We start from the raw sequence: 144,179 nt of genomic DNA on the forward strand, positions 1-144,179 counted from the left end.
ATTTGAAGAGATTAATGGGTTTTTGGCTTTAGTCTTCACCAACTGTGATTAGATGGCTAACACAATTAGCATCAATGTCAAAGGAGTATGAAGTCCACTGGCATTAGAAAAGAGCATCTTGGAGGCTATCTAAATAAGTTACCTGCTTTCAAATAATTTTACACACTCTTTGAATTCTCCTCAGAGAAATTAGGGCACTATCTAGGGCAATGCCAGAAAATGTAGTCATGGAGGATAACTGGGCTCCAGAAGACAGAAGAGAAAAAACAGAATGTAATGTTTATAAAAAGGAGAGAAGGAGTCCTCAGTCATTTACAGACCAGTGGAGCTTCATTTCCACTCTACAATGACCCTGGAATAAATAAATATAAAGAAAATGGCTATAAGTATTTGACATATAGATTAGTAAAGAAGAAACACTGTTGAATCCATTGAAAGACCTTTGATGGCAGAATAAAAGGGTATGTGGATAAGAAAGAAGAAATAACCAAGTATGACATAGTTGTGTTTCTTTAAGGTTTGACTGTCTTCTATCCCAATTCTATAAGCAGGTTAGGAATATATGGTTAAAATATTAAATGCAACATCAAGATGGGAAGATGCGTGAAGATGGGCTCTACAAGGTTCTGGGGATGGTCTGGTAGTCTCTAGACGAACATTTAAATCATTTAAACATTAAGTAATTTGGACAGGTTAACAGAAATACGTTTTTGAAATCTGAGGCTGTACAATCCTGTAATGGTAAATGTAGTAGACAACAAGATTAGAACTCAAAATTACTTTGATAAATTTAATATATTCTTGATGTCAAGAATGACATTGTGATTGAGCAAATGACATGTAATAAATGGGACAGAATTCAACAAGGCTGTGTGCAAAACATGGCACTGTGAGAGATAAACAAAAGTGAAGTACAAATACATCACTAAATCAACTGGCTACAAGTAAGGCACTTGAGGCTACAGAATAACTCAGCATATAAACTGATGATTCAAATAAACTGTGACTTCAGCCAGATCTCCATTCTAAATGTATTTCTGAAAAAAAGGACGCTTTTGGAGAGGGTCCAGAGGTCACTGACAACTCTGATCAAAAATCTGAAACCTAGAAGACCTAGCAGGGAGACTTGAACTCATTGTGTTGGGATTTTTGTTAGGGTTTTTTTAAGTGCAAAGAGAAGTGAAGGAGAGACTCAAAAGTGGTTTTCAACTACATCAAAGTTTATTGAAAAGGGGGAAGAAAGTTTTGGCATTAGTTGTTTCGAATTTTATTTTCACGCACACTGGAGACATAACAAGTACTACTAATTTGCAACAGTAGAAACTTTCACAAAGTTTTCTCACTGTAAGGAGAAGGAAATTCCAGATTGTTTTGTCAAAGATGATTACAGTATCCTCAAAGTCTGTTGACCAAGTTAAGCAAACAGGTATTATACACAGTAACAAGGGAGGGAGAGAAGGAGGAATTTTGCATTAGGTTCAGGCATTTTGAGTTACTTCTTTTAAGCTTTTTCCTACATACTTTCTTTGAACCTATAATCTTAGAAAATAAAAATTATTCAGAGCAATATTAACCTCTTTTTGGTGCTTCAATCCTGCCAGTTGCTGGAAATTATATCTATCTTGAGAAAGATAAATGTGGAGAAGAGAATACAATAGTCATGACACTGACATTACAAACTGTTCTGGAAGGGTGAAAGATCTGTGATGGACATCACTGCTACTCCTGAGACTTCATCTCACCTGCAGATGAGACTCACTGTACAGCATAAAGCTGTCCCAAAGGAACTGAGCCACCCATGGCCCAGGATTTAGGGAGTTATTTTTAGATAGCCTGGGTTTAGAGTACAAAGAATCTCAAATGCTTGGAAGACAAGTTGTCAGACAGATTCATATTTTGGAGTATGGCACAAAATTAGTTCATTTGAGGGGTGAAAAAGACACAAACCTTTCTTTATCACTCAGGCAGAGCATTATTGTTCATCTTCAGGTTATGTGCTAGAGACAAGAAGAATTTGTGTTGCTTTCTTGATTTAATAAAGTCTGATACCTTGTTCTATGTAAGGAATAAATAAACACAGGTGGTCTCCTTTATGATAAAAAAAACCCCAAAACAGCAACTTGAATTTCTATTCTAATTATCATGAAACTGTCTTATATCTCTATGGTCTTTCATGCATACCTTAATCCTACAGTTTCAACCTTACTTTCAAGCCTATTTTAATTTTTCTTGTGCATGTATGGGAAGAATTAGTATTTTGTGGATATGTGCTCCAAGAAAAAAGAAATCTAAAAAAAGGTAACAGAAAAAACACCAAGGAGACTCTTTATTTTTATAGACAATCTATCATTTTATAAAATTCTTTCCAACACCTAGCTGACCTCATCCATTTGTATTTATTCACTAGCTGAGAAGGAAAAATCAAATAAAAATAAGCCTTCACCACCTCAGTTAGGTAGAGGGTAATTTATTTCTGATTTCACATAAAATATGGGAGTTATAAGCCTTACAGTCCTACTTTGTGAATGCTTAATATCAATTCTACCTAAAGCAAATTTATGTTCAGTAACTAGTGAAAAAGAAAATCCGATCAATTGAAGTCAGAGGATTTTTTAACATATATTTCATTATATATTGAAAGTTTAAAGAAACTGATTTTAGAAAACTTTTCAGGGGACAAAGATTCTCATGTATTTGTCCTATGAAAACACATAAGGCTTAGTCTAGGGTGAGTTGGGAAATAATTGTGTTCATAACAAAAATACTCCACACCATTGTTGGTCATTGCGGCTGAGAATGTCTTGCTTTCTGAGAGTGGTACGTGAGGAACTCTGGTTCACTTAAATGTTGTTACTTCCTCTAGAGGGCTGAAAAAAACCAAAAAACAAAAAACAAAAAACACCTCAGGTACTCTTCTCCCTGATAAAGATTTTGAGCTAGCTAAGCTGAAAATTGATTTTGAACTTTTCTTACTCACAGGACCAGCATAATGGTAAAGACCACGGATTAGTGTGACTGGGTAAACTTTGTGCAATTTGCTACACAAAGGGACTAAAGATGAAAGGAAAACATGAGGATGATAGAATCTTTATAATATATCTATTGGATAAAGTACACTGCACCAAGGGAAAAAAAAAGTATTACTTGGGCACTTAAGAAAGTGTGTGGAATAATAGGAAAGTCAATCCATTCATTGGTGTCTCTCAGGCATTCAATGACCAATGTCAGTGTTTCTAGAAGTTTGTTGAATGCATTAAGGGTAGGTTTCTTCCAGGTTTCTTGTGTATCTGATCCAAAACTAAGGTAAAATTCTGAGCAAATAAGAAATTCTGGGCACCTCCATCCACAGAATCACATTCCCACAAAATCACAAAATTGTTGAAATTTAAAGGCACCTCTGGAGCTCACCTAGTACTAGTACACATCTAGTGCTCAAACCAGGGTCAGCTAAGAGCAGGTTTCCCAGAACTGTGTCCTCTCAGATGTTAGATGTCACCAAGGCTGGAGATGCCACAACCTCTCAGGGCACTCTATTATGTTGTTAAACCAGCCTCACATTAAAAAAAAAAAAAAAAGTTTTTTCCTGATGTTTAATACAATAATCAGTATTTCAACTTGTGACATTGCCTCTTGTATTCTCACCAGATACTCCTGAGAAGAGTCTGACTGTATCTTCTGATCCGGTATTTATATACATTGACAAGATTCCCCCTAAGCATTCTCTTCTCTGGGGTGAATCAACCTTTACTCATATTACAGATGCTCCACTTCCTTCATCTTCTTTGTGGTCCTTCCTTGCATTTGTTCCAGTATGAACATGTTTGTCTTGGTCCAGAGTGTACTTGTAGTCTAGAACTGAACAAAGCACTCCACATACTCAGAGCTCAACAGAGAGGAAGGGGGACGTCCCCTGACCTGCTGGTACCTGCTGGTAATTTTTGCTGCGAGGGCATATTGGTGGCTCATGGTCAACTTGGTGTGCAAGGATACCTCCAGGGCTGCCTCTGCAGAGCTGCTTTCCTGCTGGCTGGCCCCCAGTGTGTCCTGATGCACTGGGTCACTTCCCCCCAGCTGCAGGTCTTGGCATTTCCCTTTGTTGAACTTTATAAGATTCTTGCTGGACCATTTCTCAGCTAGCTGAGGTCTCTCACTGCAGGACAAGCACCTGGTTGTGTCAGTATGCTAACCTTAACCCTAACCCCACTCCTCACAGTTTTGTAATGATGTGGATACAAGCTGACACCATGAATTTATGCACAGCACTGATGTTTCTTCTTTACACAGAGACATACACACACACAAACATGAATATCATGCACTGGATTATATAAACAAGTATGTAGGCATTGGACTAGATGAACATTCTAGCTTCCTTACAACTGAAGTATTCTATTACTCTATTTTATAGATATAAATGTGTTATGTAAGGGTACAGGTATTTTTATATACATATATATATATATATATATATATATATATATACACACACACACACACTGATAGTACATGAGGTGTACTAGAAAAATTCATGGGGCATGAGTAGCTTTTAGGTAGATGACTGTCATTTAGAGCACATTTTGGAATATGTCAGTCCCATCCATAAGTCACAGACAATGGAGAATTGTGATGGTGAACAGCAAGCCCCCCCCCCCCCAAATCTGATCACCAGAATATGCCAAGTACAGCACAGGGGTGGCACATACTAACACTCTCCTGGATCTGTCAGTTCTTCAGAAGGGTGGAGATTGTTGTACCTCCATAATATCAGGGCTCATTGAAGCACACACATACTGTCTGTCATCCAGCTGAACAAAAGATGCCCACCTTGGCAGCATATCATGGAGAAAATGGCATTAAAATGCCTCTTTGCCTCCACCCACTGCAAAACTCCTTTTAAAAATTCTCTATGCTGCTAGAACTGTGCTGTTATATTCAAAATTCAGAAGTTAGTTGCATTTTGATGAGCATTTTAAACTTTATTAAATGTTGCCTAAAGGAGAGCTGACATTTTTAAATGTCCTTTAATAGGACATTCCAACCAATGCCAAATGTAAAAAACAAGCCGTATTTATTGTCTTCAACAAAAGGCTTTGGGTGTCATAGCCACAGCAGGAAGTAAAACCTGGATTTAGAGAGAAGCAAGCTGATGTTTAGATTGAAATAGATTTAGATATGAGATTTAGGCAGAGTGGACAGAAAAAGATGTAGATTGGTAGACACAGTGCAGAGATGGAGAGATGAAGAGATAGATACAGCAGATAGATTCTCGTGAAATAGTCTTTCCGTGTTTGGTGTGCAGCTGCATAGCACCTGCCTGACATTTACAGCAGATAGCTTTTATTCATTTCATGGGATATTCATCAAAATGTGGTTGAGAGATGGAGAAAATTCCAAGTATGTGTCATCACTTTACTGGTTTGTGCAGCTGTTTCCTAAAGCACACAATGATGTTGTGTTGTTAAGGAAATACACTGTCACCCTGCTGAACAAATAAAGCATTTAGTTTATTGAGTAACATTACAATAATGATGGGAGATAATAGACTAAAAATACTGTTTATTCAGTAAGAATGGACAAAAACTTTACTGTCCATGAAAGAATCACTTCATGTACAGAAAATAAAAATTGTGTTATTTATTTAAGCTACCTTTTTAACAGTACTGGTGCAAAATACTTCCTGACATAAGCTTTGATCAAGGATAAGAACCAGCAAACATCCTTAGTGGCAGAACTCATCAGACCAGAGTTCAAACTGGAATAAGACAGGGGACTGTATCTACCACAAGTAACAACACATAATTATGCTGGCAAATACATAAAGCTAAGATAGATGAGGGGTGGGGAGTGGGGTGGGTGCTGTGTTGTTTTTGGGACATTGAATAAATACATTTCTGATCATAACAAAGGCTCATGTTACCCTTTCCTGGGAATAACCCTGTCTTGATTTTACAACTCTTTTTATAGGGTGCTAAATATTTCTCAAAACCTGATGCTTTCAGAAATATTTATTTAACGTATTTCTGATGAGGATGGTATGTCAGCCAAATCACCTGAGACAGTTACACAGGACTAGTTTGTTAAGGCAAATCTAGCCCAAAGCATTTTCTTCTGTCCTATTTTGTTTCTTTCGATTTTGCAACTGTTGCAGGAGAAAAAGGAAAAAAGACAAAAAAAGAAGAAAGAAGAAGGAAGAAAGAAAAAATAAGAAAGAAAAAGAGGAAGAAAGAGGGAAAGAAAAAAAGAAGAAAAAATAAGAAAAAAGAAGAATGAGAAAAAGAGAAAAAGAAAAAGAAAAAGAAAAAGAAAAAGAAAAAGAAAAAGAAAAAGAAAAAGAAAAAGAAAAAGAAAAAGAAAAAGAAAAAGAAAAAGAAAAAGAAAAAGAAAAAGAAAAAGAAAAAGAAGAAAAAGAGAAAAAGAGAAAAAGAAAAAATTGGCCATAATATTTCCTTTAGAGAGGCAGGTGGGGCCAATTCTATTGTCACTGTTTCATCTGTAATAGATTTTTCATGTGTTTCTTACCTTTGAGCTTATGTTTTGGGACTCTTACTTGATTTAAGCAAACATTCACAAAAAAGTTCAGGGACAAGATGCAAGTATTTTGTATTTTGCATGCAAGACTGTCTGTTGGTCTAGAGTGGATCAAAATCAGACTTAATTTCAAGCAAGGCCCCTTTCATATGCTTCGCCTGCTTCATCCTGAAGCTGTCACCACCTTCCCACACATTTTTCCCTCTGGGATACTCCCCAGAGAACAGCTTACCCCTCAATGCCCTTCACCAGCTCAGCAGGGCTCCTGCAGAGAGCAGTGACAAACCCCACCCCTGGGCTGGGGAAAGCGCTCCTGTAAGGACAGTCCTGGGGTACACACAACCCACCCCATGGCTGTGGGACAAATGCAAAGGCAACATTTTATGGGCCCAGGATTACCCTGCAAACCAGTATGAGCTCCCCTCACATGGCCAGAGGAGATGCGCAAAGACAGGAAGGACGCTCCACTGCGCTCTGCTGGACCTGTCTGCTGGAGCAAGGGACTGGAATGGTGCTGGGAGCCAGGAGACATAAAAGAGGAAAGCTTCTACAAATGAGAGAGATTGCGGGAAATATTGTCTGATAGATTTGTGGATCTTTTTACTAATTTATTGGATATCTAAAAAGAAAAATTCTTCTGTGAACGAGTTGCTGCAGATGGCTGGATGCTGAACTACTGATGTAAGCCCTCAGGACAGTCCCTGCAACCAGCTATGGTGACACACAGTTACTGGGCCCGCCCAGGCCATCTGTGATGACAGCTGAAGCAGGGAGTTAGGATGCATGGCTGTAATTTATGGAGCAATCTTCAGAGCTCCCTGAGACCCCTCCCTGTTCTAGTGACACCCCCAACCACTGCAACCACAAGCTTTTCTGACTTGAGCACTCAGTAGCATCCTCTCAACTAAGAGGAAAGTCAATTCAGTTCATAATACAAACTGTCTCCTGAAGCACCCTGGAGTTAAGTAAGGAACTCACAAGTGCTGGAACATTTTAGACTTCGTCCTTTAGAACAAAGTTGTTAAACTATGACCTCATGGTGCTCTGTCTTGGCCTAGATCCAAGGGCAATTGAAGTCAACTCCTATTGACTTCAGTGGGCTTTGGAACAAGCTCTCTTCCACTTCAGCACAAGGCTATTTTAAATTAAACAAGACAGCCTCACTGGAATCGGTTTTGGCCTTTAAAAATGGAGTGTACTGTTGCCCTGGAACTGAAGGTCTCATCATGATGCTTGGCTGTGATATCAGGATGGAAGCAGAGATAAAAGCCCTTTTCTTGCATCAAGCTGCTCCTGCTGGAGCTGCTCTTTTCTTGTTTCTTGTTACTAAAATAGCAGTGCTATTGTTTGCTTTATTGGTCTCATCTTTGGGGATTTGGAAATCCCTTCTAGGGCAGGCAACCTGCACACACACATGCCCCCAGACACCCCTACCCACACAGGCACACACCAGTCATGTGTGCTCATTGCTGCCTGTATTTCTGCAGAGGTATTTTAACTTCATTGTCTACAATTCACTGGTTACCTATTCAAAGTTATTTATTTTTACTTATGTATAATCCAGAACAGATTTCCCAGAAGAATCCATTATCATATTGCTGTACACAAGCACTTTTTCCATTTCTTAAACATGTAGCAAAACAAGTACGCACTATTTTTTGTGCTCAAGGGAATTTTTTCTACTTTATTTCCATTAGTTTTCATAGTGTGTTGTCCTCCCTTAAATAATCAAACAATTATCTACTAACATAAACAGGAGATATTGATTAAAAAAAGGAAAAGAAGAGGCAAAACTTGAGAGATTTCACTTTTTGCTATGCTACTAGAAAGCAGTCTCCTCTACAATCTAAAAAAGAAAACCAAATCAGACTGGGTTTTTCAGCCATATTTCTATTACATTATAATGTGTTACAGGCAGTGATAATTTGTATTACAGACTGTAATTAATGATAGATTTTGACTGTCATATGTATAAAAGAAGACAATCTAATTTAATAAGTAAAACATAAAACTGAAGAACGATCTCTGACATGATATTTCAAAATGTGAATAACTTCTTAGGTTATTATATTTTATAATATTTGTGTCATAAGAAATCAAAGAATTATTGAATATGCTGAGTTGGAAGGTACCCACAAGGATCATCAAGTCCAACTCCTGGCCTGCATAGCACCATCCCTGAGTCACACCATGTGCCTGAGATCACTGTCCAAATGCTTCTTGAGCTCTGTCAGGCTGGTGCTGTGACCACTTTCCTGAGGAACCTCTTCCAGTGCCCAAACATCCCCTGGAGGAAGACCCTTTCCCTCATATCCAACCTAAACCTCCCCTGATGCAGCTTCACAACATTGGATTTTGTAAATGTAAATCAGAATGAGAACAATCTTCAACATGCTACAATTTCTACCAAAATTAATTACAATTTTAAGTTGCCTCTGAACTGTGAGAAGGTCAGAAGACCTGTGTTTCAAGACAAAAGGTTTTTATCTTACTTGATATTAATAGGACTCATAAAAGGAAACATTACGAGCTTTCACTGAGCTTTGTGGATGTAAGTCACCACAGAAATGGAAAGTATTGTTATTAAAAAGAAAAACAGTGATTTCAGGTCCTGAGCCAAAATGAGCCAGGATATGGAAAGAGCCACATCCAAAGCCCTCTGGAGTTAATCAAAGTCTTTCCATTGCTTGCTGTGGAACTTTATTCAAATTGTGAATTTCTCATGGTGACATCTGTGCGTCCTTCAGTGAGGGATGTGGTGAAACAGTGCTGGAGACGATCACAGATAGATGCCATTGCTGCAAAATGACAATTTCCTGGCTTTGTGTAGCATTTCTTCAGTTTTTCATGCCATTCTTTGGATGTCATCATTCATCTGTTTCCCATGACTCTTTTCTGTTTCCTACTTTGATTTAATTCTCTCCCTTTTTTTTTTCCTTTCACAAGGTAAAGAAATAACATATACAATTGGATGTAAAACATCATTCTGGAACATGACAACTCACAATCTATACTTTCTGTTTTACTCTATAGCATTTGTTTTCTGCTATTTTTTCTTCCATAAATAAAATACAATACAGGTAAGGGTGGAAATGAAGTAGAATATTGCATTTGTGACTATCTGAGGAATAACACCATCACTCCTTTCCCATGTGAGATGAAATTACAACACGTTTTCATGCCCACTTCTCCATGTGTAAGCTCTGATGTCATCTTACATTAGAAATATGCAGGAAAAATGAATGTGCAGTTATTTCCTTGCTTTCCATTTCATAGGAAAACACATTGATATGATTTTGTTGTTGCTTTGGGACTAGGGGAGAGTTTAGGTCCAGTTTAGGTCTCCTAAACACGTGCAAAGTTACATGAGTTCAACTTGTGCAAGCCTTGCATGAGTACTACTGAGCTGGACTACTGCTCCTCAGTGCATGCATTGTCCTGCAATACAATTGTGCAGCTCACAGCCAGCCCAAAGGGACTAAGAAAGTATACAATACACACCTAGAAAACAGTACATTATCAATATGTGGAGATGTTATCTCCACTTTGATCTACACAAACTGGGAGCAGGAGCAACTTGGGTTTGTGCATTGAGGATGTGTAGGTCTAGAAAGGCTCTCTAGATTCCAGAAACACTGTGACATGGCAGGATTTTAAAGATTATTCCACTTCAGTAAAACAGTAAGAAAACAAATAGATTTAGCCTATTGACTTCCCAAATAAGTCTGATGAGGTGAACATCACTGCCTGTTATTTCTTTCCCCTCATAAAAAGTTTTGTTAAGCACCGCAGCTGATACCTGCAAAAAACAGCAAGTCTTGTCTCCAACCAAAGTAGTATTTCCTTCTATTTTAAATCTAGTCAATCTGGCAGATCTGGTGTGCCAAACTGTCCCATTGTGTGGTTATCAAAAAGAAAATAAGGTTATTGAATGTATCTGCATCATACACATCTTGCCTTCTGAACAGGCAAACTTGGTTTGACACAAGCCTTTGAAACAAGGCTTTCCTTTACCATTGTTCTTTCCTAAATACACTTTTCTCGGTCTCGTTTCTCGAGCTCTCTTCACTCCCAGACATATGTTGAAACTATTTCAAAGTCAGATATTTTTCCATCTTACTGTCTTTTCTCAAAGCCCCTATAAAACTTGGAAATCTGAAAATCTTTAGCCTGTTCTTGGGTTTCACTGGTTCTGCAATTGGTAAACTTTTGTTTCACTTCATTGTCCTTTTTTTGCAGGCTAAAATCACTGTTTACCCATCCACTACAGATAGAACATGCTTTAACCATTCAACATCTTGCTTTGAGAAAAGCAAAGCAGCTCAGGTATTGCAGGATAGCCTGACACAGTAGGAAAAGGTGATAGGAAAAGATAATAAACCACTGCCAGAAGAATTTCAATATAATCTTTGATTTAGCCATGTAAAGTACCTATTTTAAAATTACTCCATAACTATTGGCTCATAACTTGGAAAAGTTATGGTTGACTTCCTGTACATGAAGAGAGCCTACGAGAGAGCTGGAGAGGCACTTTTCACAAGGGCATGTAGGGCCAGGACAGGGGGTAGTGGCTTCAAAATGACAGTACATTTAGATTAGGTGCTACAAAGAAATTATTTACTGTAAGAGTGGTGAGAACTGGAACAGTTTGCCCAGAGAAGCTGTGGATGCCCCATCCCTAAAAGTGTTCCAGGCCAGGGTGGATGGGGTTCTGAGAAGCCTGGTCTAGTGGACTACGTGCCTGCCCATGGCAGGGGGGTTGGAACAGGATGATCTTGAATGTCCTTTCCAACTCAAACCACTCTATGACTCTGTGATTCTCTAAGATAACTGTTTAGGTTTTCAGGGGCTGCATACGTGCAGATGAAAAGAATTGGCTGAGGGGTGACCAGTCTTCGGGTGGAAATTAAACATCTATCTGGATTTGAAATGAAATGCCCAAACAGAAGAGAGCTGATGAAATCCCTTCTACTTTTCATACAGGCACATATCTTCCCTGTGCAGCTGGGGGCTGGTGTGTATTCTCCAGACGTCTCATTTGCTCAACTCAGGTTATGGTGAGGGAGGTTGCAGAACCTTTCTCAAATGCCACATGTAGTTCAATGGCCTTGTAGGCCACGAATTGTAGAATCCCCAGACCGAGTGACTAAAATATAAACTATTTTCTTTTTCATTCTGATACCTAGAACCTTGTCACTTTGGGTTAGGAAGGGACTTAGAACACAAAATATAAGGTTAAAAAAAAATAAAATAGGTGTTTCATCCTAGGTCTTGCTACTCCAGAAATAATATCATTGGTCATGGCCTTCAGATTTAGGAGATTATGCTTTCAAACAAAATGAATATAAGATATAAGCAAGACTTAATTTCAGCCAAAATACTGTAAGAAGTAAGACTTGCCAAAAATAGGATTATGGCAACAGTAAGGGAATTTAGTTTGACCTGCATTTTTTGAACTTTGTTTTCATTATAAAATATTATTTTGGAATATCAAACTGCCCAAACTGCTTAACTTGTTTTAAACGAGTCTTACAGAGTCACACCATATAAAGAGTTATCATTTAGGATTTTTCAATAAGAAAACATCAAAGCATTCATCCTTCATTGGGATTTTTGAAAGTAACACACCCATCTATTTTTAAACTGATGAATTGCTCTGAAAACAAAGATCAGTAAGAAACAATAAACCAGAGGGCACTATAGACTACATAGAAATATTCAAAGCAAAGACATATGGCTTTGGCCCCAGTGTTCTGCAGTTTTGTTGGAAGAGAGAAGAGAATGGAAAGAAAGAATATTACCCAAAATTATATTGATTTAAAATGTGAATGTCCTGATATGGATCTTCTAATATGCGGGCTACACCTGGATTTATGTAGTGGAAAGGTACATGTGGAAAAGATACAACTGCAAACCTGGTAGATATGAACAACTATAAACCGAAGAGTTACCAAGATGGTCCCGTGTGTTTTAGGTGAGTTTAAGCAAGTGTCCCCCACAGATAACTCAGATGACTGTTTCTAATCACAATTCAGAACAGGCACAAAAGCTTAACTATTTGCATTTTCACTCTTAATCAAATTCACTTTGAGTTTTCCATGTATGTCTGTATCAAGTTCACTGTTTTAATTTCTCCAGTATCAGGTACTTCCCTCAGGAATTCAATTGCTGAAATACAGAGCATGTGCAACACGCTGTTTGCATTTTCCCAAGAGATTTCTAGACTTTTTTCCCCCCATGGAAATAACACTTGAAAACAGCAAGTCTATTCTGTCAGATCAGAAATAAAAAACAACCTCTGTAGCAGGCAGTCAGGAACACAACCCTCTAACCAGTTCCACAAAAACAAACATACAGAACTTCTCAGAAACAAATTTATCTCAGGAAGTTTAGGCAGCTAAAACTTATTCATCTCAGACTGCAGTTTTACAGTGCCTACAGTGATACTTCTAAGGGGCTGCCAAATGCACATGGGGAAAAGTATCCCACAAGCTCCATTGCTGGTTCTTGGGAAGAGAAAAACCTTCTGTTAGGCTTGTCTGGGCTGTGGGAAACCACCCCTATGGTTTTTCAACATCGACTAAGAGAGGGAGCCTTTAAACTCAACTCACTTTTCTTAGACACCAACCTAGACACAAGTCTAAAACTCACATAACTTGTGAGATAAGCCTCCTCTGGAGTGAACTGTTTCTTTCTGTTGGATGTAATGGGAGGCTTTGCTATGTAGCTCTAATTCATAGACATCCAGTTTGGGTGAGATAAAAAAAATGAGAATCAGTGTGAGAAACTCAGTTTTGGGCTCCTCATTACAGCTTTGTGAAAGGAATGAATGAATAATTTTGCAGAATTTAGTAATTAAGCCCACCAAATATAAATGCTAGAAATTTGCGTGTATGCATGTAAAAGGAAGAGAGTAAAAGATTTTGAAGAAATAAGGCTGTCTTGTAAATCTCTATTTCTTTTGGACACATTTTCAGTGTCGCTATTTATAAACCCCAAACTAAAGTGGTTTGGAAACTTGCTGTGTTACTGAAAGGTTTTGTTGCATGTTTTGCCACCACTGCTAGAGCCTTCACTGCTGTTTGATGTAGATTCCTTTACTGTTTTTAAAAATCAAAAGTTTTTCCAAGATACTTAATGATTTGGTTGTTTCATAGAAAAAAAAGCAAAAGGAAGAGAAGATGCTGAATAATATAAACCAACTGATTTCTGTGTTAACCTTTTGGGTCACTTTCTCAACTGGTCGCTGTATTTGCTTGTAACACTGAATACAACAAAAAGTTCTTTGAAAGAAAGGATGGGAAAATCACGGTCAGAAACTTTGCAAAGGTGGAATACAAATGTATTTCTTTGGAAAGATGTAAGGTGCTATCAGCAAGGCCAGCAAAGACTCCTAAATGTCTAGTCTACAAAAGGCAGCAGTTTCCAGCCCTGTCTCCTGAGGGGTTTGACCCTTTCATCAGTAGCACATTGTTTGGTTGAGAATGGTGTCTCTGGCTCCCACCAACTTCCTACTAGGATTGCTTAACCTCTAAGTTGGGCAGGAAAAATACTGACTGGAAAAATACCCTTGAAAGTGTGCCAGTCTCTGATTTCAGTCCACCTTCTGCCAAGGTCAAATTCCTCTCAATTTCCAAACTCTTTTCATTTAGTATTATTCCCTGTGTTTGAGAAGAATTTCCCATGGACGCCTTTGGAACTACTTCATCATTCTTTATACCGATCTAACTCTCATTAAATGTCAAGCTATAAGAAGCTAAAATTACAGTATTGCAAGGTTTGGCCCTTGAACTTGCCCGGTAGGACCATGAAAAGTGAATCGCTGTAATTACCCTGGTTGGAGTGCAGAAGGAAGGCAAGTCAGAGTGTGCTCAACCAGGTGGGAATGCTGCTGCCGTCAAGGGAAGTGTCCTGCCAGCAGTCCTACCTTGAGCAGATATGCATAGCAGAAGTAAACGAACCCTGATATGCACATTTCTACACAGGCCGTTTATTAAACACAGTAGAAATAGTTTTTTACACAGGTATTCTATGAAATAAGGTATGTATGTCTTATCACATAAATGTCTTACACTGACTTGATTTGGTGTTTTTTTCTCCTTTCACTTGTATCTGCAAGATGGGCTTGTGCTGTGGTTTGGTTTTGTTTTTAATTACACTACTGCGTGTTTCCTTTTTTTATTAAGTACAGCATCCTCTTGTACTCTGCTGGACAATTCTCCCCTTATACTTTAAGCTTTTGTCCTTGCCCCCACACGAATCTGCTTTGCCAAGTTCTCAGCTGACATAACATTGTTCATATCCAGGAAGTTACTGAGCTCCTACTGCTTTCCCACTTCTGTTTAGCTATGGATTAAACAGACAGCCTCTCTTCAGCTGCCTGCAAAGTCTCACTCTTTTGCTAGCTGGGACCACATTTTTCAGAAGTGACAGTTTTGGGATCATTTTGGGAGAAAGGGTTCACTGGTACACATCAGCACTCTTGATTGCTGCCTGCTTGCCATTCGGTATGGAACAAAACCTGGGTCTCATTATCACCATGCATAAAAGAAACAATATCCAAATAAATGGCAATAGTAATTTGTGGAATTATCTGAAAACATGCTAGAGCAATTCAGATGTTAGAGATCCTCCAGTATAACCTGTAACCAGTGCTGGCTGCAGGCAGTACAGATCCAAAACACAGAAAGAGAGCTACATTAAGAGAGCCACAAGGAAAGAACTGCTCCTCAGAGTAACTGTGGGCTAGTAAATCTGACTATTTCCTTGTCTCTTACCCACTCTCCTTTAGCCGAACAAATTTCTCCAGAAACTTGAAACACAAGTGGTATCACATACCAGAATATTTTCATCCTGCATTTTGGGGAAGTGTCTACACCCCCAAATATTTCTGTTGAACTGAGTAACTTTCCGTTTTCAAAAAATATGAGTTCACCTCTTTGATGCTCCATATGTGGACCCAAAGAATCAGGAAACGTGCCTGACTTGTCTCTCCCATCTGGTAAGTGGATCAATTCCTCAACACTGCATGGAGGACATGTCAAGGTGTTGTTCAGTGCTTGTTGCTACTTTTCCCCACATGTTCTTTCTCAGTTGTTGGAAAGAGTTAGCTGTTGTTCTGACAGAAATTAGTCACAATATCCAGAGGTTATTTATGCAATACCACTGATCCCTGATGCCAGTCTGGGAGGGCATTAGCTTCTAGAATTTCCAGACATCAACACATATTGTGCAATGTCTCTAGAAATTGTGTTGAGACTCCAGAGGTAAATAAGTGTGGAGCAACTTAGGATCAAACTGCCCTCCAAGTAGTTCTCACAGCATGCAAAGGCTTGAACAACAGTGATGTTCACAAGCTGCAGGACTGCTGAGAGCCTAACTTCTGTGGGTAATCAGCCCACTTAAAGATCTCTTTTACTCTTCACTAAGTCAAGAACTAAATGCACTGTGACATATGAATATAAGTTGTTGGGGGTTTTTCTGCCCCCCCCTCCCCCAGATAGCTATAGTTTTTCATGCCAATAAAAAAAAAATTATCTTTCTCATTAAAAAAAAAAAAAAAATATTCTGTTTAGTCAATGGTAGGTTGTTTCTGGGTACCTTATACCTGGAACATGTCAGTCAGACTGATTTGGCATAAAGGAACTAAGCTGCATGCAAAATATTTTGTACAAAACAGAGAATAAAATTCAACATCTTGTTATCGCTATTATTTATTCCAAAATCCTACTTTTGGAGATTGCACTGTATCTCAGATTTGATTTTTTGGGGGGCTTTTTATAAAACATTGGTTCTGATGATCAAAGTGAATGAAAACTTGCATACATGGATGTTTATCATTCAAAAGACAAAAAAAGATGGACATAGATAATCAAGAACTTCTTTTTTTATTTATGATTAATGCCTTTACACCTCCCATGATTTTCCAGAAGTCACCTCATAAATGAGTCGCTCACACATCACATGGGAACTATTTCTGCATTGTGCAGAACAGAAGCTGAAGGAATCTGCTGCAGGGTCTCTCAGGCTGCATTTGGTCCTTCACAGGATGCACAGTATGCCTGCAGATGGAAGTGCAAAACAGACTTGCTGGTACAGATTTGCAGATTTGCCAGAGCTGGCAAACCAGAAATGGCTTTCCAGGTGTAAGAATTCTATATAATGGTTAAAATTGAATTTGTTCCTCTCTATGTAAAAACTATACAATACATGACTCTTTAGCAATGCAGAGCAGAAGAGAAAAATGAATTTAGTACTTTGACTTTGAATGAGGAAGTAAAACACTTGTTAGGCTGGAAAGTCTAACTGAATTTTTATTGAGTTCCCTTTGTGTACCATCAAGGTATCTTTCAGGTTAAGGCATCACCATATCAAAGCAGGTACTGAGCATTTCTCCCATGAAACACATTCTCATATCTGATTAATAAGTCATAAATCAAATCTTTTTAGGGAAGTTGTTAACAGTAATAGTTGTAGAGCTGTTCCTGTTGAAAAAAGCATGCTTTGTTTTACTCTTAGAATTTACTAAAGTTTAACAAGATCTGTTTCACTTAATCACTTACTGCCTCTTCCTGCTTTTCCCTTTGAATATTTTTTTGTCTCATCTCTCTGTAATAATTCAATTTTCACTGGCAGCCAGCTACATATTCAAATTATTGACTACAAGATCTTTACCAGACAAAGAAAAATCCATAGTAGCAAAGAGCACCTCTGATATTAGTTTGTCAAAAATAAATCAGGAGGCCAGGCTAAATCAAACATAATATAAGTAGAGCCCATCTTGCCTGGATTATAATTAATTTTGAATTCCTCCTGTTGCCATGACACCATGCATGAAAAGAAATAAGCCAGGCATTGTGCAGTACTCAAGAGCTTGTTGAAATTTTGGGGTTTGCTTCTTATGTTTAAAATAGGAAGAAAATAATGAAACAAAAGCCAGCAGTAACACAAGAGATGTTTTCCTCTCTGTGAGGTGGGAGAGGGGTACATGCCAGATATCTTTTGAAATTTTGCTGGTTGAAGGAAATAATAATGAATTTGAGGTATTTGCTTAAATTTTCTGATTCTACTCCTGACAAATCAAGTGATTATCACATTTTCTAATCTTTGTGGACTACCTTCATTTAATATTCCTCTGTGGCCACCCCCTCCCAGCTGCTTCAGGGGCAGCAATTAGCCTGAGCACCACACACAACCCACACACTCTTCACACAAACCTTATGCTGAGCCTTCAGTAGCTCTTCAGAGAAGCCCAGAGAGAACGAGTTCTTCAGGTGGAAAAACCTATTGTACACAAAGGACATACAGGATACTCTAGAGAGGAACGAAATTTTTTCTGAACCTCATGTTGTCACTGCTTTTATGGCTTTTAAAGAGATTATGATACTTTCTTGTTAAAGAAAAAAGATTCTCTTCTCCCTACTGACATGTTGAGCGCTCCTTGTATCCAGGAGCTTTGTTTGTAGTGCTTTACATGTGGTTATTGAACACTCAGATACATAAAGCTCTACAAAACCCTTCCACTGGAGCACTGTTAGTTGTTTTATTGGCAAATCCCACCTGACAGAGCCTCCTGAGCAAGACCAGTGACTGCTGCTTGAAGAAACACCACCATCATTTCCGTAGGGTTGCTGCCCATGCCTGTTTGGAGATGGCCATCTCTGAGCAGAGACAATCATGACCATTGAGGGAGTGCTCCATGGTGCTATGAGCTGCATGAAAAGGGCAGCAGTTAGCTGTCAGCTGCTTTGCTGGCACTGTATAGCAGCTGGAGCTCCTCTGCAAGCTTCATATTTGAGGTGGAGGAAGGGAAGTCAGAGCCTATCCAGTCGAGAGCAGTGTTATAAACTTACTGAGCTGTGCTGACAGGCTGCACATCTGAGGTTGCTGTCAAAAACTTGAAACACTTTAAGTACTGAGTGTCCTGAAGGGTCATTAAGGTATCCTGTGACTCAAAACAAACGTTGCTGCAACTTCAAGCATTTCTCAATTTCCTTTCCCTCACAGCCACAGCTTTTCCCTGCAGCTTCTGCCAGACGCTGTGGCTCAGAAGGTGTTTTCTCAGGCTTAATGTTAAAAGCTATGAAAGAGAGATGGTTGCACCCAACAGAACTCTTTAGGTTTGAGGAGCCCTGGGATGTCTCTAGAAAGAAAAAGGACGTTGCTTGTAGGTGCTGCAGCTTTTCACATTCAGTTTATTTCCACAGCACAATGGCAGAGAAAATATCTGAGTTAATTCTCTCAGTCTCCGGGCACAGGACAAGCTGAGTCGGAGGGTCAGCTCTCACATAAGGCACTCGCGTTTTAACCCAGTCACAGCCTTCCTCTGCCTCCCTTACCAAGTCTAAATTGTAAGGAAATGCTAGTACTTGACTGCAGAACCTGCAATGCAGCACATCCCGAGATCACAAGTAAGGAAACAATAAAAATTGCTGGTAAGGATGATTGCACTGAGCACTAATGTACATTTTAGTCATAGCATAGGTAGAGGTGACAGAGAGAAAGGTGTAATTTCTCACAGCCTCTCCCCTTCTGCTGTTCTGGAGGTCTCTGCTTTCTGATTCCAGTTACAGGAAACAGCAAGATAGCACACACCCCCTCCCCCCTATTTGCATCTTTCAAGGGCTATTCTTCAATAGTCTGCACCTAGAAAGACTACTCTGCTTCTGGGAAGCCAGGAAAAGCTGCAAGGAACACTGAAAGACTGGAGGCATCCTGCACTCTGAAGATTCTCAGTCTGTAGCCCCCTGATTGATGTTGAAGGCTGGGAAAATTTGCTGAATTTTAAAATGCATGGATATGGTGAGAGGAAAGTGTTAGTGGTCTGGTAAGAGATACTGTGTTACCCCAATACTCTAATTGCTCTGCTTCACCTGAGAAAATTTCAAGGGTCTGAAAAGGAAAAACATATTTAGCTCAAAAACATGCTCCAAACACATCCCTAACAGGCTGTAATTGGCATGAATTCCAGGAGTCCCTGGAATTCTGTCAGGGAGATGGTGGCAACCAGGACTGCGTATTATATCTTTTTTTTTAAAAAAAGTTAAAGTTTCTGTTAGTATTGGCAGGATCCTGAAACAAACCTCTAGTCCACAAAAAATATGAGAAACCAACTTTTCACTTTGATCTACTCAGATGTGCTTGGTGGCTGGGCAGGGGTAGGAAGACACACGAACTTTGGAATGTATATAAATAGAGAGGTAAAGGCAGAAGGACTCACAACATCCCCATTGCATCTAGCCTCCCCTGCCAAACACGCTGACTGCTGAATAGATGGCTGGAGTTATTGTTTGGACAGTTGCATTGTTTCTGCTGAACACCTGTATTAAAGAACACAGATACAACAGCAGGCGTGGGTAGGAAGAGAGAAAATAATTTGGCTGAGCTACAATATCCGTCCATTATAAAATATAGAGAAGATGCAGTGTTATTAGCCAAATCTTGCTCTGCTTGTAACCAACTGATTTTAGTGTTCCCCCCTCTTCTCCCAGTGAAATCAGTAGTTTTTGAACTTGGCATTTGAAAGAGACTTCTGGTTTACACCTCTCATTTTACATTTGTAGACTGGAACCTCTCTATATCTGCTTTAGAAAGTTCAACGCTTGGTCTTTTTCCCTGTCAGAAAAGGTTTATACACCCACAGAAAACAGAAGCCATAATGTATGGTAATATCAGAGACTAGAACAGCCCCAGCAGTGTGAGCAGGCCCATCATAACATGGTTATTTTTAGCCCTATCTTTACAATTAGCTCTGCGGAGGATTTGAAACACAGACTTTACAAGCTCGAGGTAGAAATCTGGCTCCCAGGGATTTCTCGCGCACGGCAGCCCACGCTGAGCTGCGCTGATCGGCGGCTGCTCCCTGCTGGCTGGCGGCAGCACCGCTCACTGCCCGCAACACCCTTCCCGGGACTTGGCTAAGGCAGCGGCGAGTTCACCCCTATTCCAACTCAGGAGTCCCTCAGTCGACCTGTACCCCTTGTACCAGCTACATGGAACTTCAACAAAATGAGTCGATTAAGCCATGAAAACACACGCTGCACTCTGCTCATCTGCCCGGGCAATTTTAAATGCAATTTTGCACAAGCTCATGCATTTCTCCTGCGGCTAACTCCTAAAATGACAGTGACATTCTCAAAATACAGTAAGACCTCAGGATTTTGTGGCAGCCCAAGTATTTCTGCCACCCACCAAAACATCATTTTGAGGGAGCAAAGACGAAAAATAAAATTGCATTTTATTGTTTGTAATTGTTCTAAAGAATAATACACAGCAGTGAGATCTCAGGAATGGCTGAGCCAACATCTTTAATTTAGACTGGTATGAGGAGGTTAGGCCTACTGAACCTGCTAAATTATTGCATTTCCTACAAAATTATGCAATAGAATTTCTTCTTCCGGTAGCCATATATGAGTAGAAGACACATTTGACACTAAAGGAGATGCTTGTATAAAAATAAAGTACACATCAGCTGGACACACATATATAGATCCAGATTTTAGACTACTGCACTGAATTAGGACACCTACAATTTACTCCCAGGGGCTCTCTTTATTTGGCATACAGTGTTTATTCATTTTTGTCTTTAAAACCCAAACAAAAAAAAAAAAAAAAAACAAAGGACATGGGAATAAATACACAGATAGCACATGCAACTTGACATTGTTCTTTCTGTCAAACACCACAAAAGAACAGGACTCTAAACTTTTAAATGCATTTCCATTGCTTGCATGTTGGGTTGTATGATTTCTAGCTTGCATGTTGGTATGATTTATAGCATCTAAACATTTTGTATGTGGCACATGTGTTATGGTCATCACACACAGAGCCATCTGGAAATACAAAGTAAACCTGGTTCTGATTTGCACCATCAAGTTCAGCTCTGGTGTCTGAAAGCAGTCCTTGTGATAAGGCACTCTATGACTGCTGTCCTCAGTTTTAGCCATGTAAAAGTTATACGCCTGGACAAGGACAGTTTAGACTTCTGTCATCAAAGTGTATGGGGAAAAAAAAACCCCATACCTGAGAAGCAGCTTGAGAGGCTAAAAAAGCTAATTTGTCTAGACAACCACCTTAGTAAAAGCAGTATAGGATGGGAAGGGAGATGACCCAAAAACTCAGGAGATGTGTCTTGGCATCAACTACCACCAGTTGAGGCCAGACACACAGATGTCAAGACACCTCATAGTTAAGTGATATCAGATACTACAGGCTGAATCTTGGCTCCCAGAGCACAGAATCTGGGTGGCAAAGGCTTCCTTGTACCACACAGCCTTACCTGTCTTTCTCAAAATGAATGAAAGTTTCATTGGTTTCAATATATCCCGCATAAAATAACTCTTGATATAGATGCAGTGCTGACAGGCCAAGTACCCACGGCACAAAATCTCTTATGAGGAACTTCCCAGATGATCTTCAATTAAAAGAAAAAAAAAAAGAAGAAGAAAGGCGCTTTGTGGCTTTGTGGATGCACTGTTCTCACAAGCTGGTAGTGGCAATTTCTAGCACTATCCCCCGTGCACATGTGCATACACATTACCAATTCCACTAGTACCACTGTAACTGGCAGAATGCTAGAACTAGCACAAGGGTTTTGTACTGTGCAATTCTCTTGTCTCAATCTTTCAGTTCTTACAGGACAGTTTATGACATGATTTTGAGCAGAACTCTTCCATCCAATGCCCAGATACACTTCAGGAGTTATTCTGGGGCTGTGGTCCCTCCTAACAAAACTTACTAGTATGGATGTGGTTCAGCTCTGGCAACTGAATGATCCTGGACACTTTACTAGAACATGCATGTACTGTAAGTTTGCCACTTGAGAATTCAACTCAAATTTTCTAATTTTAGACAGATGACTGTTACTCCACCTAATTTCGGCAGTGCTTGATTCTCTGATGACAGACTGGCTGTGCAAAAACCTAGTCACACAGCTGAAAGGCACAGGTTAGAAAATCCTTCTATAGCAAGGGAGGCTGAACCTGGTAGAGAAATAGTAGGACTGCCCAGAAGCTAAAGGTCACTAAACTACATTGGTATTGCACATGATTGAGAAATAATCCTACTCTCCAAGAGAAAACTGCTACACCAAACATCGGTTCATTGGAAGCAACACAATGTGGGAGCAGCAGAAGCAAACAGAAAGATCATTATTAACAACACCTGCTCCTAAAAGAGGTCAAAACACCTTATGGCTTTTAGACACTATTTTCTGCCCAAATAATTGAACAAAATATCTAACTAGCTGTTACCTTTATGGAGAAAAATCATTATGCTCCATGAAAATTAAGGAAGAAATAAGTCCATAGCAGCTATTACATGGCCTTTTCTAAAGTTGTCAGATAGAAAGCACATATATGCATATTCTTTATGCACACCATTTTCTTGAAGAAATTGTGCCTGTGCTTTTTTTACAGGTATAGACAAATTGTATCCTAACAAATGAGAAATAAACTGTGGGAACTAAAGGAAAGTCTACATTCTCAATTACAGTTTATGCAAAATGCAAAATACTTGTTGATGGAGTCAAGAACATGAGAACTCATTACCACTGTCAGAGAGTTAAATATGCTCAGTTATTCAGGAGATTGGGCTTTACTTTTTTCTCCTCCACATCAACAAGGGGGAGTACAAGCTGCTTGCAGTCACCTGCACCAGACCTAAAGCCATGGTGCAAGAACATACACACACCTCACAGTGATCCTTGGGGCAGCACGTTCACCTGCCGAGAGCACCCATGGACTACAACGGGAGCTGGATCAAGGATCCAGCTGTGTATCAAATTAGTTCTGGAGATATCCAGATTCCCTCTTCTAGCTAAGCTGGGAGATAGTGAATCAGAAACCACAATTATGTCCAGAATTGTGGCAGGAGGTCTCCAGGCTGCAGGCTGTGCTTTCTCCAAAAGCCTGAGAGGCAGAGAAGCACATGGCAAAGTCACTATGAAGAATCACAGGAAACACATTCATTTAAAATATCTATTGAAATTACAAATTTAACTCTCCAATATGATTCAAAGTACAAAACACCACATTAAAAGGCATTCAACAGCTCCTTTATACATCACAGTGTTAGTGGCACAAAATGCACTTACATTTCAAATACATCAACAGAACTATTTTTACACTGGTCAAATACATTATTTATACATATGCATGACTCCTTCATGCTTATCCCTATACAAGTTTAAAATACATCATAATAAAATGATCAAGAAAGGTTCAGTTATGTACCATGTACCTGTACCTAATGTTCCTGGAATTTTGTAAGATATACACAAATCAAAGCAATAATGAAGACCACAGGGCTCTAAACACAAACAGCATGCCTTACTTAGTACAAGTGCATTAGCAATTAAGGGCTGATGCAGGCTGTTCTGATGTCCTTAGTATCACTGTCATCAACAACTGTAATTTACTTGTTTTCCTCAGGCTTTTAGATTACGTATATGAAATGTACAAACTTTCATTTTAAAAAAGCAAACCTGCACAAAGGTTTATGCATGCTGCACCTCACTGGAATGATAATGGCCTGCATTAAAAATATTTATTCCTATACAGTAAAAGGCCTACAGATGAAATGCACTTAGAACTTCATTCTAATCTTCCTGCCCATAACAATATTTTTTTAAAAGCATTTAGTGTTTTTCTCACCTATGGATATTTTATCCTGTCAGCTCCATAAATGAGAGCTATTCACTAATTTTGATTGTTTTCTGCATGTCAGGAGCTCAGCTGTAAACTGAGAGTTGATTCAGTCTGCTGTTATTTGGGATTTTGCCTAATTTATGCACCAGAGTATCTCAGGATCATGCTTCTTAGTATGTGGGGGAAAGTATCCTAAATTCTTGACATGCTAAAGTCAGTAGTAGGAGGCTTCACGATGAATGCCAACATGAATAAAACTGAAATATTATCATGAAACTACAGTAATCTTTTATATATAATTGCTCATCATTCACAAATTTTTGAAGAGCCTCAAAACCAATGAATTTGTCTTCACAGCTCTCCTGAGGTAAACACTGGTCCATTCACTTAAAAGATGGTCAAACTGAGATAAAAGGCGGTGAGTGACTTGGCCAATGTCACAGGGGAAAACCCAACACTACCACCATTGAAGATGAAGTGGGCTGTGCTCCTGATCTCTCTCAGGACTGGCTTCAGCCCAACTACCAGCAAGGCTAGGGAGATGCACAGCCTCTGGAGTGGGACCCTACACTGCCTAGACGTGACACCACATGACACCCCAGAAGAACATGCAGATGATGTACCCCTAGAAACTCCATTAAACACCATTTACGAACAGACCATTCACTCAAGAGCTGGACTTATCCTTGTGGGTCCTTTTAAATCAGAATATTCTATGATTCTCTGTGAATATAAGCCCCCTAAATAATAGCATAACCATAAAAATGCAGCAGAAATCATGCCATGATGCTTATTTTTCTGGTGCAAATCCAAAAAGCCATAGCTGTTGTAACAGATTTTCATTTCAAAAAACAGAGAAAGGAACATTCCTTTTCCTGTGGCAAGGGGTTTATATGTCAGAGTTTAAAATTATGTATTTACAACTGAGTTTTGGGGTATTAAATGTCACAGTATCAACATAAGCTGTAACATAAAAGCACCCTGAAACTTAATACATCACCACCAAAAGTTGCTACTTTGGAACCAAATCAGAATTAAAAATAATAATAGTAATAATAATAATAATAATATTAACAGGAATAAAAACAAGCAAAAAATCCCCGAGAATACAGATGGAATGACATTTAGCAAACCTGAAAAGACTGGGTTGGTATTTGGTAAATATATGTAGGCATATAGTCTATTCCAACAGCTGGGATGTGAAACAAGAGCTGTGTCATAAAAATCACCAATAGCAATTCAAGTATGTTGAGATCAGAGATACACTGACACAGTTTTCTGATTGCACATAATGTTACCTGTAAGCATAAATTATAAATTATCATTTTAAAATTTCTGTATTTGCAAATAAATTATTTATCTTTCTTTTTTCTTTTAAATCTGGAAATGCATTAATTCTGACATAGATTATTAACTGGCTGCACAGCACTTAGGAAAAGTCAAGTTTTGCTGTATTTTGACATAAATTCTCTAAGAAAGGCACAGAGAAAATAAACCTCCTCATGCCAGGACACTCAATACTGTTCACAGGCCAGTGAATCTCTCCTGTTTACTATGATCCCAGTAGGAGAATTGGTCATCAGCCACAATACAGCAAAACCCCTCAGTCCCCCAGCTAGAAAATTAATAACCCATTAAGTCTTTAATCCTATTGCCCACGGTTTTTTCCTCCAGTCAAACAGGAGTACAGAGCCAGGAAGGAAAGTACATAGTTCAAGCTAACCTTCAGGAAGCTGTCTTTTGCAGAAGAGTTTCCATTAAATCTGGACAGTGAAGCTATGACTCAGGACAACACAGGTACGTGGCTTGGGATCCCTCTGGGAAATGGACTGAGCTGATGCCAGAGGGAGAGAAGCACCTCCCAGGCTGCTGAACTCAGCAGTGCTTCACACACCCCTGGAAGCTGGCAAACAGGGATCAAATGCACTACCAGACTTCCCTACAGGTATTTTTGAACAATTCAGCATTTTTTAACAACCAAGATACCCAAAATACTATACTAAAGATACTCAGATAACATAAGATCTTAACTGTGCATTGCCAAAAACAATCTGAAGATATATCATGAGTTCAGATTTGCTGAAACAAGCTATCCTTTTTATTCACATTACAGAGGCTAAACTCATTAAAATCAAACCAAGTAAGTGAATTGCAGACAATCTCCAGCTCCTAGAGTTGAAATCTCTGGTTAGATACAGTTTGAATTTGGATAGCACTAAACTTGGAAGATAAGGGAGAATAGCTTTATAAAAAGAAATTGGCCTTTTCAAAACCATGCCCTACAATATTTTTATTTAACAGATACACAGTGTAAACCAAAAGCCAATAAAGAGTAAGTTTTTGATGGTTGAGCTATGAAAACATATTACCAGCCTGTGACAGCTGCCAAAAGCAGATGCATTTAAGGATCTTAAGATATTTTCAGTGTAAAGTTATCCTGGCTTCAAGATATTCATCCATGTCAGTACATTGCTAATGGCAGAAATAAATGATGAACAAAAAATGCAGTAAAACTTCAGTCCACAAGCCATTCAAAAGAATGTTTCCCTTTGTATTACAATATACACATTGTTTCAGGTGCTTCACATTTTATGGCAAGAAGTTATTAGTCAAATTCTTGTTGGCTTTAAAATAGAGCAAAATGGTTTTTGAAAAAATATTTCTAAAGAGGAACTGCAATGATGTAGTATGTTGAATAGCACACTTTACTACCCTGAAAACAGAGCACTGAATTCTGAAAAACTATCAAGTGATTAGTTTCAAATAAAAACTTACTTTGTCACAGTATTGTTATTAGCACAATACACCACATATCATACAATACTACCTCTGAAAATAGGCTAAGTAGTTTAAATGCAAAGCACAACTTCCACAAATATCCCAGGCATTTTCATATTAACTACAGGGATAACCATGATGTATTTTTGTATTTAAAAGGAAAGACTCATTGATAACCCAAAAGTCTGCTAAACAGTAAAGTTAGTCCTGTATTTTTATTAATTGTCTTAAAGACAGAAGCAAGCTATTCTGAATTTCCAAAATAATTCAATAGCACAGCTATTTACACATTTGGTTTAAATAGGATTTTATATATATATATTTATCTATGTATCTATAAAAAGATAAAGATACCTGGATTAGAAGTTACATAGCCCTATAAGTGTAGCAGAACCCTAAACAATAGCAAAAAACAACAATTCAGAAAAACACTAGTGGTCCAGGGGTAAGCAATACCATCAATGTATTTTTAAAAGAAACTTGATTAAATAGCAGGTTTGTGTCACCACTCAACCCTATAGCTTCATCAATTGATTTTAAAATGTAGCTTTTAATCAAACAAATTTCTTATAAAATTTGTGGAAAGCAGCAGGACCAACTTTGTTGCTCCGATCCTCCCCAAATTTCAAGAAAGGCATAGGATGGCCTATATGCACCATACTAATTTTGTTATACTTGGAAAAAATAGGTACTAAAAAGGATATTGTGAGGGCTTTAACAAAATCAGATGTGTAATAAAGTCACATGAAGCTGACTGTCTGATTTAAATGATAGTCAACTCAAACATATGCAGGAATAAGACACCAAATTTGGAAGCAAACAGATACGCAGAAGTTTGTAGGCTTTTTCAGCTTGGTTTGCTGATGTCATTCAGTACAGTCCCCAGTTCACCAGCAGGGCAGCACCAACCTTTTGCATTATTTTTTAGCAGTATCACCTCTTAATTTCAGATAGCTACCCAGGTCTGTGGTCTCCCTTTAGCACCAAACTTGCCTTCTATTACCCTCCTTGTCTGTTATCAAGTGATCTGTACAACAGTAGTAACAACAGTTCCTGGAATCAAGACTGTGTCAAAGAAAAGCAGAATGGGGCAAGTAAGGCTACAGCAACCTAAGTGCAAGAGGGAAACATAACAGCAACAGTAAAATCAAAACATGTGATGAGTCCAATCTTCTCTCAGTCTAGGTAGGTAGAGGGTCATCATCTCCTTTATTACATTTGCACTTGCAGCACAGAACAAATGGTGTAGCAAGTAGAAGGAAAGGGGAGGCCACCAAAAGTAGAAGACCAAATCCTGCAAAAATGCCGACCACCTGTAAGAGAAAGGAATAGCATTGTGTCAGGGATAGCATTGCCTAGATTCTGTGTCTGCTACACCATTGCATCATCTGTGTCCATCAGAAAGACCTCAGCAAATGCCACTGACCTTATCACAGCCAGAACTCCCCATGTGTATACTATAGTCAGCTCCTGTGACCAGAAAATGTGAGTGAAAGTAGTGTGAGTGTCTTATGGCTCCTGTTAGAACTGTGCCACAGAACTCTGTTTTATCACACAAGGTGAAACAGATGGCTATTTGCCTTTATGAGTTTTCTTATATCTCAAACAACTAAGTAAGTAAATTACTACTTTTTTTCTTAATCAAACCTAAATACTAAATATTGAAATCAAGGCTACAAAAAAGACTTCCACTTTCAGGAGGTCCCTTTTTTTTTCTGGAGAAAGCTTCAAGAAGAATTAGTCAGGGTGCTGGTGGTGTTCAGAGAATCTGGGAAGAATCCCACAGTGTCCCACCAGCATGCACTCAAGCTTGGGAATTTCAATCACAGATTACTAACATCATGGACTATAGGAGGACTTTGCATATACAATGGCTTTCTGCAGTCAAACCTGAGCTCATGCTGCTGCTTCAGGGCACATGATCTAACTCTAAGTGCATGTTTTTCATTGACATTTATTGACCACCTCCTTCCCAGCATAAGCAGAGGACCACAGACTTACCTAACTGGTCAGTGTGACAAAGCAGTAATTTCTACAGAGCTTAAATTTGGAAAATTATTTAAAAAACATTCAAGTTGAGGTTCATCGCCTGAGAAAGTTTCCCATTTGCCATAGGCAACTCTAAGAGTGATGCTGCAACGATATGCCCACAAATTATTTAAGAGAATAATTTAGATTTATTCACATGAGAGTGTCTGTGAATAATTTTGAATATTGATGGCAAGAGTGGAATGCTAATGCAATAGCAAAACCTCACAGCAGAAGGCAAAATGAAATTAGAGCGCAGCACTCATTAAGAATTCTTCTATTCAGGGCTAGATATGCCACTTCAATTAGCTGGCAAATATTAAATTAGCCATAGTATAGATGGGACGATGCAGTAGCACTTTTGCTGGCCACGGATAATTGGGTGTCGAAGATCTTGCCCATGGTTGTGGGGCTGTGCAGCCGCGGGAGATGGCGCTGTGGGACAGCGCTCCGGCCGCACAGCCACGCACCCGCCCCCGGGACCGGCACCCCGGCTCCTGCCGCCCAGCCACGGGGAGCCCCTGCTGCCTCGCCCTAGACATTTTATTTCTTCCCAGCAGCAATTCCTTTATCAGCTTCAGAGGTGGGCACGTTTCATAACACACTCTCTTTTTTTTGGTGGTGCTGACAATCTGATGCAACTTCTACTAATCTTTGCATTTATTTCCCAGGAACTAAAGTTAAATTCTCGTCTTTAAAAAACATGAGCTGCACTACTGCCATGCTGCTCTTTGCAACCCAGGCTGAGTGCACTGGTCAGACAGAGCCAAGCTAGAAGCTGGTGATTCAATGGACCAGACTGACTACTGGTAATTAATATAAAACATCTATTTACACCTTCCTTTCAACCTCAATATGCCATCAAAGAAATCATCAAGTTTCAGTTTTTTGTTCTGCTGTTTTTGTTTTTTGGTGTGGTTTTGCATATATGTGTGTGTGGTGGGGGGTGTTGTTTATTTTTAAGTAAAACTGCCTGCTGAGTATTACTTACTTTTTCCTTGGTTCTTTTTCTTCTGAAGAAATTGCTGCCCTACTAGGCATCAAGCCATTTTCTCTGGCCAAACCAAATATTTTTTTAAACCCACAAACAACAAACCAAAGACTTACCTCAATTTGCTTTGGATAAATCTAAGAAGAACCTTAACAACTTACTCAAAGTTAACAGAAGGAAACAATAGTAATGTTGATTTGGCTTCAGTGGGTTTAGCAGAATTACATCCTGACTAGTAGTGAATTATCACCTTCTTTCTCAACAATAACCAGATCATCAGACATTCCATATATCAAACATATTTGCACAAACTGCAGTGGCTTAGAACAGATTCAAAATATCAGATTAAATCACCTCATACTACAGGTTTATCCAGTAAACTTCATGTACCCACACACCTCCTGAGATACCATTGGCTAATCCAAGCAAAAACCAGTCCACAGCTCAGACACCCAGTGGTGCGAGTGAAAGGACGGGGGTGAGATCCTTCTCCTTTTATTTCAGTTTAGCTGTTTATCCAGACTTGATGATTACTCTAGAGACTTGGGGTTTATGCTCACATGGAAAGAAATCTGTACTTCAAGAAAAGTACCTCATCTCAAAGGTAGCTTTTTCCAGGCACCCAGTTAATTTAGGAAGAGATGGCTCAGATACGCAGATGTCCCCCTATCTCTGAAGTGACTGTAGAGGCAGCAGATTGGACCAAGTCACACATTAGCATTTATATTGCATGCATCAAAGGGCTGCAGAAAGCTCTTTTATTACTAGCATTCTTGCTGAGTCTAGCAATGCTGAATCTAGACTACAAGAGTTATTCCCACACTCTCTGCAATTGTCAGTTTGAATCTGTCTTTGAAACTACTGATAAACCTTCAGGGTTATTTCTAGCTAACCAACAGGAAAGAGTCAGGTAGAGACCACAGCAAGATAATGTCTGTATTCAGGTTAATTCCTTTCCAGTTCTGGATCCAGAGCTAAAAATGCCTTGCAGAAACAGCTTCCTTGTAAATAATACTGTCAGTGGCAACCTAGTTCATCCTCCAAGTTCAGTGAGAACAATCTGGACTGGCACTGAACTGGCTCTGCAAACATACCTTTTCTGGTTCTCAGTGGCATTTCGCCGAGGAGGGCCTTCTCTAGGAGAACTAATTGTTCCACTCCAAGCTACTGCCCTCTTTTTATCTGCTACAAAAATCAGTTACTATTTGTCACAGAAGTTAAAATGAAGCACTATGACAGTAGTAGACCTGTTGAGAGCTTTCAAAGATCTGAGCTTTACCTGTGTCCTGTGCCAGATAACAGATGCCCTGGAATGCCCCAGCTTGTTTCGACAAGGTCCTTTGTCATAATGTATAAGGAGAAAATCATCCTACAAATATTAAATGAGAAGGTAGGCAATAAACAGAAGTTCTTCAAGTTACAAAACACTATATCCTGACAACTTAAATCCAGGAATCACAAAGGAAGATAAAAGCAAGTGGATATGGACATGTCCAACCTTTCCAAAGTGCTTTGTTTATAGTTAGGTGGCTTCACAAGCAGGTTTGTTTGGCATGTGTTATAGATACAAAACAAATTCTTCGCCCAAACGGTCTCAAGCTGCGTATTTAAATGCTAGCATGAAGTTTAGCAAGAGAATCCAAGAAGACAAGCTGACCACTTCATGTAATTTACACACATATAGCAAGAGCAAAGGAAAATCAGTACTTGTGCTGCAGACTTCCCAAAGCTGGTTCCTTTATCTAGCTGAAGAACAGAATGACATAACAGATTTTTGAGATATTATATTCCTATCAATTCTGTCAGCCTCTCACAAACCCGACAAGATAGCAGGCCTAGTTCTAAGGCAACACTGCTTTTTTATCTGTGAGGGCATGTGAGAAGCCTGTGACTTCAGGATTGTTAGTAAAGTATTCAAACGGAACAACCACCAGATTTGAATAGTTGGAGTAGCTCTCAGGAACCTAATTTCCTTTGCTATTGTTAACAAAGTTATAAAGTAAAACTGATGACATGGAAACAGATGTTGTGTATTGTATATACTCTGATCTGTGGACATGATAACAGGCTGATTTTTTAAAAATATAAACATATGACAGTAGCACCTTATAGACCAATAAATTCCTGCTGTTGGGAGAACATTGTATTCTTTCTCCTATGTCAGATCTATTTCTTGTCCCACAGAATACAATGAATGGTAAACAAATTAGACTGCTAGTGACATACCACATCTAGTTTGTTAAACATCCTCAGAATAAGAGCATTGCTATTCTCATACTGTAATGCCTTCAAGAAAGGCAACATTGAAAAGTCAGCACTGGAAAAAAAAAGCAACATCCTTCCCCATGTTAGATGCCATGTAAAGATTCTAAACAAATTACTGTCAAAAGATTTTACTTTTCAATAATTATTTACTGACTCAGACCAAATGCTAAATTCACACAGGTCATACAAGTAAAACAGAGGATACAAATCCTATCAAATTCCCAGCACCAGCTCTGGTGAGTTGTGGCCAGAAGCTGGTGAGCTATTTATTTAATTGATGAAAGAGACAGCTGGATGGCAAAGTAATGAACTTCTAAGCTTCGGAGAGCCAAGAGTGCATGGCATGTACTCACATCAAGAGATTCCAAACAGTACCAGCAAAAGGCATGTTTGCAATTCTTACACATCATTTGGGCACAGCCTTCATCTCGTTCAATGTAAACTTTACACTTTGGACAGCGTTTGATCGGAGCATCATCATCTTCCATTTTGAAAACTGAACTGTGGGAGAGAGTGAGAAATTAGTAAAACACATGACCATGTCAGTTTAGAAAATAATTGTCTAAGAACTGTGCTATGAAGGCAAGACTGCTTTTTTTGCTAAAAAAAAAAAAGAGAAATTACTAGAGATTCAGGAATTCAAGTGATTTTATTATTCAGATATTACACCTATACATTACTTTTCAAATATACCTCTAGAAATAGATGTTTAATGACTACAGTGTCTACATAAAAGTTAGGATATTTCCTTTACAATGTAAAAAACAGATTTTTTTGTTATGTAGGGATACTAATAGATATTAAACAGTTTTCTCCTGTAATCTACCAGATGAGCAGCAGGTAGCTCACACCTAAATATTTTGTACATCTAGATAATTTTTTCTCTCCTTTCTTTCTCAGATGAAGAAACAATCCCTTGATTGCACAATAACCCCAGACCACATTCCTTTCAACTGGGGCACCAGGGACAGAGAACTTGTCTGTGCCCTCCTTGAGGATCTTGCCTTGGAGTTTCCCTCCAAATCAATAACAATAAGGTTTTGGTGCATGTTGCTCTTTCAGTTAAACTTTGTCTCTGTTGACAGACTCCTATCAAGTCACTGTTCATGAGTTAGGGTCAACAATGACTGTTCTTGCACAAGTGTGCAAAACCACAGATACCCCCTGATATACTGGGCACAACACAGAGGAATGTTGAAACAGTGGAACAATTTTTATTTCCCTTGTGTAGCTTTCTACTGTATGCAGGTTTTATGCTCACTAACTACCAAAATGTACCTTAAATGACAAATCCTGCGGCTACTGCCGATGTGAGATACAAGAATGACTGATGGAGAATCAACAATTTGCTGCAAAACAGGACTGATGATTGATTGATTTGTTTTTCCCAATAGCAGGATAAAAGGACATACACTAATTATTAACACTAGGGGTAACTGTACTAGAAAAAAATGCTTTGTATACATAAAATGTATATGAAACTCCTAATGCTGCTAACAGGCACATTATGCTCCAGAATAATGAAAAAACAATTTTTACTTTTACTCAGTGGAGTAAAAAAATTAAAATAATAAATACTAAATAAAAAAAACCAAAAAGCAACCAAAACACTAAGCAAAAGTAGATAAAGTTTGTTACCTTGCCATGAAATTTAGCAACCTTTAGTTCTTGTCATGCACACACAAAAGCATGTGCCAAAGTTAGTGTATTTGATCAGGAACTCATCATGACAGCATCCTAGCTAGTCATCTGTTACAGCAAAGCTTGAAAGAAGACAAGTTATGAGTAACTACGTACAAGGCTGGACAGGGCTTTAATGATGCCTTGGAGTGCAACACAATCCTTGAAAAAGCCCAGACATTAAGCGGAACACATGCACAATGGTCTTTCTTTTCAGTGGCTGCAGTTTGCCACCAGAGACCACTTAAAACAGAACTTAAGATCATACAGCAAATGTGCAGCAGAGGGGATGATTGACAGGGTATCATCCCTAAAAATCACTGTCTGGCATGATGTTAGCCACTCACACTGTCCAGGAAAGCAGCAGTAACAAGATCATCTCTCAAGTGAAGCCAATGAGCTGCCTGGACGTCATATTTTTCCCACTGGGGCAAAAGGCCAAAGGCTCAAGCAGCTCTTTTGTGCTTTGCTGGGAATGCTGGCAAAGAGTGAGGCTGCCAAGAGCTGTTCAGTTTTAGAATACAGCATTAAAAAACAGGAACAACTAAGTGAAGGAAACAGCTTTAGAACAAAACATCAGGAAAATGCCTCTTTGAGTTTTTAGCTTCTGAATACTTAATCTTTTGCAATATCTTACCTTGTTTCTCCTGGAAGAAAAGAGATTGGCATGCTCTCTTGACAGCCTTGACCTGGATGCCAATTAGATTTGCAAGCAGAGCAGAACTCAATGTCACACACTTTGCACTGGACCAGCTGAGGGTCCTGTGGGCTTGATTCCTGGAGCTGGCAAACTGCCTGGCACGTAGAGGATGGACACCAAGTCCGGCATGGATCCAAAAGCACTTCTGAAAAGGGACATAAAAGAACCAAATTCAAAGGCAGATACAAGATCAGCCTTCCATAACAATGTATTTCAGCTGAGGTTGACTGGCAGGGCATTTGAAGACACAAATTTTCAAAAGGAGCTTTTTTATTTATATGACCCACGTTGACATAAATCTGGCCTGCTTTGCAAATAGGCACCAAACCAAAGTGAGTTTCATGGGTCTCAATTAATTGCCCACTTTCATTCACTAAACTAAACTTGTTCTGAGAATGAGAGGTATTTTTTTCAGTTGTACTTGAAGTTGAATACAGTGTATACTATGCAGTTAAACCCACCAGAAAGTGTTTTAATAATGCCTTGCCCAGTAGGAATCTATTTCAAGTTGACCTCTATCCTAATGTAACCACATGATTAACAACAGCGTAAGATACAGTTTCATCTCTTTCTTGGATGCTCCTTACAGATAGCTCATTTAATGTTTCAAAGCCCAGTGAAGGCAATAAAAACCTACCAATGATTGCAGTGGTTTCTAGGCTGGGTCCTGTCCCTAGCAAAACATTCTGTAAGTTCTCTACGGCCACACCATTCCACATCTCCATAGGCACACAGTCAGCTTATGTTCTTAATGTGTTTGTATCATTATACACATGGTCATTAATTCTGTACCAAATGCTAACCCAGGAGATAGTCTCAGCTCTGTGAAACAGGTCAGTATTCTCTCCAGTCCCTACAATACTAGTAGTCAACTTAAACAGCAAAGCTCAAAATAGAAGTCACTCCCTCCCTTAGTTATTTAGGAATATAATACATAGCAATTTTCTTTCCTTAGTTTATTCCCAGAGTGCTGCAGTTCTGGGAATCATGCAAGCAAGAACAGAAGCAATTACTTCTTAGGTTTTGGGGTTTTTCTTTCTGATGACCAAGCAATTAATGCACAATGCTACTGCAAGAACACATGCAGCGACTCTGATTTATAGGATTGCTCTGGAACAAACTCATTCTCACAGCCTTCAATGGGTAGTGTTACACATGTTACCTCTTTCAAACTGTAGCTTCTTATACCTTTGCATGATTTCTGATGCAACCATGCACTCAATCTGTTGAAAAAAAAAGGAAAGGAAGAAAAAAATCCAGTTAGGAACAGTAATAATCTAGTAATTTTAAACAAGATTATTTGACTTTTGAAGAATTAATAAAAACACATGTTGTCAACAATGAAGCTGTAACACAAAAAGCAAGACAGATTTAAACATCCTGTAAGGAAAAGAAAACGCCCTCTTTGCAGGAAGAGTGTACCTCATTTTCTTGCAGATGACCTCGCTTTGGGCAGGCAGCATCAGGGCAGCTGATTGCTGTTTCTAGACCTTCTTTGATCAGAAGTTCCACATACTGTTTTAGGCACTGTAAGAGAGCCAAACACTGAGTTAACTATTCTGCCAAGGTTAAATCACTCAGTATTTTAACAGCTTTAGTCTGAAAATCTGAAGAACTCAAACTTTGAACAAACAGGTACTACTGTGTCCGTTTTACAGCCATGAGCCACATTCATAGCTTTTGCCACAGTTATACCTTTAAGTAGAAAAGAGAAAGTTCATTTCCTCATCAAAATTACAGAATCATTTAGGTTGAAAAAAACTTCTAAGAACACTTAAACCAAAATTAACCAAATAGCTCTTCATCAATTTAAAATATGCAGCAAATTACAAAATAACCATGGGGGAAAGAACAAATCAAAGAGGATGCAGAGGTGGACAAAACAATAAAACACCTCCATGATACAATTAGATTAACCACACTCTAAAGAAATTTGTGTGACTGGAAGCCACAACATATCTTAGTAAGCAGTAATTCCCCACACAAAGGGAGTTGAACATCTTGACATCTATTCTTGGAAAGTAACTATCTGAACTTCATGGTTAAAGAAGTAACTTTTCCACAGAAAGGAAAAATGTGAGAATTAGGACTCCCTGAAGAACTATAGTTTCCATGGGGACCAAATAATAAATATTGGTAATAGTAATACTTTCCTCCCCTAGCAACCACAGCATTTTACCCAACTCGTAACTGCAAACGTAGCCTCCAGCACAGCAGTGTACAGCACGGCTGTCAACAAAGCAGAGAAGAAAAGTGTATCTTTTTGACCAAGGGCAAATTAAGATTAAAGCTTGTTATTATTGATGAGCAACAACTCCCCTCCACCTCCATCCTTCCTACATCAAGCTGAGAGCTAAAGCATAGGTGGCTACTGGGAAGACAGGGGAGTGATGAAGAGATGCTCTCTGCTGCTACCATGCAGTTTTCTGCCAGCCCAGCACTACAGAGAAAGAGCAGACGAGGATCTGCTTCCCAGTGGATGGGGCACCCTGTGATGTTCTCACCCTGCCTGTGTGCTCAGCTGGCATAAGCAAACTGGAGACAATTACAGAACAAGGTCCCTACCTATCTGTTTGCAGATGTGTGAATGAAGAGTGAGGCTAGACCAACAGCAGAGTGAAATGAAGAAGATATAACACCAGCTCAGCATACAGCTAGCTGTGTGGGAGGCAAGAAGGATTACACATTCTGCAGCGAACTGGCAAAACAAGGATTTCAGTTACCATTTCCAGACATTTGCTAAAGGTATGCAGTTGCTGACTAACCACCAGCCTGGGAAGGTGAAGGGCTGCATTGACGGTGCCAAGGCTGGTGTGCCTAACTTTAGGTCAGAGCACAAAACTGCTTCTCCCAAGCTACTTCTTCCTTCACTCTGCAATCAAATGGCCCATCAACAAGCACCTTCCAGCCTAACCCTCAGGCATGTGGCTTGTAGCTGGTAAAGTTCAGACTTCAAACCTCTTCTCTTTCTCTTCTGCCTCTCCATTTGTCTATTCAGCTCCTTTCAGACACCTCTATTAACAAATTATTCTAGATTTTACTTCTTGCAGCTTGATTGCAGCAAAGACTGTACTTCCTGCCCACACAATCTCAGCTGCTCTGGTCCACAGTGTTTCTGGTGGCAAGTTGCCACCACCTTGATAGCACAACAAATGATTTCTGTTAGAGCTCCCTTTCTCTGTGTCTCCCACGCATTAGAGAAAGCGGGTCAATTTTTTGGAAAAGAAAAACAGAGATCAGATAATTGATATTTATAAAATTTTTAATTGTGCAAAGTAATCCATGTGTGACAGACTATACATAGTCTTTGTCTTCCTTAGTAGGGGTTTAATGAGGACAACTGTTCATTTAGTAGATGTTGACTTGCAGAAGGTTTCCAAGCCTTCACTTGGAGCTCTGCAGGGCGGGTGATGGAACACTTCAGGAGAACCTATGATCACTAAGCACAACAGGCTGAGCTCTGCAAGACCCAGACCCTAGGCTGTGTGCCTTGGCAAGCTGTGATTTCAGCTGTAGTGAGGTATTAGTGCTGCTATAATGACACTGCTGGCTCTTCCCCTTCCTCTCCATCTGCAGATGCCAAGTATGGATTAAAACAAAAATGCATACATTTTTAATGCCAGCACTTAGCACTTATAGAAAGTACTTTTCAAGCTGAATGAGCTTTTCTATCATTAATCATTAATGTGGCTAATTCTCCTCCTCAACCTGTTTAGGACTACTGCCAAAGCCTACTTGATTTGCTTCCCTTTCCTCTCATTTTCCAAGAAGCTACACAGTTCATTCCTGTCATGAGCAGTGTCCGTGGCCTTTCCCTTCCCCTTGATGGGACATTGGCTGCTGCCTTCTCAAAATCAGCACAGCCAAGAGCACTTCTCATGCTTCTCCTTCTGAGAAATGCCTCAAGGCTACAAAATATTGCTGGACAATAGGTAGAGGATAAAACACACTATCCACTCAAGGCTCCCCTGAGACTTCTTGGGTAGAGAGAGAGGAATCCAAAGCAGTTGTACGAGAACAGAATTTGATGCACAGAGTACCTATGGCTTCTCTTGAGAGCAGACACAAGACATGCAACTTGTATAAGATTGGCTATGGTACCAGAAATGCAGCAGCATGCAAGCAACACAACAAAGCAGGATTAGGTATTCAATCATATACTATGAAAAGTTCATTGTAAAACAATTACAAAAAGATGACAAATTTTTGCAAATTTTCTATGCAACTTGATTCAATGCTGAAAGAAATTATTTTCACAGTCCTTCCATTAAGGCAACAAAGTACTCTATAGCATGAACAAAAAACGTGGGAGTGTAGGTCACCCCAAACAACATTCAAAATGAAGTCTATTATATAACTTTTCTCAGAGAAAACAGGAGCTAAAATTAGATACCTAAGGCATGAGATTGGAGTAAGGTTACAAGAGTACTCTGACTTGTATAAAACCAATATGCTGAGGAACATCTTCATTATTCCTCTAATGGATGTGTGTCAGAAGAGACCAGTTAGCTCCCCTGAGCACTACTCCTGTATTGTTCCCTGTGCATGCATACTCCTTGTGCATCCCTGCTGATGCGTGCATAACTTTTTTTGTCACCTGGTAACCCATGAATCCTACAGGCATTTGCCGCCCCCATGACAAAGGGCAGAAGCACATCTATTTTTAGGAGTTTTAGCCCAGATCCATTCCCTCATAAAGATCAACTGAGACCCCAATTCAGCAGCAGTTTTACTATAAGCTGCCTATATAAATTGGGAACACTTTTTTTTCCGTTGCCTCAGAGACAGATGACTAATAAAGGAATGACTTTCTGAAGCTGCCAAGCACAGTGCAGTATTTAAAGCTTGGCAAGATGTGCTGTACTTCTAACCTCTATACATCAAGGATTGTGCCACACAGGAAGGTATGTACTGTGACCACTGATCTGCCATGGCTTTAGAGCTTCATATATTTTTGTTTAATATTATAAAGATCAACATATCCTATATAGGAATCAAAATGCTTACTTTTTGCCTAGTTTCAAAACCACAACACAATCTTGCTCTCCTGCATTTAGCTCTAACAAATCTGCACAGACCACAGCAAAATTTTTGGATTTTCTTTTTCTTTTAGAAGAATTCCAGGAATAATCATGCTTACTTCTGATGTTGGTGCTTTGATTTATTTCTCCTGACATCAAACCCCAAACAAACCCCATCATGATTCCAAAAAAGGAATCTTGACTTACACTGTTTACATGGTGGGGGCAACACTTATCTACCATCTACTCTGAGAGAAAAAATGTGTTCACTTGGTGCCTGAGGTCATTTTTCAATACAAAATGCATGTAATTAAAAAGACTTGGAGATGGTTTGGGAAAGTTATAAATAATTTATTTTTGAAGAACATGTTATTGCTACTATTGCAGCAAAGAAGTAGTTTTTCAAGACGACACATTTTCTTTGAGTTAGGCAGACAAAAAGATTATCCTGCATGATTTTCTTAACAGCTGATAGGTGGAATTTGTTAAAATGTAGATTTCTGACTACACTAATGACTACACTAATGAATACACTAAATCCAAGTGCCAAATCATATGGGAAATTTTTTTATTAGTTCATGGATTTGGAAAGGCGAAAAACAAATGACAAGAGTGAAATATATCATCACTACATCATTTGATTTATTTCTTAAACCTTCAAATGTATTTTAGTGCTGGCACTAGGCCATAGCTGCCACCATATGAGGTGTGCACTACATGCAGAATCATCACATGCTGGTATTGGAAAACAACTTTTAAAAAACCAAAACACATGCACTGATAAAACTGAAAGGGGAAAAATAAAAAGAAGAAATCTAGCATTTACCAAGTTCTAAAAAAGAAAGGGAATTAGTTTTTTTTTTCAATGTATTTAGTAGCAATAAATACTAAAGTTAGGCAAGGGCAGTTGCTATTGTGCACAAACATTAACCTTGGAGATAACCCTGCACTTTGGGCAGACAGTCACTAGGAGTTTACACTGCACTTCAGAAACACAAGGAAGGGCTGACATGCTTTTTCAACAAGGGAGAGTTTTTGAGGCTCAAGCTGAAAATCTTTTCAAATAGGATAATTATTAACATGTTGACTAAATTGCTGGTCTCAAATTCTATATTATCTGCAAACCAGGATTAGATGAAGATCTAAAAATATACATACATAAATATGCACACATATAATTACATAAACTAGCATTCAACCACATGAAGACTCAGGAAAAGCTGGTTGGTATTTTGTGATCCATGTTAAAAGCGACATCAGGATAGGTACATGCAAAGATCCCTTTGGGCATTATATTCTAGGGTAAGAAGATTCTTCTGTATGAAGAACATGAAAGGATATTGAGTAAAAAGCACTTATTTTGTGTCTTGTAGCTAAAAATCTACAGTTTGGTCTATGGGTCATTTTTATGCTGACAGGATACTAAGCCAAAGCTCAAAATTCATGTGATAGGGCTACACAGACGACCAAAACTACTACAGCATCAACTACATTTGGTAGTATTTTTATGTTCTACATACTGGGAATTTTTCTTTACAGTGCTTTAAAATGAATTCTAACAAGGTGTTATCTTTTCTTTCCGTAAGACAGGGCAATACCAACATTATTCTGCTGCTCTGTGCAAATTCCCCTGAGCTAATTCTGCAGTTAGTCTGTTGAATAGGTAGAATTTATACTCATAGACAAACTGCCTGTAAATCTTTTGGGTAACATGATGTAATGTCCTATTTTATGTTCAGATTAGAACAGGGCAGTGATGTAGTGTACAATACTCACTGGGGCAGGGGGAGACAGCACGTGTGAGAGTGAGTGAATTTCTTTCACTACAAAAAAATCTGAGTGTCTATGTCTCGGGTGAATACTAATACTCTTGGAAAAATAGCTCCCTTCCTTTTGTCCAAATAGCAAATTCACTCTGAATGTAATTTTCTAGAAATATTTTCCATTTAAACAAACCTGAACAATTTCAAGAAGAAAAACTCCCCTAAAACAAGCAGCCTGCATCTGGGGTGTTCTCTGAAGAAGGAAGAATGATACAAAAAGGCTAGAGCCTTCTCTGTTCCTGAAAGAGATTCTTGTAGCCACATATAACTATCATATGGTACCTTTTAAAATATTTCAGTGCATACTTCTTGAAGTAACAGGAATGCTTAGCTGGTATTAGGACAAATCACAGAATCATAGCATGGCTTAGGTCAGGACATACTTTACAGATCATACAGTTCCAACCCTTTTTCCATGGGCAGGGACACTTTCTACTAGACCAGGTTGCTCAGAGCTCTATCTAAACTGGCCATGAACACTTCCAGGGATGGGGTATTGACAACTTCTCTGGGTAACCTGTCCAGTGCCTCACAACCATCACAGTAAAGAATGCCATCCTAGTATCTAAACCAACTCTTTTTCAGTTTGAAGCCATTCCCATTTGTCCAATCACTACATGCCCTTATAAATTAAGCCCCTCCAATTTTCTTGTACGGCCTCCTAGTTGTACTTCCTATAGCAAACCCCACCATAAAGTTACCTGTCCCTGCCCTCCCTTTAATCCTGACCCATAAGCTTTTGATCATCTCCTTAGTCCCCAAGTGTAGCTCCACACCCTCCAGCTGGTTACTGACATTGAAAGTGACACCTCCACTTCATTTCTTCTGCCTGTCCTTCCTAAAGAGCCTGCATCCTTCCATTTCAACACTCCAGTCATAAGAGCAATATTATTTAATCTTAGTGTTTCACAGAAAAAGAAAACAACGTTCTGAGAAATTTCCATGTTATACTTACTGCACACAAGAAAACGTGCAAGAAAAGAAAAAGAATGGTAGGTTCCTCAGAGAGGTTTTAAGCTTCTTTCAAATTTACTACATGGCCTTTTTATGTAAAGTAGCTATAATCCTGCCTCAAATCTATTGTTGTTTAATAACAGGCTCAACTTGAAACCACTCTTGCACTGCTGCTCCAGTGTGCTTAATTCTCTACAGCAGACCTACAGCCTAGCTTTTTAATATCACCCTAATCCTACTTAGTTGACGAGCGACTTACTGGAAAATATCTATGCATACTTAATCACAGATCTGTTTGAGGCATATGCCTGACTGTGGGAGTGATTTTTCTTCTTTACTAGACAAACTGTCAGCTATACTGACCAAATCTGCAAGCACAAGCTACATTCAACTTCCCAAACGACGAAGATCTGAGACAGATGCACATTAGAAATGTTTAATGTTTGTGGTAATACTTTGAACTTGAGTCATTTCCACTTCTACAGACATCTTTTCAGAAACAATTATCTACTTGTAAAGAAATCTTCACTATTAGAACTCAAAATTTTATTAACCCAAATTTATCATCTTAAGAATAAATCACAGGAAGAACAAATTCACTTATCTTGACATGCAGTACTTCAAATATGAAAGCAGTAACAGAACTGTCTTATATGTTTATCCTTTATATCCTTTGTTTTGTTACAGAGACAAAAATTCTGCTACACAAGCATACCAACCCTTGACTCCAAGACAAGCACTTGCAAGGCACTCCAGAGCTCCACAACAGGGAAAGACCTAGAGCCTTATGCTGTGAACAAGAAGGTACACACTGAGAGAGACTTTGGACAGGACCAGGGAGATACAGCATCACAGCTGATACATGTTTTTCCCAAAGAGGCAAGCAATTTGGAAGACCCCTGTTTGACAGGTTTCCTGCCTCTATCCTCCTGATACTTGGCCTATTTTAAAGATACTTTTTGTTTGAAATTGCCAAGGGTAAATGCCTCTTTTTCCCACCATGCTGTCAATGTTTAAAGACTCCCTCAGCTGTTCTGTAGCCCTGTTACAGACTATATTGTCAGTCTAAACACAATCACATCATCTTCCCTGTGGATCATGGCTGGGAAAGATAAACCATCTGAGCATTCTTTCCTGAGCTGTAAAAATTACTGTTGTCCAAGAATCCTTGTGCTCCCAGCAGCTGGTGCAATCTTAGTATGGGGACTGGCCGCATCCTGGCAGGAGCAGGCACTCACCCATTGCAAATTCTGCTGTAGCTGGAGCAGTGATGGCTGTTGTTTCCTCCTGTGGACAGCAGAGTAGACTTTGCTGCATTGGTTCTACCTCTGTCCAAATGCCTTCTGACAGTATACCCAAATATCACAGCAGTCCCTGGTACCTGCTTCTTAATGAATGCAAACAACAACTCACAGACAAGATGTTTGTATCAGGGATGAGGTGAATGACCCCTCTGAGTCCAGCCTCCAAATCCTCCATATGAGACTGTGCCAGCTTGAGTACAGGGAACAGCACCATCAGGCCATCAGTCAACAAATGATAAAGTAAGGCAAGAAGAAATGTATTATCAAGACAACAGAAAGAGGAGCCCTGATGACTACTTCAGCTTGAGAAATGTCAGGACATGGCAAATAGCCTTTGAGACATAGCAATCAATAGCTGCAGAAATCACAAGCAAGACGAAGCAACCAGAACTAAAAGCACTGGAAAAACAAGCGCCTTTCTCCGGCTGAGTATCTTGAAAGAGAAAGCAACACAGACTTACAGCTGCCCAGCCTTTGAATTGGTGGGCTTGTTTTTTTGTACACACATTTATGGCTGGGTACTGTAAAATTTATAGAAGTTTAACAGTTTTTCTTCAGAGGAATCAATCACAGCAGTAGACAGCAAAAATGGCCAAATGACACAAGGATAATACCTTGTGATATCTCTTCATCTTTGAATAGGTATTTCAAGTGGATGCACATGTAAACTTTTTTCCTTATGAATTTTTATTCCCCCATAACCTTGCACAAACTTTTTGTTCTCATCTATTTAGGGCTGCAATTGTTAAAAAAACACACAATAAACTTTACAAAAATTAATTTATATTCAAATGCCAACATATGTGGGATGAAAATCAAATATTCAGCAGGAAAAAACACCACAAAAAATTCAGTCTTATATGCTTGAGAAAAGTTTATTATACTTCAGAATAGAAATAGCAATTCTGAGTGGGAGGAAAATACATACACCTGCAGCAAACAAAGGCCCTTCCCTTTTCACATGCAAAACCCTATGCAAACCAAAATGAGCTCATTTTCCCAACAGCCTGATGAAGACAGATAACATTAATCTCATTTAGTGACATCACACAGGAGAGGAGAGCTGAAGGCTCTGGATCAAGTCTAGTTTTCACCCAGGGTTCTGCGATACCTGCTTATTAAAGCAGGGAGTTCTGCCATCCCACCACCTACAAGACAAGTGAGAATGCAGCCAGCCACGTGAACTGCTATGCAAATACACAGTGACCTCTAACCATGAAGCCTCTATGACACATCACGTGTCAAAATTATTATCAGTTCTCTGCTGAGGCTGGGGTATATGAGCACAAGCAGCAAGCTCTAAGCTTTGGTGGTGGGAAACAGAAACATTATAGCTGCTAAGAAGGACCTTGAACTCTATAAAATCTCACAAGCCATTAGGTTTCCCCCTCCCTCCTGTCTCTAAGCAAGTGAGGCATTTCCTTTGGTAAAGGTGAGGAACAGCCTGGTGTCAGCACAGTACTGCCCTGCTAAGGTAGGCTTCTTTTGGCAAGCAGAGACAAACTACACAGGAACAGGGAGGCAGCCAAGCCCACCTGTTTGCATCTGCATTGCCCTTGGTGTCTGCCTCGTCCTGGGGGAAGGAGAGGCTGATGCTGCCTCTGCCTCATTTGGAGTGAGGGATAACACTAAGTAAATCACTTTTTTCTGTCCTTCTACTCAGAGAAACTCCATGTGCTTCTGGTCAAGCATGACAACAAGAAAAAAAAAAGGGGTGCCTGATACCAGTTATAGGCAGGATAATTGCCTTTCTGATCATCAGCCTATAAGGAAGCTCAAATAGCAGAATGATTACAATTCAGAAGATCTGTATAACCAGTCATGATTAGGAAAATTCAGTAATCCTGTTTAAAAAGGACTAGTGATAATGGAAGTCTGTCACTATCCTACTTTTGAGGTACTTGGGATAGAATACAACAAATTTAAGAGGGACACCTAAAGGTCCAGGTACGATTAACCAGCTGGCTCAAGTGCTTAAGGTAGAGCTTAGGGCAAGAATCAGAGTGTGAGTATCTACGAAACAGTGTTAGTTTCAAACACCAAAGCTGATCCACACAGCTGATGAACACTCTGACCAAAAAGAAAGCACAAACATGAAGCAGAAGGCAGTGTTTTGTTATTTTCTACCTGTTGGTGGCCCTCTCCTTCATGTACCTGACTACAGTTCCTTCTTCTATCAGAAACAAAGCAGACTACAGAGAGGTAATCAATTTTTTTCATCAAAGACAAGTTTTCTGTCATGCTTCATATTTCTTCTAGACATTTGCTTACTTGGACTGCCTGCTTGACAGACTTTGGTTTTAAATTTGAGTAAAGTAAGCAATCCACTGGTTTCCAATCCACTGGTACCAGAATTATCAGTAGTGCATAACATCTTGAAGGGAACTGAATGATCTAATGTGAGGTCAAAAGGAGCTTAGCCTGTCTTTAGTAATAGTGGCATCACTGCACTTGGAACACATTGACACATCTATGTGTGTATTTTATATATACATAAATTATATAGTATTTATGTACACAGATGAACATGTAAATCCTGAACCAGAAAATATTCAAGCAACTAACTGCTTGGCTTCCATGCAAGAGTATCAATTGCAAAAAAACATATTGTAACTTCAGCACATATCCAATTGGTAACACATCAAAGAAGCATCCTGCCCATTAAGATGCATGTTAATTTCATCACAGATTACAAAATAATCCGAATTTCAGACAGGAATTGGATAAAATTGCTTCCTGTTTATCTCCCATAATCCCCTTGAAAAAGCAAAGACTAAGTGAAGTAAGTGAAAAAATTTAGTGCAGCAAATAATACCAAAGAAAATTAAAGAAAAGAAAAAGTGGGGTTCTCTGCTTTACTCTCTTTTTTCTTCTCTAAGTGTAAAGTTTTCTGAAGAAAACATGCAAAACCAATTACTTCTGAGGCAAGCAACTGGTAAGTGACTATCTAAGTATGTAAGATTATTAGCTATGTACTGTGTGCTATTTAAGTGGGGAAATTTTTTTAATAAAAGGATATTTAGAGAATTTAAAATTACAAAAGCACATTTAAGATTGGTCCTATTGTTAACACGACTCTATACTGGTTTGCCCCTTGATAATACTCAGAAAAACAAAAAGCTAACAGCAGGTTAGCTTGTTTTTCTCTCTATTCTTTAGACTTATGTTTCTCTGGTACCTCAAGCAATCCAACAATGAATTTGCTTGATGTAGCAGAGAAAATACATTCTCATAACATTCCTAATGGATGAGATTTACAAAACTTGAGAGCTCACAGCATTGTCTGGGCATTAATGATCACAATGATAAAAACAATAATGGAGTTTTGTACTAACTGGCAAAATAATACTATGGGAAATTGTAATGCCTGTGCCTTATCAGCAGAGGAGTAGCAGTCTGCTCTATTTAATCCATGAACAGCTCTGCCAGAAAGCAAATGAAAACAGTGTCCCCATTCTATCTTTCTGAACAGAAATGCTGTGCTACTGTACAAGTGTCAGGAAGAGACAATCCTTCATAGTATCTTTACTACAGCACTTCTATGATTATAAAGACTCGGGACTTGCAGACAGAAATATAGGATTGAGAAACCTGTACACTGAACCAAATGCTGCCAACATAGCAGTAGTACTGCACTTGAAAGATCTCCTTGAAAATACATACTCATGTTGTTTCAGCTTGCTGTGATTTAGACAGAAGAGCTACAGCTAATGGTAAAAGCTGCAGTAAAAGTAGTCCTCACATTTGTATGGACATTCCTTTTTCCTTTTTGCTCATATTCCTGGAAAGATCACTGTTAATGTACAAAAAAAGCCGGAACAAAACTACATATTGGTCAAACAAGAACAAAGCAGAGATGAACTGGATCTACTGTACATAGACTCCATGCAAAATCCTGAGTCAAAAGACAACTCTTTTTGATTGTTTGGCCATTTACAAAGCACAGTTCATACACAGTGTCCCTGGTGTTTCTGGAAATCATTGCTGGAGAAACACCAGTGGAGGATTCTGCATACATCTGTCATACTCTTCCTTAATGACTGTCAATAGATCAAACAATCTTGCTAGACTCATGGGAGTACTTTTTTAGCAGCTTATCAACCTTCAGGCTGGCCCTAAGGTAGAGATGAAGGCCTTGGGTTTCAGGTGAAGGCCTGGGGTGTAACAGGTTTATAGCTATTGCCTCTTGCATTTATTGGGATTGATTCTTAATACTTCCCTCACCATCATCAAGGAAAGCAAGGGTAATACTATCTGTTAATTCATGGGAAAGCTTTAGGATAAAAAATTTTTTCAGGGCACTCAAATGTCACTGTATAAAGCTTATTAGTAGTAAACAAGGGGCAGACAAACTACAAAAATTTCTTCAAACAGGACAAAGATGAACGAACTATTCAAGACAATCAAATACAAGTAGTAAAAACTGGCTTATGATTCCACCTGAACAGAGTTCAAAATGCAAACTCCATGTCATCAGTAAGATTACTATATGAGCTGCTAAGAACAGGTTACCTGTAAAGGTTACATATCTGATGTCTGGAACTGGTTATTTCTTTCAAAACAGCTGTAAGAGTCAGCAACTACATTCTAACCAAAAAATCAGAAGATTGGGAATGGCAGTAAACATTGAAAGAACAAGGTGAAGATGAAAAAATGCATTTGCTAACCCAATCCTTTTGCTGCCATGGAAATGTTACTGGAAACTGACATTTAAATATTATCTGCATTCAAGCACCAGGGAGAAAAACAACACTCTGCTGTAAGCACTAGAAAAGAAGAGTTTTCATGAAGCCTATTATTTTATATGCTTTTGTATGCTTGAGCAACATTTCCTTCACAGTAGATCTACCTGTTCCATTGGCTGCCTCCTATATCTTCAATAACCACCAGGAAAGATGAACTCTACTATTAAAAATTGTAGTATTTCCATGTAGAAAAATAAAATAAACTAAAATCCTCAATCTTAAATATTAAAAACACAAACCAAAAAAACATTTCTGGGAAGGACTTTTTAAATTTAAAAAAAAATTCACTCATGTATGAGTCTATAATAACATATCATAAACTCATGGGAAATTAAAGTCTGAGCATCATGTATCCCACAAGTTATATTCTTACTGATAATACTCAAATTTTTCCTCTGCTGAACCATCATTACAAGGTTTTTGGTGTAACTGCACCTATTGCAATATTTAATGAACTAAAATTTTAATTTAAATTCACTATAGGGACGCAAACTGACTAGTAGTTTCCTCTGTTCCTAAACTAGCAATATTCATTAACTGTGATGATGATGTTCTTTGTCAAATACTACACGTTCCCCAGTGTTTTGTATTTAACTGACAAGATTCTTATTATTCCAGGTAGGCATTAGCACAATATGGTAATGGAAGCCTGTTTTGTGACTGTAATTATGATACAGTGAAATTAGAATCTGTAATACATTAAACACTTCTCTAGTTAGAAATGTGTGCATGACTATGCTGGGTACTATTGAAAGGCATTTAAACAACAATGCAATCATCTAGCACCGTCAACATAGGATCAAAAAGAGAAAGACTGTTTAACTAATTTGATAACCTTCTATGACAAGGTCACCTGCCTGGAATTAAGAACTAGGCAGTGGATGGAGTTTGTCTGGATTTTAGTAAAGCTTTCAATACTGTCCCTCTCAGCACATTTCTGCACAAGCTGTCCAGCTGTGAGATGAGATGAGCATAAAATTAGGCTCCAAGGGCTGTAGTGAATGGAGCTACATTTACGTGGCAACCAGCCACCAGCACTGTTCCTCAGAGCTCAGCTCTAGTGTCAGTTGTGTTCAATGTGTATATCAACTGTCTGGACCCAAGAATCAAATGTACCATTAGCAAGTTTGATGATGATACAAAACTGGAAACTGCTGCTGATTATGTTGAGGGGCAAGATGTCTTGCAGAGGGATCTAGATAAATAGGAGCAGGCAAATTATTAATGGCATGAAATGTAACAAGTTGAATTGTTAGTTTCTGCACCTGGTATGGAGTAATGCCAGGCACAAGTATGAATTAGGAGAGGATGGCTGGAGATCAGCCCTGCAGAAAGGCATCTGGGGTGTTGGGTGACAGCAGGCTCCATGTGAGTCAGCAGTGGCCAGCAGCCAGGAGGGCAAAGCCCATCCTGGGATCACCAAATCCAGCGCTGCCAGCTGGTCAAAAGAGGTGATTGTCCCACTGTGTTCAGAGCTGGTGTAGTCTCACCTTCAGCACTGGGTGGAGTTCAGGGCCCCACCACTTAAAGATGCGTGGGTCCTTGGAGGCATCTCCAGAGGACAACAAAGCTGGTGAAAGGGCTGGAAGGAGTGTCCTGTGAGGAGCAGCTGAGAATCTCAGGTTTGTCTAGTTTGGAGAGAATGAGACTGAGGAGTGATCTCACTGCTCTCCACAGCTTCTTGAGGAAGAAAAGTAGAAAAGGAGGTGCTGAGCTCTTCTCCCTAGTATCCATTGGCAGGACAGATGGGAATGGTTCAAAGCTGCATCAGGCAAGGTTCAGACTGGACATAAGGAAGCATTTCTTTACAGAGAGGGTGACAAAACATTGGAACAGGCTTCCTAGAGCAGTGTTTATGAGGTATTTGGACAATGCCTTTTAACACCATGCTTTAGCTTTTGATGAGCCATGAAGTGGCCAGGCAGTTGGACCACAGATCATGGTTGAAGTGATCTCTTTAAAAGAGAATAGAGTCTTTCAGTTGAAAGTTAAAAAAAAAATTTAAAAAAAACACCTAAGCACCCAACAGAAACCCAATCAATCATAAAACCATCCTCAGTAGTATGTGATATTCAATTTATTGTGGGCATGACTCCACCAAGGTCCCTGACATTTATGAAAGAAAGTGAAGATTTCATCAGCCCTCCCATTCAGTCCAACTCATTAGAAGATGTCTTTTATAAGGTACATACAGAGTACCAAAACCCCCAGCTCCATTCCCCTGACAGATAAAAGGAAAAGTGTGAATAACCTTGGTAAGCAGGTAACTATACAGTATACTGAAGTGCTGAATAATTTATTTATTTTTTTAATTGCAGGTAAACAAAGGTTTACTTCCTAGTTTTTGTGTCAAGCACACAGCAATAGTATTTATTTCCACCGCAAGATCAATACTTCAGGGTGAGTCCCTCCCAGCAGAAACACCCTATTTCTGCAGTTAAACCTGTGCCTTGTTTTTTCATGTCTAATAAAGAATACAAACTCACCAGGGTACAGAAGATGCATTGGCATTGTGCTATTGTTGTCATCTGCTCCACAGGGTATTCACCAAGGCAGAGCTTACAGGACACTAATGGGTCAAGTACCAAGTCCCAGGTAGGCCTGTATCTTGCTGTAGTCATTGCAGAGCAGTCTGAAGAACAGCACAAAAAGTAAAGATACTCCATTATTTCCTTATATTGATAGTCAGTACATCTCTGCCATTGAAAATCACATTGTCAGCTATTGCCTGTTGAGTTTGTTTTTTCCAATGACCTAACTAACCAGCAATAGTTAACTTGACAGTGCCAGCACCTGCACTCTCTTGCATAACCCCTGCCTGACAGAACTTGCATTCAGAAAGCCAAAGGAAAAATAACCCCCCCACACAATACACTAAACATATGAAGGCAAGCAGGAATACCCTTAGGTCACAGGCTTTTGTCACACATTACAAAAGCAAAAAATCCCATTTCCAAATCCTACTATTTTCATCACTGGTGAGAGAAAGCTTGAAACTAATGTCAAAATTTTCTCATGACAATGAGAAAATGAGGTTCCTTAACCTCAGCTACCCAGGCAAGATTCAAAAGGTCTTTCATAAGCCAGGCATTTATTATGCCCTTTTCCAGCACGATGGTATTTCAACTCACAGAGCCAGATATTTTTGTTCCCAGGAGCATGACAGATCAATCAGTTTGCTGTTAATTTTAGCAAGAACAATAAATATTTTGAGTACACTGCAAGTTTTAGCCTATAATCTCCTCCAACCCTTTCAATATGCTGAGAGCACAACTTTGTTGTAGCAACAACCATCTGGGGCAAATAAGAGCACAAAGTGAGCTATAAGAAGAGGCAAAAATAACCTATATATCACCCTCAAGACAGTGATAGGATAGGATCATGCAGAGCATCTTTATCCTAGGCTTCAGGGCCCAGATGGTGTGTTGTCAACTGACTAAGCAGAAAGAAAATTTCACACATAAAAAATGTATTCCCAAAGAGAAAAGCTAATTTATGAATTTTACATTAAGAAAAACAAAACAAAAACCCACACATGCCCCCAAAACATCTAGGGTAGCTTATGGAGTACATCGAATTTTAACAACATATTTACTAGTAATGTTTTATCACTGCGACATTGACCTCCCAAGCACAGAAAATTCACATCCCAAGCTGCTGAAAAGTTCACATTATCATGCATTTCTGCTTCTCAAAATTTGGTGGTTCCTTACCATCGTTATACCAGCAGTTACATTATTCAAATCACAGTTACAGTTTTTTTCCGGGTTTGTTTTCTTTTTTTTCCTCCTTTTTTCCCCTCTGCCTCCATTACTCCTTGCAGGAACTGCTAATTTTTAAGTCATATCTGTGAACTTTGCAAATGTCCAGAATTGCAACAAACTAATGCTTACTAGACTAGATTTAGGTAAATGTTCAAGAAAAGCATGCTTTTTGTCCCCCAAGAAATCCCATGCAGACTTCACAAACATTTCTTTGAAGTCCAAGTCTTTGATATTCAATTAATTGTGGGCATGACTCCACCAAGGTCCCTAACATTTCTGAAAGAAAGTGAAGATTTTGTCAGCCCTCCCAATCAGTCCAATTCATTAGAAGATGCTTTTCAGGATGTACATAAGTACCACCAAAAGATTTCTTTCCTAGTGCAGTCAACAGGGAGAAGGGGCAAGAGAATAAAGGTTAAGCAACCCCTTTCCAGGGCTGCTCTAGAGCATTTCCTCTGAAAGCCACACACAAACTCAACCCTGTTTCAAAGCAAACAGATGGAACAGCCCCAAAGAAAAGCACATGAATAATGGCTCCACCTCACAAAATACAACTTTTGCTGTGCAGTCTTTTCTGAGACCTCAACATGAAAGTCCAACATGGTGATATGAATGAAACCCCATGATTTCTAAGGCTACTAGACTGCTTCTATACTTCACCACTACTTTTTCATTTCACACACAAATTACTAGCAAAACCAATTTTCTTCTTCCAAACTTTGGTTTATCTGACATATAGAGACAGATTTATGAGGTATTTGAGAAGTAATGACCAAACACATCTGAACAGTCTGCTATTAGTTATTTGCTTGCCCTGCCTAGTTTATTGCATATCTGATGCTTGTGGTTGCAAGTAGATGAAACCAGGAAATGAACAACAAAGGATAGATTATGTTAATGATGCACTTGCATACATCAGGCAGACCAAAATCATAGCAAATTTTATGGCTAAGATGTAGCATCTGACACAATTCAGACTAAAGCTCACTAAATGTATGGCACAGCCTCAATTCAGATAAAAAAATAATTATACATATATTCAGTGTGGGTCAATAAGTGACAACAAAGGGAAAATATCAAGCTTTCAGCCCCAAGGCTTAGCCTCATTTTCTAGGATATTCAATGGAGGCTTATTGGTATCACTCTGCAATTCCACTTTTGAAGAGCAACTATACTGCAATAACACCTCACTGGCAAATATTTCTCCTTTTTGTCTTTTGCAAAGCAAAAATTAATCAAATTATAATGTCAAGTTGGCTTTCAATAGACCAGCAGAAATCAGCTGCCCCATACAGCTGGCATGTATTCCATCAATTCAGTCATGGTGATAACAGAGCAAAATCTGAATTCAGCCTCAAATGGTAGCAGACCCATTCCTGCTCTCGCCTCCTTGCCAAATACCTTCTTTTAATAAAGAAATTTTACATTCATTATGGGGCAAGGAGATGACACAATGTCACTGATGCCATTAAAGCAAGGACCAAGAAATTTGCCACCTAGCCTAAATTGTACAAAACGCTTCCACACCCACTGGATCATTTCTCCTGGGTACCCCTGTAAAGGAACAGAGAATGAAGCTTTTCAATGCATGCACTACATCTTGTTTCATGGTCATCCAGCACACTGCTGCAACTAAATAATAAGCTTCTCTGTTTACATCACAACACTTAAAGCTTAAAAAATAAAGTATAAAATCAAGCAACAAACTTGTAAGAGAAAAGTAGCAAAAGAAACACCTTCTTTCAAAACCAGATTAAAACTCCTGCTGGTCCACAACTGTGGCCTCTTATGGCTTCAGATTGTATTCTCATGCTTTCTAGTGATGTGCAATATCACAGGGAGAATGCTAAGTAATTGCAAGAAAGACAAAGTTACTAAAACGATTTCTAGAGAAACAAGATACTTAAAAACATCTTGGTGTGCCATTGTGTTGAATGACAGCACTAGTTACACCAACAGCCAGTAGAAAATTTTGTCCCATGGTTTGGCTATTTATTAGGAGGTCCCAAGAAATAACGGTAGCGAAGGTGCAGTTCAACAGACCCCAGCACACTAAATACGTAGTTCACTGGAGGTTGTGTTGCTTGCCAAACTCAGTCCAAACATCAATACTGAGAGCAGATACACCAAATCAGACTTAAATACACAGAAAATCAGAAGAGAAGTTGGTCATCAGTTCAGACTCCCAATTCTACTGCAGTCAAGGTCAATCCCATTTACGTATTTTTGCTGACTGCGGTCCACATCTGGTAATACTGAATTTGTAAGATACATGGTAAGATAGCACGAGTTTTTCTGGGACAGCATCCCAAACCAAACTGAAGTCAGAAGCACAGGAAATAGCTTTAGTAAGAGTTTGTTCAGAGCAGTCTTGTCATAAATAATTAACAACCTGACTAATGACTGTTTAATTCTTCAATCATGTGCATGTCCACACTGAAAGGGAACCTCTGCATAGAGAGAAGGGACTGAAGTCTTCTTACTGTAATAACACAATATATAGGAATGTGACTTTTAGGCACTCCTGGAGATGTGCATGTAATGAAAAGGAAACTTTCATAATTTCTGAAGAAGAATTAATGAATTTAGTGAACATGAACTGTATTTCTGAACAGTAATCCCTCAGGTTTTGATCCACCTACACAGACTACATTTTCTAGTCAGAACAAGTGGCTGATAACATCTGAACAGAACTATTCTTTTCAGGCCTCAAAGAGTTGCAGAAAACAGTGAAGCAGACATACTTGAAAACTTCTATGAAAGCAGAAAATAATGTAACTTTCTTCATAAAGTCATTCAAGAAATCATAAAACAATATGATTTTTCTTACTGTACGCTAGTCAAATATTTCACAGCACTGTAGATTTTAACTGTAATTGAATCATCAACACTCAGGATACATGACTGCCTATGTGAGAAGAGTGACTAGAAAATAGGGATGAATAGAAGCCATATGCAGCACACTAGCTGGTGGGTCTTTTCCACCAAGTAAGACTCAAAATAGAGATTTCAGCAGAATCTCAATTTCAGCTTTAGGTCATGGATGAGCCTAATTTCTAAATTAAGAGCTTCAGTACCCACTCCTACCAGACAGATAGTTAATCAGGTACACTTAAGTCATCTGCCTTAAGGAGTTAACCTAATCTGAATTTATTGACATGATGAAAAGCAGCTCTTTTAGAAATCAAAGGAAAGAACTTAAATGGATTTAAAATTTGGTCTCAATCTTCTTGTCCTTCTTTATCAAAATAACTCCAATTAAAGTAATACAGGCTACTAGATGAAATCAGACATCTGCTATAGTACACTTTTAGTATTGTGTATAAGTATTTATAGATTTAAAAAGTATACAATACAGACTACATTTCCTCCTATATAAAGTCAAACACATCTGTTAGTACAATTGTATGTTTTTTTTCAATATATGAAGTATGTTTCTATACTATACATTTACACCACTAATATTTAAAAAATATAAACCTGTACAAAAACCTACTACACTGCACTCTGGAACTGACACTGCCTACCACTTCTTTTAAGCTCAAATTTTTGTCTTTGAGCCTTCCTCTGGAGCCACAGCTGTGGCTCATCACACATGATCCCATAGCTACGGGCAGTACCCTCAGGGCAGCAGGGACTACCCCCATGATCCAGGTTGGTGGCTAAGGGCATTCAGCATCATTATTTGCTACCCCTCTGTCAGAGCTAGAACTTGATGCCATTTCTCATTGCTCCTAGGCTTTTACAAAGATCTTCAGAAGGATCATATGAAAGAAGCCTACATGACATAATTGACCATTTGCAAATGTTTGGTGTTGGTGGCACCAGTTTTTGTTATGCAACTTTACCACAGATAAGGTCATTTTAAAGTCACTTGATATAGCAAATTAATTATTACATCCACCCACCAGCTAGATCTTACAATAAACTGGCAGGCAGACTTCATATCTCTCACTCATCAGTCACAGTTAGTGGCATCTATCACTGCAGTAGCTGTGTCTCCAAGTCTTCGTCTCCACAGAACTGCCTGGTAAAGCAGAATCACTCTCTCTGCTAGGTGTCAGTCACACTAACACAAGACTGATTTACATGGATGTTTAGGGATTACTAACTTCAGAGTTGTGATGCCTGCCTTCCTTACATTCTTAAATCCCGTCAACCTGTCAAATGCCTACCTAAGTCTCCAGACTCATTCACAGATCTGATCCACAATCAACTGCACAAGTCCAGCAGATAGGTATCGTCCTTTGAATTCCAGACAATCCCACTAAAGCCACGTTCTTTATTCCAGCAGTGTAACACGCTGCTGTTTATAGGCATGACTCTTATCTACATGTACGAAACTTCAACTTAGAGTAGTGCAGAAAGCCATGTCAGCACATCGTCTATTGTGAGCTCTTCAGACCTAGCCTTTAAGTCCCTACACAGACTAACCACCAACTTCAACCTCTCCAGGTTCTTCAAGCTATTCCAAGGCCCAAGATCAGAAGAGATAAAAGACCATGTATAAAAGCTTAAGAACACTATCAGCAGCTTCAGTCTCCGGGACAATAAAGCACATGGGAAACAAGCTCTTACTTTGAGTTGAAACAATTATTCCAGGGACTTTAGTCCACTCATGAGTAGCCACTATGTTTCTTTCCTTTACCTCCCTGACTGATAAAATCCTGTATATTAAATATTAATAGATGTATCATATATACACACACACATATGTATACAGATATCTGTGCACAGATATAGGTGTATAAATATATACATGTGTAAAGATTACATTGAAACATTCCAATGCCAAGAAGAAAAAAAAGAATGTGTCTTTTCACTGATAAAAGGTATCTGAACACTAACATTGAGTGTAAAACAGAATAAATCTAGCGCATTGCTTCAGGGACAAATCACTGTTAGGGCATGTAAAAAAAACCCCACCAATTTCTTTGCTAAATAACTGGGTAAATTTTTTTCTTCTTTTTTTTTTCCCTAGAGAAATTAGAATATTATATATGGCAACCACCCCTGCCAAAACCTTAGACAATGGGGTTTGAATATTGCACAGATCATGAAAGATTTTAAAGATTAGAAAAGCAATAGACATTTTCTAGATCTATGGATATGAGAATACTGCCTATCAAATACATGGGTGAGTAGAGAGGAAAAGATATTATTGCAACAAACACAGAAAACAAGAGATTGCTAATATTCCTCCTTCCAAAGAGTTCTACAGATAGACATGCCATAAGCTGTCCATGCAGAAGTGCCCCAGAGAGCTAGATCCTTGCACATATTCCAAAAAATACAGTCAGTGAATGTGACAGAGCCAAAGACTTTCCTGACCTTGCATTTTCCTATGTTTGTCACCAGCACTGGTGCCACTGTGGCTTCTTGTAGCACTGCCAAACAGCAGCAACCTGAAATAAACTGGGTGAGGCTGTTATTCAGATCCTGTAGGCAAGGGTGAAAACATTTCAAAGAAAAAAAGAATATCACCTAATTTCATCTGAAAAAAACTGTAGATCAGAAAGGCAAACAGGCAGAAGGGAAAGAACTGGAAGAGTCAAAGGTAAAAAAGAAATGTAATAAAAAGAAAAATGGTGTAATGAGTAAGACAATTGAAAACATAGGAAAGACGGGAAAAATCTTGAGAAAAGAGCTCAAATAAATCAACTTCCAGCTCATCTCAGAAGTAGTGTACTTCTATACAGAGTAAAATAACAACTGAAATGGAATCCCACTGCAATATGACCCAAACATTCAATATTCCCAAAAGATGACACGAACAAAAAGACAGGTGTGTAACTAAAAAAGAATATTGCTCAGAATTCATGTGTCTAATTAATGTTTGATATCTAAGAGATTATAAAGGCATTGGAGCAGCAGATGACCTCAGGCAAAAGGTGGGAAGCCCTTGCACTATGCCATTTCCCAGTACTGCAGTCCTAGATCCTTTGCACACCTCAGAGCCCCCTCAGCAGCCAAAGGCACAAGGTTCAAAATAATTTGAAACAGCGAGGTCAAGATGGCATGCATTTTAAAAACCTCTTCATCTCTGCTGGATGGGAAAACTCCATCATACATAATATGGGAGAAAAGCCTGGACACTGTAGAACTGGTTCTGCAACCAGATCTAAAACTAGCACGAGTGCAACAAATTTTGGTCTGGAGAGAACAAGCCTGCCTGTCTCATTTTCTTGCTTGAAGAGTCATGTACCTATCAGACCCTTAGAGACTTCCATAATCTTTACTGCAGTGAACCACTGCCTTTGAATACTGGGGCCAATACCAAGGCACCATCTGTGAACTACTGTGTATAGATATAGGTGTATAAAATATAATATACAAAATATACACAAAATTGAGGGAGGTCACAGGTTGAATCACTGACAGTCAAAAGGTTTAAGCTCTGAGTATTTTAGAGAAGGGAACATTAGCTGCACACAGAACAGGTCTTAAATTAAGGCAAGATGAAGCCAACCTAAAGCAGACTGATCACAAAGTCAGTTGTAACCTAAGCACAACTGCAAAAACCCCCTCAACATAATCTGGCAGTCAGAAGTGACCTGAGACTAAACAGTGTCCTAGCTTGTAAAGACCACAGTAATAAGAAGGGCACAGACAATTCCACTGCTTTCTAGGAAGCACCTTATTTTCCAGAAATTCCTAGACCACCCACTCAAAAACAACTGCTTTGCTATGCATGTCTTTTCTACCATCCCTTATATTTCCCCATATTTTTATTTTCTCTTCCCCAACTCCTTTCCGCTCCACCCCCATTCTTGTTTCCTCCGATTCTTTCCCTCCCCTCTGCTTACAAGAACTGATGAATTAATGCACTCTGGGCTGTCTCCACACAAGCAATAAATCAGTAAGGAGCAGTTTGAAGCTTTGACATACCACAAGCTTTTTCCTTCTCTATAGCTGACTCTCCCAGAAAAGTAAGAGCTATGTTTACACAAAGTCCAAATAACACCGAGTTTGAGCTCTGTAAGAGCTTTCTTCCTGGGGGGAAAGAGAAAAGCCTCCAAAGCGTCAAGCTAGAAACCACATTTAAAGCTATGCAAAGTTATTGTGAAACTGAAAATATGAGCAAGGGGAATAGAGCCCTAGTTCTGACTGAGACATTTGGACCACCTCTCAGAAGGAAATCAAAACTGTTCTTGCAACTATGACAAAATGCATGCTTAAGGAATGCTGTATTTCCACTGTGCTTCACAGGCCTCAGATGAGGAACAGAGTACCTGGGATTGAAAAGCCCATTGATACCTCTCAAGGTGTCACTTGCATACTAACAGTGGAGCTCAGGTTTGAACAACAGCTCCTGCACTAGTTGTAACACAGCACATATCTAAGCACCATCCCTTCCTATGCTAGATCTGAAATGCAAAGTAGATATGCTGCTGGCTGAAAGCAGCATTCAGGGTGGGTTGAAGTCTGGTTAACTTCCCTGTAGCTCTTTCTTCTTTTGACTCAGTAACTCACCAAATTCCAGGTAGGTAGGTATGGGTAAGAGACAGCATCTCTCACAGCTCTCAGTATGGACAAGCTCCTGGTCTTATGTCCCACATCTACCCCTCAGAGATTAGAGCAAAGGTTTCCCTTGCTCTGAAGGGTTATCTTCCACAAACAGTATTGAGAGGGAGAAGAACCAAGAGAGCACTTTTAATCAATAGAAGTACAAACTGTATTGCCAAAACACAGGAAAAGAGAAAGATTCTTCATAGAGTAAATCTTTATAAATGTGTTTTGTGCACTCATTACAATCATACAGAAAGTTACTTTTACTTTTTCCAGAACTATTCCTAAAACCAGCGATTCTAGTGAGAAGTCAGACAGCTTCTATCCCAAACAACCATCTTGTGTCATACCCTTTCACCCTGTGAATTAGATGACATGGTATACACACTCATTCACTATGCTGCTGTGACACACAAGACTAAGCATAAGGAAAAACTTAGGATAGGATTTAGACTGCCCAAGATAGTTATGCTGCTGGTGGTGCCTAAAGAAGCAGATTTTCAGATAACTGCCTACACTACTTATTCAGAGAGAGGAAGGTAAGTGATTGTGAAGACCTCCAGAGGAAGACAATGTTTCTAACACCAGGCACCTCAGTCAAGGGGAAAAAATCCACCCAAATAGGAAAAAAACACACATGTTTCTGTAAGAATTCTGTCCCCTAATAATAAACCAGATGGCTTGAGCTATGCAGTGGTCTGAATTATATATCAATACATATATCAGCCCCCCCCAACACTGAAGAAACTGATACAGCCTGCTCAGTACATCCTGTAGACAGGATCTAGTCTGATCAACACTACCTGCTACTCACTGTTTTTCTTACTAGTCCTAAATTCAAAAATAGATAAGAGAAAAAATATTTTTATCATTATTCATATCATCTGATGCTTTACATGACAAAAATTACAACTATCAGCTAGGACATTTTACAACAAATCTCTGGCCTGACACACTTGACTCTGGATTCAAATCTCTTTTTGCACAGTTCAATTCCAATTAATCATTCCCCAGCATTCCCATAGAAGTTTTGTCTTTTTATCTCCAGTTCTAATTTCCTCCTGCTCAAAGGAGCCTGACCGCTTCCCAGCATATCATCTCTGGCATAATCCAGTTCTTAACTCTCACTGTCCCAGGCAACTGGCTGCTCCTTTCCTCTCTGGCAAAAGGGGCATTTTGGCTCTAAGCACAGTACTACAAAATTTAATTATATTTTGGTCTATGTTAATATCTCAGCCATGGTAGCTTGATGAATAAAGTGGTGTTTGTTTCCAAGTTTCATCTTGCACATCCAGAATTCCAACTTCCAACTATGCATCTCCATGTCTTTGTATGACAGCCAGCACATGCTTGTGCACAGATATGTCACTCACATGGGCCAGGGAACTTAAAGACAGACGTTTAATATACAACAGTGCTTGGATTAGGGACAGATGCTTTGTTTCTCTCTCTTCTAAGTGATGGTCTGGTCAAGTCATTTAGCACAGGCCTTGCAAGACCTTCAACAAACACATTCGAGGGAAATGTCAGTGTGAACCACTAAGTTTGGATGCACAAAAGAAAAAAAAAAAAGAATCTGATGATTAGAATATAAGGAACAACTGATAACCTCTTCTGTCCCAAACTTACTGCCTAACTGAACAGCTCATGCAGCTTAGTCACACAGACACACACTTCAGATGGTACCTACCACACCACATGGGCTGAGCAGAGGATGGGGAAATGAGTAGTGCATTAGCTGCCTGAGTATGTTTTCCTGCACTTCTCCCTCTGCAGAGAATCAGCATGTAACAGTACTCTCAAGGGTATAATATATTAGCCTCAACATCAGCCCCAGCTCTAATTCTTCACAGTAATATTACTGTTGCACAGTAACGCTTCCAACTTTGCTGCTGTTTTTTCCTCCCTCCCTATCTTAAAACAACATTTGCAGTACAACACACATATATAACCCTTGTTTACTGCAGAAAGCAGCAGCACAGTGCCTAATGCCTCTGCAACCACACAGGCAGAGATACCAAAACCAAAGGCTGAACAACTGAGGGCATATAGCGATAACGGAAAGCTTAACAGGGAAGAACAAAAGAGCACAGAATCACCACAGTGATGGAAATGCTCCCTTCAGGGCTCCCCTTGTCTAGGTAACAAATACAGTAAGTTACAGACCTCTTGATTTTGGGAACACATGCAGAGAAATTCTATTGTGATTTCCTCTGTACCACTTTCTACATTTGAGGACAGCTAAAAAGTCAATAGTCTGGTTTATTACTTCTAGTTTACATTTAGTTTTCTCCTTTTACTCATGACTAATTGTAGCAAATCAAGATCAAAAATTAAATTTTGGCACTTGAACTATGTTTCCTTCCTCATTTACAATAAAATGTTAAGAACAAGCTTCTGAAAGTTCTACAGTGACAAATCTCTTTCGCTACCAAATAATTCATTTATTCAAAATAAGAGGCAGTAGGCAGAAACCGATGCACAGAAGGTTCCACCTGAATATGAGGAAGAACAACTTTACTGTAGAGGCAATTGCCCAGGGACAGGTTTCCCAGAGAAACGTGGAGAAATTCAATAACTGTCAGAACACAAACCTGTGCCATGTGCTGCAGGATGACCCTGCTTGAGCAGGGAGGTTGGACTGGATGATCTACTGCAGTCCCTTCCAGCCTTCCACCCACTCTTATTTCAGCCTCTGGGATTTTAAACCTTTACTGTTATGGAAGAGACTTGGCTTTTGAGTTACACAAATAGAATAGATGTCAAAAGTTATTCATGGAACATACCAATAGAAAAGCTATCAAAAAAAATAATTTAAATAAAGCTTTTCTAACATGGAGTTAGCAAAATCAATTTGAATTGCAATAAAAATAAAAATGGATGCTATCTTACTGTAGCATAACACACATAGCACTGTATTGCTATGAAGAGAAAGTTGAAGATACTTAAGTCAATCCCTTACATCTTCTACATACTCCCATAATTCATCCTGTTAAAGAGGGAACACCTCAGGTACCAATGATGCAGGCATTAACACCTAGTGCACCACAGTACTTAACTCCGCTGTAGATTTGGTATGCAGTCAATGTGACAGCCTACTCAAGAGAGGAATTGCCTGCTATCATTTTGCATCATCTCCAAGCACTCCTAGACCATATTAAGCCCTTCCCCAAATTAACACAGATGTTGCAACTCATCGTCAGTCCTGGTGTTCAGGATACATCCCATGCTGAACATCTACTGGAGCACTTTTGGGTTTTGTATCTGTACAAACCACCCGCATCCTGCTCCATCTGTAACTTTTATGTGAACATGGGCAGGAAGGATGCTGAAACACAGCCCTCACTGCACATCTTGAGGGTCATAGTGCTGACCTGCTTACTAGCAGAAAGCACCCTGGGCACACAGATGGAAAACACCTACTTACTCTTCAGTTTCCCAGCAGAGATCTGCTTTGCTGCATGAAGTGACTGAAATCTGCATAGACTTATTCTGGCAAGGAGAAAAGCATTTTTAGGGCAGCTTAAGCTTATGGCTATTATTCTACGGGTTTATAAAGAATAGCTTTAAAAAAAAAAGTCAAAAAGCATTTTCAGTGAGTCCTGATAGTTTTCAGAAGAAGTGAAAATTATCAGAATTAAGTAATTTTATTTCCTAAAGAAGAAAATAAGATAAAGCAATGATACTTATATTTAAAGCATTTACATCACACTATTTTCCCTAAGCCACTTGATAAAATGAGCTCCTTCTACAGGTAAAAATGATCAGTCTATGTCTATTACCAAAAGGGTAACTAAAAAGGTAACTAAAGCTTGTCCCACAAAAACAATATCCAGGAAAAGGCCAAGAGTTCTTTGAAAACATGCTTCTCCTTCTGTAAAATAACTATGTCAAACCTTTTACCTTGGACATGGGTTATGTCTGCAAAAAACTTTTTTTTCAGGACCTTAACAGATATTCATATGGGTACTCAGAACAGTCCCAAACAATTTATTAACAGAAATCAACTGCAAATTCCTCTGTGGGGAAAAGATTCTCTCATGTTTGCATGGTGCACACTGCAGTGAGCCAGAGGTTACTGAAGTTTACATCAATACAAACAAGCTATAAGACAATGCAACTAATATCAATGGCCTTGGTACTAAATTCTCTGCCTCAGAAAACATGAGTAGCTGAATTTAGTGAGCAACCATTTTCTGCAGAGCCGTTTGGGCGTCAGGAAGTATTCTGATACAGTATTTGTCTGAGCAGTTCTGATTCCTGTAGCTTCCATCTCTTTTGTATGCAGCCCAAAAAAAGCAGACCATTCAAGTCAAGTTAACATTGAAATAAATAATAAAGAAAAAAAAAAAAAGCTTTTTTTCTTAAAAAGTTATGACTAAAAGACTGAATTTAAAAATGGTAGGCAAAGATACTCGACACTTCCCAGAGGTCAAGTGTACATTTCAGATAGTAGGAAACTTTCCAAGTTCAACTCACGCTTTCCCAAACCAAACAAGACACAAACCACAGAAGCCTGCCCTCTTTCCAGATGCTGGGAAGATCACAGATGAGGTTGTTCATTATGGTCCCAACCAAGTAACATGGCACATACACCACCACCCACCTCTTCAAACATACCTCTCTATTTAAAGGGAATCCACTGTACTAAAAAAATATATATTTTTTAAGTTCTTTAGTTGCTACTTTTTTCTATTTACTTTAATGGTCAAAGTGTTTTATGTTCGGGACATTGCAAAAACACAGCCAGAGGTCTGACATACTGGTTTAAAATAGACATTCAGAAAAGAATTACTGAAGGGGTTCTAAACCAAACAGCATGGATTACAACCCACTGTTTAAAATTAGGTTTTGTGGTTGGTTTTTAGATATTCCTAGTAACAAACTCAATCTGATTGCTCTTTCTTGGCTGAAGTTATTGCACCTAGCAATCTAGGAGGCAAATAAAAGAAATTTCATTTTAAATATGGCTATTAATGTTCCTAAATATAGTCTACCACATGACTGACCTGTGTAACAAGCCTTAAGTCATTCTCTAGGTTATGTTGGGGTTTGTTTTTTTTTTTGACCAAAGACAGTAAATGCTTGATTAGAACTTAAAATTGGGACTAAATAGTTTGTCAATATTAAAACTAAACATTAAAAAAAAAAGCTTTCAGGAAAGAACTAAACTTGGAACATATTTCATGTTTAATGACAAGAGCCTACCACCAAAGAACAACTGTTCTTTGAACAAAACAACTATTAAACCATCAAAGGTATGCCACGTTTCTTTTCTGAAATCCTTGGTAAATCCTACATTGTCTACTTACAGAGTATTTTGTACTAGTTAATTGGCAAAAGCAGCCCTTGAGTTTCTTTCCAGCAGGAAACCAATTAAACAGATGCAAGAGCAAAGCACTGCTACTTTAAAAAAACAAGAGGGAAGAGTGCAGGAGCTGGCTGCTGCTTCTCCAAAAGAGTTGGAACAAGACATTCCTTTAAAAAGAGGAGACACAAAGCAGTGCATCTCCTTTATAGTGTGAGCACAGATGGGAGCAAGAGCATTGCAACTTGAACCAAGGCACTTGGTGGCCTTCAGAACTCACTACGCTGGAAAAGGCTAGAGCAGTGTAGGAAGACCCTATAATGCAACAGAATAAATTCAGGGTTTTTTTCAGTCACACCAAACTCTGTTCTAGATGGAGAAGAGGGAGGATTAGCATCAGACACAGGGGATCAGCTGTAAGCCAAGGCAGCGCTACATAAACTCTAAACCCATGAAGTCTAATAGCTGAAGTCATGCAGTTGAGTTAATGGGGAGTTTGGGAATATGACTGACAAAACAACTAGGTCAGTAACTACCAGCACATTCATAATCTATCTGTACTTGAAAAGAACAAAAAACCCCAAACTCCACTAAAGAAGGCCCATGGGAGATGGTGAAAATGAGAAGGATATGGACCAGGAGTGAACCAAGTATTAGATTTAAAACATAAAAAGCAAAAGCTGAACACATGGGGCTTCTAACCATGTGGCTGTTAGAAATTAATAAAAGCAACCAACCATTTGTAAAAATAGATAATAAAGATTTAAGAAGTATAAAAAAAAATCAAAGCACTATAAAAGGAACAAATTATGGACACAGATAAATGGCACTAGAGTAAGAATTCAGAGTGCTGGGCAGAGACCCCTTCACCCAGGTATTGAACAGCAATACAGGCTCTCATACTTGGGCACAACACTTTAATACTGGGCAACAAACTGAGCTTAACTTCTAACCACAGATCTGAATCACCTCAGCTGGCTTGAAGAGGATGCTACACTATCTGCTAGTGACCTGAAATAACCAGGAGGTCTAGGTTCTTGCAAAGACAGCAGTGGTCAGAGAGTTAGCAGATGGAAAAAGCAGGCAAAGTGGTATGTAGTGCATAAGACAATATAATTATCCTGTGACACAGACAGTTTATGCTCCCTCCTGCCTTCCCTACTAACACTCAAAATGAAATGTTTTCTTCTGTGGAGACTGGTTTTGCTGTTTGGTTAAAGAAAGTGGTGTTGGAAAGTAGCTATTGGGCTTGGAACAGCAAGCGCTGAGGTTTGAGACGGCTCCCAAGTGCTTGGAGAAGTTCTTTCCATACCCCCTGAGACAACCAGCTTGCTTGTGCAGCTCAGATTATGCCTGACAGACCAGCCACCAATCTGCTTCCTCCCCAGCCCTGAGCTCAAGGCCTGACAGAAATGGCATCCAGTAGCTCAATTTATAACAGAAACATTAAAAGGACTGTTGAATAACATGGCAAACTGTAAATCAGCCTTTTACCATGACAGAAAAGGAAAGGGATGAAGTGGGCAGTTTCCCTCTCTGAGAACAGATCTCTCTAGCAGTTTCATTCCCATTGGCAGCTCTTATTCTGCAGTGTTACTTCAAGCCAACCAACAAATTTTGTAGGAAAGTGCAACTGGATTGAAACATACAAAATGCAAGCCAGAAGAAAGCAGGAAGAGCTGAATCTGTTACTGGTAGGGATGGGAGGAAGATTTAGTAATACTAACATGACACAGAACACAGAAAGAGCTATCAATTCTTGTTAGGATCAATACCTTACCATGAGAATGGAAAACTAATCAGAGAAAATTAGAGGCTCCACTGTAATGTCTGAATCTAGGGACAAGAAAATTTCTCAAGTACTGCTGTAATGGAGTTCCATACATTGCATTCAAAACAAAAACACAAAAAGTGGAACAAAGCTTGTGAAAGCTTAGGAACTGACTGTTACGCAGCTATGAGATTCTTTTGCACAAGACAAAAAATTGCTCCAAGGGGTGCAGTGGTTACTTAACTTTATAAAGGTCAAAATACACAACAGCAGACAAGTGTCTTGACTTGTGCCTCTTTCCCTGCTTCATACATTGCCAGTACGTTCCAGCACATTTAATACTCTGTACATCTGCAGTAGCCAATGTCCTCTATTTCCTTTCTCACACACTGAGCTGGAGGAAATTAACCATCCCCAACACACTAACTCTTGCAATCCCCTCTTAACAGAAAGGTGATCAATTTTACAGAACCTGGAACAAACTACAAAAAGCCAATGTCACATATACATAACATCCGTGTAAAAAGTAAACATTCACAGTTAGACTTAGTTCTACAAACTCCAAAAGAGGTGAGAAATAACTCCTAATCAGGTTTTGGTATATGGTACAACCCCAAAACGTTCCTATGTTAGAAGCTAATACTGGTTTAAAAAAAAACCCCTGCCTGCAAGAACAAAATGAAAAAATATAGGGAAAAAACCCTCCAACATTTGAAACAAAGCCTCAGAAATGCAATCTACAGCTATTAATTTCAATAGGATGCCAAGTTCTTCTGCAGCACTAGGGGGGCATTCAAAACTAAGAATTAAAAGCAATGAAGGCTGAGAAGGCCATGCCTGGTCAGAACCACTTCCATGTCAATCAGAGCTAGCCACAGACCCAAACATATAAACAACCAGGTAAACAAAGAAATGTAGATGGCTTAAGAATGAGCAGAGATAATTTACTTTTAAAGATTTTGCATACTGATAAATATTTCCCACCCTCAAACCCTTCTTTATTAGTGGGGAAGTTTTTTTGTGACTAAGGTCAATAAATGTATTTAGTTTTTCATCTTGTTTCATTAACTATAATTTAAAATAAATTTTATTTTGTGGCTGACATCACAGAATGAGTTTGTCACCTCCACTATGTAATTCTTTCTTTATGTCACAGGCTGAAAAAACACCTTGACTTTTGTAGACAGATATTTACATCTTTATCAAATTTTATTTTAGTTACCAGTTTCCCGTGTTGGACTGAGCCAAGTTGTCTCTTTGGCTACTGCTATAAGACATAAAATAATAATGATGATTATGATAAGAATTCAAATTATTACTGTATCACTAGATCTTGATCACAGACTTGTCACTAAATTATGGTACAATGATAAAGTTCATATAGGTCTCAACTGGCATTAAGGTTACAGACAGCTACTTAAAAAACATCTTTATCTGAAGCAAAGCCAAAATATTTTGATTGTTTCCTTCCACAGTGAAATGAAACACTAGAACTATTTTAAGGTTATAAACAATGGAACAGAAATTATCAACTCTAATAGAAAATCTGACAATTTCAAGCCAACACTAGATCATTAGAGAAGAATTTTGCATTTTACTGGCAAACACTAACTTTCCCCATCTGCTCCCTTCTCTCCCTGTTAGTGAGCAGGAGCAAGCTATGAAAGCATGTCTAAAGAAGACGACGAGAGCACAAGCCTCTTTAGATGTCTAGGAAAGATCAACGAGCTGTCCCCCTATGTTCACTATCACACAAACAGGAGTGGCAGGATCTTGCCTGCCAGATGAGGAAAATCAGAGGGCAACGCTTCTCTGCTTTGTATTAATCATCTGAGCTATGTATGGTATGTTCTTGTTCTTTACACAAATACCTCATGATCATCTGTATGCCACAAATATTTTCCAATACAGAGCTCTGCCAGGACATGCTCCATTTCAGTAATCCCTTAGAGCCATTTCAGTGAAATAGGGTTGGAAGGCAGCAGAAAGATTCAAGAACTCAAGGCACATTTAAACTGTGTATATTCAAAAGATGTCAGAGCTGCCCTCACACTGATCAAAGGCCAAGAAAGATCATACAAGTTCACAGTTGTTTGACTTTTGCCAGAACATAACATATTCAACTTAGGTTTCCACTTGTTTGAGAAAATGAAAAAAAGACTGACCAGTTATACATGCTTTTCCAAGACAATGGACACAGCTCCTGAGAGTACCTTAAACATTTTTTCCCTCATGTTTCAGAAAATGGGATATGGTGCCTGGAGAATTTTGAGGATCTTTAGAGGCACCTCAGCAGAAAACTAAACAAACAGCAAGGTGAGAACAGAACAAGCTGCACTGCTGAAAGAACACAGTGGTGAATGGGTGCAGAGGCAGATGACTATGATGGGATTCTTCATGAGAGGGATGGAGAGCTGAAGGAAGGGAGAGAGAGAGGCTGAGGGACCTTGGCTCATTTAGCTTCCCACAAGGAGATCAAGACGAGCTGTGGTCACTCCTTGAATACCCATGATGCAGGGTAAAGTACATCACTAAATGGGAGAGGAACTATTTCAAGAAATCACTGACCCCAAGGACAGACATGTATAAACTTGCCATTTCTCACTTATAAGGATTTTCTTCAAGTTTCTAAGTACCAGGAATGAATGATAAGTTTCTAGTAGAGTTTTCTAAAAGTAGGAAAATGCTGATTACTTGTAAGCTGAAAGTTTATAAAAGGAATTAACTATAGCACTGTGAGGGACAAAAAAAAATATTTCTGCTTTGTATTTAGATTTTAAATCAACTAGTTAAATTAAAGAAGAAAACAATAAAACTGTAGATTTACTTTTTTTAACCTCAACTTTTTTTTTCAAGCAAGGGATATGAAAGACAGTATCAGACATTTTGGTTTCAAAATAAATGTTATTTCTCTTCTTCCCCCCTCCCATTTAGAATTTCTGCTTGTATAAAAAGACATGAAAATATAGACCTGTCCACTTAGTACTAAAAAAATGGAGTAGAGAAAAAACAGATGAAAAATATTTAAACTAGCCATATAATTAATAAATACTTCTTTATATTAAGATAAATTACCCAAGCAGAGCATACAGACTGTTACATTAAATCTTCAATACGTAAATATAAGCCAATGAGGGTATGATTATGTTTTCACAAGATGTTTTCCTGTAGTCAAAAGGAGTCAAGTAAGAACACCATTACACTTCGATAACTAAGCCAAGAACATGAGTTTCAAAGAAAGGGAGGGAAAAATATTGTACAATCTGCTAATCTATGAGTATGACTTTTTAGTACTATTTCCAGAAAATCAATGTGTGCAAAAGCAGCATTGCTTGCAAAATGAAAAGCTACTAACAGCAAGTCACGAGCTCAAGCAAATAAAAAAATCTAAAAATGCCATTACTTCTGCATATAGCCATATATTAGAGCAAGCAAATGCAGAACCTGCAGCTGTAGTGATATAAGCAGGATGACCTTTTCCAAACCACAGAGAAACAGACAGGTTTTCATTATTTAAACCCAAGTTCTGCTGCCTTCTAAAAGATCTGAAACTAAATATATGCTATGTCTTTTTTTTTGACTGGAGATACATTTATCAATTATATCAATAATTTGCTATTGAGTACATACAGAACTGTAGCTATCTCAAAAAAGAAATCACTTTATTATCTCTCCCTTATTTGGAGTATGAAGTATGTGGGACATATGGAGTACACAGGAAATGGAACTATTAAATCAAAAACCATATATGAAAGCACAACAGGCTCTGTTATAGAGATGAATATAGATATATTTTTATACATGTGTATATATATATATATATATATATATATATATATATATATATACACGCACATATATATGTGCTATGTAGAGATTTAAAAACGAAAGCCTAGTGAGCCCATTCTAGGTGGTACCATTAAACTGTGCTTTGAGGATTGCTATCAAACAAGTCTCTGTGACTTGGATTTAGCTAGGAACCTAATTAGAATGCAGATTTGGTTGTTTTCCTACATTTCTTTGGTAAATGAACCAACCCTTTTCATGGTAGAGTTCTATAATTAAAAGCAAACTTTGACAAATTCCCTCCTCTTATACTACCCCAGGCTATGTGGCTTCCACTTTTATGGGGAACCACAAGAGCAATTCCGAAGACTGTAAAACCCATCTCTCAGGCATATTTTTCCCCTCCCACAGCTTCTGTTGGCATAAAAAGTGTGGCTACATTGAAAATTGCATCTGTCCATGCCCCGGCCAAGTGTTATCAAGACAGTCAAGGCAAACACCTACCACAACAATCTCTCCTTTGTCAGTCACAGGGATCCCATGAGAAAGAACCAACCAATCTATGATTTTGGTAGCGTTAGACAAGCCTGGAAGACAAAAGAGAAGGGTCACACTTTATTTCAACTGACCATATAAAACCAGAACTGAGAGTTCCATTTTGCCAAGCAGCTTTTAAAATTGTGTGACAACACAGTCTTAGCAGACAAAATTTTGGGGTGGGCTTGGCAGTGCTGGTTTAACAGTTAGACTTGATGATCTTAGAGATCTTTTTCAACTAAACAACTGTATGATTCTATGAATTCAGAAACAGCAACTGGCAGGAGTCCTACTTTCACTGCAAGCTATTTCACATTTTTCAGATTTATCCAATAGTGTTTTTTCTCAGAAATAAACTATCAGCTAAGTTCCTTTCCAACAAATAGTCATAAAACTTATTTACTCAAACTGAGTATGTAGATTTTTAAACATAAAACTTATCTTTTGTTATCAAATATATTTAAAAAGTGCAGCTTGGAATAAGTTTATAGCCAAACACACAAAATTCTCATCTTCCTTATTCATCTTAAGTTTTAAACAACATGCTATTTAAAAATATTTGTAATTATTGAAGTATGCCTTAACATTTAAAACTCCTAAAAATAAGTATTTTTACATTCTCATTCTGCAACATTCTCATCCTCCACTGATTTCCATTCAGAGGGAGATGTGATATGGGAAAAATATCTACCATACTTCTAGAAAAAACAAACAGTAATTACTGTTACTCAGGCAACAAATGCTCGAAAAAAGCTCAGATACATATACTCCAAAATTCTAGGCTGCTGATCAGGTATTCAGCCAACTGCTCTGTCACCAAAACAAGATTCCCCCCTCACTTCTTCCACATCCTCTGCACTTCAACTTTCCCCTCCTACTTCTTTAAAACAAATCTTGCTTGAAAATTAGGAAAACTGACAAAAATTGTTATTGCCCTTTTCCTAAATTATCTTGACATATCAGGAGGAAAATATAAATTTGTTTTCATTATGGTTTATCTACTTGTAAAATAAGAAAACTGTTTCCTGTACCTTGGGGGCAGAAGGTCCATGGGATGTATTAGATTGTTGACCTGAATACCACAAATAATTACACATTTTCCAAGTACCCTGACAGCAAAATAAGTAGCTTTTACATGGATAACAAATACTGCCTAGGCATACAACCTGCCTTGGGCTGGAAACCTCGAGAAATTCACCACTTTCTCTAATGGCAGGAAGGGCAATTTACTGGTTTGAAGAGCTACAGCTGTTCACCTTTCCATGTAGCTCTTCAGACAGTGTTTCTAGTTATGTTTATCACTCTCTAAATGGGAGGAGGAAAATTAATTTAAAAAGGAAAGAACTGAGTACAACACACTTTCTTGTCAAGGCAGTTAAGGTGTTCAGTGTCTTGTACAGTCAAGGTATGGTTAGTGCTTAAGTTGCTTTCAAACTCATTTCCTAAAGCTCTCCGACAGATGTTTTTCATCTCTTCTGCCAGCTCTCTTTCTTTTTAGCACACAACTTGTCCCGGGCCAACACTCTCAGTCATTGCATCAGTTTCATCTGACTCACGCACCTCCTAATCTCTTTCTTCCTCTGAAAACCTTGCCCTTGCCAGCACCTCGCTCAGCACTTCAATAACCGCTCCACCAGCACTGCCTTCCTGGGGCCCTCTCTCCCACTTCTATCTTGCAAAGGTGGGAGGCATCCTGAGGAAACAAATAGTTCTTTATCAGCAGTGTTTGTCACTCCTCCTGTTTGCTCCTGGGCAACCTCTTCCAACCACAAAAATTCAGTTTACCCTCTGTACAGAAGAACCTCACAGATTTACCGCCTACTCCAAGTCTCTCTCTCTCTCCCTTTATCCAAATTGGAAATTTCAACCCTTCTCTCTGACATTTCCTTGCAGTTATCCAGCTATTAGGTTAAGCTCTACACAGATGGACAAACCAATTATCTCCTCTCCCAAGACTTTCCCAAGAGGCTCTTCTTAAATAGCCAGCATCCTGCCAGTCCCCCAGCCTGCAGGCTGATCATTATATTCAACAAGAAGCTGTATGTCTAAATCCTGTAGAAAGAACATGCATATAATGTACATAAAATGCAGACTTTTTTCTGATCTCTTAGACAAATAAAATGGTTATCCTGGTTTATAAAATGGTATCCTTTTATCCTGAAAGATGTTCCTCCTTTTCTCAGGCTTCAACCAAATGAATCCAACTTCAAGAATTTTTGAAAGGACATAAGTAATGGTCATCTCCTGCACATGCCACTGGGCTATTTTAACTCTTATATTGTTACTTAATTCATGTCAACTGCCTCACAAATGCTTTTCCCAAAATTTTAATAACCTTCTCAGTCTTCTCAGCCTTCTCTCTTGATCATTTTTTACTAATGTTTTATCCTGCATCAGCAACTAAACAATTTATCTCACAAAAATGACCTGACTAATCAATCCATTCAACATTTTTTAGACATTTATCTTTGAATGACATGAAGTCTGTATTAAAATTACCTGGACAGGAATCCAGTAACTACTAATAAAAATGCAGGTGGAAAAAAAAGCCTGCTGACACTCCACCCTTTCCATATTACATCACTTCCAGGAATTTTTCACCACTAATAATTATTGTGGCTCTTTCTATCCACCTGAAGGTTTTCAAAAGACCTTTTAAAGATATAAAAACTAGGATCAGATATAGAATTTGAGCATTATTGACATCAGTAACACCTCTATCATGCCAGGAGAAAAATGCTTATTTTATAAATCACTTTAAGCAAGGATTAAATTAGTCCTATCTTCCCTTCCTATAACAGCACACTGATACCTTAAGAGTCCTGTATCCAGCTTGATCCCTACACTTTTGCAGAGTTGCTGTTCTCCAGGATGCAGCCCCTCAGGCTTCATGCCTGGAAAACTTTTCACCAAGAAACCCGAACAGCTACATCCTGTCTACATACCTTTGGTTTACTCATCAAAAAGAAATAAATCATTCTTTGTGGCTACTTACTTATTATTACAATCTAGTAAACAGCACAATTGAATGCTTTTGAGTTTTTTTAAGCCTCTGTCTTAGAAATGAAAATGTTAAATGGCATCTTGCCTAGGTCCAGTCCTGGAACATTGTGATTCTCAGTTTATTTCCTACAGATACCTATCTACTTGTTTATATTTTACAGCTGGCTGCTGCTCTATTCACCTGGCAGGCTTTTGCTGATGTGCTGTAATGGTTTCCCAACAAGAAAACTGTATTGTACAGAGCCACAAGCTGACAGGCAGAAGAATTAAAAAACCTGTGTCAGCCTCAGCACAGGACCAGTGGCAGATGTGCAAAGAAAGGCTGTGGGATCTACTCTATATTTGTGTGACAGCCCATGGGTCATCTGTTTTTTTGTGTCAGCCAAGAGTAGCCAGGAGGCACAAATGGCCGTGAACTCATCTCTCTGCACTTCATCCTGTCAGAGCTTATGATGCAGCTCACAGCCTGGCAGCCAGAGGGTCCAAGGACAAACGCTAAAAGGCACACAGGAAAGAGGATGAGGTTTGACAGGTTATATGCACAAGAAGGAATTTCAGGTTTGGATTCTCACTTTACTTACATGGTGACAACTTGTGATTATGCAAAATATATCCTCAGCAGCCTCCTTAGCTCTGTCAGGAGACAGCATTTCATACAGTCCTACATCAACAGCCCTACTCACAGGGGGAAGGGAGCAAAAGATGTGATCCCTCAGAAGAACCAGCTCCCACAGCAGCCAGAGACACACACACTTTTCAAAGGGAAATTCTGCTGTGCAAGACCAGGCCACGGACAAATTGAAGCCCCATGCCAAGGAGACACAGAGCTATACTGTAGCTGGAAACTTAAGCAAAATTTAGGCATACAGCTTAGAGTAGAGAGAAGCCCTTATGAACTCTGGGTAAAGCTCCTTGCTGTACAGTGCCAGCTTAAGTATGCTGTCGCTCAAGCCAGGAGATGAAATTCCCAAGGATTACCTAAAGCAGAGTAGGAAGCTACCCACCTGCCACAGTCTCTTCCCCTTCTTCCCTCTGGTTTACATATCCCACACCATTTTCTCCTGGCAAGCAATATTCAGGTTACCACGGCTGAACAGCTATTTGACTGGCTGGTTCCCAACAGTGAGGTGCTTTTCATCAGATCACATGTGGGAAGCTCTTTAAAGGCTTTTTAGAGAAAGCAGCTACATGATTTCACAAAGATAGAAAAGCTCAAAGCACAGTGATAAAAGGCATTTTAATAGATCCATTCATACTAATACAGGAGACACTGTGTGCTGAAAACAGGGAAATTTAAGACATTTCTAGCATGATAGGCCAGAAGATTTAATTGCTAGCTTTGCTTTGAACTTGACAGCTATTACTACTCTACTAACTCCTGGATGCACTTCTAAAAAAGCTTTGCCATTTCAGATTTTTTTCAAGAAGAGATGGTTAGATTTAACTATCAGGTTTATTATAATACATACAATAGAAAAGCACACAGAATTGAGTCTTTGTGAGAAGACAATTCCCCACCACATACACACCTGCTTATTAAAAAGCTGGAATGGAAAATGTACTGTACATTATTTTTCCCTCCAATGAAGAATAAACAATCAAAACCTATGGTTAAAATAAAGAAATCACAATTAAATATTCATATTACCGGATAAGCTTTTCTAAGCCTTCCAGAAGATCCCCAAATGCAGTAATGTTGACTAAATATTGTATGTTTTCCTATAAAAAGGTAGAGGTAGGCATATCACACCATTTCAAAAAATAATACATTTTTTTGGAAAAAAATGCTTTTTCCACATGGCTAGTCTAATTTCCTAGGGAAAAATATTAAAATAATTTGACCATAATTGGGATCTGAGTGAGGTGTAAAAACAGTTTAAATTCTGCAACTTTCTCATAATTGTATGAGAAATAAAACCCATTTTTAATTCCCTCATTAGCAAATATTTAAAATTATTGTTCACTTACAAGTTCTAGAGAGAAATTAAACTAAAAAAGGTTCTAAGGTTCAGTCTGACCTAGAAATCAACATAGACTTAACCTGACCTCATTTTGTCAGTCAATCACAAATGGACCAAAGAAGTTGCCTGTAATCTCAGATACATTGAAACACTCAAGGTATTTGACTGAAAGAAAAAAAAAAGGAAATACTCTTATTTTGAAGACCATAAATACACATTCCTTCCCTCTTGACACTTGACCACACAGGAGATGCACTGGATGAAGAGAAACACACCGGGCAACTCCTTTCAGGCTACAAAGTGGCCTCACAACACAGGAAGAGGCACAGATGTGAACTGAGGTACAGCTGCAGTTCGCATAGGCTAAGCCAGATGGACTGACTTGGCAATGGCTCCATCACTGCGACTGGCAGTGAGCTGCACAGCCAAAATAAAGGCAAAACAGGAGGCAAGAAGAAATTATTACAATGGCATTATCCCAAAGCATATACTCCCTGTAACCCTGGAACTTTTAGGGATAGTCTCCGTATGCCTGTTGGATGAGAGTTGTTTCAAGGTGACTGTCAGTACTCTTCGATATCTTGTGCCATATCAGACATTTCCCAAGGGCACTCTACCAGTTAAGAGAGGACTATGGTTCTTGGATGGAAAAGGGAATTACATATGCAAATTATCTTCAGTTTTCTGCCTCAAGTTTCCCATGGAGTCTCAAAACTAAGTCAACTAACCAACACCCCTCTCCTAATACACACAGGAGAACACAGGGACAGAGTGAAAAGAGAGAAAAGATCCAAATAGGAATTACCATGAAAGTAAATACAACACCACATACAGATTACACAGCCCCTTCCCTGTGTGCTCATTTATGACAAGCCATGCAATGCTGCAATTCATAACACCATGGCAGCCAAAGGCCCACTCAACCTGGCTGTCTCCATGGCCAGCACCAGAGAAGCCTCCCAGAGGATTCTGGAATAACTCTCATCTTTCCCATCATACAGCACTGCTCATTCACTGGCAGGCACATCAAGCCTTCACACATTAAGCGTTCATACAGTTTAAGCCATGCCGTCAGATGCCCAACATTCGGTCATTTTGGGACACACTGCCCCAAAGCCTCTCTTTGCATGTGCACACTTTGCACTTGTGGCACTTTCCCAGAACAGATGATATTTACAAAAGTATACTGCATTGAGAGGAAAACCACTGTATTTACATTATTGTTTTCTGAGGAATTCATATCTTTTTTAATTTGACAGTTGCATTATACTCCTTAACTGTTAACATCCAAAGAAAATGTCAACATTCAAATCCACCAAATATTTTTGGAAATAATTTATGCAAAGTATCTCTATTTCAAAATATCCTCATTTCCTTATTTCCATGTACTGAATGGCTGCTGAGTAGAAAGAAGAATATGGAGGAGAAGAAACTGGAGAAGGCTTTTTGTATTATTATGAAAAGTAACTTGTTTTAAAGACATATGGACACAGTATATTCAGGAAAAAAAATCTCTCTGCTAAATGAGGCAATTTTTTCTGATCCCTGCAGACTTTCCAGCACTGTAGGTATTTAATAGTTTTAAATATCAGTAGCTGCCTCAATTAAAGAGAAAGTCAATTTGGCACTTAGACTCCTGAAGAACATAATGATGCAAATCACAAAAGGTTCTGTTACAAAGCCCTTTTGAGCATTCAATAAATGCATTAAAACATGATGTGCTTTATCTGATGCACATTTTCAAAAATCAAGTGTCTGTATAAAATAGGAACACAAGTATTTAAAATTATTCTTTATTTTCTTTTTACAGCATTTACTGTTTTCAGGTAGTGGAGTTCTACATCTTTTCACTGAATGAAAAAAAATCAAAGCCTGACAAATGCCTGGGAACAATCTCATTGAGTAACCTCTGATTTTCTCCCACTCAAGCACTGAAACAGCTGGACAGCAAACACAAAGACTTTAGCTAATATGAAATACCTAAACTCAGGTCTACAGCTCCCACAAAGAGCATTTCCTACACACTTCTAGGAAGGCCTAATTGCTGAGGGACAGATAGTAACCTTCTGCAGCGTTTCAACAATTTTCAAGAACTTGGGCACATACTGTCTTTCATTTAAGCCTGCTTGTTTTAAGTTTCTTTGACTGTAAAGATTTTTTTTAAGACAATGACTTCCTCTCTTTTCTGTAAAACTCCAGATACTATGAATTCTTCATAACCAGTAGGGCTGAATAAGTCCCACATTAAGGCAATCACATGGAAACTCCCTTGGTATTGAGAAAACAAATGGATTTTCACATCAGTTGAGGTGATTTTGATAGGACATCCTTATATGCACATATTGTTTTACCCCAGAGCTCTCCAGGTTATAGTTTTAGTAACATCCTGCCCAGCACAGCACAAAAACTGTTTTGTTTTGCAGAGTTTTTTGTGGTTTTTTTTCCCCCTCCAAAAATAGCACCATCTTTGCCCTTCCACAGTTCAAGATCAGAACTGGTTGACAGCAGAGTGAAAATACACTGTCATTTCAATGAAAAGGATGGGCTCGGTGTCATGGAGTGAGAAATGAAGCTGCACGAGAAAAGATCCTAAGACAAAAGGGAAAAAGCAGAGATCCTCACTGCCCTTGCAGCAATCCCTTCTGAAGCTGCCACTAACAGGAGTGTTGCCAGCCAGCAAAAAAGTACATCACTATTATTAGCACAATGAAGGGGCACAATGCTTTGACTCTTCCTTATACTGGCAGCTGTGGTGAATCATCCCATCCAAAAGCAACTATTCCTATTAATAAAAGTTAGAAGGACATGCCTGTATTGGTCTGAAGATCAACAAAATCAAACCAAAGAAAACCCCCAAAAACTCCATGCGGACCTTTCAGAGAAGACAGAGCAAAACAGTAAACTTTCCAAAAAAGACAAGCCCCTGAAAACACATTCATCTGTAATTATAAGAAAGTTTCACAACAGTAGTCTAAATTGAAAAAGCAGGGAACACAGTCAAACATTATATTTCATTCAAATCTGTGAAGTTCACCTTTCTAAGGAGCCAGTAGAAATGTGAAGTGACTGATGCAAATATTTAGCACTGACCGTTTGCCAAAAAGATATCACGTTCTTTGGACTTATGAGTTGTCTATGAATTTGTCATACCTTGATTTTTGACTAAATATGTAATATGAACTGAAATTAGAACTACTTTGTTGCTCTCACTAAAGTGGGGTTTTATTTTTAAGACAATGACAAGCAACAACAAAAGAGAACAGAAGACAGAGAAATGGCTTATCACACTCCTAGTGACTCTACAAATGCAAAGGGGTTAAGACAGTAAAATCACTAAGAACTATTATGTTTCACCCTCAATAAAAGCCAGTGTTAAAACCTTTAAGAATGGATATTCAGACATAAATCCATGCAGAGTAAATGGCCAATGCTGCTGCCCCAGTGCGACATCACATCATGCAAGAAAGGAGGTAAGTGACTTGATGTTACATATTCTGAACACCACCACAGCTGATGCCCAGTGACAGCAGCAGTTTGATGGAGCCAAGCTGTTTGCTTCAACAAGCAGCAGAGGTGAAAAACTACAGTGGAGAGAAGGATGAACTCATACTACAGAGAATGGCTCCCTCAGAGCTCCAAGGATCAGGGTACAACCAAACACACAGAGCGGAGCCACCTACAGCATGGAGAGGTGCCAGAGTCAGCAGCACTGCTTTGAGCAAGCTTCACACAGCACCAATTCTTCCAGCACAACCTTCCCCAAGGCCAGGGACTGTCACATCACATGACAAAGAGAAACAAACAAGCTTGTAGCCTTGAGATAAACTTACATCCTGCAGGTGAGTATGAATGGATGAGCATTCACAAACTTTGGAGGTTTTTAAGCGCTTACCATCAGAACTACAGATAATACATACTGCACCCTTAGGAAGCAGCTGGCTTCAGCTCCTGCACGAGCTGAACAACTATGAGGTTCACCACCGTGCCGTGCTTAACCTGTATCAGTTTCACTTCTCAGGGATTAACAGGAAGAGAGAACTGCTCTGTTCTACCTGAGGCACAAAGCTTATGAGTTCAGCTCAGTGTTTAGAGCAAGCCAGAGCCCAGCAGGCTCTGAGTGTGGTCCTGAGGATCAATGAGACCAAACAACAAGACGGAATAATCATCAACAGCCCATTTAAACTGGCACATGCATCCTACAGCTGTGACTGAGGTTATCCTACCTCTCACAGCTTTCCAGTGACAATGAGACCTAATAAATACTGTCACATCTTTGCTAGAAAGCTAGACACACACAACTAAGAAACAGTAACTGACACCAACAAGACCTGGTGATTTAAAGTAGAGAGAAATCACCAGCAAACCTTTCAAAATACAAGTTGTCAATAAATATCAGAAATCCAAAGAAAAAAAAAAACCAGGAAGCTCTAATAAAAGCTGGGGCTTGGTTTGGTTGGTTTTATTTAAATATGGTCTGCCTTTCCACAAATCTAACATACCTTATACACCCTCAACATGTATCTTTTGGTCAGCATTTTTTCCACTAAAGTAAGAATAGACAGTACACATCAAAGGTAAAAGTAATGCATAATTTATCTAAGAAAGTAGGTGTAGGTGTCTTCTCCTCTAGGCTCCAACGGCATGACAGGAAATACATTATTCATGAAGGAAGATGATGGTACAACATTAATCAAGTCAGCGTGACAAGAACAAACAAAGACCACAAGATGTAGTCAACAGATAGCAGTGTGCAAAAGTGATCAGCTAACTGAAAGGTTCACACAGAGTCTGTTTACAGAAAACAAACACTGAGGAAAAATACAGAAATGAGACTGAACTGTTTCAGTTTGCATCCTATTAAGTCTTGTTCCATTTGGGGAACAATCTTCATATGATACAACTACAAAGAAAGTTTCTGGGTGTCTAAAGACTTGCTATTACAAAGTAAAATTAATAAAAGAAAAGTTAAAATAATTATTTTAACAAACAGGAATTCACATAAGCAGGACATGTATTAAGAACAATAATAAAATAAAATATTTTTTAAAAACCAAATAATCTTTCCTTTCTCATCATGCATTTTTTGCCATATTATAAAGCTACCTGGGGCTAAACACTAAGCACGTGCTCTTCTTCATATTCAAAACTGTTGCAAAAATACTCAGAAATGAAAGAACAGTATAATTTGAAACAGTGTCAAAAAATAGGAACACAATGTAAGTTGATATCTGGGGCAGTAAAACCCAGTTTTCTAGGAATGTGTGTCAAAGTTGCAGGAAGAGTTCAGATTTCAATCTGTCCTTCAGCAGGCATCTTTCCATCTGCCAAGGCTACCTACTGCCAGAAAAGGTGTAGGTTTATTGGACATAAGCTACCACCCTCTCACAAATGCAACTGGAATTGCTCAAAAGGTTTAGAAATTAAGAGCAACAATGAAAGTCAGACATTCACAAGTAGTTGCATGCAGTCTTTATTTTCTCAGAAAACCAGGCTAGAAATATATATATATATACTGACTGCAGATAGTTTGGTCTTGAAGTTTCTCCAGACTGCACTGGAGACATGAGCCTGACCACACAAGTCGCAGAGCATTGCTCTCATTCTGTCGGGATGGATGTATTTCTTAATAAGGAATAGAGAGATGAGGGGAAAACTGTAGTAATAGAAGGAAATCCAGACTTAAAAAACATTCACTTTCCTCCTAAGAGGACAAACACTGTCTGAAGCATCAGGCCCAGAAAAATACAGCTGCTTTACAGAATGCAGCAAGACCCCTCCTATCACCCCAGGGAGGGGGCATTTCAGCAAGGAACAGACTCTGCTCACCCATACCACCACAACCATCCTGTGTGGTCACTGCAGGGAGGCAGCCCTGACTGAAAACATTGTGTAGGAAGACAGCAGGCAACCACTTCTGATGTTTCTGTCAGACCTGCCCCCATCAGAGAAATGAAAAGTAAAAGAGATATATTTATATACATAAATGGCATAAAATGTTCTATATAGCATATATTTTATATACATACACATATATAAAAATATACATATATTTATACATATATATAAAAAGTATATATAGAAGGAAATTAATATCTGTGAGATTATAAAACCCACACACAGATCCTCATCAGTGATCAAACATGAAGCAAATCAACTGCTGAATAACGACAAATAATAAGCATAGGAAGAAGCTGATCATATACCTGATTATCAAGGGCTAATAATGGATTTTTGCCTCAATATATTTTCCTAATTAATTTTCATATTACTCATATTCATATTACTGGCTAAATATAAGAGTCTTCTGCAAGGACTGGATGTGTAGAACAGTATACGATTCTTATGCTATATATGATCTATTTAGTAGAGAGCAGAGTTGAGACAAAGGCTGGTCAGCTGAAAATGTCTCTAAGAACCACAGTGGTAGCTTTCATAGCCTGTAGTTCATACTGGAGATTTACAGTTACAGGAAATAACCCAAATACTACAGAAACAGAACAGTCAGTAAAACTTCCAAGTGAAATTCAAGAATAAAGACTCCAAAGCTGTGGAATCTGGCTGTTCACAAGGAAAGCAGTGATCAGTGCAAATAAAGCTGAACATTTTTAAGTAATGCAAAAAAATTACACCTTAACCTGATAAATTAGAACTTTATTTTCCAGACAACCTGCAAGACCTATCCACATTCTGAAGTATTTCAGATGATCCACTGGACATCATGAAGAAGAAAAAGTTTGTATTTAATAAGCTTTAGTGAACTTTTTCAATCACAAGTCATTTCCATTCAATATAAACAGGATGAAGTTGTATTAAACTGTCATAGTGATACCTAGAGGATAACAGCAAAGCAGTTCTATGCAACAAGCTACCACTCACTTGATATTCTATGAATGAAAAGGTGAAAATGTTGCTGTAATAAGGAAGTAACAGTCATGCCAAGACTAGAACAATCTGACAAGATATTCTGTCTTCACAGTAAATAAAAAGTTACCAGACCTACTGATTCACTTTCTCTGTTCCTCTTTTTCTTCAGCCTTTTAGAAAAGACACTTAATGGTATTACCACTATAAGCAGCACCATTAGCAAACAACCAAGCTATTTGAAAATCCATTTTATACTATCTTTGCTGGCTCCAGAATTTGCTGACTGCATATGCAGAAAAACTATAAGCATTTCTGATCCCAGTTGATTAGGAAATACAAAAAACATATCACTTTGCAGCAAGCAGCCAGAAGAGCAAGTCTATTTTCAACAGCTTCTTCCTCCCAGCCATCAGAAGTGAAAAACAGACATTATCATTATGATCTTTTTGTCTGATCTCCTTCAAAATGAATTTTATGAGCTTGTTTCCGCAAAGCAATACAGAAAAGGATCATGCCTTACAAAAAGAACAGCTGACCACAGCCTAAGTTAGACACAGCAGAATCACTACGCCACTCGAAATGAGTAGTGGGTTAGTTTGTAATTGTTTTCCATTTCCTTTTTGTAACTCAAGATGTAAAAAGGAACACAATGAAAAGCAAGTCTTCTAATCAATCCGCGGACTACTAACTCAATTGTGTAACTACTGATACTAATCCACAGGAAATATGGTGGTTAACTATAACAGGTTCCAGTTCCTCTGCTGCATCAGGTCTCTAAGACAGAGAAAAGGTCTGTGCTCGCTGACCAGGCTGCAGGATGATCAGAGCCATTATTTTGCCTGAATCAGCACTGGGAGGGCAAATACGAGTTTTCTGCCAGCCTATGAGAGCATTCTTGTAAATACAGCAGATACACTGAAGCCATTCATACCCACTGTATGACACTGCAGCCAAAACTCATGTTTAAGACAGCAGCTTTGTCCTTTGGCTTAACTGAAAGAAAAGTTGTCAGAAGTTATAAAAAATCCCCACATGAAATCTGACAAATACTTGGAATAGAGTGTTGGGAAAAAAAAAAAAAAAACAACAACCCACACTTAAAACCAAAGAACTTAAGCAACTATATAGTCTTTTTACCCCTACAAATTATTGCCTTAAAATACTGAATCAGGCAAAAAAAGAAGAAAAAAACCCAGTCTGTAAGTGTTACTTCTAATAGTGTAAAAGTGTAATTTTCAAAACTGTGCTTCAAGGGCAAAAATCTACAATAACTGCAGACAACAAACACATTATTTGATCTAGCAGCTCCTAGGATATGAATCATGGTGATTTAGATATAAGGGAAAATCAATTCTCTGTTTTACATAAAGGATGGCTTATTCAAAGCAGTTATATAAAATTGAAACACCTATCATTGTAGTATTATTTCAATCACAAATGGTTTTCCCCCTCGTAATACACAGATTGCACAAGAGGATAATAATAATGAGACATAATGGTCAGGGAAAGGGGAAGGAGTAAAAAAATAAAATTTCATCCCAGAGGGCAAGGACGGCTGTGGGGAAAATCCTGTCATTTTCAAGACACTCCCTAAACAAAAGGAACTATTTTTCCCTCCTACCACTACTCTTCTCACTTGATCTTGCTTCTCTTGGGTATTTAACAAGCTTCATGTCAGGACACCCTGATACCTCACTGCCAGGAAAAAATAACCTAAATTTCCCCACATTGTAAAGTCCCATTAAACTAAGCCTTTTAATTAAAAGGCACAAATCTCCTCCTCACTGTACTACAACCCCACACACTCTTTTATCCCCCCCCCTCCCCCAAGTCATCCCTTTACTAGCCTCTGATGCCTGTGAGAGAAGCACACACAAGCAGACAGCCAGCCACCAGAAGTTAAAACTACTGATGTAATCTCTCCAGTAGCACTCTGCCCAAGAACATGTAACTTCAGCCTAGCCACTCCTGGGCCAGCACTGATAAGCTAACGTGAAATGAAGCAATCCATTTCCCAATGTAAACAGTTGTTTGGCTACACGAGGAACAATATAAACAAATGGATCTATTTATAAATCATCATTTATGCTTGTTACAGAGCAGGAATATTATGTTCCAGGGCAGAAGTGACAGTATTTCCAAGAACACAGCAAAAATTCAAAGACCTGGTATCTTCTTCCATCAGCCTGCCCTGCTGACACTCCCTGTTCCAGTACTATCGAAGCAATAAACACATGATGCAGGGCCTGATCTGTTAAGGGACAAGATACCCTTGATCCAGCGAGTGGGAAGACAACCTCATTATCGTACCTATGGGTTCTTCCAACACCTAAAAAGAAGTCAACAGTAACATCACTTCAGAAGGTAAACCCGAGCCTTACTCCTACTTCTTCCACCCCTGCAACCCAAACGATCCGGTTTCTCCCCAGGCTGCACACTCCGCTCGTACTGAGACCGCCGGCTGGCGGTGGCACTCCACAGACCCCTATGCTCATTATTTCCTCCTGCCCGAAGAATGGCTACTGCACTCCAGGGCACTGGGCTCTTTCGAGACGTTTTCTCTCCTTTATGGAAACCCCACGACAGAGCACACGCGGGGCTGAGCTGCCGCTGTCATTACGCCCCCGGCGCGGCGCTCCGCCGGCGGCAGCGCTTCCCGCCGGCAGCCTGCGCCCCGCCGAGCCCGCCCCGCAGCCGGGCACCGCTCCCGGCGCAGCGCCCTGCCCGGGGGCTCCCGGCGGGCAGCAGCGGCAGGGATACGGTCGCCGCGGGGAACGCCCGCCACAGCCATTCACGTAGAGGGGTCGAGGGTCCCCCGCAAGCTCCGGCGCCGCCTCCCGCTGTCCCAGCGCCCCGGGAGGCGCCCCCGCTCCCGCCGCGCCGGCTCCCCCGCACGCCGCCCCGGGCGCCTTACCGTACCGCTGCAGCCCCTGCGGCGCGGGGCGGCCCGCGGGCGGTGCGCGGCGCTGTCCCGCGCTATCCCGCCGAGCCGCGGCAGGACGACGCCGCCGCCCCAACCATGGTCTCCACCCCCCGCGGAGCCGGAGTGTGCGCGGCGGGCGCCGCTGCCGGTCTTTTCCCCGGCGGGGGAGGAGGAGGGTGGGGTGAGGGCGGGCGGGGGCGGGCGCCATTAACGGCCGCGCTCGCGCCACCGCCCACTTTGAAGCGGCCGCGCCGCGCCAGGCACAGCGGCGCCCCCTGGCGGCGGCGGGAGGCGGCTCCCGGCCGCGGGCGCGGGGATCCCGGGATTTCCCGCTTGGCAGCGCCGCCAGCCCGGGCGTGCCGAGCCGAACCGAACCGAGCTGCCGGTCGTACCGTGAGGCTTTTCATCTGCTTGAAGCAATAGCACTTCGGGTTGCCTGAGCGTGATTGGCCGGGCCCAGCAGGTCCCTCAGCGGCGGAGAGAACAACGGGGCTGGTTGTGCCGAGGAGGCGGGGGGTTTGTCCTGCCCGCCAGGGAAGGAAGGACGGGAAGGCACGGGAACCATGACGGGCACGGCTGTTCTGCGGGAGCTGTCCGAGCCTCCCTGTTGTCGGTGTCTGCCGAGCAAGGGCCGGTGCTCCTGCGGCAGGGAGGCGAACGGGAGCTGCCTGGCGGATTCATGAGGCACAGCCCAGCAGCCGCCCCGGCGTGACACACACAGCACAGCAGCCCCGGGCGCGGGGCGCGCAGCATCCCACTGCGGCACGGCTGCTGGGCCCCTCACAGCTCCGCAGTGTGCGGGGGGAATGGCAAAGCGGGGGTAAAAAGCCAAGCATCCTCTCACTCACGGCCAAATACTGTGAAAAGCTCAATTTGAGGTTGTCTAGTGCAAGAGTTTACACCGAGCCTGAAGATGGAAGATGAGCTTGAGAAGCTGCTTGTCTTCAGTCTTCTAAATAGACTGGCTTTTCTCTCTTATTTACCATAACAGAAGATAATCTTATTTTTGTCCTCGGATATTTATGGATAGCTGTGCCTTTTGTGTCGGCTGTCATCTGAACAGCACAAGGTATTTGAACTGTCGTCTCCCAGCACAGACTAGTCCACTCAGGCTTGTAACAAGTGCCTTTCATCACGAGGAGAATCACCACCATTGTTCTCCCTTTCGGCCTCGATGCTGCCCTTGGCACCGTGCAAGCAGCCCCCCTGCTAAATACAGACTAAATGCGTCCAGAATTACAGATCCCTCGTGAATGCAGCCACACGTTTGTATGGCTTGTAATACAGAAAAAAAAATACACACAAACTTAGGAAAATAGAAACATTTATTGAAAGGTGCAACACACTCATGAAATACTTAGCACTAATTATTTAACACTATTAGTCCAAAATTGATCATTTGTAACATTCAAATATATCAGGATCCTTCACACTGAAAAAGAGGGCATCCTAAAGTGCATCTTAAGTGACAATTTTACCCAAGGTATAGTCACAATTTTATCAGAAGTCATCCTCCCAAACACTCATTTTTCTCTACATTTTTTTACAAATAGAAACAATTGTATAATTTTAGTAGAATGCAGTGTCAGTTCCTTCCCAATTCCACATCTTTAGCAAGTGCTTAGCTGCAATACTATGATATCATACACAAAGATACAATTAAGCAATTATAAGACTTAAATTAAATCCTGACTTTTCAGGAACACAACATAGCTGTAATAACTAAGCCTGGAAGTAACTGTGTTGAAGTCTGTTTTATTTTTTTAGTCTCATACTGAAAGGCAGCCCCTACTATATAATGAAAGTCCAAGGTCCACTTTTGGTCCAATATGAACTGTGTTTATATATTTTTTTAAATAAACTAGACTCATCAACTGTAGCCAAATTTTTGTTGTTCTATACAACAATAAATGTTGCATATATAAATGCCAATAGCTGTTCATTAACTTAAATTACTCTCAAACTGTAATGTGAGATTCTTAATTTCCAATGTACACAACTCATATTTCCTTTGAAAAGGAGTATCACACAGAGCAGAAACCTTCTACTAATTATGTACTTGAAATCCCTAACATTTTAAGAAGGTAAGAACGTAGAACCTTCTAACAAAAGCCATCTTAAATGTCTGTGCATTATTTACTGGATTTTGACATTTTTATCTCCTTGTTTCTCTTGCAGTTTCCTCTGCAGGCACAGAGGAAGCAAAAGAATAGCCATTTACAGGGTAAAATGCAAAGCAAAGAATGGCAGGATTTCTGGATCTGAACAGGAGTTTGTGTACCTTATATCTGTGCGCTGTGCTACAGCTGGCATTTTTTGCAGAAGCTGCAGGGTGGTAGATTTTTTGGTACATTGATGCACTAAATCTTTCCTGAGACTGAGACAGCAACAAAGGAAAATGCTTCTTTTTTATCAGTGTAGTGTAGGCACTGAGGAAGAGACTAGATTTAATATTTGGGCAGGGGAAGTCAAACCCCAGTTACATAAATTTGCACTGCCCATAGAGCCAGGGAGAACTCCAGCCAAGGTCAGTGAAATAGCTGCCAAAAGACTGTGGGGTTACTGTGTGTGGGCCACATTTTAAATGTCACTTAGTGTTAATACAAGAAAAAGAAAATACTGAAATGTCAGTGTCTAGGAAATGTTGTGATTGCAAAATGCAAAATACAAAGGGACAAAAGAGCACCACTGTGTATATTTACAGTTAGGACAGTAAAAATAGAAACTGAAGGAATTATAAATGGAACCATTTTCACAGAGTATTCAGAGGAGCACTTTGCTTTACACAGAAATAAGCTCCTACTTAAGCATTTTCCCCCTTCAACTCTGAAGATGCATTAAATGAATGCAAAACATTTCTTTCAAAAACGTCTTTAAAAAATAAACTAGCATTTCCAAAAAAAATGGAATAAGGTGTCATTTTCTCTATGAGGTATATTTAATGCATGCTGGCTCTCAACTGCTGCAAATATTTAAATGTGTGAGACAGTCCAGACATTGAGTTCAGTGGACAGGATGCATGAGCAGTGCCATCTCACTTCTGCTCTGTGCAGTGCCTATCTCCATGCCCTTCAGACAGAGGGAGGATGGGACTAGTTCAATTTGAAAACCTGCAATTATAAAGCCATAACAATTGCCAGAAAACCAAGAATGAGGGCAGTATATTAGATTGTTTTGGGGATTTTTTTTAATTTTATATTGATGCTACCTGCTCTTAAAATCAAAGGTAGCTCTCACAAAACCAGATTAGTTCCATTTAAAGGCTGCAGGTTTATAACCAGCAAGCTAATTAGTTACTGAGACAAGCAACCTTTTAAACAAGGTTGCTTGACATATGAACTATATGAACTTTGTAGTTCCATGGCTTAGCAAAATAAAAAGCTAGTATGCAACAGAAGATATATATTAGGTTGTTCTATGTGGTATTAATTAGTTTAAGAAGGAATGTTCATCAGAACTTTATGCCCACCGTTCAAAAGTAGTTTAAAATAATAAATCCATATTTGCAGATAAAAGGAAAATTGAGATACTAATAAAATGAAAAAAATGTTTCACTGTAAATATTTGTCAGAACAAATATTTGAAGGATGTTTCCAATGTGAAATATGATGTTGTTTATCATTAGGTAAAATGTATCTCTAGGTTTTAGGATGGACGAATTTTTTCATGATTAAAAATATGTTTTCACAAAAAATTACATCCCCCAACATTTTCGCAAATATCATTTTAAATTCATTATTACTTAATGATTCCTGGATTCCGACCCTCTATTACCCCTGAAAAAGCAGAGGCTGCTTCCAGAGGCCTGCCAGCTGGCCCTCCAGTGATCTACCCAGGAACTGCAATCCATCTTGTCCTAAGAAACAGGCAGAATGTGTTCCCTGATAAGAATTTTGACTTCTCTGTCATTACAGCTATTTAGAATGAATTAGAATTTGGGGTGGTGTTTTGCTTCTTATCTGGCATGCACACTCATGTGGTATTTTATAAAAATAGTTTGCCTTTTAGTCCTTGGTGCAATGGACTATAAAGTTTATTTCAGAGACCTGTTCATGTGAAAGTTCTGAAAGTATTTGGTCATGCTCAAGAAAGTAATAGACAATGTAATCTGCATTTACAAAGCATGTAACATATTCACATGTAGAGTTATACTGAACATCAGTCTGTGTAAAATACCAAGTGCAGTTAAAAGCATTAGATGCAAGTACACACTCACCTATAAAGACACACCTATTTTTACAGAATGCACTGCCCTAACTCAGTGTATTGAGTCACCAGTCCAGTTTCATATCAGCTTTACTCCACACATATTTTCCTCCTCTTTTTAGGAACATCTTCTCATCAAACCCACTGAATTTTATAGCTGCTTCTACACCAACATCCAGGATAGACTTGGAAGGTTCTTTCCGTCCATTTCTACAGTTTAGAAAACGCATCTGGAATGTAAGATAGATAACATGATAAGATGTTAGAAAGTCAATTTGCAAAAGCTTAATTATTCTACAGACTTAAGCAAGTCGCACTGCAATTCCACCAAAGCCTATGTAAGTGTATTAAGAGGTTCACTCTAGTCCTTAGAAGGCTCAGAAACTCATGGTTAGACATGTGAGATATCTTAGCAGGAGCAAAGCAATATCATAATTCTTGAGGATTAAATGTTGTCACTTCAGTTGCATATAAACTAAGTGGACACTCTGAAACTTAACTTTCAAGGCAAGTTCTGCATTTTTATACGAAACAAAAAAAGCAAAGATGTTGTACAAAACTAGACATCCACACCTTTAAATTTGTGATACAAGGATTATGTGTGCAGGCTGGTGGCAACGCCTCCTTAGGTCATACTATATTGTAGTTCACAACATGTCTGATGGGCATAAATCACATCTGTTCCTTGTACTACGTGGCAAAATTGTTTTATAGAATGCAGAGTAAATTAACTGGTTATCACTGTTGTATACATACATATATTAGCATACAAATGTATCAAAAAAGACTTACATATTCATCCAGAATGAGGTATGAATCCCTCATCTGTAATAGATCAAAAGAAAAAACTAAATTAATGTACAAATCAAAATTCCATTCCACTGAAAAAGGAGGGACAAAACAAACAACTATTCATTTAAGGTCTGATACAAATCTTTGAAACAGTTGCTGTATGACCACTGTTTCAGTGAGCTTGGATGAAATTTATAGGAATAAATGACAGAATTACTAGAAAAACTTTATGTATGAATAAACTAGTAATTCCTGGAATATTACCTCTCCAGTGTCTAAGTGAAGTGTGCCCAACTGGACAAAGGTGTTTTAAATAATATCCAAGTTTTCTATTAACTTGTACACCAGAAGAACTTAAGAGTTTTGCATGCTGGAATGATTATGCCATTTTCCAAACAAATGACATGACCATTTTAACTGGAATGTTTAATTATAACCCCACCAAACAAAGGTATTTTGCTGGCTTAAAGGCAAAAAAGCTCTCAGATCTCCACAAAGAAATATGCCAACAGCTGAAATAAGACATGTTTGCTTAGCTAAATGGACATCTCCTAAATCCTCCTTAAAATTCTCTGGGTAGCTAGAGCTTGCTGCTGTGTAGAACAGGAAATCTGATCAACTGGGCATTCGTCTTTCACACAGGTTTACCAGAAATCTGATACAGTTTTCTGGAACCAAACCTACCATGGGAAGCCTTTTTTGTAGGACTTCTATTATGAAAAAAAAAAAAAAAAAAGGTAGAAACAGTTCTGGGTTCTCTTCTTAACCCTTTCTCTGATGAGTGCTCCCTCTCACCAAATGCCTTAAATGCTAACTACACAGCCCCACTTTTAGGTCTTACATAGCAAAAGCAACGCTGTCCGGTCACTTAACCTCTACACACATTAAGAAGTAAACTGTAAATGGAGTCCTTCTCTGTGGAAAGGAAAAGGAGCACTAGATGGGAGATTTAATGCATTCCTGAACTTGGTTCAACTTGCTATTTCTTCACTTAGTTCATAAACTTTTCTAACAGTGAGTCTTCTAACTCTCCTCATCCCATCTTTAGGGTCTGTAGGCATTTACAAAATGGACTGAGCTCCACCCTTAGGCACCAGAGTCTTTTAGTAGGGTTAATGTAAGCTGGATGGCAGCTGATCAAGTTAACTCGTAGGCTCTGCAGGAGCACAAGGAGTCTTCTCCTGATTAATCCTGTGCAATCCAAAGGAGTTCAGACAGAAATTTTAAAAATGCAACTTTATTGTGAGAGGGATTACCCAAAAGTACTATTAGTTGGGTTCTGTTCCTCAGTATAATGCTGGTTGGGATGCTGTCTTATGCATGTAGGTTGATGACACTGGCATAATGTGACATCACAGTCAATCTCTATACTTAGACTATAAAGTGTGTTTACATTAACTCCGAAATTTTCAGGATCTTGTGCCCAAGTCAGGAAGAGTACTCCCACTGGTGCCCACAGGACTGGGAACAATGGGTTTTTCCTCTTCCGCTAATAACTTTGTTGTCCATGAAAAGCCTTAAAGAAAATTTAAAATCTCGGCTTCCACCATAACAAAAGCAGTTGCTGATAAAGTTGTACTGCACCTCTTCTAAGCAACTATTAACAGGGAAAGTATTAATTGCCATGAAAGTTTCTTGTTCCTTTCAAATATTCTAGCATTATTTTTAAAAAAAAGTTACAAAGGGACAGTTTAATTTTTACCTTCTGATTAGATTCAGGTACCAAGCAGGAGACATCTTTGTGGCGGTCCAGGAATCGATCAAAGTCTTCATCACTGATAACAAATTTTTCTGCTTCTCTTAGAGCATCCTCACCACTGTTCTCCCCTTCAATAAGCAGGCACTGGAATACCTGAATAAAGAAAGTACCTGGTTAAGGCTTTATGTTTTCACTTGCCTTGAGGATAAGAGACTTCAGTCTCAGTAACAATATCTTTAATTTTTCTGTCAGTGGAGCCAAAATGACACAACTTGTGATAACTGAATACTCCACAAAGGGCATGGTGCAGATTTATTTTTTGTAAATTAACATTATAGAGTTCTAAATATTATAAATGATGATTTTCCATAGTATCTGAGATTTCACTTACAGTGTTTTTTGGTTTTGTTTTTTATTTTTTTCTGAGTCATTCTGTGTCTATAACAATATCCATGAGACAAATAATGAGAAATTACTCCACAAGTTCTCCCATATTTATGTCACATTATATCTACCCATTTTCAAACTTATTTCTAGTAAAAAAATAATAATACATGTACACTAACATTTAATACTCTGTAAGAGAAAATTAATATACACTTATATATCTTGTTAATAATATATTGACTTTAACGTATCATTGTTCAGTAATTTTCCCTAATTCCCATAACATATATTCACATGTTAAAGGCTTTCTGTACTAATTTTAATATACTAAAACAACCTGGATCTACATACACTGAAATAGTAACTTTCTGTATATAACACAACTGAAAAAAGATTCTTGACCTACTGGGCTCCATTTAAGTGCAGAATGAGATAGAACCTATCTCAGTAACATGCAACATTGACAAGAAGGCTCCTAACACCAGCCCAGGCTGGAGCTGGAGGTAAGACTCAGGTCAATAGAGGTTCAAACAACTCCAGGACTTCATTATTACTTTTTTTTGAACAGGAAACATGTGGTATATACTACTTTCTTACCTTCCAGCGCACAGGGTTGAGTGCCTTGATCTGCTCATTCATATCTTCCTCAACATTAAATCTGTTGATGACTGAATTTATTTTAAAAGCAACAGCATACTCTCGGCACCACTGCCTCAGTTTATGGAGATTTTCCACATGGTTCTTCTTTCCTTGACGACGGCCAATTAAAACGTTGACATCCTCATCAAAACTATCACACGAAATTGCCAGAATATCTAAATATTCACCTGAAAACAAGTTTTAAAAATTGGTTAATAACCAGTCCATCAGCTAAAAGCTGTCAGGACTCTGCTCACTTTCACTTCCTTGTCATCTGTCACAAAATGCCACGTAAATGCAGTTCTGTGGATTCCTCCCATCAACCACAAAAGCCACATCAACAGCGGCATCAAAACACATAGTTTGTGTGTGTGTCCCCAGCATTATGGAAACAGGTGGAACATATGGAAACATTTGGTATAATGGTGTAATAATTGTTTTATTGCACCATTGTGCCAAAAAGTTTTTGTGGTAAAATGCCTACCTTTACAGGAGATAATCAACACTGTTTCACTGGTATTTACATTTGATTTGCATTTACTACAAATGAAGCACTAAGAAACCATCTCCCACTTGCCTCCAAGCCTATCCATGGGTGCGGCTGCCCCATGGAGGCTCCCCAGTCCTGCCAGTTTAGCTGTGCCCAGTGCTCCCTCCTTACCGTACTTCTGGAACCACTGCTTTCTGATCAGGCTTCCATTGCTAACAATGCTGACACTTGGGAGCTCCAACTCCTGCTTGCAAAACTGGACCAGTTTGCCTACAAATTCGCCTCTGTCCTGAAGAAACGGCTCTCCTCCCGAGAAATTTATTTTCTCCATTCCTAGAGAAGGACCAAAGAAAGATGCCATGAACCTCTGCTGCCCGTCGCCTGCTCCTGTTCAATGCCCTACGGCAGCGGGACAAGGGTCTTCCCCGGGATAACTTTTTCCACGGCACTTGGTCCTGCGGGGTCCCCCTTTCCCGGTTCCCTCCGGACCCACCTGCCCTGAACTCACCTCCTTCCTTGAGCATCGCCAGCCCTCGCTTGGCCTCCTCCAGGGGCAGCACGAAGGAGGTCTTGGCCGTGTGGAAGCAGAAGCCGCACTTGTAGTTGCACTGCCGGGTGAAGTGGTAATTGACGCTGGTGGGCGTCGGGGGAGCGTCGTCCCATTGCTGCTCCCGCTGCGGCGGGGGGGCCGAGTCCCGCCAGCCGGGCAGGGGCAGGGGCAGGGACAGGGACAGGGGCAGGGACAGGGGCAGGGGAGCCAGGCTCCAGCACAGCGCGCCCAGGCGCCCTCGCAGCGCCGCCAGCACCGCCCGCCCGACGGACAGCAGCCGGGCCAGCAGGGCCACTTGCATGGCTCGGCTCGGCTCGGCTCGGCTCGGCTCGGCTCGGCTCGGCTCGGCTCGGCTCGCACCCGGCGGGATGCGCTGCGGTTTCGGACCCGCCTGTGCACGGTTCGACTAGACTTGATTCGGCTGGAGTCAGTTCGGCTGTCTCGGTTGAGTCCGACCCGACCCGGCTCGGCTCGGCTCGCAGGCTGCAGAGAGGTGTCCGACGCTCCGCACTTAAATGTGCGGTGACCGCCTCCCCTCCCCGCCCGTCCCGCCCCGCCGTGCAGGACCGCGAGGAACAGCCCGGTTTCGTTTTCCCTTCTCCCAGAAGCGAAACTTGGCACCGAGACGCGATGTTTTCCTTCTCCCGCCTGCCCCACCTGTGGCTCCAGTGCCCCCACGTTCCAGAGCCGCTTCTTGGCCACGGCCGCCACAGAACCCGCCGACTGCCCGGGGCTGGGAGCAAGTTTGAGGGGGTCTAGCACCTAGGAGCCCTTTTGGTGTGTGAGGTCTCAGTGACTTTGGCTCTTGTCGTTAAACTCGTGTAGCAGGAGAAAGCTGAGCTTGTATAACTGCACTGCACCTTTGTCAGGCATTCAAGAGCTTCTTTAAGTTTAAACAGTTTTGCATGGAAGAGCAACCCAAGTGAGGAAGCCTGATGATTTCAGATACATGAAAAGAAAATAATTGCAGGTTCTTTAATTCTTGGTCTCCAATAATGCTCCTCAAGCAAAGCTACCGCACTGAGTTGAGCACATGGTTAGCCTTCACAGCAGGAACAGTTGGCAGCCTGAGGTGAGACATTGGTGGCTGTCTACTCATGGTAACACCAGGAGAGACCAGGACAAAGCTGCCAGGTTCCATATTCCTCAATTCCTTGGTGGTACAAATGGTACTGCTGGAGAAGGTGCTCCTCCATGATAATACCAGTTGCTATCTTCAGTCTTCCAATGTGTCCAGACACACCCACAGGATTGTCACAAATTTTCAGCCTCACTTTGTCTTCACTCAGCCTGTCCTCACTCTTGCATGGGCTGTTTATCATGGCCACTACTACCAAGTTTCAGAGTCATACTCAAATCTTAACACCTTCCACCTGCCTGTTGTCAAAGGCCTGAAATGGAGCTTCCCTCACTTCCATTGACCAGCCAGAACTGCTGATGTAGCCAAGCAGTTCTTGCCCTCATGTTCCCTTCTTTTTATTTCCCTTTTCCCCGCTTCAATAAAAGGGGAATTATCTTCATCCTCTGCAATTTTCATGGGAAACAAAACCTGCTTGTACATAAGAAGTGTTAATTAGGCCTGTCATTGGCTATTGTCAAATTCCTGTCATCTTTCCTTCGCTTTCCTGAAGGTGATGTGGAGGCTGAATAATGTCTGGATCAGCAAAAGCCATTTTGAACAGTTTTTATTGTTTGAATGGTTTTTATTGTTGTCTCTATCAGCTGTTTCTTGCTGGAGCAGGTTCATACTAGTAGGAAAGGATGAGAAACTTCTTTCTGTGTCTGGCTCCAGTAATGCCCCCTCACAAAGGTATTGCTGCAGCATGATGTGAAACATCTCACTTCTGAGGCTTTCCAAAATGGTCTCAGAGGCTGTCAGCAGAGATTATTCCAGCAGGAGTTAACCATGTGCCCTTCCAGTTCCTTGAGGTTTATGAAAGATACAAGATTAAGGATAAAAGCAGGATATTCTAATAAATAAAGAGTTTGTTAATCACAAACTTGAAAATATGATTGGAAAGGGAAGTGGACAAGACAATACAAATTTCAACTGAAATCTGACATTGGAGTTGCTAATTGGTAGCTTCAACGTTTCAATTAATTAGGAGAATTCTGATATGCCCTGTTTCCTCCTCACTCCGTAATCCCTTCTGTTGCATGATAGGAACCCTATTTCATTTATTACCTTCTCTGGCCCCAATTCAAATTCCTTTCTGTCCTCATTCATATCCCTTGTTCCTGTAAAGTTAAGCCAATGCAGGTGTGAGAACTACAGCCTTTCTCTCTTCTTTGAGGTGGAAAGCTCATGACTAGCCCTGACCTTGTTGCCCAGTACCTCAGCTGGCCAAAAAAATTACATGCAAAATACTTAATTTCCAAAGTTGGTAAAGAATACTTGATGATTATCAATTTCTCTCGACACAAGAATTACATCAGATACCCAAACACTCCAAAAACATGTCAGAAAAATCCTGCTCAATAGATCAGAAAACTAAAACATTAGCATTTTTGGACTGTTTTTCTTTGAAAACACAGATCTCTGTTACAAGGAACAAAACACGCAAGCGTACTCAAGGCTTCCTGTTCTTTGTAATTCTATCAGTGCTTTCTTAGAAAAATGGAAGTTATAGTTCTTTTTGCTTTTTGCCTCAACTAAGTATGTTTTCAGATGACACTCTCTGCTTTACTGTAAAGCCTCTCAAAGTACATCCAGACCACGATGTGCCCCCTACATGTATACAGGTCTCAGCAGCATCAAGAAGGACATTCATATTTTACATCCCAAACTGTCTTAGCTCACAGGCTCTGTGGTGAGGCATTCAAGAAAACATAAATGTGCATTTTTATGCACAAGCTTTGAATAGACAAGAAATAGTGCAAGCAAGAACTATAATGAAATTTTCTGTCCTGATGCCTTCTGGAAGAACCTCAGAAAAGCAAGCATAAATATTCTTTGAAAATTGTAGGAAGTATGATTCCTTCCTCTAGCTTCCTACAGAAGCCATGTTACAGTGGCATGATGGAGTCCCAGTAATAAAAATGTTTCTGTTTTCCAAATCTGTATCTAAAACTCTTTTAAAGGTTAATATAATTTTTCAAAAATTATCCAATAATGTTATTAATGGTGCACTAGATAATAAATAAGTATACAACTAGCATGGAAGAATCCAAATGGATAAACATAGATGGTGCTCTTGTGCCTAGCTGCTAGGAAAGCAGAACCTTTAAAACAGCTATATAATATTTATTGAATTAATGTAAATTTATATTTGAAAAAAATGCATTGCTTTCTCCAGAGTGGCCATTTGGCAGATCCAGTCAAACAGTATTTTGCTAGGTAAACCAAACTACTGATACAAACGAGTAACATAAAAAAGGTTAAAGGAGGAGTCATATCATGTCACCTGGGAGGACCAAAATGGTCCAAGGACAACCAGGCAACTCATGCAAATCATGCAATGGCAGATGCAATTTTAGCATTTGGTAAATGTATTACTTCTTGCTCTAGCCTCATCTGGAAACTATCTCTTTCTCATCTGCAGCATTATAAATGCAAATATGTCAAGGACTTTGTACTTAGAGTGACTTAGCTCTCCTTGGGATGAAGAAATCCAAGGGGAAATTGTGAAACAGAATGCAATTAATTTATGAAAGACACATGAAATGCACAATATGAATGTAGATACAGATTAGGCACATTTGAAAGAAGTCCACCATGAGCTCTTAATAGTGTATATGTGATTTCCCATTCAGGAAGTATTAAAAAGATGATTTCTGTGAGCTAGGAAAAGATCATAGACTTTTAGAATGATAGAATACCAGGTTAGGAGGGACCTCAAGGATCATCAGATCATTTCTTGACAAAAGTATGTTGAGAGAAGGATCCTTCTGTGTCCTTTCCATAGCTTTCCCCAAACATCTGGCAGGGGCCACTGTCATGGGCAGAAGAGGAATCTCTCTTGGCCTGATGCTATACTGCCTTCTGTGTTCTTATGGTCTATCCCCAAATCTATTTCTTTACTGGAGGGCACTTTATTGATATTCTTTGAAGTTTATTCTGCATTAAAAGAACAGTTTTATTTGTGTGTATTCTATGTACCTACACATTTTATGGGCCTTTGACTTAAGTTTTTCCTGCCTGTATATCAGACAGCTGTTTACAGGACTGTACACTTAGATATATTTTTAAGTTACAGGCTAATCAATTTCCATTGTTTGGTTGTAGGTTTTTTTCTCTTTTTCCACTTTGTGTGGATCAAAGTCTTTTGAATATTGTCTTCTTGTTGTCTCTGTATCTCACCCCTACAGCTCTATGTAAGCATAGTGAACACTCGAAGATGTAAGAATGCTCCTGAAGACTGTTTTGTACATAATTAGCACATTTGTTCTTCAACATTTCTTCATAATATACAGAGGACAAAATTATAAAGGTAAAGAGGCTGAAAAAGTCATACTGTCTCCACTGATTTTAAATGCAACAAAATATCTTGGACATAAAAAGACAACTCTTTTTTTCCTGTATTTTTACTTGAATCCTGCAAGAGGGTACTTTAAAGTAATTAGGTTGGAGAACAGGCATCACATGCCTAATATGAATGATCTTATAGGCATATTATAAATGAAGGAATCCCCACCAGCTTGATTCAGGAATGGTTGTAACAAGGTTATATCAAGGCAGTGAGACAGGAAAAGGGAAAAAAGAAACTGAAAGTAAGTGCTTTCCATTTGTTCAGCAGAGAGAGGTAAGGCAACAGTAGCATTGGAGAAAAAACAAACAAACAAACAACAACAAAAAAAAAACAACAAAAGAGTCAGTGAGGGAAATGGCCAGCTTTACAAGCGCTTTTGAAATGAAACTTGGCTGCAATTCAGTTGGACCTTAAGCAAACAAATGAACAGAAAAGTGGCAGGTAGGTAAGTTTCAGTATAGATAAAGGTGAGGCAGTGCAGATGCAAAAGAGTCATCGAAACCTTATGTACCTGATGCTGAGCTCAGCAGTGGCACTTGTGATCAGGAAGGACATCTTAGTCACTGTTGCTTCTCCTCTGAAACCAATGGCTCTGCAGAAGGCAGCAGAGAAAAAAGTCAACTTAAAGCTAAGTATCCCCCAGAAACAAGGTAGATTGCATTACTCTCCTGGTCTGTGAAACTTTGGTAAGTGTAACCAAACCCTGACAAGTAGTCCAGTTCAGGTCTCCACATCTTGGCAGGTCCTTACAAAGAAGTTATCCTTGTTTCTAACTGATCAAGGGGATGAAGCAGCTGCCTTACCAAGGGATAGAGGCTATTGTTTCTGACATGAAAAAGCTGAAGGGGAAATCTGAGTGATATTTTAAAAAATCCTGTAGGTAAGAAATAAACTGAATGTTGAACTGTTATTCACCAAAATCAGTTATATTATTAGAAGGGGCACTTATTGAAATAAAGATGTGCATTTAAAACTTACAAAATTTTTATGCAACAGTGGCATTGTTGGAATTGGAGACTACAGGGGTTTGTGGAGGCAGATTGTATGACATTTAGCCAACTCCATGAGCAAGGGTCCACAACAGGTGCTGAAAGGGAAAGATGAGGATGTACTGTTTAACATCCCTAATACAGTGACTGTGGAGGCTGGAGGAGCACAAGGACTAGGAGAAGAGACCATGGATGAGCCAGGCATGTACAGCATGTCATTCTACCAGACAAAATATTGGCTGAGAAGAGCCCCTACTCTTAATCAGTGCATATTATTATGGTCTTAAAACTACCTATTGGCTTCCTGTATAATGAACCATGTTTTACCCTGCGCCTTCTGGTATCCATACCCAGATGCCATAGCCATGTGTTTGAGTGATGTGGAATGGTGCTAGAATTTTCAGGGGTGAAACAGCCTTAAAAAGAACTAAATGAATTTTGGTACATGATGCTGGGACTGTATTGAAGAGCTTCCAAGGCTATGCTCCCAGCTGTGGCTCTGGCCCAGACTTCTATCAGCTTCTTTGGGATGGGCAGTTTCCAACTAGTACAGATGATTTGCAACTGGTACTGCCTACCAGCTGCTCCCCTCTCCCTGCAGTTACACTAAGTAAAAGGTATTTGTGCAGGCATTTGAGATGACCAGGGGAAGACAGGTTTCCAAGGAATTTCTTGTAGAGTCTATTAGTTCAAAAACATGTCAGAAGTTTAACTTTAGATATCTCTACGTGGCAGTTCATCAACTATTGAAAAAGAAAAGAAGTTTTCTACAGAGATGCAGGTTCTCCAACATTTTAAGTTTCATCTTCTGAAAACTCAAAAACTACATTTTAGGCAATGTTACTCCTAGCAGCTCTCACAAGACGAAGTCTGTGCTATTGCTATTTGCAGTGTTCTTGGCTCCAACATGAGAGCTGATTAAAGCTGAAATTGGCCGTTGGAAAATTGCTTGAAAAATGACAAGAAGTTTCTAAAAATCCAGTTTACTCCCAAAATTATTTGTGTCCGTTGGTCTTGTTATCAAGGCATAGAATTACCAAATAATGGGGTCAAGTTGCTGATATGCCTGACAGCCCAGTGCTGCTTGGGCATTGCAACTCCACAAAGTAGTTCAGTTTGGGTTAGGACATTTTTGGCATTTTGGGCCAGTCCAAAGCAGCGGAGCATATTTTGCAATTCTAATTTTTTTTTGAAGAGGATCGCCAGGATTCAGCCACGGGAGCCCGTGGGAATGTAACCTTTTGCTGCTGGTGGGCGGGCAGGCCGGATCCCGAGGCTGGGACCTTACAACCCGTGGTGGCTTGCGCCCGTCCGCGCACAGACCCATTCCCCGCGGGACCGAACCCGTTCAACCCCGTGCCAGAGACGCGGGGCGGGGAAGGCAGAAGGGCGTTCCGAGGAGCTGCCCCTTGCTCCGCGCTGGTCCCCGCAGGCCGGCGCTTTCCCGGCCGGCCGGGCCAGTTTCGTTTCCCGCTGGCTCCTCCTCCGCCTCCGCCCGTCCCCTCCGCTCTGCCGCTGGCCCGGCTCGCTGCTCCGGGCTCTCGGCTCCCGGCTCCCTGCTCCCGGCTCCCTGCTCCCGGCTCCCGGCTCCCGGCGATGCTGGGGCGCTGCGTCCCGGGCTCGCCGGGCCCCCGGCCCGCGGTCCGCGCCCTGCCGCCCTCCGCCAGCGCCCTCCGCCAGCGCCTGCGCCAGGTCAGCACCGCGGGCGCGGAGCCCACGCTCGGCTCTCCCGCGCCGTTGGGCGGGCGGGTACCAGGGGAACGAGGCGTAATCGTTTTAAACGAAGGGAGGGCAGGTTCTGACCAGAAGTAAGGAAGAAGTTTTTTACCTTGAGGGTGGTGAAACACTGGCATAGGTTGCCCGGAGAAGTGATGGATGTTTCATCTCTTGAAACATTCCAGGTCAGGTTGGACAGGGCTCTAGGAGACCTGATCTACTTTAGGATGGTCCAGTGCACTGCATGGGGGTTGGACTAGATGGTCTTTAAAGGTCCCTTCCGATGCAACACATTCTGTGATCTCTCCTTGCAGTGTGCAGAACGGATCCCAGAGGCTGAAGCAGTGCTCGACCTGCTGGAGAAATGCCCAGAGCACCAAAAAAAGGGATGTTTTCCCGTCATAGTTTTTGAGGGGCTGGATGCCACAGGTAAGAGCAATATGTGGTTGAAGAACCATAGATGAGAAATTGTTGAAAGGAGCAACTGGTGTGTTTTTTATTAGGCATAAGGCATTAAAATAAAATTTTAAAAATCTCAGAAACCTGTGATAGATATGGATAATAATTACAAATGCCAATCTGTCTTCTCTTACTTGTGAAAGATTAGTGTATGCTAATTTACATTCAGTGGTTTAATTCCTTACCTATGCAAATGAAAGAATACAGAGTGGAGTACTGAAAATAAAATTTCTTCTGCAGATGATGAAACATACTTTTACAGGAGAATTTTCAAATAAATGAGTTAAACTAGTGGTAGTCTGGGAAACTGTCAGCGGTTTGTCTAAAAGAAATATTACTTGCTTCTTACTAACTTTGTTTTCTGACTTGTGAGTTAAAGAGAACTGAAAATCCTCATAAAAAGAAGGAACTGGATGACCAGCATGGCAACATTCACATAAATTGCAACCGAGAAAAATATTATAAATTAATAGATAGGGAAATTGCCATGAATATATGGAGACATTGCCATGCACTTCATGCATTTAAGGGAGTGAAAACTGAAAGCTGGCTAAAGGAAGGGCTGGAAGGCCCAGAGAACAGGAAGAGGAGTAATAATTCCTGCAACCAGATTCAGAATCATTTTCCACTGGAAACCTTATGACAAGATGCTCGGGTTACATATTCACATGTCAGAACCTGTACTCCACATGAACAGACAGGAGCGTTTTTCAGTTTTTAAAACTCAGATGTATCTGGTAAATAATATAATGAATGTTTCCTTCTGTAAATGAAATACAGGCAAAACCACAGTGACCCAGGCTGTTAAGGACAACCTGAATGGCATTCTGCTGAGGTCCCCACCAGCCTGCATCAGCCAGTGGAGGACCGTATTTGATGATGAGCGAACACCCATTAAAAGAGCATTTTATGCTGCGGGCAACTACATTCTGGCTTCAGAGATAGCCAAAGCATCCACTCAGGCACCTGTGATCATAGACAGGTTTGTGTATTTAAGAAGCCCTCTTATATCAGTACCATCATACAGTTGTTCACTGTTACTAGCAGTCAGTGATCGTCTCTGTGTTTCTTCAGGGGCTTTGTTTTGGGGTTTTTATAGTTTGTTTAGGATTTTTTGGAAGCACTCTGCAGAGAGTCAGATAAATATTATATTTTTTAAAGAGTAACACTTATGATAACAGTAAAATAGGGAACTTCAGTCAGTGTTATACTCATAACTAGCTTTAGGACATGAAAATTCTTACATCTTCAGTTAGGAATAGTGAAGGCACAGATTGTGCATCCTGAGCTAAACCAGGGTTTTGTGACAAATCAGAGGAGACTGTGGGCTGCTGGTCATGGCTGTCTCTAAGATGTGTCTCAGATATGGGTGGATTGGAATGACTGAGTTTTAGGTAGACTTACTCTGTGAATTTAAACATAGAGATATACTTCCTAATTTTTTTGGGTTTGTTTGTGTTATTTCTGGTTTTCACTGTGTAGGCAGCTTACAATATTATTGTTCATAAAAAAGTCTAGATGTACTTTGAACCCTCTAGCTTATTTCAGTAGGTGTACTGTAACCTCCTGCTACAACACACGCAAACACACGTACACATATACGTTGTTTGCATGTGAGTGCTATTTTCAACCAGCCCCAAATCCACTGAAATCTATCTCAGTGCCTTGTAGTAGGGAGAATGTTAAATGCAAGTAACATTAGTAACAATGTAAATGCAAGTGAAATTAGTAACATTAGTAATGCCTGTGTTCATTCGCATGTTTGTGAAGACTGCATGTTCTCTACCAAATCTATTGCATTAAGTAGGATGGGAACCACAAAAAAGGGGACTTGGAGTAAAGGATTTTGAGATATATTATAACTCTTCTTTGACCTGTCTCAATATATGAGCAGACTTTCTTTGGATAGGACTATCTGAAACAGTCTCTACATAATGTTTTAATTAATTAATGTTTTAATTAATAGTTCACATTAGCTCTGAATAGTGCACTGACTATTATCTTTGTTAAGAAATGATGGATAGCACAGAACTGCTATTTGAATTTCCCTTCAAAGCCCTTCCCCTCATCATTATTGACTTGTTGTTTTAATGCCAACTGTCTCCTATATTATTGCAGAATTAATGTTCTCTTTAAAATTTCTCTCCCTCTATTTTGTATTTTCCTGACAGATACTGGCACAGCACAGCTGCCTATGCAATTGCCACTGAAACAAGTGGGGAAGTCCAGGATCTTCCACCAGCTCAGGATGAGGTGTATCAGTGGCCTGAAGATCTGCTTAAACCTGATCTTGTTCTTCTCCTGACTGTTGACCCTGAAGAACGAATCCGGAGACTTCAGCATCGGGGGCTGGAGAAAACAAAGGAGGAAGCTGAGTTGGAAGCTAACAGCTTGTTTCGCCAAAGGTACCCTTTAATGGGGAATAAGAGGCTCCTGTGGGATCAATAACAAATGTGCCTCTCACATTACTGAGACAAGAATTTCCACAAGAATTTCCTTTGCATAAGCTTTTATTTGGTTTTTGGGTTTTTTGGGAAAGAACGCATGGCTGTCAGGGAGGGTAAATTCTCTCACTTCTAACTAAAAGTGATTGAAAGATGCAGATGTATAATTTAATTGTAAAGGAGCTTTGAGTTAAAATACTTCTATTTTTCTTTGCTGCTTTTATTTTCACATCTTTCTCAGTGAGGTCATGAAGGAGATGGTCTTTAGAGTTCCAGGACTGGGAGGCAAGAAGCTGAAACACACAGCTTCCCCGGGAAATTCTGGAATTGAGCTCCAGATTAGGAGAATAAAATTTAAACATCCTCTTGTAGATGTCTTTAGTTGTACAAAGTATTTCAAGTACCAGCATAGTCAATACATTCAATGGAGCCTTCAAAATTATTCATCTCACCACTCATTTGAAGCTGAGTGATCTAAACTTAAGTATCTAAAGCCTTTTGATATGAGATGTGATGCAGAACCTGTGGACTCTTCCTGGGCTAGGAACTGGAAGCTAAATGAAGTAATCCAGAGCATCTCAAGCAGAACTAGTACATTAATTTAAGCAACTGAATGGCACCCTAGGTATCCTGCTTCAGAGTGTGCTGAATTGCTGTCTAGGTTCTGCCAAATGTATTGATTAGATCATCTTTGTCTAAGGTGGAAGCTCAAATACCCAGTGTTCATATAGACACGTCAGCAGAGACACCTGAATATTAGTTTTCATATCTACAAGCAAGGCTGAAATCTACCTTTAGGCTTTTAAATTTCTGGTGATGATATACCTTAAAAATATTGTAAAGTCAGAAGTGACTACAATTTGTAAAGCCAAAGTGGCTTTGCAAAGGGGAGATTTTGCCTGACAAATTCAACATTGGTGAATGGGGCAGAGCAACTGATGTCATCTGCCTGGACTTCTTCGTAGTGTTTGACAGTGTCCCACATGACATCCTCATCTTCAGATTGGAGAGACATGGATTTGATCAATGGACCATTTAGTGAATGAAGAATTAGCTGGATGGCAGCACACAAAGAGTTGTGGTCAATGGCTTACTGTCCACATGGGAACCAATGACAAGTGGTGTCCCCTGGGGTCGCTACTGGGGCTGATACTATTCAGCATCTTTTTGGTGACATGGGCAGTGGAAACAAGTGCACTCTCAGCAGCTTTGCTGATGAGACCAAGCTGTGTGGTGCAGTGAACACACTGGAGGGAAGGGATGCCATTCAGAGGAACCTGGACACGCCTGAGGGGTGGGTCTGTATGAACCTCATGAAATTCAACAAAGAGAAGTATAATGTCCTACACCTGGGTTGTGGCAATCCCAAGCATTCGTGTAGATTGGATGGAGAAGTGATTGAGAGCACCCTGAAGAGAAAGACTTGAGGGTGATGGTTGATGAAAAACTCATCATGAGCTGTCAATGTGCACTCACAGCCCAGAATGCCAACTGTACCCTGGGCTGCATCTGTGCACCATGGCCAGCAGGTTGAAGGAGGGGATCCTCCTTTACATTGCTCTTGTGAGACCCCACCTGGAGTGCTGGGTCCAGTTTTGGTTTCCCCAAAATAATAAGGACATGGAACTGTTGGAGCAAGCTCAGAGGAGGATCACAAAATTGATGAGAGAAGTGGAGCACCTCCTCTACAAAGACAGCATGAGAAAGGGGAGCTGTTCAGCCTGGAAAAGAGAAGGTTGAGTGGGCACCTCATAGCAACCTTCCAGTACCTGAAGGGGCTTACAGGGAAGCCAGAGAGGGACTCTTCATCAGGAACTGTAGAGGTAGAACAAGGAGTAATGGATAGAGATGGAAAAAGGGGAAATTTAGGTTAGCTATTAGGAAGAAATTTTTAACTGTGAGTGTGGTAAGACACTGACACAGGTTGCCCAGAGATGCTGTTGATGCTCCAACTGTGGCAGTGTTTAAAGTCAGGTTGGGTAAGGCCTTAAGCGACCTGGTCTCGTGGGAGGTATCCCTGCCCATGGTAGGGGGATTGGGACTAGATGATCTTTAAGGTCCATTCCGGCCCCTTAACATTCTATGATTCTGTGATGGCTTCATTTTGACAGAAACTCTGTGTGGACACATAGCTCATATAGTGGGACCTACAGAGGGATGAGTTAGCAAGGGAACATACTGCCATTTAAGCATCTTTTACATTTTAATCCTGTTACTGCATATTCGTGTCAGAAAGCTTTTAGTTATTTCTACCTATTTATTATGTCAATCTGAATATGAGAATATCCAGAATCTTCCTTGATTTGTCTTGTGACTTCTGTCCTGAATGGCATTATGGGAACATAGACAATAATATTTACATCCACATTCACACTCTCAAAGACTAAATGTGGGAGCGCTCTGCATTATGCTTATAGCCTAAGTGAGGAGGTTTTCATCCCGTATTTTATCTTGTTATTCATCTGGTTAGTTGATCAGAGGAAGGGGTTGAATGATATGTCAACTCTGTAATCTAGTGAGTCAAAGCTGAGGTCAGTCAATGAGCACAACTACACAATGCAATGCCATATAGTTCTGAGATACCTTAGCAGAAACTGAAAAAAAATAATTCAGGTGCTAGAAGCAGACTGTCCATTCTACTGCTATACCAAACTATATCCAGTGATAAGCTGTAAAGAAAGAAATACTTTATGCCATGTCTTGTTAATATATCTGGAGCTCTGGGAATCAGTGTCAAGGAAACTATGTGGTTTGAGATTTACATTGTAACAGTTGCTAATAGTTTATTGCTCTTTGCAGGAGATTTCATTCTTAGCTTCATATTAGATTTTCTATCGTCTGTCTCTGCAGTGCGAGCACTGTCTTCTGAGACTGATGACTAATTTCATTTCGTATCCCTGCATTTTGAAGTTTAATTTCTCTTGTTTTGTTTTTAGAGTTGAAGAGTCATACAGAAGGATGGTGAATCCTGCATGCCAAGAGGTTGATGCCAGCCCCTCCAAAGAAGAGGTTCTCAAGACTGTTCTACAACTAATTAAGAAACACTGTGATTTTTGAAAGCAACTTTTGTGTAGTAGCACTTAAAAGATACTTTTTATTGCCACACTGTTTTGGTACCTGAAAATGTACAGTGATGTGTTTTGTCTCACAGAAATACTGAATATGGTTTTATTGTGTCAGCAGTAATCTGTGCAGGTTATCTGTTTTGTGGTTGCTACTCTACTTTCTGTATAAAGCCAAATGCTACTCACGTCATTCAGCATTCTTTGTAAAGAAACAGACACTACGGTCATGCATGAAGTGCCTCAGAGTGCTTTCTGACACCAGGACATTTTGAGATGCTGTCATGTTGCATCTGCATCACCAGGAGAACCTATTCCCCAATCCATTGTATACCAAAATTTGCTGCACTGCATCAGGAGCATTAGATGCTCAAGGAGAGGCTGAAATATCATCAGTGCTAAAACCATAAAATTATTATAACATTTAGGAACAGAAAATCCAGTGTCCAGTGTTGAGGGTATTTTTGGAATAGAGGATGAGCAGCTGTTGCTGTGGTGGGCATCCTGGAAAAAAAATGTGTTGTAAATGAGTACCAGTAAACACCAAGGGCTCTAAGTAATAAAGTCCAAGCCTGTTTATATATTCAATTGAAATGATAGTTATTTTCAGAGGGAACCCAGACAATGCCAGCAAATGAGACACAGAGACCTGAGGAGAACCCAAAACTAAAAACTTATAAATGATCACTAAAAGATTTTTTACAAAAAATTTTCTTTATCCTATTAATGTTGTTAATGAGAACTAGTATTATTTTGAGAGAATGCAAAATGAAGAACAACAGAGATTCTGAGCAATGGGAATGATTGCACCTTTTCAGTTAATCTTTTCTTTCTTGTGTGGGTGTTTGAACAGGTTGAATGTGAACACAGGCTACATCAAGACTTCAGGTCTGCAAAAGCTTATTTTTATGTACATTAGTTAAACTATTGTTACTCCTAAGTGTAAAACTAAACATATGGATAAGCCTTTGTGAGGTCAGAAATAAAGTTCCAGAAAAGAAAATCTTAAAATAGAAATTTGGTTTAAAACACTTTTACTTACTTTCCTGTTTTAAGCAAGTGCAATTATCAATGAATCTATCTTCTAAATAAAAATGTACTCAGTACTGTAGTTCCTATATCCAGTCTGTATATACAAGGTGATTGAAAGAAAAACTTCTAAAAATACATTTTATTCATGCACTGTTTAATGGTTTTGGGTATGTTATTAATATATTGTATAAATTATACGTTCTATAAAGTTTTAAATTCTAGAAATAGATACTGTTTTGTTTGTTATATTATTTGTATTTCAGCAGCCTTTGGATTTGCCATACATGCAGACTGAAAATGCATACTTATAGGTGATCCAATTATTTTAGAAATTATTAAGCATTCAGGTACTCAGTCCTGGATAGAGGAAATTCTTATACAGAAGACACTACTGCATATGAATGATCAGGGTGCAAATATGTGCCTGTCTAACTATTGTGTATCCTTAGCTTGTCCAGGTAAAAGATCACTCATCTTGAGAAACTCCACTTGGCCTTTCTCCTTATGCAGACTTGCACATGAAGCCAGACTTTCTGGGTTTTGATGCTGGGTTCTTAGAAGTGTAGGTCCATATTTGAAGTGGTGCGATTAAAATATATGTGCAAAAATTGACGTCAGACATTATCAATTGCACACATGCAGAATATATTTATAGTCTTAATTTTTCTAGAACCCAAAACTAGTGATGCAGACTAGGAGAACAGCAAAGCAGGGTAGACAAAACAAATGTTCCCTTTCTCAAATCTTTGTTAGAATTAAAGGTCTGCAAGTAGCTCTGTGCCACATGCAGGATATTAATGTGCAGAACCACTTCCACACTTCCCATTTCTGTGGCATTTTTGCCAGATTTGTGTCCACAGTGTCTAAAAAGACTGCACTTCATTTACATTTAGGACAAATCACAGAATCAAAAAACATGGCTTAGGTTAGAAGGGACCTTAAGGATCATCTATTTCCACACCCCCTGCTGTGGGCTGAGATACGACCCACTAGATCAGGTTTCTCATTAAATCTGGACTTGAACACATCCAGGGATAAGATATCCTCAATTTCTCTGGGCAACCTGTTTCAGTGCCTCAACAGTCTCACAGTAAAGAATTTATTCCAATTATCTTACTAAATCTCCCCTGTTTTAGGTTAAAACTATTTTGCCTTGTCCTGTCACTATCTGCCCATGTGAAAAGTCACTCTTGCTCTTGTTTATAAGACCCTTTTAGGTACTGGAAGGCTGTTTTAAGGTGTCCCCAAAGCATTCACTTCTCCAGGCTGAATAGCCCCAGCTCTCTCAGCCTGCCTTTGTAGGAGAGGTGCTCCAGCCCTCTAAACTCATTTGTGGCCTCCTCTGGACCCACAGAGATGTTCAAATGTGAGGTTTGTCAATGACTCCTGGCACATGGCAGGTCTGGGAGCAGGAATACACAAATGGCCATCCCTCACCCAGCAAGAGCATCACCTGGGTTAGAAACTGACAGAAGCTTTTGCTGGACAGTTGGATGGCCACAAGAGGTCAGGATTTTAATGTTTCAGTGTTTGAAAGACCTGCAATCTCCAAGTATTTCCATGCAGATTCAGAAGTCGGTTCCTTGGCATGTAAATGTTTTGCTGTAACTTTGGAGGGTGCTGGCTGTATAAGACATCCTGTGTAAGGGAGGTTAAGCCATGACACAGTGCTGGCCCCTGGCCACCAGTCTCTGCAGGCAGTCCTGGGTGTGGTCAGCCCGGAGAGCATCCCTGCTTACCCGCAGCCAGCCCATGCTGGACACCGGGAGTTTGATAGTAACAGAGAAGGGCAGCTCTCTGTCAGTCACCCTCAGGGCAGAAAACATGCCAAAGCCTGTTTCATTTATTACTATTATTACATTTATTACTATTACTATTAGTAATTTAATAATTTATTGATTTGCTAGCTTTAGGATATGGTCCTGCAAAGACTCTGATGCTACAGTCCTCAAAGCATCTGGGGACTTAGGCCAGTAAATTACACAAACAGAAACTGAATCTCAAGCTCTGCAATTATTCTGTTAAATTCAGTGAATTCAACCCTTACTGAACAATAAATGCAATTTGTAAAATTCAGCTGTTTCTTGAAGGACAAAACAATACTTCTTTTGTTGTCAGATTAGGCTTTGTATACTTTTTAGATTATTAAAAAAGAATTTTAATGCATTTTTCAAGAAATTCTATTTTTATTATTTCATTTATTCTATATTGTGTATTTTATTTCATAAAACACACCGTAGTGTTTCAAGCATCTGCATTCTTATTTTCAATCTCATTTGCTTCAACTTTCTTTGTCTAGAGGGGAATAGATGCTAAAATAAAATGGTACTCAGTTGTCTAAACATAGAAATCTGCAGCAGTTAGTCTCCCTAAGGTATCTGAGATGTCTGCGTGGGGCTGCCAGATATGACACGAGACATTTGGTTGAGCTGTTGATCTGCAGAGTGGCAGCTGGAGGCCTGCAGGGATACCATATGGTGCCTAAAATGGCACTATTCACCCATTTAAACAGTGAGAGGGTCAGAAAGCAGCAGTGCAGCCTCTTTGGGTTGAGTCTACATTAGCAGGTGGCCTGGAACAAGTAGGGATGATCTGTAGCACAGAGGAGCTGGCACAGGGGACCAGTGTGTGCCCTCTGTGTATTTCAGAGATTTATTTTAGACAAGCTCTCATCTGGTCACATTGACTGGCCTCATGTTAGCAGCTGTAGTGCAGTAAGTGCACTCCTACACCAGATTTTTTTTGTGTAGCTTTGTCTGGATGCAGTTGGTAGATGCCAGGACTGTTTCAGCACATGAAGCAAAGCATGGTAAGGAGGGGTGGTCAGGAGGAAAGCTGCCACAGCACTCTCCTGATCCAAGCTGAAGTGCTAATGTGGATGTATTGTGTGGAAGAGACATAGAAGCAACATAGATCTCTGGGAAAGGTTTCCTTGGAGTCAAAACAGACCTTGGAGGCAAAACAGTTTCATCAGTGTCCTAACTGAGGGCTAAGTTGGAACATGCTACAGTTCCTTTTGGTCCATGTTCCTGTGCTGCCTGCCAGATATAACCTATGGACAGGCACAAAGAGTGAATTTTGGTGTGTGTTTGACCACATCCTGCTATAGCATGAGCTGTAGCCATGGGCTCACCCAGTGTATCAGTAGAGAGTGCTGCTGTCTGTCTGGGAGGTGATAAAGCTACTTGCAAACAAGTACCAAACTTCAGGAGTGAAATGTAAGGCAGGTTTAGCCATTCCTCTCCCAAAAATAAGTTTGCAAGACAATTTCCCTGAAGTCAGATGCTAGGAGGTGACAGGCAGGGTCTCTCAGAAGGCATGAAATATCTATCTCCACTACAGCTACAGTATCAAACTCATGATTTTTTACCATTACCAAGCAATTTTATATACAAACTGACATTCTATCAAGTAGGACTTCATTAGCGCCTGGAACCTAGAACATGAAAGGTAGAAAGGTCAGTTCTTTGCTAGATTTTCTTCACTGTACTGTGCCTTTTCCCCACAGCATTACCAGATTCTAAAAATTTGTGCAAAACTGCGCATGCTGCTTCTGCTATCAATTCCTGCCTTCTCAGAGGCAGGAGAGTCAGGACACTCAATGGGACTTTGATGAGAGGAAAAATATCACTCTAAAAGTTCATGATAAACAAAGCCCCCAAGGAGTTTTTATTTTTATTTTGCTTTTTTCTTTTTCTTGCTTGTTCAGTCCCAGTTACCGTATTTCATTAATTCGAATAGTTGAAGAAACTTTTAAGTTGTTGCTGCAGGGGGCTGCACTGACTTTGATCTTTTAAATAGAAAGCTTTGTTCAATAAAATTAAATCAGCTCTTTTGTAAAGACAAAGATCATCACCCTCTGGCTTAACTTAACAGATGTAGGGTTTATATAAATACGCAGTCAGTGCAATTTTATGAACTAAAAGCTAGAATACCTTGCCATTAATGTAAAAATGCATTTTGTGTTACTAGCTGGCCAGTCATGACCTTTTATTCAGCCATAAAGACAGTGCATGTCATGTACTCCAAAGCAGGGGAAATATGATGAAAAATGCTATGTCTGCAACCTCATTGCTTATGGAAATACCCAGACAGAAAAGCTGCACTTTAAGCATGTGGCAAGTACAGAATGAATTCAAGCAGGGTAATTTACTTTTCCTGCTGCTCTTCCCTCACTGGAGCCAGCTACACTGGTGAAAGCTTAGTGCAGGCTGCAGAATTGCTTGGACTTTCAATTTTATTTCATGAAAGATGATGTAAGCAAGTAGGCACAGCTTTCCCTGAGAAGGCAGAAGACACAACTTTTGCAGATGTTTCAGACCACATCCCACTGTAAGCTGTAAGTGTTCTGAGCCAGTGCTTAGGCTTTTGTTGGTGATACAAGTGCCACACCTCGAGTACTGTGCTTGAGAGACCCTCACTACAAGAAAGGCATTGAGGTGCCAGAGGGTGTCCAAAGAAGAGCAACGAAGCTGGTGAAAGGTTCAGACCACAAATCCTGTGAAGAGTGGTTGAGGGAGCTGGGGGCATTTAGCCTGGAGAAAAGGGGACTTGGTGGATATCTTATCACTATCTACAACTATCAGAGAGGGGGTTGTAGTGAGGTAGGGGTTGGTCTTTTCTCACAGATAATAAAGCAAGAGAAAATGGCTTAAAGTTGTGCAAGGAAAGGTTTAGATTTGATATCAGAAAAAAATTATTAATGGAAAAGTTTGTCCAGCATTGTAACAGGCTGCTCAGGGAAGTGGTGGCCATTCCTGGAGGTATTTAAAAATTGTGTAGATGGGTTATTTGGTGGTGGGCTTGGCAGTGCTGGGTTAACAGTTGGACTCAATGATCTTAGAGGGCTCTTCCAACCTAAACAATCCTATGATTCTATGATTCTTTGACCATTTCCAAGTAAGTCTTCCTTGACTCTGGTGTTGGTCAGACTTGGAGGAGGTTGAAGCAATGCACCAGGCTAAGGAGGGAGCCTCATCTGCTGATGGAAGCAGATTTCATAGTATTGACACATAGACAATATTGTGCTGCTGCTGTCTCTGAAGTTTGGTCTGTATCCAGCTGCACATATTCCTTGTTCCCAGCCAGCAAATTTCTGAATAAATACTCCACTTGAGGACTGCAGCTACCAGAATCTTGGTTTTCCCTCCTGTATTCCGAAGTGGTGGCAGCACAAGCTTCAGACATGCCTGATACCAATCTTGTGCCTTCAAAAAAAGAAATCCTCAAACATTTTAAGACTACTTATTGTTTTCTTCCAAAATGGGATGCAATGCTTCTGTGTTAGGTTGGCAAAAATATCTCTGCACTAATATTTTAATTTGAAAAATTCATTCACTCTACAACAATATTTTACTAAAGCTGATTACCTAAGTGTCAAATAAGCTATATAGACATTTCTTTGTAATGTAGTTTGTGTATCACATTTATGTACTACGTATGTGTATTGCCAACCAATATGGGTTTTGCTCTGCTTTTCCAATTTCCACATGAGATTTATTTGGTAAATGGAACATAGGTTATTTTAGTAAAGGAAGAGTACTTACAGTTAGCTTTTATTTAGCAGTTCACAGCTTCTGAACTGCTGTCAGGTTTAACTGTGATATTTAAGATTAGAAGCCTTGAAGTGGGCGTGACTCTGCTTCCCCATGGCAGTGCAGCTCAGCTCCAAGCAGCATTCCCATATGACTCTGGTAACACAGCAAAGAGTTCAGCTCTAGAGTGCATCTACTTTACAATTACAGCTGCCTCCTCAGAGGATGCATCATCTGTGCAACAACCGCTCTCAAAGTACCGTGAAAAGCCTCTCCTTTTTCTGAGTGGGAGTTTCACTGAGAAGACAGCTCCAAAATGGTCTAAATGTGGGCTCTTCATAGGAAATTAGGACTTAGTTATCTGCAGCTGCAATTCAAAGGAAGCACCTACATGTAGCTTTGCCAGCAATCCCCCAAAATAGATTCACTTTCTCAAAGTCTTTGACCTTAGGAAGAAATTTCTTGGTTTTTTACAAATCTTTTCCTATAAATCTAATTCTGTTGGGACAAAACACGTTCTTGTAAGTCTCCAGAAGCAATGGATCTAGAGCGCAGATTTTCAGGACAATTTCACAATTATGAGAAGATGCAGATGTTGTTACCCTCATTTTTTTCAGGGCAAAACAAAAGAGCAGCTGCAGAACTGTCCCAGAGAATGAATCAGAATGGTCTGCAGCCAGTTGTACACACCAATTCACCAGCCTGCCCACAAGCACTGAGGCACTGCCTTAGAAATCAAATCAAACAAGATTGCAGGAGGCTGCAGAAAGCCCCTTGAGGGGGACAAAGGCAAAGAGGAAAAGTATTCCAACAGAAACAGAACAACCTGGGACCTACTCCAAGTTTGTAGCCCACCAAGCAGAGGGGAGACCTGAGTTACAGGGGAACCAGCAAGTGCTGCGCTCAGCCCATGCCTTTACAAAGAAGGAGAGAGGAAAGAGCATGAGGCAGGAAAATGAGTAGTATTCTAACAAAAGGCAGGCTCAAAGGAACATAAATTCAAAGGAACAAAAGTAGAGGCATTTTTTGCTTCAAAAACTCCTCATTTAGGATAGAATCACACTGATGCAAAATTGAAAGGATACAGAGATGCAAGGCTGAACTGTATACACACCATCCTGTGTGTGGGTATGTGCGCACACACACGTGCTGTGGGAAGGCATAGGGAATTACATCTGTCTCTAACATGTGGCTTTGTTATATTATGGGTATTTTGTTTCAAGTGTCTCCTGCCTGGAAGTTTAATTTACATCCCTAAGAAATGGCAACTGTAGGTCAGTGGATCCCAGACGTTTCCCTGGGCTGCCTCCCCCTGCACAGCTCACCAGTGGGGATAGATGATCCAAGCATAACCTGATCCATGTAAAGGATGCTCCAGTGGGTGCAATGATCTGCATAGAGAGTTTTGGCTCTCTAGCCCTCAATGCCAGGTAGCACACTTCTAAAACCACTGCATATCTTCCTCAGAAAGCACTGTGATCCCTTAGTAAAGCATGACTTCTTTCACATATGAAAGACGAGGCCTGTGATTTCCTAATCTTTTTCCCACAGGGTTACAAGAGCAAAAACTCTCTTATTCCCAAAGCAATTTCAGCCTGACTCTTACCAGGGAAAAGAGACAAGGGATTGAACCTTTGAAGGCAGAGTAAGGACCTGACCTGTGGTTTATGTCTTCTTGGAGTGTATTGTCAATCTGTTGTAAACAGGAAAAGCATTTCTGTCCCTGTTCCTTCAACACAGGTGGGTGAGCCCTGGACAGGCTTTTCACTTGAAGAGTAACACCAAAGTAAGGTTGTGCTCCTGGGCAGATGGGAGTGGTGCATCTGATGATGAGGTGGATCTAATAAGGGCCTTCTTCTCAGTCTTTCCACTTTGATATTTTTGGAGACCTTTAAGCTGTGCATAATTTCTGTAATGACTTCCTTGATCAAAATCTACACTTTGCATGTAAAATGTAGATGCCTATTCAGATTTCTGACATCATCTTTGGAAGACAACAACAAAAAAAATGATGTGCTGATTAGTTTTTAGAGAAAATCAGCAATAGGCATGGGAGATGTGTTCTGGAAAAAATCAAAACTCTTAAACCAAAATTGTAGCCCAAAAAACTGATCAAGAAGCTTCTGAAGCTAAACTTCTCTCATATCTCTCCTTGCCTTCACCCAAGATTATAAATGCTGAAGCAGTAAGATATCCTGCTCACAGAGGGGTATGTATCAATAAAAACAGAGCAGTCTTGAAAGCTTTGCAGGAGGCTTGTTCTCACCACTGTTTCACCTCTCTGTTTGAGGATTTGTTTTTGTTTTGTTCTTTTCCTCACAGCTGTACTTACTGAGAGTGATGAATATATTGTAGCTAGTGTTGATTCATATCCCGCAGGAAAAATTGAAGAGGTGAGTGATTTTAGCATTTCCCACTGCCAGGTTAAGGAGCAGAAAATAGCTGCAGAATTGGAGGTATTGACATAAGAAGGGGCGAGGAGATGACCAGTGGGAAGGAGGAGTTGAAAGATTTCTGTAATCAACATCTTTGTTCTCATTCCCACTCTGCAGAGAAACAGCTTTTGTGTAAATATCAAACCTTGCTTCACTTTTTTTTACAGTATCGAAAATAAGCAGGAGCACACGAGCACGCTGCAGGAGAAAACAATTATGTCCTTTGCTTCCAGCCATGCCAGTGGTGTGGCCAGTTGTGACAGGGAAAGCCTGTAATCCAGTTTCAGTAAATCAAGCACAGCTGGGGCATCAGCAAGTCTGTGGTTTGCTTTTGTCCCCTGGGACCGGAGTTGTGTTAATGTTGCATGCACAGCCTGTGGAGCTGGGGTAAGTCACAGCAGTCTGGATCTGGGTCTGAGCTCCTTCAGAGGTCACAGCTGCTTTGGCTGGGGATTTTGGGTTAGGCTCATTACAGATTATCACTCTGAGCTCTGGTATTCTTTCTCAGCGTGGAGTTAACAGGATCCACATGGTGGATTTGGAATCTAATATTCAGATGTGGAGAGCCCTAGGCACTAAGCCCCGATCTTTAACAGGAGCTGTGCACATGCTGAGACTTGGGCTAGCAGGTCCTGTGTGTTGGTTAGAGGTGAGAAAGGGTCTTACTCTGTTTCAGACAGTGGAAGGGGTTGGGAGCCTCAAGATATACTAATTTTCAAGCACTTCAATAAGAAGAATCAAATACATGAAGCAACAGAGCCATATAGGAAATACTTAAATGAATTTCAAAGGACGTCCCCTAATCATATTCTGTTCTATAGCATTAGAGATCATGGAAGGAACAGCATTTTGTTCAGACAAACAACTTATTTCTTTTGTCAAACCTTGTCCTTTGTAAGGGCTGTCTGCCCATCACTGACAGAAGCAGAGATCTCAGATTGCATGCTTTTTCCATCACTGGCTCTCTGCCTGCATGCCTGACCTATTGATGTCCATGGTGATCTGTGCAGAGACTTGCACAGAAAGGAACACTGTCTCTTGACATTGGGATCCTCTGTTTGGACCTCTGGGAAAAGGTTTTTTAGAGTGAATTTTGCCTGAGGCAGGCTCGGGACAATGAAATCCTCTCCTTGCAGGACCATGGGGGCCCAAAGGGAGATGCAGGGTAATGGATTCTGCTCCACAAAGTCTGTGAGGAGGTGGGGAGGGAGGACAGAGCCCCAGCAACACACGGGAGGTGACCGGGTTTTGGCAGGTGCCTTCAGAGATCTACAGAGCCCGAGGCTTTATTTGCAGGGTGGCCAACATCTGACAAAACAATCTGCTGGAAGGCTCGTGGAGGGAACCTTGCAGACTTTCCTGATGCTTGCCCAGATTTTCCCACACAGGGAGCAGATCTGGCACGAACTGTGTGAGCAGTTTGATTTCCAAATGCACCGTGCCATAAATTCCATCAAACAGGGAAACACTGCAGAGGAGCTGGTGGGCTGCAACCCACCCATCTCGCCCCATTTGTATGTCTAAACAAGCTCGGATGCCAGCTCCTTCTCTTTAAGTCTCTTTTCTTTATCTCCTTCTTTAATCCAGTGTACCAAGCACGCTTGTGCATGCAGGGAAATCTGCAGCACATCAGATTAATCCGTCTCCTCTCCAGTGTTTGTGTGAAGCCATCTTTTAGAGTTGGGGCGTGGGGAGCACAGAGCCACCAGAGGGAGCGAGAGCACTGAACAAGGCAGCTCGGCATCTCAGCTTAGGTGATACAAACACAGAAATCATCAAGAGCCAGGAGGAGAGGAGGGCTTGCTCAGAATATATGTGGGTGCTTTTAGATGGAGAAACCCCAAAGAAATTTTAAAGCCCATTTTGATGCATTTGGTAGGTGTTGGTTTTTTGGTTGTTTTGGTATTTTTTTTTCCTAATTCTTGTTTTGTTTTTGTAATCAACACTGGTTTTTTTGTTTTGTGTGGGGTTTTTTGGTTTCTTTTTTGTTTTGTTTTGTTTTGTTTTGGGGTTTTTTTTCCTACTTCTAGATTTCTTTATATAATCAACACTGGCTAAACTGTATAAGCTGCCAAGTGGCATAAAGATGTTGCTATTGCAAGTATTTTATACCATTCCTCTAAGAGAAAGGCAAAAGTAGAATATTAAACAAAAAGTGATTAAAAAGACCCTCAGTTGCACAAAATCTAAACACAGTACTGTATTTTTACAACAGCACTGCTGAAGCAAAGTTTGCTCTTCTGTCATGTCTTCCCTGTGCAGCTGCGTGCAAATCACCCAAACCCAGATCCTCATTGATAATAGGGAAAGTTAACACTCTGAAAAACAGCAGAACTCAAGTACCTAAATAATGCTGTAGTCCTATTTCCCCTATGCCCCATTTGCTTTATGTGTCTGAACTGCAGCTTCTTTCCCTCACGGAAAAACAGACCGTGCTGTAAAGAGTGCACTAAAGAGCACAAGATTTTATATTTCAGGGACCTGGGGCTCAGGGGCTTTGATTGTTACAACTAGCATAAGATAACTGGGACTTTTAACAACGATATTTTTTGTTCAAAGACGTCCTGGGCTGGTTTTCCATGCAGCCATGCAGAAGGCATGCTGCTGAGGCTACAAGCCAGGCATTCTGATTAAAAAATCAAGATCTCCAGAACTCTGCTGCATAGCACACACAGCATTGGTCTGTCTTGCTGTTACAGACGTGACTTTTGAGTCTCCCGAGTTTTATCAGTTTCCTTTATTGTACTGGGTTCATTCTGGATGCAATAATTAAGGGTGCGTCAGATTTTTCCATCGCAGATCTTGCTTTTCAACGAGTTATAAAATTTCATTATTGGCTGCAACCTGACATATGTAGTTGAGAAGCTGCTGCTTTTAAAGCATGCCTTGAAGCATTCTTTGAACCAAATTGGGCTATTAAGAAAAAGGGGACTGCACTCCATAGAAAATTGGTTCTAAAATTGGAATTCATCCCCATCCTTCTCCTGATATCTCTCAGACCACACATAATGGCAGTAGTAATATGCATTACTGGTGTTAAATACCATAGCATCATTTAGGTTGGAAAAGAACTCTATGTCCAACCTTTAATCTAAAACAAGTCCACCACTAGACCATGTCCCCAAGTGTCACATCTACACATCTTTTAAATACCTCCAGAGGTGGTGATGTAACCATTTCCATGGCATGTTCCAATGCTGGAAAAACCTCTTTCTGTGAAGAAATTTTTCCTAATATTCGATCTAAAGCTTTCCTGGCACAACTTGAAGCCCTTTCCTCTTGTCTATCACTTGTTAATTGTTGGAAAAGGCCAACCCTCACGTGGCTACAACCTCCTTTCAGGTAGTTGTAGAGAGCAATAGGGTCACCCCTGAACCTCCTTTTAGTCCAGGCTAAACAGCCCCTGCTTCCTCAGCTGTGCCTCGTATGACTTACTCTCCAGGCCCTTCACTACCTCTGTTGCCCGTCTCTGGACTCACTCCAGCCCCTCAATGTCTTTCTTGTAGTGAGGGCCCCAGAGCTGAACACAGGACTTGGGGTGCAGTGCTGAGTACAGTGGGACAATCACTGCCCTGGTCCTGCTGGCCACACTGTTTCTGATACAATTTAGGATGCCATTTACCTTCTTGGCCATCTGGGCACATGCTGGCTTGTGTTCAGCTGGTTCTCAGCCCTCCAGATCCTTTTCCACCAGCCAGCTTTCCAGCCGCTCTGCCCCAAGCCTGCAGCTGTTGTGATCCAACGGCAGGACCTAGCACCTGGCCTTGTTGAATTTCTTACCATTGGCCCATCACCACTGTGCAGCTTTCCAACTCTCCTGCAGATCAACTTTCTAGCACTCCTGCACAACTCGGTGTCATCTACTAACTGGCTGAGTGTGCCCTCGATCACCCTGTCAGGTCATTGACAAAAATATTAAACAGGACTATCCCCAAAACTGAGCCCTGGGGAACATCTCTAGTGACTGGATACCAACTGGATGTAACTCAATGCCCCAGCACTCTGAGTGTGGATGTCCAGCCAATTCTTTTTCATTGTCAACATCACCTGTAAGCTCCATAGGTAAGGCTTTATTGAATTTTGATTTCAAAGCAAGGGAAAGATTTATTGTTGAAAAATTAGTTGTAGTGCTTCAAAAATTACAGGTACTGTGCAAGTCCATGCCTTTTCTAAACCACATAAATAGTGGTATTTACGGTGAATGTTGTTGGAAACGTATTCTTTTAAGACACCCTTTTTAGTTTCTCATAACTTTGCCAGTTTTTCTGAGTTGAAATATTGTCTGCATCATGCTTGCCTCAGAATTAATGCTTTTTGGAAAAGTGTTATCAAAACATTCAGGAGACACATTGCAAAACCAGTGCACTGACTTCCCAGCATGGCACATAGGAAAAGACAAGCTGCTTCACCCATTTTAGAAAGTTTCGGCCACCGTTTGGTTGAAGGATGCTCATCTCCGTGGTTTGCACTGCAGCAGAAACCTGGGTTATGAGCCACTACTGGCTATGTATCAGAAATATGGGGGCAGCACTCACAAAAAACTCAACCCAAAGCCTACCAGCATCTGGGCAGGTCGTAAGCCTCTGCACTGCAGGGACAGCAAAGTTGTTGAAGAAACCTGACACTCCTGTTGGTGACCACAGTCTGGCAGAGCTGAGCAGAGCTCTCCCTGCAGTCTCATTGCCCACATCCAGCACTGGGCATCAGGCACCATGGCACTGGGCTGCTTCCGCCAGCTCTCCCAGCTCACTGGGAAGAAGAGCTCCATGATATCAGCTTAAGGATTAAAAAGTTTTGGGATTACCCAAAAGCAAGGAGCTAGGCACTTGAATGTGCCCAACAGAGGACTCCTCTCTATATGCAACCAAAGGCAGATTGCACTGTTTGAGGCTCATGGGCTGGTGAATGAGACAGGATTCACCAGATTCAGTCTGACAAAATGTTTTCTTCTCTATCTCCTCTTCCCACACTACAGGAGGTGGATGGGATTCAGGAAATATCTAAAGATGGGGTTTTAGCAGTGCCTTGTTAAAAAGGCCCTTCATCTCACCATAAAAATGGAAAGCAGTGAAGGTCTTGCAGCCGCAGCAAGGTTGGATGGGTCACTGAAGTAGTGTGTCCTCTGACTGTGAAACCCTTGGCCATCCTCAGTGCGGGCATAACAATTTCCTCACCAGCCCCTCTAAGGAAACAGGCTAACAGCACATCCAGTGTGGGACTGATTTTTTCAAGTATATATCAAATTCAAAGCAATCTGCCTAGATAACACACAGTTCCCAGAGCTGTTCCCTGAGGAGCCACCTCCTTTCTGCAACACATGTGCCTTGTCCCCTGCTAGTCACCTCCATCCTTCTCTTTGGGCAGGCAGATGGGCCAAGGCTGGGGCAGGTCCAGTCCAGCACCGCGCCCTTGTAGGGTCAGGTCACCCCGTGTCCCTGAGCAAGTGGCACAGGTCACTTTTTTTACACAAGTGATAACTGTGTGTGTGTGTGTGTGTGTGTGTGTGCGCTCCTCGCTGCAGTGCCCTCCGGGGGACACCTGATGCCTGGCTGGCAGCAGCGCTGAGCTTTCAGGGAGAGTCCGAGTCAGTGGGAATTGACTGGGGGTAAATGAAACGCTTTACCATAAATACAGCACCGTTTAACAACACCGTTTGAAAAATCTAGGGCTTGGCATTTAAAATCAGGATTTAACAAATGAGGAGGAGGTTTTGATGTGCATTTTGTAGCATCCTAGCAGAGAAGGGGAGGGACTATTAATGTCATAAGGATGCTATGAGGATAAATCCATTTGGAAAGCATTTATATACTGCTGTGATGGACCCATAGACAAATTTGTCATGAAATGACTAGTTTTTTTTCCCATGACTGAAGCTTTCTTCAGAATTATTCCACTGAATTTTTCTTTTCAGGACAAAACATATAAAGTTTTTACAACAACTAAAAAAGAAAAAAGAAAAAGAAGATTTTTATTTGTTTGAAAAGGAAATTTTGCTCTATACAGGGTTTTCTTTTTCCTCAAAATTATTAAACAATATTTTTCTCTTCAATTCGAGTAGAAAAAATTTGAAATGTCAAAAGCTTTGTTTTATTGGAAAAAACCCCACCAAAACAACAAGCCAAATAATTCTCTAAGAGATCTATTATTTTGAGAAAAAAAATCTAGGAGCTCTTTTTGTCAATGGCTACCTTCAGATGACTACAGTGGGACTAGAATTATGTTCTTTGATCTTGTAAATGCATCCCTGTCATTAAAGTATGTGAAGTCCTTAGTAGCAGCATTTCTGCTTTCAGATTTGCATAAATCCAGGAGAGAGTGTAGCATTACAGCTCAGTGTCAGAGATTAACAAGGTACCATGTTTAAGCAAAGTGTGATTACTGCTGACCAAAGAGGATAAAAGAATACATGTGAATAAATCAAAGGGCTATATATAATAGTGATAAAAGTGAAAATACAGCATAATTCTGAGTTTCTGAGGAATGAGGATCTATGATTCTGCTCTAGATGAAAATAAGGATTAAGTCAAGTAAATTAAAATGGTATGGATGACAAGAGAATCAGACACAGGTTTTTTTTCAGACAAGCTAGAAACAGCTTGTAGTAGGTTTAATTTCAGTCAGTACTTCAAAATGGTGCAACAAATTTCAGTTAATTTTTATATGAAAAAAATGTGAATCTAAGCAGCAAGAATGAAAACAGTTTAGAATGGACAGTAATTTGGACAGGGTGATTTTCTTCAGTTATCTTACTCTGGCATATATTGCTGTTTTATTGAAAAGAATACACATTGTTTGAAATCACTGTGTTTCCCATTCAAGACAGATCTGACAGAATTCCTTATAAAAATATTTCATATATTTCCTGAGTGCTTTACTGCTGCCAGAATCGGCTAGGGTGCATTATCTAGAGTGCAATCAAATGTCACGCTAGAAAAACACTAAAGCCTTTTTAATTAGAAACGTCATAAAGGATTAAGTAAAATGATAACCGCTGGTCACAGTAACCTTCTCAGAGGGGCACTCGTGTTTGTGTGTGTGTCTGTGTGTGTGCATGTGTGTGTGTGTGTGTCTGTGTGTCTGTCTGTGTGTCTGTGTGTGTGCATGTGTGTGTCTGTGTGTCTGTGTGCGTGTTTGTGTGTCTGTGTGTGTCTGTGTGTGTGTGTGTCTGTGCGTGTGTGTGTCTGTCATCTGTGTCTATGTGTGTCTGTGTGTGTCTGTGTGTGTCTGTGTCTGTCTCTGTGTGTGTGTCTGTGTGTGTCTGTCTGTCTGTATGTGTCTGTGTCTGTCTGTGTGTGTTGTGTGTGTGCGCGCGCACGCGTGTGTCTGTGAGTGTGTGTCTGTATGTGTCTGTGTGTCTGTGTCTGTCTCTCTGTGTGTGCATGTGTCTGTGTGTATGTGTCTGTGTCTGTGTGTGTCTATGTGTCTGTATGTGTCTGTCTGCGCATGTCTGTGTGTCTATCTGTGTCAATGTGTGTCTGTCTGTCTGTATGTGTCTGTGTCTGTGTGTGTCTGGCTGTATGTGTCTGTGTGTGTGTCTGTCTGTGTCTGTCTGTGTCTGTCTCTCTGTGTGTTGTGTGTGTGTGTGTGCACGCGTGTGTCTGGCTGTATGTGTCTGTGTGCGTGTGTGTGTGTGTGTCTGTGTCTGTGTGTATGTGTCTGTGTGTGTGTGTCTGTGTCTGTGTGTATGTGTCTGTGTGTGTGTGTGTGTCTGTCTGTCTGTCTGTCTGTGCGTGTGCGTGTGCAGGCAGTGCGGGCTGCAGCGGGCAATGAGCGCTGCCAGGCGCCGGGGCTGCCGGGCTCCGGCCGGGCGCGCGGCTGAGCACAGGCTCCGGCCGGGCTCGGCCCTGCCGCGCTGCCCAGCCTGCCCGGCCGGCGTGCACGGCAGGGTGGGGAGCACAGGGCGGGAGCTTTGCGAGGAACGTGCGGCTGAAAAGCTGCCTAGCGGCGCTGGCGCCGTGCTCCGTGCGCAGGGTGCCGCTGCCCCTCCTGCTGCCGGGGCTGCCCCGAGAAAGGCGAAGGCGCTGCGAAGTCCGCGGAGCCCCGGCTGTCAGAGAGAGACGGAATGCGAGGCAGGGCATCGGAAAACTGCTCAAGGCGGGGTGAGAGCAGGCGGCTGCCCTGAGACTGAACATCCCACCTCGTACACTCCCCAGCTCCAGCCTCCACAGGAAGGCACGGGACAGTTACTACTTGGCATGCACTGCTCCCACCCACATGAAGTTGCCTCTGTTCTCACCTCTGAAGCATCAGGAAAGAAAAGCGTCTCCACCTGCAGCCTTCTGCTGCTTTTCCTTTCTGCCTCAGTTTTTTTCCTTCAATACCCTCCTTCTTAAACTCCCTTCATTGAAACCTTTTCCCCCTTAAACCTTCCTTTCCCGTTTTTCATTTCCTCTTCACAGCCCCGAGACAGACTGTGCCACCACTCTGAAAAGAATAGTAATACTGAATTTTGCCTTGAAAAACATAAATTATAAATATTCTGCTGCAATACCCAGAATTCTCACTTTACATATGCTTGGCCGTTGTATTAGTCAGCACCACCATGAAACTTCCAAAAGTAACCATTGGTATGTTAATGCTGACAATTCAGGCATCATATAAGCATGAAGATTTATTCTTTCAAGGCCAAGCTGTGGGTTTTCAGTGAAACCCATGCAAAGGGCTGGATAATGTTCCAATGCCCCAGCAGCAGGCTACAAGGCAAGCTGAGTCACTCACTCAAGCTGAGTCATAGTTTTTTTTTTATGGAGTGTCTGAATCCTATTGTTCCCTTGCATGGATCTGGAAATTGCACCACAATTTAGCCTCAAGAAAGTTTACGTATTTCGAGAAACAATTTGCTGGAGTAACCTGTTGTTTTGTTACAAATTCATTGAAACATGCGTTAGATGTGTCAGTACACAGCTCATCACACAGAGACTGCTACTCTCTGCTGAGTGTGTATTCTGGATAGAAAAAGTGCACCTTGTCATCTTTCTGTTATTGCATTTATTTGTATAACCTTTTATTTTTCTCAGTTTAATAAAATCTTGGCCAGGCTGACTTCATCCAGGTTCCTCACCAGCATGCTCTCTCAATGCCTTCTCATCTGCATTATATCAGATGTTCAGTGTAGATTTAATTTTTTTTAAAAAAAAAGGTCTTTTCCCAACTGTACATTTTCCATTGGTCTATTACAAAAAAAAACCCCAACCAACCAACCAACCAAACAAACAAAAAAACCACAAAAAAAAACCCCAATGGCCAAAATGAGTGAATTGGACAAATTTCACCAATTGCTGTGAGACAAATAGTGGTTTTAAGCAGTAGTATCTTCCCTTCTACAGTAAACAAGTTGTTTTTTGCCACTGAAGTAATTTTACATAACTTTGATTTGCTAAGGTGAGTATATAATGGACACAAAAGCTGTTTGGTACTTATGTTTGGGTTTGTCATCTATTACAGGCCTGTTTATTTGCAATTCATGAATTTAAAATTATGAACTCCTTGTACTAAATGCTTGCAATGAAGCTTTTGCTTCCTTTCTTCTTGTCTGTTGAAGGTAAGCATGAGATGCCACAATCTTTGGGTTCAATGCATAAAAAATTCGCAAGATTTTAATAGCCCTTACAGGGTAATACCAGACTAAGATTTTTGTTCAAACTAGGAAAATTTTTTGTGCTTTGATAAGCAGGAAAAACTTTTCTCTGGGACAAACTCTGCACAGGAAGATTTGTGAATTCTGAGCTGATCCAGCCTAGCTTGGGGAGAATGGACACAGCTGTTGGAGAAAGCGAGGCAGAGACTTCATCTGGGCATTGCAGTGGTTGACAGATCTGTCTATAGCTTGTACAATTCAACCAGTTACAGTTTAGGAACTTCTACAAAGCCCCAGAGCTAAAGGTTGAAAAATATCAAGTACTGTTTTTTGGAGTGGCAAATGGTGTCTGGCAACAGCCAGAGGAGGCGTCTCTACAGCTTCTTGATTCATCTGCTCTCCTCCTGGAAAGAAAATTATTTTCTATCAGTCCATTTAATATTCTCAGGTCTGTGCTAAGAATTAAACAGCAGCTCAGCATGCAGACGTACCTCAGATCCTATTCTGGGGTAGCACTCTCTGCTTTCCCAAGAGGTACGTGAAAAATATCTGAATTCAGCATTTTGGGGCACAAAGTATCTGTTGGTCAAACTAAGAATGTGCTTTGGATTATCCCAAGTAATACAAATTACCTAATTTAAAATCCAGGTTTATAAATCTTACATCACCATCAGGTCTTTCAATTAGTGAAAGATCCTTTGAATTTTACAGGAAATGGTGGGAAACTAGAATTAAAAGCTGCAAAGTTTCTCTGATTTGTTGAAACATCTATGCAGTGTCTATCATCATCATCAGAGATATCTGAGCACTTCTTAGTCACTGCAGCATTGAGAACGAGCCCCATTCCACAGAGTGGAAGCAAATGTCCTGGGTGGATTAATTTTTTCTGATTTAAGAGTTATTTTAAGAAATTAACAATGTTTGAAGTTTTAACTATCTTAACAAATTAAGATAATTTATGTTTCCTGGTCCAGTGAGATTATTGCTGATATTGCACTCTTTCATTACAGTAAACTGTCACTAAATTATAAATAAAACAACATATCTTTGGCGCATGGAAAACACTTTTCAGTTTGACAGGACTGAAACAAGTTCAGTGTTACAGGTGGTTGCCCTTCCAAAGACAAAGACCATCCCCAGGCTGCTGTGGCTGAAGCATGAAAAAAGGCAGCATCACGTCTGAGCCTCCACAGGCTGACTTCCTCACTTGCCAGCTGTCTCCTTGGAAATCTCCTGACAGCAGGTGAAATTTGTGTGCTGGTTGTAGTCTAGACTTCACCTGAGCATCTGAACCACTTCCAAACCAGTTTACCTAGACTTTGGATTTCTGCCAACAGCAACCAATCCAATGCAGACACCTACCTTGGCACAGTCTGTGATTTTTCCATATCTTCTCTGGTGAATGATTGGCTTTTGAAGTACAAAGGCTTTTGAGGAGCTGCATCAGCAGAACCCAGAAGTAGTAAATACAAGCATGACATTTTGTACCTGCTGTTGAAATGGAGGTACAAACGTATAATGAAGGGACTGTCTGATATATGGGAACATGTTGGATGTGCTATAGTGATAAATTGCTTCCCTGTTATGCCTAGGAGACAGAAGTGATGCACATGCAGCATCCTGGTATATTGTCACTTCTGTTCCCAATGCAGTAGAAATCTGTGAAGCTAACAACTCTTCTTATTTGGTTATGCCAGTGCTGGTCAATTTTAAAATGACAAAAAGAAATAATGCCTTTTCTCTTCATTATCCATGTTTTATTTAGACAGGGCCTTATTTCATTTTATGACCGTTTCTCTTTGAACCAGCTATAAACTTTTTCACCATAGGTAACTCAGAATGAATTTATAGACATTATACATAGTGAAAATACATAATCTGATTAGAAACTGATACTTCAGGGAGTCTGCAGGCAAATGCAATGACCATTTTGTAAGTATCTGGAAATTAGAGGTTTGCTTATGCTGAAAGAGTAAAATGCCCCTTCCATCTTATGATGAGCACTGAAGGTTATCAGGTGTTTGACTGCTCTAACTTCATACCCTCAATCATAGTGTAGGATTGGATTAGTCTTTAATGTGAGACTTGGAATATACTGTACCATCATTATCTTCCCCAGTGTGCCAGTGCAGAATATTAATAATATTCTTTTTTTTGTATGATAATTCAGCACAGAGCATCAACTAATTTTTTTATAAGTAATTATATGTTTAGAAGCTGCTTTCCAGTTATATGAGTAGACTATAACCAGTATTACTATCTATTCTTAATCAATACCCCAGATACCATCTGATTGTGGAACAAATACCAGCAATGCTCAGAGTAAAAAACAATGTCACTGCCTCCTGGCTCAGTGCTGACTCATCAACCAAGATGTGTTATCAGTCCTGTACCATAACCTTTGAGCTTCACAACACTGATCAAAAAAAGCTTTGGTTCTTCATATACTTTCTGAATGAAATAATAATGCTTTTCTTTTCTATCTTCCCTCTCCCACATTCCAGCACAGTATCAACCAGGCAGAAATATTTAGCATATTTCCAGCACTAGGCTGTAATTTTAATTTTTGTGCTGCATGCACATCTCTAGACAGGTGTTTTGAAATGTAAATAAAAAGCAGTGTAGTGTGGGACTTGGTACACGAACTGCTGCAGAACACTCTAGCAGGATGAGAAGCACAACATCTATCTGTTTAATAGGGCAGCAAGCTTGTGTAATGAGCAGAAACCCCTCATTTAAAATCTTTACTACAGCTCCCCAGCTAAAATATAAAACACATTCTGAGGAAGCAGGAGGTGGAATAGCAGAGCTCCAGCATAATGTGGAGGGTAGTGCTGAGCAGCTCAGTAAAACCCCCTAGGTGATGTATAGAGGAAGGGTGTGCCAGGCTGTTCAGCAGGGCAGGAGCCAGCGAAGAGCAGCGGGCAGTGTCTGCTCTGAGCCGCGGTGCCGAGCAGTCAAAGGCTGTGGACGTGTCTCAAATGTGCACGCTCTGAGCAGGTTTCTTAGCAAGTTATCCATTGCCAGCATTCTGTGCCTGTGGTTAAAGGGATTAGCCAGTGGTAATCCAGTTCTGGGGGAGATTAACTTTCAAAAATAAGAGAAAGCTTCTGCGGTGGACACATTTTTGGCTCTGCTAACTTGGGTGGAAAGTTAGGCTGGGTGGGGGAGGGACAAGGATGAATAGCCTCCACCCTCTGTTTATCTCCCCACTAGAGGCCTCCACACAGCTGTCAAAAAAAGCTTTTATTGTCAGCATATTTTTAGGCCACTTAGATGACAAAGTGCAGAAACCAGTTAGGCAGCCTTCTACAGAAGGTGAAGCCCTGTGCAAACAGAGCTCCAGGCACAAAACTGCCTCTTAGGTAATGAGGATTTGCACCATTGTCTGGTTGCAGTCCTAGAATTAGCAGTATATTTGTACTTAAAGCATGAGCATGACTTCACATCAGATAGGTTTATGCAATGTGATCCCACTGCCCTCAATTATGCTATTTTAGCTGATATTGGTGCAAGCAAGGTGAAAAACAAGGATACCTTCATGCTAAAACAAGTAATGTAAACAGCAAATTAGATTTCTCTGTATATTGTTATATCTTTTAGCTATTGTTATCTTGAAAGCTACATTGAACTACATGAGCTCTTTGTCTTCCCATTAAAGCAATATTTCAAATGGCTCTTACTTTCAGAAGCTGCTTTTCAGTGCTTCAGCTTTTCAGGCAGAACCAGTGCTGATGCTAATGACATGATGTCTATCCCACAGACCATAGAAGGTCTCTAATTCCATCAAGAGAAAGAGTTGAGGAGTTGGCTAATGTCACCAGAAAACCTCAATGGAATTACAGCTGCAATTGTGGGGGTCTGGAGTATTTCACTTGCTGCAGGATGGGAATGAAGTGCTATCACTCAGCCGCCTCTCTGCTGTTCTCCGAAGCATGGTCTTACTGAACTGTTCAGGGCAGTGTAGAGACATGAGGAGGGGATACATCTGTTACCCCTCGGAATCAGTGGAGGTGTCTCCTCAGGTTTTGTAAGCACAAGAGAATTAGGGGACCTCCAGCCACCAGCCTTCAGCCTGGCAAGCCATGGCTTGATTGTGAAGGACTGGCTTCCAGTCAACTGCAGAGAGACGTGGTTACAGGACCTTTGCCTTGGGAACAGGAGGTTGAATTCATTACATTGCCTCAGACATTGGGTTTAGCCCTCTATGTGCCCCTATTTGTTAAGTACATATACTGCCAATATTTTTTTAAGATTTTTTGCAGCTGACGTTGGTCTTTGTCTGTTTCAGCCTCTCACTTGATGTGAATGAACTTAGTTTTTCTCTCCCCATCCTACAGTAGGAATTTTCTGTGCACTACTGTTCAGATAGCTAAAGACTTTACTGTCTTTCTTCTACTTCTTTCTCCTTGGAAGCCAAAAAACTTATTTCAGAGGAAACTTGGACATATGTGTATATATGTACTCTGCCATGTGACAGCTGCAGCTATACACACCTATGCAAGCCCTGCCAAAAACGTAAAGAAACAAAAACCATCAAGACCAGTAACAACAACAACAACAACAACAAAACACAAACAAAACAGTCTGTTAAATAAAAAAAGGCATCAGTGTTACATAGTTTCATTAAAATCAGAAAAAAAGACATATGGGCTGCATCTGCATCTGTAGATGTGACCCCATTCTTCCCCCAGGAACATACAGCTTTCCCTTCCTGCTGTAGGCAGAGGTCAGTGATCATATTCTGCTCATGATTTCTGAAGGTCACTTTCATTTAAAACCTGCCTTCTTCCTCCAGATTCTCAACACATGTTGCCCAAAACTTTCTCAGCAATACTACCTTTTGAGGAACATTATAATAGCTCCTCTGGCCTCCCCAGCACCCTGTTCCGTTCAGATTGGCAGAGATGTTACCATGCTTGCTTTCCTCTTCTTTATTTGAGGCTCTTTCAGAAACAACTCTTGAAGCTGAGTTATGATCCCAGGCTCCTTAAAATATCACAGATTTTCAGCACAAACTGAAGCCTAATAACCCTAATGAACAGAGAGCTTTTATCTTACTTTTTTGCCAAGTTCAAGTATTATTGCTTAAACCTTCATAATTACCCCATCATTTTATCTGTGATTGCTTAGCATGATGATTTCATGAGCTTTGCTGGGGAAGAGGTAATCTAGCCAAGGAACATTTTCAGGCTATCTGGCAGCCTTTCTTTTCAAAAGATGTATTGTTCCTATTGGGGTTTACTATTTCATCCAATTCATCTTGACATTTTGCTGCTTGCATGGTGAGCTCCTCGGGAAGAAGATGGTTTAGTCTTTGTCCTGTTTATCTCTACCCTCATCTTGCTTGTTGTTAGCCTTGAAAGCAGAGCAATGGCTATCTATATGCCAAAAGAAAAGACAACTGATTTCCTTCTGGGTTTATCTGGCCTGCTTCAAGCTAATTTAAAGAAGTAGCCCTGGCAGGCCATATAAATGAGGATATAAATGGTCATAACCTGTCTAGGGAGACTTTTAAATGCACCTCGCAGGTTTAAGAGCACATATATAATTGTGCCTAAATCACTTATGTTCTTTTATAAAATTCCTTATCTCCAGTGCTCTCCTGCAGTAAAATAATGAGTCTGCATGGACAAAAGGAGGCAGAGGGCTCTTGGACTCTGAGACTGTTCAATTTCTTTTAAATGTATCATTCAAGAGAAGGAAAATTAAGCTTTGAAAAATAATAGAATCTCACAAAAAAAAAATAAAAAGATTAGTCGTAAAGATAGCCTCTTCTAAGATTTACTTCAGATTTTATTTTTTCCCTGGCATCATCTTTTTCTTGCAAACAAAGCATAAATCTTAAGTTTAATATATCTTTTCCAAATTGATCATGTGCACTTCTTTAACAAAATATACGGAAAGCATTATATTCCCATGAGAAGCTGCATCATTTCCCATCTGGAAAACTCTTGCAGCTAAACTTGAGAAGATAGAACTGTTTTCCCATGATATTTTCTTTTAAACATCTCATGCCAACCTAAAATGGAAATTTTGAATTTTATGACAGACTGAATCTTTTATTTTTAATTATTTCCCTCAGTTTGGAAACATCAGAGCACTTATTGCATTTTATTTTGAGGTTGTCAGAAAGTTTCAGTTCAGTAATATTGGAGGATTTCATTTAGACCATGGGAAATCACAGTATAAAATATTAAAAACTCTAGATATGTTATATAGAGGATGATATTAATATTTAATCATTAGGTCAGAGGAAAACGCATGAAAACAATAAAGCCAAATCAATTTATTTTAATACCAGTAAAGATCTTTATATTATTTAAATGAAAGAAAAATCTATTAGTGATTTTGACCTTCTTTTATGGAGAGTGAAAGTTTCAGCTTTGCCAAAAATGCCATCTTTACTCTTGAATATTCAGACATGTCTCTCTGTCTCAAAAAAGAAATTTTAGAGCTTGTAGAAGCACAGAGAAGGTCAAAGAAGCTAAAAGATGTGGCGTGGCTGTTGTGATCAAATACAAGTCTGGCAGCTGGAAAGGGGGATGAAGGAAGATCTGGCTTTGAGGTGGCCTGAAAAAAATGTACCAGAATAGATTATTCATTTTCTCTGCCAGTGAAAGAATGAGAAAGAATTTTGGTGGAATCAAAGTAGGCAAGAGATATTGCTTTCCCTGCAAAGTACACATAACCTTACACGTGGAAGGATAAAACATTTACTGAGCAACTGGACAAACTACATGTCAGGCTCAGGGCACGGAGGTGCTGCCTCTGGTTCGGGAAGCTCCTGGACTGTGAATGCCAGAAGCCAAGGGAGAGTATCCAAGTGTCTCCTTATCTGGCCCTTCTTTGGCTGTCTGGTCTTCTTAAAGGGATCTCAGAGTCAGATTCTAAAAACATACATGAAAATGCCCTTGGCCATAGCAGCTGTTTGTTCTGCACTGTCCCCAAAAGGCAGGCTCCTCATGAAACCAAATCCTTACCCATTACTGAGGGTGCAGAGAGCAGTTGTGTTACAAGAAATATCCCCCAAAGGTGTGATGCAAAGGGCTGGCTGTGCCAGCTCATTTTCAGGCTGTTATCTCAAGAAATGTGGCAAGCTTGGGATGCAGACTTTGGACAGCCCGGAGGGAACAGCAGCCTGTGGTTAGCCAAATAACCACTGGATGACACTGTTGTTCCACACAGCTACAGCCAAAAAACTTCATCTGGCAGTGGAAATGTGCCTTGTAAAAGAGAAGTGCAGATGTGGGGTTTTAAGTGTTTAGTGTATTCTCTGTCTCAGTGCAAGGGGCAAATTCACTGCATTTGCCTTTGTGTATGTCCTCACAATTAAATGCTGGCTTTCATTCCTTGGCGTTTTGGTTAAACAGCCTGATTCAATCTGCATTTAGCCACTACTGCCTGCATTCTCCAGATTCATAGCAATGAAGAAAATAGTAACTTCATATGTCACACAGGGCAGCTTTACTTACAACATCACTAAGAAGATTAAAAATAAATTGAAGCATATGTCACTTCAAAGGGGGCAAGAAAAGGACATCTGCATTATTTGATGCATTAATGAGAAAGTTCTGCTGAGTCTTGATTTGAACTGTATGGGAAATGATACGATTGGTAAGCTTGCAAGTTAAATGTATTTCAAATGAAATTGTTTCTGAAATTTGTATTTAAGCTAGGTTAAGGGACAATAGCATTTTAAACTTTGCCTTCTGATATCTTGTTCATAAATTGAGCTTTACCCTTTTAACTTGAGGAGTTTACAATAAAAAAAAAAAATCAAAGCAATTTAGGTACAAATATCTAAGCCTGCATTTCAGTGGAATAAGCAAGAACAGCTCTCCTGCCTGAGGCAAATCTTATCATCCATGACCATCTGTACAGCTACAAACTAACTACCTCTGGCACTGCATGATTCTGTAGACATTGGGCTATGGACTAGCAAGCTAACATCCATCCAACCTCATTGCCATCTCCAGCTCCAAATTCTCCCTGATATCCTTGATTCTGTACCAAATATTTCCAAAAATGTGGAGGCCCAGGTCATTTTTACCTTTCCCATCTTTACTATGAGGATGAGGATAAGTAAAGGTCAGTGATGGATGTTAGAGTTGCATGGGCAGAAACCCTCATGAAAAATTCACGAGGAACAATATGAGTTTCTCCACGCCATCTTGGTGCTTCTGGTTTGTACAGCTCAGCTGAGGAAGGCTTCTTTGCTTCTGAAGGAAATATGACTTCCAGGAGGCTAATGTTCTGTTTAATGCATTAGCTTTTCCCCTTGGGACTCAGTTACAAATGCAGCTCAGGCCAAATTGATGAAATATCAGTTAATATGCGAATCTGACAGCTTGGAAAGGACACAGCTGCAGTAGGATAGGATAGTTTTAAGGTGATAGAGAAAAATCTAAATATAAGAACACTATTATTTGTGAATGTGGGTCTTTTAGAGGGAGACACTGACAGCTTGTTAATGAAACCAGGAATAATCAGTCTGTTTTTCCAGAGATCATTTCTCTGCAGTTCATCCTATGGGGGAATTTGGCACTGTACAAAAAAAAAGGCCTAAACCATAGTCCATTTGCTTTATTGTTAGTATGACATTTTGCTGCCCAGAGGTTTCATATATGTCAACCTTTTTGGCAGAAGCATATCACGACTTTGTGAAAAATTGGTGTGGATACTTGCCAGATCCTAAATAAAATGCTTTCTATTTGGTTTACCCTGAAGCCATAGGGATTGCTCCAGCAGAATGGAAGAAGGCCCACTTTCAAATAGTTTCCCACATTGCTGTGTTCACAAACATATTTTAAACTCATGTCAAGAAGCCAACAGAAATTTGTCTCTATGTATGGAATAGCCAATGCAGGTGGCTAAATAACATATGCAATCAGATGTAAAAATGTTTCCAACCATTGCTCTTAAAAATAAACTTGAGTAAAACAGTGTGCTTACACTTGACTGACACTGTGGATCTCCATGAGGTTCTAGGTCAAGTCCTCCCATCAGTCTGTGCAATGGTGGCAGGAGCACAGACCTGTCCTGTGGGTTATAGTGCTCCCCTCCTGCTGTGGTTTATTACCGTGGTCATGTTCTGTGGTGTCCACACAGTTCCCCAGAGTGACTTGGGATGAGAATTCCATTAGGTGTGCTTGGGTTCAGAGTCCCTGGGGAGGCAGGGACTTTCCACATTGACTGTGGGGACATTCTACCCATGGCAGGAACCTGGTGCTGGTGAGGAACGGAGCCCTGCTGAGGCCACAGTGTCAGGGACTGCTGTGCCTGTGTTTGCCATGGGAGGCAAAGTATAGATGTGCATTCCTCACTGAAAACCTGGTGTGTTGTACATGTCTCTATCAAGTTATGTGTTGGCCCAGAAAACAGCTGAGAGCTCTGTATTTTGAGGTTCCACCCTGCAGATGGAAACATTTAGCCTGAATACTACAGGGATTAAGAGAAGCCAGAAAGAGAAAATCCCTCAGACCTGGAAACTGCCTGTGTGTCTTTGGAGAGGTGGGAAAATCAGAAATGTGATCTTTTCTGTCAGTGTTTCACAAATATTATATAATAGTATATGAATTAATTTGTAAAGTATTGGAGAGAATTTAATTGCACTCAGGTTTCAGCATAGATATGCCAAAAGTTAGCTTTTTTATAGAAGATATGATGAAAAGAAACAAGAATTGTTGGGAAAAGAGAGGATAGTATGAGTCTTAAGCAGAGATTTAAATAAATTCCTTCTTTCAGGTAAAAGGAGAAAAGCAAGAAAAAGTCCACTTAAAAAAATAAAGGTTGTGCTTATGAAAACTGTGGCAATTTATTTACTGAATTATGTCTGAAATAACAATTTTAACAATTCTTGATTCAAACCATTAACTTATAATTTTTCTTTGATCCCCCCAAGTTTACAGACACTTGAAAATGACTGCAAAAATTACCGGATTACTAAGGAAATCTTATAAACCATCCCAAACATCTTATCACAAATTGCAAGCAAGATTGCACTGGTGAGATGATAGAAAAGAAAGTAGTTATATAACAAGTCATTTGATGAGAAGAAAAGTAAAACTTGAACTCAGACAACATGATTTATAAAGTCAGGCTAATTGTATTTTGGCCTGAAGTTGTGTCAGGGGAGGTTTCGGTTGGATATTAGAAAAAGGTTCTTCACCCAGAGGGTGGTTGGGCACTAGAACAGGGAAGTGGTCACAGCACCAAGCCTGACAGAGCTCAAGAAGCATTTATACAATGCTCTCAGGCACATGGTGTGACTCTTGGGGATGGTGCTGTGCTGTGCTGGGCTTGATCCTTGTGGATCCCTTCCAACTCAGTTTATTCTGTGATTCTGTCATTCTACGATTATGTGTTTCTAAATGCTACTTAGAAAACTTAGCAATTATTTGTCATTTAATGAAAAAAGGCTTCTCTGAGTGCCTCTGTTTTTCAAAAAATAAATGTTTTGAAGGCAAGCTTTCAATAAAACTTCTTCAAGCAAAGGGATTTCCAAGGTCAGAGCTCCTAGAGAACACAGGCCAGGCTTTCAGTCAGTGTGAAAGGGCATCATTTGAAGGAAGCTGGAAGTTGTGTAATTTATACCATCTGAGGAGCTCGCCTTCTTACCCAAGGTAAAGCAAAAAACAGCAGAGCTGCTCTCATTAATACAGTAACATGTTTTCTTTTATTTTCTTATCTCCAGGCTTTAGTTCTTCATTTCTCTTAAAAAGTTTAAGCATCTGTCTGAAAACTGCCTTATTATAGTATTAATAGGAAGGAAAATAGTTGCTTCAGCTTTGGTCATACTTTCAGAATGGCCAGTAAGTGTGCAATAATTTATTTTCTCTGCAATCCTGTAAAATATTTTTTTTTCCATTGTACATATGGTGACACTGAAAACCAGGATGTTTCTCTATGGCCAGCAAATAAGTCACTGTTAAAAACATCCTTGTTCTCAGGATACACTAGGTTTTTGCCTCAGTTGGTGATTTTAAGTAAGGTTAAAGCAGAAGCCTACACTTAAGAAATTACTTTGCTTTTTAATCCACTTCTGCAGAGGCATCAATCATCACTATAGATTATATATTCTATTCCATTTGCCTTGAAATATAAGAAGATTCTGCTATGACAGCACAAATAGCTGTTTGACAAAGGGGTATATATTTACAAATCATCCTTGAAGCACTTTTACACCTGTGTCAAAAAAGAGACATGGTGCCAATATTTTGAATTCTCTTGAAGTTTAGTTATTTCATGTCCCCATTTTAGTCTGTACGCAGAGAAGAAGACTGAGTTTCATTGTGTTTTTGCTAGATGGTGCCAGAGTACACTCTCGCTCTGCCCAGTTCCTATAACTGGCTGGAGCAAAAATCTAGCTGTTTATTGGAAAAATCCTACACTGAAGCATGATCTGATCTGCACTGGTGCCTGGGCATAGCAAAATGCAAAGCTTAGCCCTGTATAGAAGAGACACTGCTCTCTGTTAGTAAATCGGGCAAGAAAGCAGAATTATTTTTCTATGTTTGAAATACAAATGAAAAAATATTTTGATCCATTAGCTCATGTTTTGAAACTAGGAATCTAACTAAGCAAATATTTGTAAAAACAATGCAAACAACATCTATGTATCTATAAACTGACAATATATGACAACTGACAACTAATGTTGATAAGTCATTTCCATCAGGGACTCATAACTTGTTGGGGTTGTTTTACCATCTCCCCTCTCTTTTTCTTTTCCATTGCCTTTTCCACAGGTCTGCAAGCAATTAGCATGGGTGAAGAAAGGTCAGAATACAGTTTTTTCTTGATGTGCCTATGTCGTTGCCATAATATTACTGGAAGTGTAATAATTTAAATGGTGAAACTAATTGCCTAGAAAGTGACAACACTGAATGTGCTCTTTCATGGACTGTTCATTGTTGACAGTGGCCCATTAGACATGATATTTTGTCAGTCTTAGTAGCTTTACAAGAGCAACTGTCTTGTTATTATTGCACTGTATTGTGAAAAATCATCCTTTGCAGGTCTAAATGCTGAACCTGTTTTTGAAAGGTAAGTGCAGGACACAAAATACAGGTCTTGTTATGGGGGGGATGTACATTGCTGTACTGAGACCCATTTGCATTGATGGAGCAGAATGAAACATTAACTGTTCAAAATAAAATAACTAAAGAAGAAAGCCTGTTCTGAAAATACAGTTCTTCAGGACTAACACCTTTTTTTGAAGAGTGCTTGGTACAATTTGGAAACAGAGTATAAAAACTGCTTTAATGGGATTGCTTTTTTTTTATGCTTTGTTTTTTTATGCTCAGTTTCAAAGCAATTGGAGAAAGTGCCCTCTTTCTCATGGCCTTGTCAACCTCAGAGGGAGAGAGTTGGAAAGATTAAGTTCACCTGAACACCATTACAAAATCCACAAACCAGAAGATGACCCCTACATTCTCAGATAGTCTGTGCATGCACAGATGGATGAAGAGTGTGCACAACACACCTTAGAACTGACGCAGGTATTAAAACAGCTCATGCACTAGTATTAAACAGCTCATTTATTAGTATTAAAATAGCTAATGAACTGCACAAAGGGAAGGAAATCACCGCAGATACTGTGTACAGGGCTAATGCATTCTTACTGCATTATAAATATTTGTATTTTTGAAGATTAATGGACTGAAATATTTTACAGTGAGGTCCATTGTTTATCCATGATCTGCAAACACAAGAGATAGCTGCAGTGTGAGTTTCCCCACACCATCCTGTTAATGACCTCAACTCTGACCCTGGAAGTCCTCTTGAGGAAAACGGGGAAATTTGGTCCAGATCATTTATGGCCATTTCCTGTGTAAAGCCATGCAAGACACCCACTGCTGACATTGCAATGTGAGCTACAAGCAACTGCATGATTGCAAATTTCTTAGTGATTAAAACAAACTTGGGATGTACTAGAAACTGTAAAGCTAAAAGCCCAGAAATTTTCAGACTAAATGCTAATCCTTGCACCAGTACAAGCACTGGTCATCCTCAATAGCCTGAGAAATACAATGTGTAGATTAACCTGAACTGAATTAATACTTGACTGTACCTGTATTCATACAGTGATTCAATTCCTTGTCTTAAACATTCTGCCAAGAATTCCTACTAAGGTGTAGTCCAAAGCAAGATATATAGTTCAAGGATGGGAAGAGCAATGGAAGAAGATTAGGTTATGTCTGCTGCAATTTCTTATCAATTGTAAGTTTGTGACTTGTTGTTTGACCACAGGAGAAGACTCAATACAAGCAAAAAGAATCAATATTTTTCATTGCTATCTGAATATGTGATTCACTCAGATACGGAATGCAACTACTTTATGCTCTTTATGGCATATTTTTTTCAATTGTGGTAACAGAGTCAGGTATCCTGTATGGCCAACAAGCAATAGTTCATTAAGTGGTGGTAATTTAATTGATTTTCTTCACTAATGTATATCTTAAGATAGAATGCCGTTACAGGAAGGGCTCAGGAGGTGGTTGATCCACATTAAAACCATGTGATTATGCTCTAAGTTTCATAACTTTACAGCGTGACCCTAGCCACTGCTGGATTCCAGGTTGTGGACCAGCATGTGCTATAAAAACAAAGGGGCAAGACAAGATGAAGGAAGATTTGTAGGAATTCCCAGAGCGCGGGGACTAAGGAACATTTAAAAAGTTGGAAGAAAATATAGTTATAAAGGTTTCTTGCTATGGTCCTCAGCACTGTAGTATCCAAACTTACACAAGCATTCATAGATTTGTACTTCCTCTACCCCTTTCAGAGAGAAAATAATTTTTTACATTTTTGAGATAAGGAACTATGGAACAGGGTGGATGAATTCATCTTTCCAATTTGATTGGCCCAGGAATTCAGCCTGCATGTATGCAACCTGAATAACACACTCTAATAATGATGACATAGATCTATCTTTTGTTCTGCATGGACGTTATCTCAGGGCTAGAAATCTTGTACTGGAATATTTATGACAGACACTCTATAACTCTGCTGTGAATTGAATGTTATGATTCAAACAGTGTAAAGCACTAATGAAAGAAGATTGTCCATTTTTTTGGATCATTTTAATTTAAATAATGTCTGAAATACAAAAATAATTCTACAGCAGAAGCTATGCACAAACAAATAATTGCAAATTATTTAATAACTTTTGAGACAATTGGATATTTCAACAAGCAACAGTCATGTACTACTCAGCAATTTTTCAAGCAGAAGTTCATGTATAATTAGGTTTTGGTCTCCAAGTTAGTGTAACTACAGAGAGGGTACACACAGATGTGCCTGGTAATGGTGACTGATGTCCTCTTGGACCAAGGGGAGTGGGGGATGGTGATAGAGACATTGCAGCATTTCTGTGTACTTTTCCATAACAGTTATTTTTTCTTGTTACTGCTACAAAGACTGCTCCTGGTACATCTTGATTTACCTGATCTTATTTGACAGGATGGGGTTAAATCACCTACAGACATATATCATCTGCATTTCACTCTTGAAATGTAAAGGCAGGAAACACATTCTGTAAAGAAGCAGTGCTTTGGTTTCCTCCTTCTCACTTTTCAAGATGTGTAGTGGTCACAAAGCTCATTGCATCAATAAGAGATGGGATTTGTGTCAGGACCAATAAATAAACACAAAGAAATTATTATTCTTATAATGATTTTAGGACATGGTCAAGTAGCAAAACAAATATTTCTTCATCAATCTTTCAGCCATTAGCTTGACTGAATGAAAAGTTGAATACTTGGGTGGTGCTGCAATGAGGGTTGATCAAGTCAGGTCAGAAATATTGAAATTTTCTCATTCTTTTGAATTTCAATATTTTGAGGTTATTTTAAAACTATTTCTGTCTGAATGAATGAAACAGGAACAAAAAAAAATTTTTAAAAGGTGTCTTTCCTCCTCTTGCCACGGTACATCCTTCCTGACCCTGAAAAAATAACTATTTATATAGCCAAAAAGAGGAAGAGAAGGCAGAAAGGAAATTAGGGTAGAAAAGGAATAAGGAATGAAAACAATTGGTGAATATTTCTTTGGGCAAGTTTTGTATGGGAGTTTGATACTTGATTCTATTTCCTTGTTTTACTGAGTAAGATAGTGAATTTATTAGATACATGCCCAGATCTCTGAAAAATGTATTTTAATATTAAGTTAGAACAGGTTTTCAATTATTTAATATTTCATATGTAGTAAATAACATAGCCTCCTATTACAATGACACAAAATTGATCTCCGCTGTGGATTTTACAATACCAGATTTCCTAACCTCTTCAATAAAGCATGGCCTTTTGTATAAAAAGAGGAAGAATCCCATGGTATTTAAAATTTCTTGCTTTTGACCTTTCTTAAGGGTACATGCGATTTGCAGCACTGTATAATGTGTTAGCAGCAGGCAAGAGTACATCTTGAAAATCGTTCAGAATTGATAACATGTCCCTGTGCACATGATCCTCATACACAATTTCCCTTTTCAAAGGAAGCTGCTAGGAATCTGAGTTTGCCATTTTAAAACTGACAATAGTGACGCTGTTTGTTGGGGTTTTTTTTTCCTTTTTTATTTTGTTCTGGGGCTTTTTAAAGGTTTCAGTACTCAAAATATTTATAAAATAACAAATTAAGAAGATAATACTGCTGTGGGCTACAAAGAAAAAAGCAGGGGCCAATGCTGCCAAAGCATAAAAGATTCCCTAATCTGTATATCTGAGTCAACTGCCTCTGTGGCTCTATCTGATAGGCAATAGGCACTGCTTCTACTTTTACTTTTTTTTAAAAGAATTTCAACACTCTCTTAAGCTTTCATATAAAAAATGCAGAAGCAGGGCATATATCAAGGATAAAAGGATATGGTAGAAGAAAGACACTTTTCCATTTTTATTGCTAACATTTCTTATTTTCTTTTGTAAACTTTCTGTGTCACAGGCAGTTACATGAATATATTCGCAGTCAAGTTCTTTTCAACAGCTTTCATTTGAACTGATGCACGATAGATTTATATGGTCATAGATTCTTCATGCTGAATTTATTCTTTATATTTCTATAAATTAATGTCATAGCTATAAGAGACACCTCCTGACAATAGACTTCCCTGTTCAGGACCAGCATTTAATGTTTTGTGAGTACATGTGAGCTCCCCATAAAAGAACTCTATACATTATAAGAGAAAACCAGGACTGAGTTTTCATCTTCTTAAAAAAAAAATCACTAGAAGGAACAATTCATGATAGAAAAATGACTAGCTCGACAGCACATAAGATTGTTTTATGAAAACATTTTAGCACTGATAACCACATCTTCGATGCAATCCACAGCTGATGGCAAGCCATCCTTGTATCTGTTCCCACTGCATGTAATTAGCTTCTAACACATATCCACATCACGCCTTTTAAATCTTCCTTTCATCTTTCTACTGCAGTACTGATGTCTCCGGCTACAGATTCTTAAGCAAGCATTTTATGACAGATGCTCTACATAGTCATTTTATATCTGTAGCATCAATAAAGCAATAAAACTTAATTGGTTACTTCAGCAGGAAGAAGCATATTTCTGACACCTTGAAGCTGGAGATTGACAGGCAGGTTGGCTGATGGGGAGAGGAGGCAAGAGAGGGTGGGTCAAAGCTGATGTTGCTTTATGAATTACTTCTTTGGATGCTGGCTTGGCAATCACTCTGCTGACAGATGAACCTTACCTCCCTTATTTTGGTAACATTGGCACAGCTGTGATGTGCCCAGCTAGACCAGTATAACTGAGTGCAGCTGGTCAGAGTTTCTGAGGTTTAGGTTGTCCCTGGCCACAGACGTCCCAGCAAAGCTTTCAAGCTCTTGATCTTATTAAGAAATTTGTTGATATAGATGACCCAGTGGGATCTTTGTCCTAAAGTGCAGTATGCTCTAGCTGATGGTAAGCAGCAGATAATTGTAATGGTTGAACACAAACCCCCAAGCACATTGATTCTGGTTTTTTGATGAAGGTATGTCCACAGTTGTCTATAAAGGGTCTGTGCTCCTCCATGGGATGGTCATGTGGATACAGTAGAGAAGTCGTGGCTGTTCAACAAATATGATAAAGATGGTTACATGCAAAAATAGCATTCAAGGCATGATCTGACCTACTCCAGATCATGAAGCAGCATTGTGCTTATACTTCTGTAATACTTGAAAAAAGTTTTGTTTTATAATTTTTACAGGGCTGTACAAGTGTCTTCTATTTGATATTAAAGTCCTGCTATAATTTTGCAAATATTCCTAGCATGCTCTCTGATTGAAAACAAACCAAAGCAAACCAAACCCAGGAAATTTATTTTATGAATGATGGAAGGAAATGAGACTTTCAATGAATGTATATCATCCCATCCTAGGATTTTTTTCTTATGTTAATAAATTACCAGGATTTTATTATTTCCTGTTCATTTCTAGAGAAAGAAGATGAAAAAGAAAATGCGTGTAGAACCAAGGTAATTTACAGGTAGTGATTGGAAAGTTCAATGCACACTGAATTATGACTACAGTTTATGGCTATTTCTTGTCTCCAGTAATCTGCTAATTTAAGTCATGTTTTATTCAGCAATATTACTTGGGTTTTGATGGGGATTCTGCAAAGGTTGAGAATGAAGGTGGGATTTTCACACTAAGTTAGCACATATCACATTGCTGAGGAATATAGATTCTTTTTTTGGCAAACTGCATCTGGGAAAATTTCTCACGTAATCCTGAACTTCTATGGCACTTAACTCCATCTCTGACCTCAAGCATCATCTGTTTTCACAACCCTTTTGCTACTGTTGTTAGCCAA

The 144,179-nt window shown here is 39.9% G+C and overlaps 3 protein-coding genes across 11 annotated transcripts; 1 reads left to right on the forward strand and 2 right to left on the reverse strand.

Annotated features, from left to right (window-relative positions):
* Positions 1 to 23,490: 23,490 nt before the first annotated feature.
* On the reverse strand, positions 23,491 to 86,732 carry RNF144A (ring finger protein 144A). 9 transcript variants are annotated; one of them, XM_038131435.1, is made up of 11 exons: positions 85,880 to 85,928; positions 75,670 to 75,745; positions 72,698 to 72,830; positions 71,105 to 71,187; positions 50,949 to 51,094; positions 36,038 to 36,142; positions 35,778 to 35,838; positions 34,553 to 34,760; positions 32,589 to 32,736; positions 31,250 to 31,339; positions 23,491 to 28,264 (listed from the first exon to the last, which is right to left on the reverse strand). In XM_038131435.1, exons 5-11 carry the CDS (start codon positions 51,081 to 51,083, stop codon positions 28,133 to 28,135), a joined length of 879 nt encoding a protein of 292 aa, XP_037987363.1. In that variant the 5' UTR covers positions 51,084 to 51,094; positions 71,105 to 71,187; positions 72,698 to 72,830; positions 75,670 to 75,745; positions 85,880 to 85,928; the 3' UTR covers positions 23,491 to 28,132. The 9 variants fall into 9 exon arrangements, with proteins under 9 accessions (XP_037987363.1, XP_037987362.1, XP_037987366.1 ...); XM_038131434.1 differs by lacking the exon at positions 75,670 to 75,745 and having other exon boundaries at positions 85,880 to 86,017; XM_038131438.1 differs by lacking the exon at positions 72,698 to 72,830 and having other exon boundaries at positions 85,880 to 85,948.
* A 463-nt stretch (positions 86,733 to 87,195) lies between these two features.
* Positions 87,196 to 95,128, reverse strand: RSAD2 (radical S-adenosyl methionine domain containing 2). The gene is made up of 6 exons (XM_038131441.1): positions 94,610 to 95,128; positions 94,273 to 94,434; positions 93,570 to 93,799; positions 92,589 to 92,738; positions 90,887 to 90,919; positions 87,196 to 90,324 (listed from the first exon to the last, which is right to left on the reverse strand). The coding sequence occupies exons 1-6, from the start codon at positions 94,950 to 94,952 to the stop codon at positions 90,160 to 90,162; spliced, it is 1,083 nt and encodes a 360-aa protein (XP_037987369.1). The 5' UTR covers positions 94,953 to 95,128; the 3' UTR covers positions 87,196 to 90,159.
* Positions 95,129 to 100,183: 5,055 nt separating this feature from the next.
* On the forward strand, positions 100,184 to 109,025 carry CMPK2 (cytidine/uridine monophosphate kinase 2). The gene is made up of 6 exons (XM_038130776.1): positions 100,184 to 100,310; positions 101,305 to 101,801; positions 102,140 to 102,254; positions 103,065 to 103,266; positions 104,456 to 104,689; positions 107,665 to 109,025. Exons 1-6 carry the CDS (start codon positions 100,184 to 100,186, stop codon positions 107,783 to 107,785), a joined length of 1,296 nt encoding a protein of 431 aa, XP_037986704.1. The 3' UTR covers positions 107,786 to 109,025.
* Positions 109,026 to 144,179: the final 35,154 nt, after the last annotated feature.

The sequence above is a fragment of the Motacilla alba genome, chromosome 3, assembly GCF_015832195.1.
Source record: "Motacilla alba alba isolate MOTALB_02 chromosome 3, Motacilla_alba_V1.0_pri, whole genome shotgun sequence".
Lineage (NCBI taxonomy): Eukaryota > Metazoa > Chordata > Aves > Passeriformes > Motacillidae > Motacilla > Motacilla alba.

What these genes read in the sequence shown, in the direction of transcription:
- CMPK2 (XM_038130776.1), top strand. Translation starts at nt 100,184, where the DNA reads ATGAGCAAGGGTCCACAACAGGTGCTGAAAGGGAAAGATGAGGATGTA. An exon ending in AGAGACCATGGATGAGCCAG is followed by an intron (nt 100,311 to 101,304) that starts GCATGTACAGCA and finishes TTTTTTTTGAAG; the next exon opens with AGGATCGCCAGGATTCAGCC. An exon ending in TCCGCCAGCGCCTGCGCCAG is followed by an intron (nt 101,802 to 102,139) that starts GTCAGCACCGCG and finishes CTCTCCTTGCAG; the next exon opens with TGTGCAGAACGGATCCCAGA.
- RNF144A (XM_038131440.1), bottom strand. Translation starts at nt 51,083, where the DNA reads ATGACTACAGCAAGATACAGGCCTACCTGGGACTTGGTACTTGACCCA. An exon ending in GTCATCTGCAAGAAAATGAG is followed by an intron (nt 35,839 to 36,037) that starts GTACACTCTTCC and finishes TTTTTTCAACAG; the next exon opens with ATTGAGTGCATGGTTGCATC. An exon ending in TTTCTTCCAGGAGAAACAAG is followed by an intron (nt 32,737 to 34,552) that starts GTAAGATATTGC and finishes TCTCTCCCACAG; the next exon opens with TTCAGTTTTCAAAATGGAAG.
- RSAD2 (XM_038131441.1), bottom strand. Translation starts at nt 94,952, where the DNA reads ATGCAAGTGGCCCTGCTGGCCCGGCTGCTGTCCGTCGGGCGGGCGGTG. An exon ending in GGCGATGCTCAAGGAAGGAG is followed by an intron (nt 94,435 to 94,609) that starts GTGAGTTCAGGG and finishes GTCCTTCTCTAG; the next exon opens with GAATGGAGAAAATAAATTTC. An exon ending in ACCTCATTCTGGATGAATAT is followed by an intron (nt 90,325 to 90,886) that starts GTAAGTCTTTTT and finishes CTTACATTCCAG; the next exon opens with ATGCGTTTTCTAAACTGTAG.